Source organism: Coturnix japonica, chromosome 3 (genome assembly GCF_054131305.1).
Source record: "Coturnix japonica strain WE chromosome 3, WE-NBRP24, whole genome shotgun sequence".
In the NCBI taxonomy this organism is placed as follows: Eukaryota; Metazoa; Chordata; class Aves; order Galliformes; family Phasianidae; genus Coturnix; species Coturnix japonica.
Genome location: NC_140665.1, coordinates 39857595 through 40001773, shown reverse-complemented (window position 1 = coordinate 40001773; position 144179 = coordinate 39857595). Strand labels below are relative to the sequence as shown.

The window sequence follows — 144179 nt, the reverse complement described above, 5'->3', positions numbered from 1 at the left end:
GAAAGGACATGACTGAATAAATAACAGAAAATTTTTAAAAGGCCAGACTGAATAAAAGCATGGATTGAACTTTGATGACACTGGAGAATTCTTTATAACATGTTTTAAGCACTCATATACTGTGTTGTTTGACGGAACTGGTGGGTGAATTTCCTGTGTAAAACTTATGTCATGAACTTAAATAAATTGCCTTTATTTTTGCCTTCCTTTAGTGTGACCTTTGCTCATTTCTGTGGTGTTCTCTTCCTTCAGAGTTTTTATTTTTAAATTAAATCCTTGTATTCACTTGGGCTTTGTGACATCATACCATTTCTACTGAAACATTATTAGTAGTAATTGATTCCGTAGCAAGATAAAGAAAGCTGAAGTGTGAAAGCACATATTAAAATCCCCAAACAGCTTAGTAATAAAAAGTGAACTTAGAAAAGAACTTGTTAAGTATTTTACTTTTTTCCACATAATCTATATTAAATTTGCTTCCATCATAAAATTCTGCCTCAACAGACACTCCATTCTAGTGGTCTGACACCTTAGGGTCTGCCTGAAGATCCACACAGCCTGATACTTAAAGCAACTAACTCACATTCAGTATGGGACTTATCAAAGACAAAGTACTACTCATTTCTACACAGATGGGTGGCTTATTCTCCTAGTGGGAAAGTGTCCACATTGTGTAAAGAAGATGTCAATACTGAGGAAATAAGATGTGAGATTATAGAGGGTGAGTTACTCTTTTCTTTGCCAGAAATTATACACCCTGGTCAGGATTGCGGTACTGAAGCATGGCAATGAAGGAAATGGCAATTTATTACTGTGTATGTTTTGTGAATAAAAAATAAACTTCTCTACAGACCTCAGCTACAGTTCATGTCTCACATAAACATACATTATCATTTCAGAAACCTAGCTTAGTGGCCTTTGCTTTCAGATTCAGATTGAATCAAAGATATCAGTGTTAAATAATTTTCAATATAAAATATAGACTTTTGACTTGCCATTGGTATGATTGCGGAGCAACAATGACAGAAATAGGCAAATACACCCTATTTTTAAAGTAGCCTTCCATCAGGACTATTCAGTCCTTTCAAATAAATTCAGCTTTTCCAGTTTTAATTACAACAACATATTGATGTATCACTAAGTTTACCTACAAGAAAGTAAAAATATTTTCCTGGTAAATTTTCTTTAACATGTTTATGTCTATAAGAAAGCAAGAGTGAGGAAACTTCTAGTGGACAGGGAATGATGAAAGAAAAAGGAAAAAAAAACAAAAAAACCCACAGTATTTTCAATGCTGTAAGCACCATTTGAAACTGATTTTACATAAACACAATGAGTCTGAGAAAACAATAATGGTTTTAGCTGTCTGCTGAACATTTGATCATAAGGAAGTAAAATCTCTCACCGCATGTCTCACATTCAGTACAACCAAATACAACATTTCAGAGTATTTCCTGCTGAACCCATAAAGGAATCTGCATTTAGATAAAAGTATTATGTCAATATTGCTATTTCTTTATGAATAAATATCAATTAACATAAAAACACAAAACATAGAGTAAAATCCAGCTGTTTTGCTTCAGGGTATTATGCTCAGGGAATTAACAATGTCTTGCTTCTCTGGTTCACCCACACAACAGCAGCAGTGAACTTGTTACAACCTTTTCTTGCTAGAATATCACATTCCCTTCTTATGCTATGTATTCAAAATTTACAGCATCTAAACAGTCTGTGAACTTATCCCAGTTCTTCCTTATTAAGTTGGGAACTAGGAAAGTGTTTTTCCACGATTGCTCTTTCTAAGGAGTCCTCTTCAAAACTTAAATGGCTGGACTAACAATACAACCTAGCATCTTCTGCTTCCTTCTGCCACCTTAATTCAAATCCTGTTCAGCAGACACAAATTTGCACAAAATAGAAGACAGCTGTTAGTCTGGTTGTTTCTTGTTGTTGTTTGTTTTTTCCAACCACATACCCACATCTCTTTTGCCTCTTCCTTTTTAAATTAGGGGCAATAGAGAAAAGTTTCTGCAGAACTTCAGAATATTGAAAGCAGTCTTCAATATCAAGAAATGATCCGATGGCTGTCAGATTTCCCAGAGAAACTGTGGAGTCTATACCCTCAGAAATATCCAAAAGTTGCCAAGACAGGATCCTGAGCAGCCATTTGTAGGTGACCCCACTTGAGCAGATGAACGAAAAATGTCCTTTCATTAGTTCTGGTTATATCAAAGTATGATATCAGAACAGTGAAACACAGATCTATAGATTCTGGAAGATGAACAAAAAAGACTACAATAAAATACAGCATATTATAGATTTCAGTCACTGTTATGTGTGAAAGGATGCCAAGCTTAGTCGTCCTCCTGGGTACATTAAAGCAAAATTCAATTAAATATAAAAGAATGAAAATATGTAATTAGGGACATAGAAGTGCATAATAAACCATTTTTAATACAGAAAAGGGTTACTATATTCCTATAATAGTAATTTTGTAAAGTCTGCAAAATATACTTAGAACTCACATGACTGGACAAATGATCATTTATTTAATGATAGGTTTGAAACAACTTAAATGTAATCTCAGACATTCTTCGAAAGACTGCCTTAATCTCCAAGGCTGCTAATGTTTGCATGACATCATTGTCGTTACAGCCCTGTCTCTTCACTCAGTAATGAGAAAAACTGAGGGAAACATGAAAAAGAGTTTTTACTAGCATCCTGCTGGGGTGTACAATTTCAGTTGCACAAATTCCACTTCAAAACCTGGACATTAGCTCACAGCAAAATATGCTGAGAACAAAACAAAACAAATTCCTTCATTCAATGTCAGCCACACAACAGCAATCCTTCGAAGTAGCTGTTAGATACATCTAATTGTCCTTCATACACCTAAGGATTAGATTTTTCTTCCTCAAAGCAAGGCATGTATAAGGATCTAAAAGGATTACATTTCTTCTTTCATTATTCACATTCAAGTGACTGAACATCTTTACTTACAGTATACAGTAAGTATACTGTATACTATATACTATACAGTATATATTATAAGTATATAGTAAGTATACTATATACTATACAGTATATACTAACTTGTCATTGTCATACTACTTCTGCATTTTAAATAGTCACTTTATCATGAAATAATGCATCAAAAGAGAAAGACAAATACCAAGAAGAAAATTTCATGTATAAAAAAGTTTCTTTGACTTATTATATTTATAATCCTGCATATGTTAATTACAACAATTTGTCCTATTGACAAAATCTGCATGTGTTCTAAAAGCTTAAGCTGCAAAAAAGAGGATTTTTTTTTTTAAAGCAGTTGTTAATTGCTGATCACATAGGCACAAAATAACAAAATAAAGCCATTTATACCAGAAAAAAATACCCAGTAGATCTAGACATGGTTGAAAGCAATTGCAAGTGAAGTGACTTCTTCAGAGTAACTACATATCCAATTCAAATTGTCATCAGAGTTTAAAAGATTTTTTACTCTATAAAGATGGTTATTCATTAAAAAATTAGTGTTCTCTCATATTAGCTGTCCAAAAGAAATGACTGCAAAAGCAAAGATACCACTGTAACATGAGGCAGTTATCACAGTCACAAGAGGCATTCAAAATGTAACTGAATTTTACATTATTTCTGGGTGAACAATTATAAATAAAGAAAATAAACAGAGATTAGATAGTGACCACTTTACATGACCTTAAAAATGTTTTCTGGGATGTGGTAAGTCCATGTAACTATAAAATCCATATTAAATATAGCACCGATGTAATTTTAAAAGCAGATGAAATTCATGGAAATGTTTATCAACTTGAACTCTGCCCTGCCTCTACTAAATGTAATGTTGGTTCTCTAGGTAAGTTAAATTGTTAAAGCCTCTTTATCTACCAATGTCTTTTAGACACACTATGTAATAAGTATGTATTCCAAAATTTAGTAAATTGAAAGTATGCTCTGATTAAAAAATTCAGGACGTCTCTATCTCAGATATAAACTGTCTGAAAAAAAATACAAGTATACATACAACTTATTGATGTTACAAAGTTTAACCTGAGACATAGTGTAACTTTATAACATAAACTACAGAATTGAACCTTCGTGACTGAAGTCATGGAAATGTAATTTCATGAAAAATCATTGCAGTGGTATTATATTATCACTTCCCTGAAGAAGCAGAAGGCACAGCGAGATTCCACTGAGTCAAAAAATACTTTTGGAAGCAACTGTTAAGTGTAATTTTTAAGAAGAACCTTAAAGAAAAGAAGCAGCCAAATGTGTTTTCCATGTATAATGAAGTATAGTTGTTGGCAGACAAAAAACATAACATAAAATGAGACCTCAAAGCTTCACTGCATGAAAAAAAAATGTCTTCCTTCTCCTTAATGACATGGTGCAAGAGTCTGTACATGAAAGAGTCCAGGTAGCTCATTAATAGCAATGAGAATGTGATTTTGCAAACTACAAAAACCCATATACTCAGAGACCTGGGCTTCTGTCACTTGGAATCTAACATGCTAAATTTCACTAATAAGCACTAATTCTGAGAGTTTTCTTGCCATTAAAACAGGCAAGCCCACTGGTCAAAGAATGAAAGATGCATTTCTTTGACCAGTGCAGGAAGCTACAAGTCAGCTACAACAGTCTATGGCAGGATCCATGGGTTTTTCCATTCATGATCTCCAGTAAGTATACCTTGAGGAGAAGGATTTTTCATCACACTTTTGCCATTCCACAGATGATTATTTTAACATTTTCCAAATAAATCTGTATTTTCAGATAATCGTCATTGACTTCAGTAATTACAAAAAAAAAAATAAAAATAAAAAAAATTCTGAAATGCAAAGTTTTAAAGGCAAAATAGGGCATCATATATCATGTAAAATCAAAACCAGTGGACACATAAATGTAAATCACTTAATAAGCACAATTTGCCAGAGTGTACAAATGCCATTTGTCCAAAGTCAACTAAGGCTGCCTCTTGCTTTTTCTAATAGAATGCAAAGTAATCTTTTAGCTGGCAAACTTAAGGTTTTCAGAAGGAAGTGAAGTTACTGATTCATAAGTAACTTGAAAATTATGCACACCCAGCAGTGCTGATTCATCTTGCTTACAGGCATTTTCTACATGTAAAAACATGTAAAAGCATAGATTACGATCCCTCCCCAGCATCACACGCAAGGCTACTGTCAAGACAGGCAGAGTTTAAGACAACCATGGCAAGGAAGAGGAAGAATTTACCTATGCTATGTGTTATATATATAGCTGTATATAAGAGTTTATTTTGATTTTTCCTTAACATGTTAATATACATAAGAAAAGAAACCTTCTTTTGGATGAAATTTAGATTCTAAAAAGAAACTCTTAGTATGAGTAAAATATTCTGCAGATTTATCTTTAAATCTATGAAATCCATACTTCACGTCTTAGTAAGACTCCCGATCCTGTGCAAAACATGTGATGAGAGCATATACGTCCCATCTTTGTAACCCTGTGCTGTTTATAAGAGTCAGTCGTCACATCTGGAATAGTCTTCACTTATTCCTCCACAAAAGAAAGCAGGAATAGAAGGGCAGCATAAAGTGAATTGCTTTTCATTTTATATTCCTACTTCATTAAAGTAGGAATTTTAATGTTTCTGGTAGCTAAAATGAACCCATTAGAGGTGCAATTTGCAGATTCCTCGCTGCAATTGACTCCAAAGCAATATGATCTACATGCAGAATTTCTTATTTCAAAATATGAATATTATTTACAAACTAATTAATCAACTTTGCAGCCATTTCACAGCTAAGAATTGTATTTTGGTACCTTCTTACAAATGATAGGCTTTAGCAATATCCAGTACCTCTTGGACAGTATATATAATATAAATATTTCACACTGGAAAATTGCAATGAATATATCTGAAGTCATGCACATTGAAAATGGACTATGTTTACGAGCAACAGTGAAGAAGAGAATGACAAGAATATATACTATATACTGAGTTAGAAACTGTCTGGAAATACAATGATCATAACAAAAGACAGCTACTAAAATGATACATTCCTCAGGTATGACTTTAGAGCATTCAGTTCTGGAGACTCCAGCATTCAGCACATGAAGAACTGAGTGACTTGCCAGACTATTAGGAACAAATAGCTCTCACTAGCCACGTACAAGATCAATAAACATAAAGCATAACTGGAACCACTTCCATGGCCAAAGCCCAGGGACTTAGAATACAAGCATTTATTGAAGTATTGCTGAACAAAGGCTCATATATCACATTTATTATTTTACAAGAGATAATCAAATACTTTTTTTTAGGGCATATTTTAGTTCACAAAGAAAACCTTGCTACATACAGCACATGGTGAAATCTGTTATTTAATACAGGAGGCTGAATTCTAACAAGATATGGTTCCTCTGAGGTAATATGTATATATGTATGCTTATAAATGATCAATTCAGTTCACTGCAAGCATTTTAAGATAATTTTGGATTTTTGCACTATTTTCTGTTTTTCACAAATTAAAATGATAAAAACTGATTTTTTTTTCTTTCCTTCTTAAATCCAACTGCTGCATATGCTTTTGAAAAATGCTCTACAAGTTAAGAAATACTCCAGGTATTGTATTGTGTAACCAATTGTGTACCACTGTAAACACTTTCCATAGCAAGTTAGTGACATGATGTATACACAAAGTTAATAACATCTTCATTTTCAGATCACTGCATATTAATCAGTTTCTCTTAACTTTTCAAATTTGTAAGTTCTGAGAAATATTGTGCAGGAAAAACTGTAATGCCACATTGCAATTTGGAACAAAAAATTACTAGACTAATACACTCACAAAATACCCAGAATATTAACAAAAGACTGACCGGAGTTAGTTTCCTGGAATTTCTTAGCTCACAAAAGAAAAACATAAGAGAAATTAGATTAATAGCTTTCTTAAAAATGTGTTTTTCCTAAGTGCACGATTTGTACAGCCAAATGAGAAGTTTAAATGTAGCATGTCAGGTAACAAGCTCATTCAGTGTGCTGTACCTCAAATATATATATATATATAAACACAGACATGAAATGTGGAGCATACCTGTACTGTTAAATGGCCCATGGTACTGCTGTGCTTGAGCCAAAAGAGAATCAAGGCAGTATGTTGATATGGCTTAGCACAGCATTATTCACATTTACTTGCAGCAGTTCACAGGCAGGCAATGTGGTCATCTTGGAATCACCTTTCATTGAGTTAATAATGCTGACAAGTTACCAGCTCACATCCAGTGCTGGACTAGAACATGAAACTGTCCAAGTCAAAAACTACATTGCTACTAATCCACTGAACAGTTTAACTCTGGTAAGATTAATACAAGTTTGGAGTCCTCAAGCACACCTACATAATAATGTTTTCAATTCTCAGAATTACTAGAAAGACATATTTGCTTTAGCGTGGTTTAAGTCATGACAAACAAATGGATCATTCTTCAGATTGCAACTATACAAATGTCTAGTTCTGAAAAATCCAGCTGATATTTCTCTCCAGGCAGTTCATAGCAGGTACCCACAAAGCAGGGAAAAAGTCCCTGAAAAGAAATTAAGGCTGTCAGCATATGAAAAACTAAACACCCTTCCACAAAAGAAGTACCAAGCAGAGACTGAGAGTAAGTGAATCTTCAGATTAACAGAATCTGTGGAGAAACACATTAGTATTTGTGACGGGGTCATCCTGTTGGAAGAGATTTGATTTCATTCAACATTAGAATGGCAGTCCATATCATTATATACTTGCAAGTTCCTTTCTGTTAATCAAGTGTCAGGTGAAGTTGCTTTAATCCTCAGAGCCACATAAGATTTCTGTAGTCTATGGTTGAGAGTTACTTCTATCACGGGTGTGAAGTGCTTTTTCTTGGAAACATGCTGTCTTGCACTCCTGTGTATTTATAGTACTTGAAGAAAACAGTCGGGGAGACACGTACTACAGACTCAAAGACAAAGGATAGGTCCAACAGGAATTCCTAGGCAGGAGGAGAAAATCTGGCATTTTCCTAAAGGTGGTCCTATTGGCAGAAGAGCTAAGAAGAAAGGGAAATAGGGAAAATGTCAATTACAGAAGCAACAGCTTCTGGCTTGAAGTCAGCAGCTCAACTTGAGGCCATTGCAGACACCATCTGTTCAACCACTACTTAGCAGTTTATATTAGCATACAGAAGCACCCATTTGGAAAATTTCTGGGGAAAAAACAAACAAACTACCAAACTAACAACCAAACAAAAAACCCTACTCTCTAAGTAAGTTCCAGAAAGAGCTGTGTTATTTTGTATATAAGGATCCTCCACTTAATATGTTGTATAGAATCATGACCGTGTCTACAGGTACTACTTTACTTCTTATTTGTGTAATTTATGATAGCCTCTACACACAGTACTGCTTCAAATGAAATGACTATTTCCACTTATGTCAATCAGAGCAAAATCTATAATTTTGATCCTGTCCTTTGAGCACTCAGAGCACAAAAGATTTTCATTATCTAATCACTGTGAAATTATGCCTCCACATCAAGATTTTTTCATCACACATATTGTGTAATACCATATTTAGGCCAATGAAATCCCAAGCTCCTGCACTGAAAGGCAGACTCCACAGCCAAGTAAAACAGCACTATTGCTCTGCTATCAACATTTGACGGAAATCCGTCAAACCCAGAGTTTTCAATTCTGTGATATTTAATATTCCAAAGACATAAAATTCCTTGTATAAGCAATTAGGCTTTTTTCCCATTTTTTCTCTAAATTTTAACATGTTTTGGAATTTGATTCTGAGGTAAATCAATAAGATGCTACTTCCTTTTAAATTAGAATGCTAAATAAAATAATTTTCTCCCCACCAGTCTGGTTTTTAAAACTATATTTTTCAAATTTTAAATTGTAAAAATCAGATTAACTTGCAATTTTATGCTTGACATTGTCATTACTATTAGTTCACACTTCCAAATGTTCAGCATTCCAGATGATCCTTTGCTTTTTACATGTAAACAATAAATGAGAATCTATTGTTCCATAACACAAACTTTCTTCCACGTGGCTTTTAGAGCAAAATGTAATTTGCTATAATTTCTAACATCATTTTCATGCAAGTTTAAGATATATATCAAATATATATATATATATATATATCTTTTTGTCTACTCCCATATTTGGTTTTCTTTCTTGTTTTAGTTTTGTTTCATTATTCTTGTTCATTTTAAGAATATTCCAACTACTAAAAATAATAGTCAGTACTATCCTTTCTTGCACTTTAAATCTTTGCACTGAGCATGATGTGAAAACATGGTTGTTCCTTCTTTTTTTCTTTCTTTCCAGAGTCTGTTCTACTTATGTTTCTATTTTGTTACATTCCTTGAGTTTAACTCTATACAATTATTTTGTACTCTGGTGCTCTAAGTTGCTAATACTTTGAAGTGTACTTTTAAAGTCAAGTCACTGTCAACTATATTTCAACAGTCTCCAAGGAACAAAACTGTGATCTAGATCTAGAATGTATTCTTGGTAATTTGCCTGTTGAGGGTTTTTCCTTTTGGTCACATAGATCAGAAACAGGAAGAAAGTATATTTCTAGTGGATGCATTTGTTTCAGGAACAAAATATTTTGCAAATGAAAACAAATAATCTTTTAATCCCTCTTTTTCTCTTTTTTTTTAACTAATGGAGGTACAAATAGGCAAACATTGAACTGTCAAGTTGTGAGGTACGTGCCACATTAATGCTTCACCATCCAAATATTCCTTTTAAATAAACAGAAGCAACCACATTAATAATACATTCCATATATAAGTTTAGAGTAGGAGGGTGCAAATAGCTTTCTGGAAATCTAGCAATTCGTATGGGAGAACATAAATTGTAATTATTTTGACAAGTAATTATCCAAACATTTATTAACTGCATAAGGTAATACCAATACGAATTTTACATGTAAAGTAAATCCTTTCCTTTAGTTCTTATTTCGTTTGAAGAACTCAAAAATGAAAGAAATTGTAAGACTGCTGGATCACTTTGGAACAGCATATTATGAAGTGACCATCATACTTATTAATTTTAATGCATAAGGAATACTATATTGCTGTACTTAGCTAAAAAAAAAAAAATAGTTTTTTAAGATTCTCAAACTGGTTCACGGTAGTGTTGAGAAGGCTTATATGGATTTTTAAAGAGGAAGCCTCCACTTCATCCTCTTTCCCTAAAAACACTAAGTTTCATGGCACTGTATGCAATACCCACAGAGAACATTTGTAGGGGTTCCACAAAGGGTTATCTCTTCTACCTGTGAGAGGACAGATCTTACAAGAAAAATTCTACTGAAGTTGGTATATGGATTAGCTTGAATTGAAATGTTCAGTAAAACTCTGTCCAAATAGAAGTCAATTTTGTTTAATACGTGTACATATTCAAGAGCCTCAACCAGCTAACTGCCCTGCTGAAATAGAGCAGATGAGCAGAACAGCTTTAGCTGTATAAATTTCAAACAGGAGTTTGCATTAAGATTCTGAGAATTGTCTTTTTCTGCTTTTGGTGTTGCTACTACCTTGACTAAATAATGTTACTTTTCTAATTCAAAATCTCATGTCTGTAGTCCCTACTCTTTCCTATCTCCCTTTTTTCCTCCACAGTATTTTCACACTCTTGTCTTTCTTTTCTACAACTGCAGTGCTTGCTTCCTTGCCAGCAGAGAAATTTCTCTTCTGTTCTCCTTCTCTTGCCCCAGAGACACAGCATTATACATATTTCCTCCATTTCTTATTAACATATCACTTTCATCTGGCTCTTCCTCCTTCCAGTGTAAACATTCCTTAGTTTCTGTGTCCTTAAAAGGCCTGCTGTTGTCCAAATTTGTTTCTCCAGCTACAGATCATTTCTCACTTGCTTAATAACAAAGAACATGCCATTTGCTGTCAGGTTTTTTTGTTGTTGGGTTTTTTTAGTCTGTTTTGTTTTCTGTCAAATACATTCTACCCTTGAATTTCACTGAAATTTTTTCTGATGGTCCTTCTATTCCTACTGCATCTGAAAACTCGTGGCAGCCAAGTGAAGGCTCTGGTGACTGGAAAAAAAGGTAATGTCACACCCATTTTCAAAAAAGGACAGAACGGATGTCCCAAGGAACTATCAACCTGCCAGCTCCAACATTGTGACAGGGAAGATCACGGAATAGATCCTCCTGGAAGCTGTGCTAAAGCACATGGAAAACAGGGTAGTTGAAATGAGACAATAGCATGGCTTCATTATGGGCCAACTTAGTGGCCTTCTATGACAGCATAGCTACCTCAGTGGACAAGGGAAGAGCACAGTAAATTCTCATAAACGGAAGAAAATGACTGTGATTTGGGAAAATAAACAAGTACTATTTTTTAGTTATCATACTTCTTTAAATTAAAAAGGTTTACTAGTTTTCCAACAATTGAGGTATAGATATATTATTATTCTTTATGTAACATTTCAGTTAGAAACAATTTTGACCACATTACATCAGCTATAATAATATATATTCTATGTCTCCAATAAATAACCTAAAATGGACATTCAACAAAAATTGCTAATGTCAAACATAGATTAAGTTTCTTTAACTGGGAGTATTTTATTTTGGCTATGCTGAAGCACAAAAACAATTTGCAACAAGGCAGGATAAGCAATGTAAGCTATCTAGAGAGTGCAAAGATAATCCATAACAAGGGTAAGCAATCACTCAATTTTAACTATATTCAGTGGTAAGAAAGTTTCTGAATGAAGCAGACACATAGTGGATGCACATGAAATGATTTCTCCCAAAGTATCTGCTTTCCTGCAAACTCTGTGGCTCATCAGAGGTTTAAAACATCTCTAATCCTGGATTGTTTAAGTAACTGTAATTAAGTCAAAATGTGCAATTCGGTATGCACTTATCCTTGTGGCTACCTTTGTTTTCTTTCTCTTGACATCCTTTTCTTACCTATATTTAATTTACAATTATAGATCAATTTCCTTCTCACTTCTCTCTAGCTAGAGTGCTGACTCAGCATCCATGCAGTTTCCATAGAGCACAGACTCCTTGCAGATCAGATACCATGCAGGATCCTAAATGCATTTTTGACAGCCTCACAGCCTTGCCAGTTCTCTTGACAGGCATGCAGTCGTTGACTCTCATTTTTGAGAACATGGTAATTCATCAGTTTTCCATTACTGTAATTTTTAAATGGAAAGTCACTAAAAACCAAATAGCATAGATTGGGGCAGAGGTTTTGTTACAAATACTTATGTGATTGATGATTTACTGACACTTATGTAAGACAAAGAAATAAAGTTTGTCATAGATTGTCATACAGTTCATCAAAAACACCCATCTACCATTCATCATTCATCCTCAGCATCTATGGCCTATTAATATTAGATGAATGGATTATGAAATACTTTGAATGTTGCACCTCAGTGTCACAGACAAGAAGATCAATATTAAAATGATTTTTAATATGGACAGTTACAGTCAGGAGCTAAGTTGGTAACTTAGCCAATATACACTTTCATTTCAATTTGTATTTGATGGCAATTGCAATGACTTACAGAATTAAACCAAAAATGGCACATCATCAATGCTGAATTTCCAGTGTAAAAGACTGTTCAATTCAAGGCTATGTACTGTCCAGCAGAGCCACCAACCAAAGACTATTTGAAATGACTGTGGAGCAGCTTGGATAAGATCACATGGAAATCAGAAAGTGCTGCCAAGAACTCTGCAAGATTTAATTATCCTCAGCATGGTATCAGATCATACGGAGAATCTAGCTGTGTAATAATATTTTTTCAGCTGTCTGACAGGAAAAGATTGCTGCCTGAGTTAGCTTCTCATCTAGAAATGTTCAAATACACATAAGAACTTGAATTCACTGTCACTTTCTGCAAATCCATGAAAGATCTGCCTGCCTTTGCTCATCAGAAAAAAAAAAAGTAATAATAATATTTTGTCCAAAACATCAATCAATATTAGAAAAAAATGCCTTCATTTCTTAAATGCTATGAATAAATAAATGTCTTCACTGATAACCCTGTCTCGTTGACTATGGCAGCATTATAGCATCACAATTATAATTAGGCTGTGATGACAGCCATAAATCTTTAACAGTAGAAAAATACACTGTAAATAAAAACTTTCCTAACATACCTAAATCTATAACGCTGATTTTACCACAGATGAGGCCAACATTTTCAGAACCTGGGATGGAACTGGACCATTAATAAGCTACACTATAGCTTTGTTTCCTCCATACTAGAACTGTGTCTCATACGTTAGTTTGGAAGATCACATCCCCTAATATCACCATTTTCAGTCTGACACACATTTTTGCTGAATAGAAACATTCAAATGCCATGAACCTGCCTGAACGTCTGAGTTTGGCAATATTATTTAGGCTTGGAGCTTTCTACCGAATGAGGTGGTAAATTCTAGATTTTCAGATAATCTCTACAAGCATGTGTATATATGAGATTATGCATACATACATGTGTACATATTCATACATATGCATGAGTCTTATTCATGTACCAAACAACATAAATGTAAATTCAAAAAAATCAAAACGGAAAGCTTACTCTTTTATAAAAAATAATACATGGAGGTGTGACCAAAAAAACCAATTGTGAAATCAATATGCTGTGACAGTAAATTGATGGCTTAAGATTCACATCATGGATTTCAGATTCAAATAAAACCAAGAGCCAAATTTTCTGGATTCTTTATCAAGCAAGGCAAGTATGCAGTAAGTTCAAACATATTGTCAAACTTGCATTGTCAAAATCAGTAGCTTGTTTTGATCTTGGAATAACCTTTTTTTTTTCATATCCTAATTAGGTATGAATTTGTAAGCAGAAAAATAAAACAAAATAACAACCCACCACATAACAACCCACTCTTCCAATTCACAGTTAAAATAAATACTTCACTAGTCTATTTCCATTCCCGGATTAGCAGGGAAGTAGGAGGGTAACAAATGAATAGGTGTTACAGAGTTCAATAAATACACTGGCTTATACATTTATACTAGGTACTAGAAAGTTCCTAACTAAACACTTTGAACGATAGAATTAACTAACTCTAATTCAGTGTAGCTTTTGCTTCTTTGCTTCTTTCTTTGTGATTCATTTATTTAACCCCAAAAAAAGAAAAGCAGCAAAAAAACTTATATCAGACTTCTAGTACATATGAATTATGATGGAGTAAAACATAAACTAGTGAAAAGTGCCAACCATACCGTTGCTATGATTTGAGCATATATTTCAAGCTGCTGAAAAATTTGTATTTTCAAGACAGGAATAAAGCAAACACACACACACAAAAAAAAGTGTGAATAAATCATTTTGTTTGATTTTTACTCAAAAAATATCTAAACAGCTTTTTCTAAACAACTGATTAGAAAAACATACTTCAATAATTTGTCCAAAGAGCAAAAATTTCAGAGATTAGTAAACAACTCACAAAAACTACAGAATTATTCAACTGTAATAAATGTTTACAGCAACATGGGTTGGTTGGGTTTTGTTTTTTTCTTTTTTCCTGTTTTTTTTTTCTTCATTTTGTTTCATTTAATTTATTTGTTTTTTATTTATTTTTTCTACTGTAGGATTGGCATTTTATAAAAAGACATGAGTCTGCACTTGATGGGGGCTAAAGATATATTACTCAGACAACTGGAAAGAAGAGAAAAAGCTACTTGCCTACTGATTTGTCATAGCAAAATTCCACAGTTTACTATCTCCAACATAAATATATTAATATAAACTACTGTGAATGGACAGATATACTGACATTGAGGAGTACATGGAAGGTGTTAAAAGCATTAGCAATATCACCCCTGATATTTTTCATAAATAGAAGAGTACTATGAATGGAAGCAGTATCATTTTTAAACAACCAGCGTCAAAAAGAAACTGCTCTAATAACGAGGTAATCCAAGTGATTTGCTCTCATAGTAAGCAAATGTAACTCAAATCATGGTCTCCCTACAGCAGTTTGGCACGTGAATTTCCTTCAACCTCAAGGTCTGGAAAAATTCTGAGGCTTGGCAAGAGAGCAGCACAAGAGTACAATTGTATGCAGTACTGTGAAGAAAAATTGTATTATTCCTTCTTTTTCGTTAAAAAAAAAAAAAGTGATTATATTAATACAAATATTTATCTGTTTTTAAAAACATTGCAAAAAGTGTCATCAAATACTCTAATCTTTTACTATCTCACCACAATCCAGTAACAGCACCTGCTTCTGTATTTATAAATTTAGAATTGTAAAGTCTATTTTTTTTTTTCATTTATATGACATAAAATGCCAGCTAATCAAAGTACACTTCAAAATGAGACTTTGAGCTATATGATCATCTTCTATGGAAGCACTACATGTAGAATTCTGTTTTTCTTCCTTATCTCTTTCCTCCTCAGTGGAGCAGCTGTCTCAATATCAGTCATGCTTATTAGACTTCAAGAATACATCTTTAAACAGAGAGGACCACCCCCATCATGGCCACAGCATTGTCCTGAAATTGTCCCTCCCATGAAACTCTTGGACCACGTGCTACTTAAAAGCTATTTATCACTGACGGCCTTTCCCAAACTGCCAACTTACTATGACCACCCATTGTGGGTTTGCATGGGGCATGGAATTCATTTAACAGAAACAGCTCCATGAGTCAAGCTAAAGGACAAAAAATTTAAAAAGTGAATAAGTAACATAAATGAATAAATGATAGCTGAATACGTGCCATGAGTAGGCTACAATCCCATCCTCAAGCTAGAACTGTAAGTTCTTTTAAATGTAAATCATTTGAGTGTTTTAAGACTCTACTATTTAGTGCATACAGCCACCGTCTGTAGCAGATACTTAACACACTCCAGAGCATGAAGTCCTGGAAAAGTTCAAAAGCCTCTGATAAATTCACATGGGTTACATGCCACCTATATAGATTTCCAGATTTATTCCAATTTTATTAATTCTAATATTAAATAATGCCACTTTTGTCTTGTGAACATCAGACATTAATACTGTACAACTTTCTCTCTATAATCCAAAATTCCATTTGCTGTCAAATGCTGTCCTTACCATCTACTGCATAAATTCCAGTCATTTTGATGTTCTCTTAGTTCTAAGTGTTGCAGTATTAATTTTGACATTTAAGTTATTCCAATGTTTAAAGCATAAAATCTGCAAGTTAGAGGCATAGTGGAAATTAAAATGAAAGAAGAGATTGCACAGAGGATGTGGTTTGAATAGTGTCCACTAATGATCTGTAACATAATTCTGATTAAGTTTAGTTCTTAGGAAGCCCTTCATTCTAGGTTTTGAACAGAATTCTGATGGACCCTATTCCTTGTTTTCATTGTGAATGGCGAGGCCTTGTCTTGCACCCAATCAGCACAAAAGAAAGAAAATTAAATAAATGAAATAATGTCAGAAAATAAGTACACAGATACACTGAAAGGCACTTTACTATCTAATATTCTAGTAACCTAAAGTGATTTTCAATACTATTTTTTACACTATACTTTTTGGCACCACTTCTTTGGAATCAGCGCACATTAAAACTACACATTAAAACTCTAGAAATAGCTCAGTGGAACAGGAAATGCTTACAGAAGTGGGAGCTTGAAAACTACAGCAGTTTTGTGCGTCAGCTGTAAGCACTGTGTGACCGTCTGCCCAGCTGTAGTAGTCTCATTCAATTGGATTCCAGACCTGATGTCATGTAGTTCTTTTTTACAAAAGTGCTTAATGTAAAAAAGAAAATATCTCTTGCCTCTTTACAATCTTCTGTCATGTAATTAAACAACTGAATTAACAATTGCTCTTTTACTCAATCCTGGAGAAGTAGAGACCAATCTCTTTTCCAGGCTCTTTCATGGTCTGTTTGGTTTGCTTCATTAGTTATGTAATCACCAGAATTTTTCATGAGAAAAACAGAGATTTGTCTTTTAAAACAAACTATCCTGAAGCATTCCTGCCACTAACATACACATCCTGAAGTTCCATAATGCACATTCTCATTATTCCATGTGACATAAAAATCAATAAAGTTTTGTGAATTTAGTATTGCTGTGTTTTTGGGGTTTTTTTCCTTCTCTTTTTTTTTAAGGTTTAATTTTCCTCTGGATAGTACTCATCTTCTATGGCTGACAGATTTATAATGCTTATATGTGCCTGGACAATACAGCCTGGGACTGAGAATTTATTTTGTTTCTGCATTATTCCTCTCCATCTCTATTTACCCACAGCATGAAAGTACATTTTATTGCTGGGTAATCCACCTTTTCCTCAGGAAAATATTTTGCAGATCATAGCAAATTCAAAAGCCAAACCATGGTTTTAAATGGCATACTGCATACTCAAAGATTTTCAGCAAAGAAGGATATTCTGTTTAAAAGCAATGAAGACATATAGCTCACACTTAAAGAAAGTGGGATCATATTTGTTCCACATAGAACTTCGTATCACTTACAGAAATCTTGAAATAATGCACCTAACTTTCCTGAAGAACCTTATTATTTGCAAGATGCTTTTAAAAATTCTGTTTCAATATCTAAAGTAAAAGGAACAAGAGCTGCTCAAGTCATGGGATTGCAATGCTTGCATAACACTGGGTAAGACAGTGGGAAAACCAGCTAACCCTGCCAGACTAGCAGCTTCCCAGTGGAGAGTGTATCATATTCTGCAGTGCAAACAAAACATTCTGAAGTTGAGTCATTCATAGACAGAACTCCAAACATAAATTAGATTTGAAATTTGGAAAAAGAATGCACTTAGAAGCAAAAAACCACTCCACTCAGTAAGCAGCATAATATAACTGTATAGATAAGTTATTGATGGTAGAACTTCAAATGTTGTATGATACAGCAGAAGCCAACATTTCAACTGCCAGCTGGAATCTATTCAGAACATTTAGATCATGTATAGTTTACAAGAAAAACAAAACAGTAATCTGTGCCCAAAGCTTATTCTCAAAATACAGTATTCTGCAAGCGAGAGAAGGAATTATGGAAATCCTTAAAAATTTTGAAAGGAAACACAGCTAAGGAGTCCCTCATTTAATAGTTTTTTTACTGTTAAGATGAGTCTTAATGGATATTTAACCAAAACGGCACAATGGAAAATGGATTTTTCCCAAACAACATTAGTTTGTTATTTTTTTACTTGACAGTAATAAATATCATGCATTTAGAAGCATCTATTGTTTTCCCTAACATATTCCTCTAGGCACTCAGACTGCTTCTTAAGCAAAAACAAAAAATGCATGATTTTATTTTGTATCAAACACAGCATTAATTCATGTTTTATAGTAAATCAGCCCTAAAAATAAAATGGAAGAAATCCACCCAGACAGAATCTGAGGAGAAAATGTTATGTTCTGCAGATACAACAAGATTTTGATAGACACAGTGTGACATTCAGTTTACAGTGCAACCTCTTGGATGTTCTCAAGATTCACCTGCTGGATCTATATCCGTTACTCTTATGAAATTCTAAATCAAGTATATATACATGTAAAATTAACATTTCTGCCATATACACCATAAAATGTAATCTCACTTTATGACTTTTCATAGAATTATATACCGTCGATTTTTATTTTCATTTTTATTATGTTTTCCTAATTTTGACATTATACATTTAAAAAAACACTTAAGAAAATTAGCTCAAATATGTTAACTCAAATGAGATTATGCTTTTCACTGCTGCAGTCTTCTCACCCCCAGTATTCCATCCACATTCAAATCAAGCAACTAAACTCTGATTATTCACTTTTACAAAAGCTCCTGTATTACATACATCATCATCATAGTTCAACTCTAAAACTTTAAGTATAACAAACTGAATTTCATTCTGCATGGGTGCATTTTACATTTCAGTCAGCTGTTCTACACCAGTGGAGATCAACTGGAGATTTTGGGATGGAAACAGGCAAAGTAGAAACTTTAAACAGGCAACTGGAAAGCTTCAGAACAGACTGCACAAAAGGCAGTAGGATAAGTATTTTGTTTGGCACATAGGTAGTCAAGGAGAGTTCATGAAACGGTTAAGGAGAGAATGTAAATGCATAAGGCTTGCATGAATAATCTCCCATAGACAAGAGCTAGACCTACACATGCAGGGCCAGTCAGATGTCTTCGCACTGCACTTTGCTGAGACCAGGTTTTGGAGAGCTAATTAATTTTAGTGAAATACAAGACCTGAGTTATCTTTACACAAACAATAAGCTAATAAGCTAACAGGAGCAATTTGGAGTTTGACACAGACATAGCTCATAAAGGCTAATGGGCTCAAGCTGTCTACATACGATCAATATCTGCACTGTAATAAAAATATCCGTCCTATGCCTAATTTTTCATTCCCTGAAGTATGCCATTACCTTTAGAGCCAGGCTAATATAGTAATGTGGAAAAGTTTGGGTTTTATGGCTCATTGTGAGGACACCTATAAGGCACCAGGGTAACACCAAATAATTAATAAAAGACTTATTTTCTTTTTCCAGAAAATTTATATTTTGAATATACATGTTAGTAGATTTTAAAGATAAATTTTGTAGATTATCTGTATGTGGTCATGACAACCTACTTTTAAAATGATTAAATCTAGTGTTTTTTCTCCAGAAACATTGCATGGAACATTCAGTGAGATAATTTCTGTCAGTATGATAAACTGCAGACTGAAATCTTATCAAAAGGGAATTTCTGAATTGTTCAAAGCATACCATATATTTACAACAAGCTAAAAATAGACTACACAATTTCTGCATGAAAAGAAGAAAGAGAAAAAGAAAGAGAAAGAGAAAGAGAAAGAGAAAGAGAAAGAGAAAGAGAAAAAAAGAGAATATAGCAATAATTCAAAATTTAACTCCGTGAAGAGACAGTTTTCAAATTAAACTCTAAGGCCATAGGAATCAATGGATTTTAGTTTGTTTGGTTTTTTTTTCTACACACTTTGCATGCAAAACTATGAAAAATTATCTTAGTGATAGTTTTTCAATTGTCTGTGGTTTCTGTTGTTACTGCTTAGACAGGTAGTTCAAACAAAAAAAGTTGTAAAACACAGTGATCAAAATGGTAATATCTAGAGTTCCTAATTCCCTAAATTTTCCCATTGCTGTCCTAATAGCATTTCACCAACATCTATAATGGGATGACAGTTGAATCAACCTAAGCATTAAAAAACCAAAAAGACAGGGAAAAGCCTGAGATGTGAAATTAATGATATTACTGTATCAAAGCAATAACACCTGTTCTTATGTACGATAGTTAGGCTAGTTTGATTATGTCGGTATTACTCACAGTTAAAATCCTTCTTTTCAGATCAAGGGGACGAAAAAGGAGAAAAAAAAAATCATTGTAAAATAAATAAGGCACAATTTGTAATTAAAAGGCCCTGCTTGCTACCAGCATCATAACATAAAATTATTGAACCTTTTCTCTAGCAGATGGTGAAGAAAGTCAACAGTGGAAACCAACAAAGAGTTAATACTTCTGGAAGAGTGGAGCAGAGCCTTATTAATGCAGAGAATAGGGAGGAAGGAAGAAACAGAGAAAGCAAAAAATAGACCACGGTATTTCCGTTCAAAAAAGCACAGTGACTAGAATAATGATATCTACTATGTGTCTTGGCTAAATGTATGGTATATAAATTATTTAATGAGATCATAGCCACAAATATGATGCTTCAGTTGCTTTCTTTGTGACTTAACTGAAGATCTGACATAGCTTTATTCAGATCACCAGCAAAATATTTATTTAATGTGTAACTATAAAATAAAATCAGAATTAGTAAGCTCAAATAGAGAGGTCACTCTGTCTTTGGGCTAGAGAAAATATGTGAAGTCCTTCATCCTATTTTGTCCATTTATGGTAATTCTACCTCTTACATCCTTTCAAATAATCAGAAAGGTCACATATGAGTTATGGGAAAAACTATACAGGGTCAGACCTGATCAGCTCAGTATCCTCCCTCTTCTAGCAGCCCCAAGCAAACACCGACAAAATAAGAAAGAATAGACTTTTAAGAGCAGCAAGACATAGGAATAGACTAAGTATACAATCCCTAACACTCCGCAGAACTGGAAACTTTCTGAAGAACTTGAAAGACAGGCACAGTTGGCTTCATATACAATGTGTATTAATTTTCCTTTAACAGATTTCTCATCCACAGGTGTATCCAGTCTTCCCTCAAAACAACATAAACTTTCAGCATTCACTGAATTCCATGTCAAGATACTCCAAAGCTTAACTACATGTTAAGGAAAATCAGCTTAATTTGTTTTTAACCTATGACAGGTGTTGTCATTTGATGTAGACTAATTCAGTATTAGAACACGAACAACCATTCTTCACCCATCTTCATCACACCCATGCTGTGGAATTTGCCCATGACTAGCAAAATATTGGAATATGTTGCCCAGAAAAGCTGTGGATGTTCCCTCCTCAGAGGCATTCAAGGCCAGGCTGGATGGGGCTTTGAATAACCTGGTGTAGTGGTAAGCATCACTGCCTATTGCACGACACTGAAACTAGATGAGCTTAAAGGTCCCTTCCAACCCAAAACATTCTTTGATTCTATGACTTTTTTAGACACCTCATATAATATCTCAGATTGAAATCCAGGTTAAGTCCAATGGCAAGTGACATCCCTCAAGCATCTTTACTGGGACATACATCATAAAATATCTCTGTTGAAGACATGGACCATGGGATTGAGTTTGCCAGTGACACCAAGCCATTTGGTGCACCCAAAATGCTGAAGGGAAGGGATGCTAACCAGAAGTTAGCAAGGCCAAGTGCAAGGTCTTGCTCTTGAGTAAGGGCAATCTCAAGCACAAATAGAGGCTGGAGGAGAAATGATTGAAAGCAGCCCTGGGTAGAAATACTGGGGCTATTAACTCAGTGTGAGCCAGCAATGTACTACTGCATTCATATCATAAGCTATTCCATGTTAGACATCATATAAGCAGAGATGTTTCATATTTTATTACAGAATTTGACAGAATAAAATGAGAATGCTAAAATAAAAAAGATAAATGATGGACACTAAAGCATTCTCTAATTTGATAAGCCTTAGGAAAAAAAAATCATAAATACATATTTTGTTTTCATTCTCTTATAAATAGAAGTTATATCACATCACATTTTTATTTTTTTTTCATTTTTTCTTTTTAATTTTGCTCTCTCACCACTTCCAGTACTAACAGGTAGTGAATCAGTCTTCTGTTTACCTTCTTTTGGAAACAAGAAATAAAGAAAACCATTGGAAATAAATGGGCTAGAATTTCATGTCACTGCCATCATAAGTTGCTGATCCTTCTTCAGCATCTTTATCTGACCTGAGAAGTTGTTTACTTGTTTTCAGGTGAAACACACCTACTGAGGTGATCTTAAAAAGACAACCTGAAGATGTATAACACATCCTTCTCCTGACCTAAGTTCGCTTCAGCGCACAGCATAGGTTGCTACCTGATCAGGTAATCCTGACAAAAAAGACAATGGCAGAAATAAATGTGACTCTGTCCAGATGTTCATAGAAGAGCAGAAATGAAGGATGCAAGAATGGAGCAAGTATCAGACATGGGCTTGTAGTATGGTATTGTATGGCAGTAGGAAAATGATCTATTTGTTCAAAGAAAGGTTCTTTCATAATTAAGCAGCTCCCCGGATGGAATACTGCTGCCCTTCTGTAAAAAATGATGTCACAGGATGTCTCACCTAGCAAGATATGCCTGACAAAGCAGATACATTACAAAATTAGGAAAAAACATAGATAAACCAATCTCCTCAGATTACAATGCCATTATTTTAATAAACAAGTTACTGTAGTTGTTAGACACCTCATACCATTCTTTAGAAACCCAGCAGCTAGGAAAAACAGTGATTCCATCTGTTGATTATTTATATGGAATAAAAGAAAGAGTTACGCGATCCCTTTATCAGGATCTACTCTTTCCTGCCTATATATGCTGCAGGCCAGAAAGGAAGAAAACAAAACAGAAGCCTCCCATCTGCCAAATCAGTTTACAAGGAAAGCTTGCTGGGAGTAAGGACCTCGCAGTTCTGAGCTTCTGTTATTTATATGAAGATCAGGAAGTTTGTAAGAAAATAAGTACAAAGGGCAACTTTAGAGAATTTCTGCTTCCTTCTTTCCCCACTTGTGCTGTACACAGTTGAGACACAGCCAGAAGCTGGGCCAAAATGTTTGGTGTGGCAATATCATACTTCACTGGACAGCTGGAACCATTTTATGCTGCTATTTTAATTTGAGACAGAAGTTGTGTCTGTTTTTCTTTTCATATTTAATATGTTAGCTAAGATTTAGTGTTCCTTTTTCCAAAAGCTCATTTGGAATGCAGATTATTCCATTCTTCATTTTCCTTGCATACATCTAATTGCATTTTTAATGGCTGAATTCTGCCATCCTAAACAATTTCTATTCATTCATATAATAATTGTCAGTAGATTTGGCCATAAGTTTCTCGAAGACTATGTAGCAAAGGATAATCCTCTTGGAATAGAAACGTTTGAATTTTAATCAAGGTGAAGGAAGACACTTTATACCTGTTCTACAAAGCCCTGAACTGTAGAACTGAAACCTCCCACAGAATGGTTTCTAGTATCAGCAAGTGTTAGATTACATTCTCTGAATGCTCTTTGTTAAGAAAAACATGCAATACAGACTAGCTTTACAAGATGGCAAGAAAAAGAAATACAGTATTTGAAAGATAACTTCCTAAATGGCTATATAAGATAATTAAATCCTAATTCTTACTTCAAAATTTCTATAAGAAACATAGTTGAACAAACTACTAACGTTTGGTCTTTCCTCTTTTGCCAGAACTTTCTCATTTCAGTTCCTCAGGACAAAGGAGAAGACTGTATTTGATGTACAAGATTTCCACCACACAGAATTTTTCTACATGCTTCTTAATGGAACATGAAAAGCAGATGCTCATTTGGTTATCCCTTTCAGTATTATATTATTGGTTCCTGCAAGACAGTTCTGTAGTGTGCGAGAGGAGCAAGACATGTTTATTTTATCTGGCAACTCTGCTTCAGTCCTTTGAAGGGTAGCTTTTTCGGAGGCACTGAGCACAGTAATTTTTAGAACTGTTAAGATAACCGTGCATTCTCACTATCTTTGAAACAAAGCATGAGACATTTCACTTTTGCTCTCTTTTTCAGAAAGGCATAACTAAAACTGCAGAAACCATTATTCTTATCCTTGCAGCTATTTTCTCTTACCTCTCTCTGCAGGGCTTTCACTCCCTCCCTCTAGGCTCTCTCTTCATCTCTCCATTATCATACGTAGGTCCTTTGCCTCCAGTTCTTATTGTTAGTATCCAACACTCCCCCTTACCCTCATTTTCTATCTGATTATCTCCAAGTAGCTTTTTTCTCCAGATTATCCCTATGAGTACAGTCAGTGACTTTCCTTCCTACTCCCAGCCAATTCTATCTCCTTCCAGTCCACAACTGACCTCAGCCCTCCCTGTCTGGATTCTTGGTAAACAGAACTCAAGACAGTTGAGTAACCAATTGTTTGGTACCACCCCTAAGTGTCATTCAGACTATTAATGCCATTCAATAGAGTATCTAAATTTGTAAGAACTACACTAAAGATTTTATAACAAATGCACTGTGAATTAAGAAGCTTACCAGTGCAAGCATATTTACCTCAAATCATGTGGTGCACAGCTGTGGTTTGCTGGCAATGTACTTAGAATGACTTGAGTATCTCATTATTAAACTGTATTGTCCTTGCTAGCTAAGAGACAGCTTTCTCTTCCTTTTTTTTAAATTCCACCATCCTTCTTCAGAGTTGTCATATGCGCTTACAAGTCATTTTGTAGGTATAAACAAACTTTTCTGCTAAATAACATTACACAAGGTTGCACACAGCATTACTACTGCTTATTAGAAACTGTAAAAGTAACATCATTCCTACTGTATGAAAAGACATTGTATGAACTTGAAAATAGAAAATCTGGTTATGAACTATCAGGGAATAGAATAAACTTAGTAGGATTACCTTCTCCATCACCCTAATAGGATATCTACACACTGAATCAACCCTATAGCAAGATCGTGGTACAACTAGCAGCTCTATTCAGTTTTCCATCAAAACAGTTCTTTTAAAGGCAAAGGCCAAAATTTGTAGGTGTAAACATTATAAACAGGTGGGAATCAAACTTGGCACTGTACATTGACCTACAATGAAAAGCTCCCAAGGGTGGTAGAGCTGAAGAACCTTCTTTCCCATGAGCTACTTAGAATAGGATTAAATTTAGTATAGAAAACAAGCTGTAGTTTTGTCGTAAGACTGAATTTCAAAAACCATGTAACCTTTCAAATTGTACTAGTTATGCAATTACTTAAATTTGAAGAATTTCTCCAGAATTATTAACAAGTTTCATACTTGTTCTTCAAGATTTAAACTGCACATCTGCATCACTGAAGGACTGCTAACAGTTGCATTTTTTTTTTAAGGATGGCTAACAGCGCAAGAAGAGAAGGAAAGAATATAGCCAACCTCCGAAAGTGTGTTATATATCAGATAACATGGTGCCTTTTATATATATATATATATATATTTATATATATATATAAATGCAGCTGTCTTCTTTGGTATATATATATATATATATATAAATGCAGCTATCTTCTTTCGTTGGATGGTGGTAAAGGAAATGACTTCTCACCAGACATCAACTGTAGTGCAGTTCTTGGCAGACAATCCTCATACAAAGCCTGCAATACTGCACACTACTGCTTAAAGGGAAAACAGACAAATGAAATTCCTTCCTCAGTGTCTTAAAGCAGTATGTTGAATGGACATATATGTAATATAGTAAGTAAAGAGTTGTAAACTTGCTATTAGAACATGTGAGGTCAAGTTGACCCAGAGCATCCAGTTCATCAAAAACAAAGTAAAATATACTAGCTTAAACAACTGCAGTTGCAAATATTTTGTGTTTAACATTTGTCATGGCAAATGAGTACAAATTTGCTATCTGCTCTGAAAATACACGTTCTGACCATTTTTCATTGCCCCATCTTTTTGCCTTCTTATTCATCAGGATCCAAACTCTCAGCTGCGTTCCCTCTGAAGTTTTCCAACATGCCTGCAGTTTCCATTTCATGACTACGAAGGTCAATCTGAGGGCCATACAGAAGACAAAGGATTCTACCAAAACAGTTTTTTAAAAAAATTATTTGAAAATAAATATTTTTAAAGTTTTCTGCTCTATGTAACCTGGTCTTTGAGAAGAATTCAAAACTTTCATATGAATTTCAGAAAGGAAAAGAACTAGAGCAATTTTTAAGAATTTGTTTGCATTTTTTAGCCTTTGAATTTGATCTCTGGGAATGAAAGAACAGGAAAGATGACAACTGGCCATTTATTCCTCTCAGACAGAAAATTAAAGTAAAAAAGAAAAAGCTGATAAATTTAATTTACATCCATTTTGACGTATTTGTGGACTGTGAGAGGAAGTAATTAGACTGACTTGACACAGATACCAGGGTCAAAAGAACCATGTGAGAGCATTTTCCTGACTTCAATTAAATCATATTAGAGGTGAAGCTGGTCACAAGTTTTATAACCATATTAATTAATCTCTGACAAGACAGTTCGAGTCCTAAGGCACAACATCATACTGGAAAAAATGTGCCCTACGTAGGGATGACACAAGACAAATTTGATACTAAAGCCAAAACTCAAGCAAGCTTAAGTCAGAAAAAGAATTTTCCATATCACTACAGAAGTAACCTCCATGGGGAAAAAATTATGATTAAATGAACCATCAATGGTGAACTAAAATCACAAAGGGATGGCATTTTTATACAGTATGTTCTAAACTGAAATCTCCAGATGTGACCACCAGGAAAAGTATATTTTGTTAGTAGCTAGTAAAAGACGATAATTCATTTTTCCAGACACATCCAAAACTACCTGTAGCCAATTCTGACTAGTGTGGTGGTTAGACAGTAATAACTGTATAACTGCCTAAGAGATCCACAAGCAAATCTCATTACTAGGAACATTATATATGTCTCCCTCCAAACAGGTGGGCAGAAAATTACTGTGAAATCTTCAATGGTTTCCAAGTAAACCTAGCTGTGAAAGAATCTTCCAGATCTTCACTATCAATTTAAACTTCTCCATCTGCTCAATAATATGTTTACAGACAGTTAGTTTCTAGCATAATCTTGCCACAATAAAAACAATATATCTGAAACTAATACTATTTGAAATGTAGCTGTACTCACTGGTCATAAAATTAGACTTACACATTAACGCAAAAAAAAAAGCCTGTTTAACAGAATAACAGTTTGAAATAATACCTTCCACACTTGTAAAATAGGCATTTGATAAAACAGTTTGTGGCTCGTTAATTCATTTTCCAATTCAACAATTTCTACTTTGTATTTGAACTTGTGTGAAAAAAAAAAAATCAAAGACGAAAGTGTTTTCTAAATGACAATTTTTAAATGCCAGGCCTTCAGCAATAGAGATTTCTGGTGCATATCAGCATCAAAGAAACATCAAATAATTCAGTTTGTAGGGACTTCAGGAAATAATACCATCCAACCTAATAAGAAGAAGGTAAATAAGTAACCCAGCCCTGGTTGCTCAGGGCATTTCCCCTTATAGTCTAGTTTTGGGGAAAGAAGATTATTTTTTTTCCTGAAGCTATCTGTCTCATAGCTTATCTGTTGGGTGGTCACATCAAACTGTTATATACTTAAAAATATATAAAAATATACATGTGTGTGTATATATATATATATATATAGGCAAATGGAAAATGAAATCAATTTTCCACATTTCATAACTTGCAAGTTTTATTTTTGTTATTTTACATCAAATATCCTACATTAATTTACAGTACATTCATTTAAATAGTAGTTTAATTTTGGATGAATAGCTTCATTGGAACCATAGCAAACCATCTAATCCAACCTTCTAGTCAAAGTAAGGCCAATTCCAAATGTAGACTATGTTTTTTTTAGATTATATTTTTTCTTCTCAAAAGCTTACTTTTTTGTGTCTGCAAGTATGTGCGCATGTATAGTACACTGGCTCAGAGCTTGGAGTTTCATTACCTCTACTATGAGAAATAATGTGTAATTGCCCAGATTGTACAAAGATGACATCAACAGTCAGCTAGACAAAAGCCACCAAAAACCTGCAGACAGCAATAAGTCTCCTCATTTGCTTTTATTCTGTTTCAATACCATTTCATAAAGAGATGACTGATAGCTTCCCTATTTGGCAGACTCCCTCTCTATTTTAACTTCGACTCACAAAATTGTACTGTAGTTAATAGTTACAGTTATTATAGCTTAAAATTGTTATACCCCTTAATGCACATTCTTTAAAATAGATTTAAATGCAATTAATATTTATAAGAAGCTTAACACTTTTCCCTATATAATTTTTTTACAATTAATGAAATCAGAAAGAGGCACCAAGAGGCTAAAACTAAGAAAGCTTGAAAATAAAGCTGGGATAAAGCCAACACTTCTATTGGACTTGATGATCATCAAGGTCTTTTCCAACCTGTGTAATTCTATGATTCTATGATCTGATTCTTCTTTACCAGTTTTCATGACATTTTATACGTCACTCCAGAGCATTATATAATGAAAGGACATAGGTTGTCATTTAAATTGAAAAATAAAAAGTGCCCCTTATTTCTGGAAGAATTTCCATGGAACCAAGAGATGTAATAACAATTGGAACAAACTGCATCATGGACAGGTGCTGGGAAAGTAACCACTGAACTGGATTACTGCCAATACACCTCACTCTTGGCTGGATCTTTCCACACAGAAAGCTCAGCCATAATGTTCAAATTTCACTAATCAGTCACTTCCCTTTTTTCACCCATTACTCTTTCCCCTACCAGTGTTTCCCTTTTAATGCAGTGGGGCTCTGTGCAGAGGTTATCCAGAACACAATCTAGTTCTTAACTATATTCATTCAAATTTCAAATGAAAGAAAACTAGAGTAAATTTCAAATTCCTAATGAGTAGCAGGTATAAAAATTATCCAGTATTGGAAACTGGTTGCCTAATACAAAGCCTTTCTTTCAAGACACAGGATTATTATATTCTAATTCTTTTGTGACTTGCTTTTTTTCCCCACTCTACAGTCTTCTTACTGATATTTTTAGCAAACTACGAAACTAGTCTTAATCTGGATGCAAATTTTCATAAACTCTACCCTTCTACTGAACACATTGTAGTGCTCAATCCAAAGAGCAGAAATACATAGTGCTCATCACAGGATAGTAATTACACATTTTCTCAGTTGAAACAGCATGTGCTCAAGGAATTACACTTCTAGAAAACTTCAAAACCACATAAATGCTAGCACATTCTTTTATATGTGGAAGTATAAGAAATGTAAGTAAAACAATTCTCTTTGATGTTAAGTAATTTTACTTATTACTTATTTTTGAATAGTAGCAACTCTTGTTGAGGAGGTAGTAAAGAACTACTGTGTACTCTAAAGTAGCTCATATGTACATATTAATTTATATATCTGGTTATCATTGTTTAAAGTATTGACATTAAAATAAGGAGAAATATTGAAATATTTTATATATTGAAATATGAGAATATTGACAAACTAAATTATAAAGCTTCCTAGTATAAACTTGTATCTAGATAGAAATTCTGTGCAAGTGTTTTTGAAAGAGAAGGTGTGTATTCTAGGAGCATGTAGTCCTGTCTATGTATATGTATACACATATATGTACCTAAGCAGATAAGGCTTCTATGTTATAAATAGACAAAAAATATAGACATATGTGCATATAAGTAAAGCCTTTGGTTATTTCTTAAGCTTTGTTCACATTTCATGTAACTATGACATTAAATGGATGACATCATACAATATAGTTTTATGAGCTTATCCGCAAAGTAGCACCAGAAAAGGAAACATGATTATTTCTTTTTCAAATCTGAAGCAGTGGGAGATCAAAGAGAAAGAAATCAACTGCTGAAAGTATGTAAGAATCTGGGAACAGAAATAGCCAGAATGTCCGAGTACTCCAGTACAAAAAGTTTGGAAAAGTATACTTAACCTTTGATGAAAGGGCTATAGGCTGTGTGAGTATGACTATCCCTGAGGAATGGTAAAATCTGAGGTTTTTTTTACGGTGATTCTAGACACTAAGACCTTCTTTAAATTATACATCCTTCTTTTTTAGTAACTTGAGTGAACATTTTACAAGTTAGAATTACAAAGGGGGGGGGGAAAAAAAAAACACAAAAACTTACCTGTGGTGAAAAGGGATTAAAAGCCACATTAATGACAGTATCTGTGTGTCCACCCAGTTTATATGAAAAGGTACTTGAATGCATATCATATATATAAGCCTAAAAAAAAAAAAAAAGAAATAATTTCCACCTCAAAGAAGTAAAACGCTATGGATATACCAAAGTATAGTACATGAGAACTAAAGATTCATCCTGCAGTCAAGTTAGGAATGATTCATAATAGCTAGACATTTTTCTATGTCCTCCACATCTTTAAAGAGATTTCTATAAATCAGGATAATTTTTCAAATGCCTAACTAAAGTTAATTCAAGTGAAATATACATATGTATGCGTACATATATATTTACAGGGAGTCATGCAATCTTTTAACCTTGAAGAAGCCCCAGAGCAACTCAGTTTGACCTTGCAGGCAGCAAACTGCTACACAACACATATCCTAAAAACTTTTGCTTTCAATTAATAGTCTTTCCAATTTCTGAAAAGATTCATGGACCAAGGCAGCTCCTGAAAAACACTTAATGTTTCACTCAGAAAACAAATCTCAACAGTCAACTCCAAAGAATCTATAATCCAAGTCAACACCAATGAAATCTGATGGTCCACAGTATCAAACTTCCTATACAAGACCATATTTACTGAGAGGCTAACTATAAATCTACTTAATCACATGCTGTTTATATTCATCACAAAGTCCAGAATACAGAACTAACACTATCTAATGTCTTCAATCAGCTATCTAAAAATGGACAGAAAAGTAAGTATTCATTTTTAACCTCTGGATCCCTTGTAGCATTCCACACAGATATTGCCTTACTACCTTAGAAAAGGAGTCAATAATTGTGTTGAAACCATTGTGCCCTTCCTAAAAGGATAGAGCAAGGACACTTGTTAATTGGAAACTGCCTCAAGCAGTAAGACTCTCCTCTCTACTTTTTATATATTTCAGGAAATTGGTCAGAAGAAGTACTGAATTGCTAATAATACACAAAAAGCATGTTTTGTTTTAAAACATATAGCCGCACCACAGCTACAATGACTTGGAATATGATCACTCCACATGGAATGAAAGAGGCAAAAGGAACCCAAACAAGATAAAATTCCTATAATGACACAAAATAAAGCATTATGTTTTGTCTGCAGGCAAGAAATTATTTTCTAATGGAAAGTACAAGACCACATGTTAGTAAATGGTTTGTACACCGAACTACTCAGGTTCTTGCCTGAGAAATTTACCATGCAGAAATAATACAACTGATTCTTCTTTATTGACTTAAAAATACTAAGAAAAGAGTTCTGGCTATTTGCTTCATACCACAAGCAGATTACAATATTTCCAAATCATTAGATTTTATAAAGTTTTCATAAAAGTTTTACTGTCACAGTACCCTCCCAAATTCCCTTTATGTTATAGGCTGCAAAACTGTGAGAACAGAACAAATGGCATTTTGTTTAATACACTTCAGACCTTATTAGATAGAAAAGTTTAGATAGGATAGAAATTAATTAAAATACTGTGGACAATGAAACAATTCAGGTGCTTGACATGAAACATACATTCTCTAGACTCTGTACACTTGATGCATTTTTGAGAAGATATAAAAATGGACTCATGGATTTTTTATGCTCATCTTGCAAGCTACTTATTCTTCAGTTGAAATTTGTTGTGAAGTTTGTATCAGTAAGGACAGCCTTCAGCAGAAAAGAACAGGCACCAGACAGGACTATGCTTATCACCACTCTCTATCATCTTTATCCATTCTGACTAAATTGCCTTACTGACAGTTTTCTTTTCCTCTTTAAAACCTACTGTCCCCTGTCTCTTTCATGGAAGAAGGCACATGGAAAAGATGAAGGCAAGACCAGCAAGAGTCAGGAGAATAAACACTCAATCACAGTGTCTTCCAGCATGTTCTGAGCCAAGAAGAAACATAGCTTCATGTTTTAAAGAAGGTAACATCACAGAGAGATATATTAAGTGAAGCTGAAGTTTTTCCAGTGACTTGAAAAACTTTGCCAAAGTTATGCAATAAAAATTAACTTTCAATTCCATATTCTCAGTTTTATTTTAATTGAGGAGGAGCACACTCATTTTTTGCTATGTCTCTAAGTCCCAGTTCCTCTGTAAAATAGATGTCAAAGCATTTTATTGTTTTTTGGTTGTTGCTGTTGTTTTAAGATAAATCCCGTGAAAGACATTAACTTATGCTTTTCCACACCGTTCCTAAATCAACACTTAAGCTCAGATATTTCCTTTAAAAAAAAATGTTATGAAGCTCTATAGCTTCAATAGCATCTACCAAGTGTCTAGAAGGAGAGGTTAGCCAATCACACTTCCTAGCCTACAAAGCATTTAAGCTCTTACCTCCCACCTTTCAAGATGTGCCACCTACAGCTGGATGCAGCACTCTTCAGAATCAGCCACATTGTGTAGCAAGATTCACGGGGTCAGAAAAAAGTAAAGACAAGCAGATGCAAGCACATATGTAGCTAAGCACTGAAGCATTTGTCAGGATAGAGAAGACCTCATTCTAGGTTATACTAGAGACTACCTTCATACTGAAGAGCTGCTACATGAAACATACACAAAAGGGCTAGGAACACAACTCTCCATGTCTGACAGTTCTCTCTTAAAAGAAATACTGTTCTTTTAATTACTATTAAATTCGATAGTTAAAAAAAATAAAAAATAAATCTGTTTTAACAGAAATGGTATTCAGGTACTCATAAAAATTGTAATAACTCCAAAATAAATATTCTCCTTCTGTAGGCTGCCATCATGCTAATTCTACTACATTTGTGATGCCACTCAAATTACTTTTCTGTTCTATAATGACTGGATTTTTCTGTAGAGCAGAAAGTGTAAGAAAAAGAGAACAGTAAGTGATGTATAAAAGTGATGTATAAACAACACCATAACACTAGCTACAACAACACTGAAAATATGAATTCAGTGATAGAGAAAGAACACATTCTTCGGTAAATGAAATGTAATACAGAAAGCAATACAGTCTAGGAAGTGCTCAGTAATTCCCCAAATGCGCACATACATATAATCTGCTACAGACTTCAGCCAAGGTCAATTCCTTTTTTTATATTAAGACTTTTTTTTTTTTTTTGTAATAAAAATACTGATTCAGTAGATACTGGTATTTTCTTTCCATTCCTGTCCAAGGGTCAGCCAAAAGTAAAAATCATATACCTGTACCAATAGCTTCCAAACAGGTTTCCTGCAACCATAACCACATACTTACTTGTGTTTCCATTCACTTGAAGTTCGGAGAACATTTGGAGTAGTCAGTTTTGATTAACTCACAGTGGAAGAGTGTATTTAGCACCTTATACAAGCTTTTTCTCTCTTTAAATTTGTAGCAAGAGTCAGGGAAGAAGGGTGAAGGCCCTTTCTCAAGGAGAAAAGAATTTATATCCAATTGCAAAACTACCTGATTTTTCTACACTGGTAGAAAGGGTGTGCTAAATAAATGAACTCTGCCTTCAAAATAAACTTATCCCCATCTGTTCTAGCTGCCCCTGGTTTAATCTATGGCCATGTGCATTTGAGTCAAACTATTTACATGCTCACACCCCTTCAGGAAAAGGGAAGAGGAGAAAGCAAGTCAATAATACTAACACTGAACACACAACAGAATAATTCCTTTTATCATTCATTGCATGGAGACTGTAAAGCAACAACAGTTGAAATGCACATCTTTTCTAGACACTGTGTTTTTAAATTAGAGTGCCTTCTTAAAGTATTAATCATTTAAAGAAATGAATGTGTAAATAAGGAAATCAAAAATAAAAGACCCTAGCATCAAACATACTTAATATGATCTTAAACAAATAGAGATTTCTTCAGAAATTTTGCATGGAATGGCCAAAGTCATCCTTTTCCTGGGACTAGTTAGTGTAATATTGCAAATGAGCTCCAGCAGATGGAAGCATTAGAGTATCTGGTGGGAAGATAAATAAATAAACTTACACTTTCATGAAAGTCATCTGGATTTACTAGTAAGACATTAACCTCCCTCTGCCTCCATTAGTGTCATTACATCTGGTGCACAGTCCCTTGCTGTGTGATATAGATTGATGGAGTGAAACCCAAACAATTATTTACCCTGGGTCCACATCTCCCACTGAACTGTGTATTTTTCCTTAATCCTAAGCTTAATAAGCACCTGAAATACTTGTTCTAAAATGTAAAATAACAATCGGTCTGAAGAAGACACCCAGCATGGAAAGTTTCAGCACAAAACATTCCTGGTTACAAACAACTGAAAACAGAATTATAGTGGAAAGTCTTAGACTACTGTAATTACACGCATCAATGCCAAATCCACACAAAATAAAACAGATTTTGAAAGTACTCTAAGCACTGATTAATACTCCTCAGTCCTGAGACATGTTATACAATAGTAGCCTGAAAAAATCTATTCAAGCCCGTCCCCAAAATATTGAATACAATATGCCCTTTGAGAAACTCTGCTCTTCTAATGCAACTTGTTGCGGAAGCTGCTTTGGTAGTCACAAGAAATTGCCTATTACAGTAGGATTTGAGTTTCAATTTGAGTTCTTGTCATGTAACCACAAGAGGAATAAAGGTGAAAATTAATATGGTTCTTCATTATTAAAGTCCAGGTCTTTCAAAACACAGGGTATACTTTTCAGATATATCAGTACACTGACAGTTACAGCCAACAGAGTTTAATTTTTCCTCATTAAAGAAGACTATATAAGAAGATCCAAACCATGAGTAAGCCTTCCTTCTTAGAAACTTCTAATCTATTTTTTTCTGATTTTAGTTTCTATTTAATTAGTCAATTTCAAAGCTTCATATATATGCTTGTTTTTATTTCTATGCCTTTTGTATTTATGTAGCACCAAATATTGTTGTATTTAGGTTGCTTTTATACACTTAGTAAGCCCAAGACCAGTGATTGTCCATGTTCTTTCAGCATCCCACTGGATTTGTTGGACGCAGATAACTATTAAACATGAATGAAAAATTTGGATATATCTACTTTGACTTCCAATTTCAGCTATATTTGAATATGGGTTATATCCTTTAAAAATAATATCCATTAGCAAAAAGCTAACATCTAGCATATCCACTCTGCTGGCAGAATTACCCACAGTAGTGACCCCTTGCTGACTCAGGGATGCACGACAGGAGATAAGAGTCCCACAGAGTGGGATGAGACATCAGGCTTAATGGTTTACACAGTAACACACTGTGGCCTCACAAAGATCAGTTTTGACAGGCTACTAGAAAAGAGATGTTTTGTAGTAGTTAAGTAAACACACTTAAAATAATACAATCATTTGAGGTGGAAGGGACCCTCAAAGCTCATCAAGTCCAACTTCCCTGCAATGAACAGGGATCTGCAGCTAGATCAGGTAGCCCGAAGCCCTCCGCAGACTGGCCTTGAAGATCTCCAAGGATAGGGTACCCACCACCCTTCTGGGAAACTTGTCCCAGTGCCTCACTACCCTTACTGTAAAATGTTCTTCCTTACATCCAGTCTAAATTTCCCTTCTTTTAGTTTGAAGCCATTTCCCCTTGCCCTATCACTGTACATGCTGCTAAAGAATCTGTAATCCTTCCTTCTCACAACCCCACTTTACATATTGAAGGCTGCTCTGATGTCTCCCTGGAGCCTCCTCCAGGCTGAGCAGCCAATATGTACACACACAAAAGCAGTTCACATGAAAGTAAGAGGCTACTTTAGTCAAACAGAAGCTATACCTATCAGTTTTTGTATCAAATAGGCAGTATGCCTCATAATAGAGTAAAAGGCAGACAGAAGTTGCAACTCTTCATTTATAACTACATTTCAGTTTTCTTACTCTTTGCTCAGTAGGAAGATGGTTTTGATTTTGCAGTTAATGCAGACAGCGCATATTTCTCTCTAGCAAACATTGTGAAATACAAAAGGTGTTTTGTGATTAGTATTTCTCAATTATACCCCAGTTCTTCCCCTTCTAACTTAAAAATCAATCATATTTGTTAACCATAGCTTGCAAGCATTGCATGTGATAAATTAAACTCCAAGATGATTGAGTCGTAGTTACTGCTCAGTAGAAAGATACATTTAATCAATGAGGAATAACCAAATAACCTATTACCAGCACTAATACATTTTTACAGCTATTATAATTCCAGTGGACATTACTCATTAAATATTATCTGCAAAAATATCTGAATTCTTGGTATTTTTAAAGCTGATCCAGTTGCACACCAGTCCATTTGTCAAAATGTAACTAGTTTAACAATATGAATGGACTGTTCCTTGTCATGTTCTTTTTTATTTTTATTTTTTCCAAACAGAAAGGAAAAAGTATAATCAGTCAAAATGTATCAAAGAGAGGTCTACAAATGTCCCTAAAGTGTACTTTGTACTAACATTAAAGCTATAGCAAGTTTCTCAGAATCTGAAACTTGACTGGGTTTTCCAGAGGGGACAGCAAGAACAATAAAAGGTCTCTATGGATGTGAGATGCAAATTATGCAAAATTCCAACCCATGAGCCACACAAAAACATTGACTGGCACTGAGCCCACCAGGGACTACATGCCAACTGGAGCAGGATGCAATACAGCTATTTAGTTTCCTATAATCAGCTACCAATTGCCAAGAATTTGGACTAAGGGCAAAATCATATTCTATAAATTTATTTTCTATTAGCAGCCTTTCTTAAGCTTTACTGCAAAAGAGGAAAGGTTTTACAACTATACCTCTTTTTATACTATTCATCCTCAAACTTAATTAGAATCTCAACTAAACATATAATGCATGTCAAGCGTTGAGATCAATATCAGATATGTTTCAATTTACAAAGTAAAAGCTTCTGTTCTGTATTGAAAACTACATTCTCAGATGCAAATTACCAGAAACTTGAAAAATATATCTTATCATGGAAACCTTGAGAATATACTAGCCATTGCCAAACCTCCAGCAATCTGCCAATAAAGCCTCTATCCTTCACACATGACTGGAGCCTGTATTTCAAACTGGCTACAAAAGTAAATTCCATTTGCTCTGAATTTGAAGCTGACCAGAAACCTTGTGTCATATTCTTAACAAGTCACCTTGAAAGACCTAGGAGTTAGACAGTTTTCCTAACCAACTAGTTTGGAAGAATGTCTTTATAAGCCAAATTTCAAAGAGCAATACTACTAGCTAGCAAGTATCTATCTCTTAGTAAACACTGGGGAAAACACTGAGTCAACAGCACAGGACACTAAGTTAAAATTATGCACAAACTCAGATAGGTAACAATACACTTTTATTCAAGACTCTTTCCTAAAAGTAGCTAATTTAAATATAGTAGACGCTGAGGGAAAAAAGACCTTGTCTGTGAGGGGTGTACAAAAAGATTCTTAATACAGGTGAGGGTCTTTTCATTTTGTATTCAGTGTTCCTGCAAAACCAGCAATGGAAGCTTCATGTTTGATTGCCTAGATAAATTGACATGTAGTTGCTACACAGTTCCTATGCTCAAATACATAAGCACTATACACGTTGCATAAAGCCGTGTTACAGATGACAATATTCTCTTCAACTTTGATGGCATATGGCAACTGAGAGTGAGTCAACTACTGTGAAAACTTTAAGAAATCAGCTCTTAACAATCACTACAAGTGACAAAATTTGATCATTTCCCACACAAAGAAAATAAACATCGGGAATCAAACATTAATGCTACATAGTAATTAAGCATATAAAAGTACTATTAACATCAGTTTTGCACATTAAGCTGAATCCTAGGAATATGCACGAAAGGACTACATTGCACACAAAAAAGTAGCTTCTGTGGTTTCGGAGGAAAATAAACAAAAACACTACTTACACATTTGTCATCTGATCCACTGGCTATAAACTTCCCACAAGGAGATACTGCAATTCCACATGGGTAGGAGCGGCTACTATGGCCTTCAAATCGACGTTCACACCTTCAGAGAAGTTTCATAAAGTCTTATTACTAAAAAAATAAAGGACTAGCTCTTTTACTGCCATTTTCATGAAATTCTACTTAAGTCTCATCATTTTTCTTAATCTACAAATTCAACTAAGGCAAATACACTAATTAAGTTATAAATACCTGTCATAGGATTTGTGAAAACTGAAAGGCATTAAAGAGTATCACCGAATAAAAATAAATAAATAAATAAATAAATAAATAAATGACTGCACAATACTACAGGGAAATGCCCAAAGCCTGTGCTTTGGCCTTGTTTAGTTTACAAAGACAGAAACATCATTAGCATTTAGAAATGATGCCTGCTATTAAACTACCATAATTAGCTACCATAGAACCATATGACAGAATTGCTTTGGTTGGAGTCAACACATAGCTCTTGAGTTTATGTTCAGAGGCTTTCAAAAACTAATGGATGCCATTGAATAACCTGCATCTATTCAAGCTTCCCATTGTCAGTAAAGGAAGACATCAGCTACCCCACACTTCCCTCAAAAGCAGCGTTCTATCATATAAGTCTCCAAAGGTTAATATAGAAAAAGTAGCAGAATATATATTCAAATTAAATTGGCAGAGAGAAAAATGAACAACATTCATAATTTCTCTGTCACTCACGAATATGCCTCCAGGATCACCTTACTTCTTTAGGAAGACAACTAGCCATAAGGATTAGCAAACAGAGCTTAAGCCGTCATTCCATAAATGCTAATTTCATGCTATTTTCCCTAACGAACTGTTACCTCTTCATAGAAACATCCACAAATAAATCACTGACAATTTCTTTTTAAAAGAATGTGACTCCTTTACAGCTACATCCAATAACTCAGTTCTCTACCTATGAATGGATTCATAAGAAATAACACAGTTCCAAGGCTTCTACTGATCTTTTTTTCTGCTACACCACATCAGCGTAAAACAAAGGACAGTACAACTTTTCCACTTGCTAATATATCCACAGTAATAACTAACAACCTGGATTCCATTTTCTTAGTTGTGCCCTGTTAATGACACGTTGTAAGTTCCACTACAAGTATGGTTACTATCCCAATCCCCCAAAATTCTGCTTTAAGATGACATTTCAAACAAGTGATTCCAGTTAAACTTTCCACATAATCTGGCAGAAATTTTGCTATGCTGTCTATTATCCTCAGATATATCCAGGTACTACAGAGATGAAAAGAATTAAAAAAGAAGCTTCTAAAAAATAGGTGCTACTACACACAGTACTTTAGGTTATTCTAAGAGTTCAATTATTTCAGACATTATTTTTCTCCCATTGTGTTAAGTAGCAACAGGTGGTGATCAAACTTATTTTGGACATTGCAAGCCTTCCCCAGCCAACTGGCATGCTGTCCCAGCCTCCTAAGAATAAATCTCTAGTCAGAACTTTTCAGGGGTTACTATGGCAAACATCTGGTAATTGCATGGGACAGTAAATAGCCAAGTTTTCCCTATGTTTTCCAATGTACAGCTTTTAGACTACTTTCCAAAAAAAGAAAAAAAAAAAAAAAGAAAAGAAAAAGAAAAAGAAAAAGAAAAAGAAAAAAAGAAAAAGAAAAAGAAAAAGAAAAAGAAAAAGAAAAAGAAAAAGAAAAAGAAAAAGAAAAAGAAAAAGAAAAAGAAAAAGAAAAAGAAAAAGAAAAAGAAAAAGAAAAAGAAAAAGAAAAAGAAAAAGAAAAAGAAAAGAAAAAGAAAAAGTATCTTATGTCACAAACAACTTGTAGAATACCGGGGAAAAAAATGTAACACTTTTTTCTATCTTTTAAAGAGAAACATACTAAAATAGTACATCTTGATATATCAGGGAATGCATAAATGAGGCTATTTCATTCCTCCTACACTCAGAATCAACTTGGTAGTAGTCCAAAGCTTTCTTCTTTTAAAACCACCTCATCTTTTACTCTATTACTTCGTCCCTGTGCTCCGCTATTTGCACAGAGAACCTGCAGTACTAGCTGATCCATTGAGATGCTATGAATATCCAAGTATAACCTGACAGGAGTAGTAGCTACCTCAGATGTACTGTACACGTGGGTTTCATTTAAAACACATACTGAACTCTTCATATAGGAGCTCAGCATGCTTTCAGCAACAGCATGAAGCAGAGACCACACATTTCCCATCCTACATGCTTTGATACAACCCCAATCCCAAACTTGGAGGAACTCCAGCCACTGCTTATCCCTTTCTCCTTTGTTATCCTCAGATAACACTCAAATCTTTAGGGGGAATTTAAAAAAAAAAAAAAAAAGAAAAGAAAAGAAAAGAAAGAAAGAAAAAAAAAGAGAGAAATAGGATTCTCATGTTCAGAAGAGATCAAGAAGCAAAAGAAATAATTTCGTTCTTAATATGCGCTTTTGTGTATCTTGCTCAGGATATTATGCAGGTAGTAAAGATAGAAACTGAAAATTTTCTGAAAATTGAAAGTAATTCATTTAAATTGCATCTCTGACCCTAATGCTCTCAAAGTGTAATTGTTAGAAAATGTATGAGATGAGTTCCATGTGCCTACAAGAATCCTGCTGAAACACGCTGCCAAGGGAGCTTATGATCTAGTTGCACAAGATCATAATACAAGTTGAAGATATTACTTTCATGTCAAAAGCTGCCTTGTGTAAAGACCTGGCAAATCTTTTCAGAGGCTGAAAGAGGGTGAAACTAATTTTCTCTCGGGTCTTCCATCAAAGTATTGTCATAACCATGAGTAATTTGCAGGAGAAATTCAGTATGTTCAAATAAACTAATATTCCTCAAAAATCTTCACTGTGGTCCCATGAGTGCACACTGCCTTCTTCCAGCAGATAAGGAACAAATGCTCTAACAGCAGTTAGAACAGAGCAGATGAACTTCTATTCCTTAACACTTCTGAGTCAGTCACAGGCAGACTGCTGCTGACACTGAAGGCATTAGTTATGGCAGTGCCTGGAGGCTCCTCACAACACATTACTTCTGACAGCTTCAGCAGTGACAAGAGCAATCTAATAGCTGTCATGTCTACTTTCCCAAATACAGCATAGTAGCAACCCAGTCCTCTATACAAGGCAATAACTTTTCTGTTCTTTTTCCACTTCTGCGCAGAAAATGAGTACATCTGATAGAACAGCACTACTGTCTCAATCTCAGGATTAATTCACAATCTCATCTGTTCTTTTCCATCCTATTTTCTAATTACATATCACACAAGCTGTCACAGCAAGTTCTCCATACTATAGGTCTCTGTGACAAATAGATAAGAGAAAGTGCTGGTTTCATAGGATTATATAGGATTATAGAATGGTTCAAATTCGAACAAACCTCCAGAAGTCATCTGATACAACTTGACTGCTTAAGCAGGAACACAGAACCATGTCTGGGAATACCTATACCTGGAAGGACTAATGTCCACATAGAAAACAAGGCTAGATGTAAAACATGAGACACAGACACCTGGAACATAGTTCTGGATTAGACTGGATACCCAGGAGTAAGCTTAAAAAGAGAACCAGGAGCAAAGGACAGTGTGTCAGTAATGATTCAAGGCTGGTCTGAGCATTTAAGGCCCACTGGGGCTCTCAGTGCAGTCTGTAGCTTAAATTAAGCTATATCTGAAACACCAAGATAATTCTATGTCATGCAATCAGTGTCACAAAGAAGGGTGAATCTACATGCCCCTCTTACTTCTATGACTGCTTGCAATGAAACATGCAAGGAAAACTGCAAAGCACTGCGAAAATCTAGACAGCTGATTTCCCCCCCCCCCCCCCTCCCTCTCCAATATCTGCCAGTCATGGCAAGTACTCATTACATTTTGCTGGTGAAGGTGAGCTTATGCTGCGAGTTTATTGTCAATAAGTCAGACATTTACAGAAGTACAGAGGACAACAATTTGAATTGATGGTTTCCTCCTAACATTGTGAAAGGAATCAACTTCCTTTATTGTGGATATTACACCACAGTTATCTAATCTGTAAGTGGGAAGGGAAAAAAATGAAGGGTAAAACAAGTAAAAACTGTAACATGAAACTTAAATGACAAATATAAGGAATCAGCTGGCATTCAGTCTAGTCTGCTCTTTGCAGTTGTTACGGTTTTATTGTGTAAAGGAATGGAATTTTCTCTAATTTTAAAGTTTCTATGATTTAAGTGTTGATTTTACAGCAATGAGATATAGAAATCTGCATATCACCACCCTCAGTTTTCATGAAACACACCAGTTACTAAAAACAGACAGGACTGGTAGATAAGAAGGTTTAACCTATATTTGGACCTGACAACTGTTGTCATTCCAATAAAGACATAAAAATGAACATTAAATGGTAAAGGCAATAGGTACAGATACATGAGTCAGTACTAGACTCCTGACTTCACGATAAGTTGAAATGCTTCTGAAATATATTCAATAGAAGGAGATAAATGGGTAAAGACAAAATGATAAAGTGTTTATGTCTTATGTGCAATCAAGAGTCTATAATGTTTAATCACAAAGAGGACTTAAATTCCTTAGAAAAATTTAAGCATGCAAACTCCCGGTCATCAAATGTTTGTCTGACTCATAGCAATCCTTTTGTTGATCATAGAATCATAGAATTACCCAGGTTGGAAAAGACCTTCAAAGATAATCAAGTCCAACCTTAGCCTAACCATACTACCCTAACTCTAGCAACCCTCTGCTAAATCACATCTCTGAGCACCACATCCAAATGGCTCTTAAACACATCCAGGGATGGTGAGTCAATCACCTCCCTGGGGAGTCCATTCCCCCCTATTTATCCCTATTCCTATTTACCCCCTCTGTCAAGAAGTGTTTCCCAACATCTTACCTAAACTAACCCTGGTGCATCTTGAGGCCATTTCCCCTCATCCTGTCACCAGTGAGAAGAGACTTGCCCCACTCTCACTGTAAGCACCTTTCAGATACTGGAAGAGAACAATAAGATCTCCCCTCAGCTTCCTTTTCCCCAGACTAAACAGCCCCAGCTCCCTCAGCCTCTCCTCACATTGCCAATTTTCCAAGCCTTTCGCAAGCCTTGCTGCCTTCCTCTGGACCTACTCCAGTACCTCCATGTCCTTTTTGCACTGAGGTGCCCAAAACTGAACACAGATAACTGATAACTCTAAAATTCTTCTCAATTAAACTGAGGTATAATAGGAGTCCAGCTTCTGTGTTCACTGCATCTAACTTAGACTATAGATAAATAATTTCACTTTTTATCCATCTAGCCATTGTTTGGACAAAAGAAAGACTTAATATGCTTTTCACAGCTAATCAAAAGTCATTATCTTACCCCATTACATGCATTTATAAAGCCTGATACTTCATTATAGTAACCTGAAAGAACAGTAGCCAAAGCTGGGGGTTCTTCCATAAAAGGATTTAACCTCACCTCCTTAGTGCCTTATGTTGCTTTCTAAATTGTCTGGAGCTTTTTTAGCTATGGTTATAAATGAGGAGAAGAATGCAGGAGAAGTATAAAAATGTTCACAAGCTACAGATGTAACTTTAAAAATCCACACATTTAAAAGTAAATGAAGCAGGAGTCTGAGCAAGTCCAAACATCACTAGTAGTGTCCAAGATTCTCTCATTTATTGGCAAGATGACCTGGCTGTGTGAGGTTGGCTGGCAACATCAGAAAGTTAAAATGCCTTTTCTTGTACCACCTTCAGAGGAACTCATAAGACTTTCTGGCACTCTCTGAAGCAGCGCTGGAATGCTTCCAAACCACCAGTACTGAGACAGATGAACTCACAACTTTATCCAGTAAGGATGGATGAAGTTGAAGGTGCAAAAACAATCTCACCAACTTCAAGACCAGAGAAAGGACAAAATAAATGAATTTTCACAGTGAGGAAAAAAAAAAAAAAAAAAGAAGAAGAAGAAGCTTGGTAATACCAACTGAGTGGGAAAGAAAAAAAAAATAAAAAATGTGTGAAAAAAAAAAATTGAAAAGGAAAAAAAGCTTAATATGTTCAAAATCTATAAAGCTGTAGGTCAGTATCAAATGTCTAAAGAGTTACTCTAAGCAAGGTTTAAAAAACAAAACTGAGCATTCAAGATTCCTCAGTCAATTATGATTAAAGTAATGCATATCAGCAAACTATGTCATAAAATGAAAAATGAAGAATAAGAAAAATGATCCAAAGAAAAAGGCAGTAAGAAAACAAAATTAAAAGTTTCCATCATAGTTGCCTAAACATTTAGAACAAAATCAACAAAAAGTTGAGACCTTGAAGTTAGTGTTACTGCACAGTGTTGCAAACAGTATGTATTAGAAGGTGGAATTAACTTTCCTATACCTCAAAAACACTGGGAAAAGATTTCAGTTAACAAACCTTACTCTGGCAAACTCAAAGCAGAAAAAAAAAAAAAGAAAAAAAAAGGTTATTCCAGAGGGACCACTCAAAACACTAATGGCAGATGCACCAACTTCACAAATCAATAACTTTAAGACAGAAGAGATAAAAGAAATTGGCCCACCATAAGATTGTTTAGGAATTAATCTCTTCTGTATGTGTAAGGGATGGACTGGATTTGATTGGACAAGACCTATAAACAGAAAAGCAAGAAGTTTTCAGTATGTGTAACTGTATAGTAGACCTAACACTTCAGTGGAGACCTTTTCCAAGTTCAGATAGAGCTTTCCAAACTCAGCCTGTTCAAAATTATTTATGTGTAAAACACCTGGTGAACACATTAGGAAAAAGTGAACAGCTTTCTTCCCTTATGAGAACTCAAGAATAGATTTTAAAATATAGAAGATTTAACTTCTGGCCAGAGGAATGAGAGAAAAATTCATTTTTAAAAATTGTTGAGTTACTTTCCCCAAAAAAGTTACAAGCAAGAGAAGTGATTTATTTTCTCTATTTTTTTTCTACAACAGTTGCCATCATTGATCACTGTATAATGTGAAGCAAACACACATATGGACACAATACCCAATGCACACCCCCAAAATATGGGTCATTAAAAACTTGAATAATCTTTCTTTTTAAAGTTTGACTAACAGAACTCAGCAGACACTAGAATATACTGACTTTGCCAAATTAAATACAAAGCAAGAACATACATAAATTATACCTTTCTTCCCAAGACCTATTTAATTGATTGCCCAGACTTTACACTTTAACTATTTTACCATTCACCTGCTCTACTCCTAAGTATTTTGAAATGAAGAGACAGATAAGTGATCTGTGAAAAGCTATTTACTTTTTCATTACTCTTCTAGCAACAGAGTTAAGGGAGCTTATTAGAAAAACATAAGAAGGTAACAGATTCCAACCTCCGCATTCTCCAGTTTCATTATTTTCTGACATTTAGTACAGGTAACACAGTAATGCTTTTGGCAAGAACACATGTGCCCCCTATAGGTTTAATGCATTCTTACCACAAAAAGATGAAAAAACAACCATTAATTTTTTCCTAAATAGAAAATTCACTAGCAGAAAAAAAAAAAAATTTAATTCCTTTAATGTTTACATAATCACAATAAATATGAATTATTCTTCTGTATTTGAGCGTCTTTCCCATCCAAATCACTTTCAAATATAAGCCTTTTAACCAGCATAAAGAGTTTATCCTAAGTATTTCCTTTACTGTATAACATTCTTACCTACCACTTTCCCTCTGTCCCATAACTTTCCCATATGCATTTTATGCTTTTTTGAAAAAGTGCAGCATCTTATTCTGAGATTATCATAAAATATTATGCAAATGTATACAACTATATAGATGATTTATAATAATGTTGTTACAATTACATTTGTATTTTAAAAGCTAGATCATAAATGTTATCTTCATTAGCAGTAATGATATGCTGTTTTGGAAATAACATTAGCATCCAGTTCAATATTCTATTTTATACATATAATTAGATATTAATGTACATAAAGTATAGGTGATAGATCTTGATTATTTAATGATTTACACATAAGTAACTACAACTGAGCAACCAAGGAGTAAAAATCTAAGGGTCCAATTCCACAGCAAGTATGACAATAAAATAATGCCCTTTTATCCCAAGATATCTAATTCAGTCTTACTTGAGAGTTCTTAAATCCCAGAGTTTGATGCCATCACCTACAGCTGTGGTCATGAAAAGGTTGTAATCTTCAGGTTTCTGAGTGCTGAAGGCTGATCCCTGTGAATATTAAAATTAATTTCAAATAACAATTGTTGTAGCGCTAAATATTAGATCACTCGTGAATAAATACAAAGTATTTTGTTAGATTATTGGACAGAAAGCTTTTCTGCACAAACACAAAGGGGTATGGAGGAACACTGGCAAATGGACAAACCCCTACAACCCCATTAGAAAAGCGTAGCATTGTCTTAACTTCTTTCCAACCCCATTAGAAAAGCGTAGCATTGTCTTAACTTCTTTCCAGGACATCCACAAGCTCTTTGAATCAGGGGTGACACCTACCAAAAATGAAACAAAAGGAATCTCCACACAGATTGATAGTGATAACTGCCTGTGAGTATGAGTTAATTATGGAAGTAGGGTAAGAACACGTTGTGATTACACAAGACTTTATGGGCCTATGTGTCCTGGAGTAAGTGAGGGTCTGGACAGCATCAAATGAAGTGTGAGCACAGATCAGGTGGCCTGTTGATCAAGGTACCAGCAACTGGAGAGATTGGAACAAGTGAAATTAAATGACAGCAGCTGAAGCTGGACCACAGCAATTGGGGTCAGAGGTCTGAAGTACAAGCAACTGAGGATGCATAAGCAAGCTCTATCCAGTGAGCAGGTGAAGTAGCTTAGGAGTCAGGTGTGCATGCATGTCAGGGAGAGGAAAGCCCAGAAAAGCTGACTACCAGAAGGCTGAGGCCAAATGAAACAAAAATTTTCAAGATTCTCTTTTTACCGAAGGAAAAATAAATAAAATAAATTCCAGGAATTAGTATTGGTCAACAGCATTTCAAACTAAATATTCTACACCTTCTCCCTGACATGGCCAAAATATTGATTAGTTACCAAAACATGAAATGGCCCATGGCCACTCTTTACCAAATTATAAATTCCAACAGTTTATTAGAAGACTGTAACATTCATAGAATAATTAATCAATTTTGTTTTCACAGTAAAGAACACAGATATGCAATGCATGAAGGGATTATTTTAACAACTTCTAGTTTGAAATTACTTTTTTCAAACTGCAGATATTATTACTGTCTGATGAACAAAAAAGTAAAAACAGAAAACTTCAAGGAATTAATTACCTTAAAAATGTCAAACTACATGATACAGATAACCAGAATTAGTCAAGTGTTTAAGCCAAGTTTAGCCAAGGCGTAAGTGGGGGCTCTGGTTAAGCAGTAATCGTGCTCATTCACACTAGGACTGATTTGGGATTCATAAATACTTAAATCCAGGATATCTTTAAACCTCTGGTTTTTATTTTTAATTTTTAAAATTCACATTGGCAAACCTTGACCTTTTTATTGGCTAAAACCTTCTTTCTCCAGGGAACTAAATACAAACCATTGGAACTCCTCCTTTCCTTCCCCTGCCATTCACACTCTAGATTTGGTTGAATACATCAGGGAAACCTCAAGGCCACTTCCCGCAATCAGTGCTCAACTGCCAGGAATCTTCTATTTCTAACAGAAACTGGCATATGGGTGGAAAGTTCTCTAGAATTCAGTCAGAAGAATTGTCCAAACTGCAAGACAAAGTTGGGCACTCAGACTAAAGGAGTTTTTACTTCCCTAGGCTACAGATTACCAAAGTCTGCTCTAACAAATTGAGCTGAAATGCATTTGCCACTGACTTCCCAACAAAGTAGGGGGTCTACACATAAGCTCTGTATAACTATTATGTATTAAAAATATATATATATAAAAACCAAAAGATAACAACTTGTAAAAGAGAAAAAACAGTATTTCTCCTAAGGACGGTGTTCATTAAATTACAGAGGTTTTTTTGTTTTTTTTTTTTTATTTTAAATGTGCTTTGGAAATACACTCCTTATCTGTTTTTAGAGTCAGCAGTGATTACAGAGTGAGATTTCCTCTGTGCTACAGCACACTTCCTCTCTTTCTGAAGCCTGGTCTGCATCCCATAGCACAGGTTAAGAGCAGAGAATCCCTCAACATCAGCCTGTTCTCTATCACTGAAAAGCAAATGACTTCCATCATTGTCCTAAAGCTGAGGAGAGCTGTGAACCTTTAACTCCCATTTCCTGAGTAAATGCTCTGAAAGCTTATTTTATGAAACTGCAACAATATTGCCACCACATCTTCAGGAATCATGTAATTATCCCAATTTCCTAATGAAATTTATGTTACTGACGACTAAATTTTCATCCAGAAATTTTTAATCTGCTCCACAGTTCAAATGTGATGGAGAAATAAAAATCTCATAACTATGTTTCCACAGCATATTTGTAAATGAGTAATTAGCTAACAAATCCAAGGCACAACAGTAATTATGCAAAATGGCATATGTGTCTGTTCTGAAAGTAAATATAGTGTAACTCCTGTTCAACCAGCAGTAGGGACTTGACAAGAAGATAAGGATGCAGTCAAAGAAGAACGGTTAGTGGATATAGGGAGCAAAATGGAAAGTGCAAGTGGTATAAAAGTTTATAAAAGACACAATACTTGAATTGGAGACACAGTAGGTTTAGAAGATTATATTCATGACATAAGCTTAAAACTCTTTAGAAAGGATGCTTAATTCAGATATGGATTGTTCTAGAATTAATAAAGTGAAGATAGATGAGCTCTCTATCATAATCATGTGGCATGCCTTGAGGACTTTAGGGCAACTCAGTGCCAAAATGCTTTGTAAAGGAAGCAAAAAAAATTACACCAAAGTTTTGAATAATAGGCATTAGTATGCTCAATTAAATAGTTTCTTAAATAAAGCAGTATAAAGCAGTATAAAGCCTAAAGTTCTGCAAGTAATTTAGTTGAGTAAACTATAATCATATACCAGGCTTCCAGAGGCTGGTCATGTATGCCACTTGTGATTTCCTCTCCTGGACTTCAGTACCTAAGTCGTGCTATTTTGGATACTGAACTAGGACTGTAATCTGCATTACAATCAAATATTAAATCCCTCTACTAATCTCAACAAGGAGACAGCTGGAAAGTGATTTGCACTAGTATTACAAATATATAAACAAACACTGGCTAGTAACTATGCTACATAGAATAACTTCTCCATGTGAATTTTTATCTGTTATGATTTTGCCCAGTTTCTTCTTTCCCTTATACTGGTCTTCTTCAAAAAATACTAAAAACTTGGCAGAGATCTAGTGCAGCAGTAAAATGACCTCTTCATATGTTACAGAAAAATCTCTGGAACTAAAGGATGAAATAAGCTTGATCAGTTCATTTCTACAAGTGACACTGGATTAGAGAAGCAGACTTCAGCTACAGGTCATCCTGAAACTGTGGCATACTGGCTGCAAGCTTAAGGCAGCACTAATATCACAGTGGCTGGTGGTGAGAAAGAGAGATCAGCGACAATCTGAAAGCTCCACTTGGCTGCTGCTACTGCTTTCTTCTCCATGGAAGGAAAACAGCCAGTACAAATAGGCAGAACCACCACCCGATTCACAATTCACCTGAGAAGAGATGAAGGAATTTGCTAGCCAATGAGAGCAAAAATTCCACGTATTTAATCTACAGCCATTAGAGAATTTGAGGAGGATGAGGTGCTGTGAACTTAATGGTTTATCCACAGTATTTGGGGCAGATTTTGAGAGGAATAACTGTAATTATTCTCTGGCTTCAATGCCATTACTGCAGACTTTGAAACTGCAACAAGATAAGGATTTCCCGACTCCTAAAAGGAAACTTTCACATTAATTTCATCTAACAGACCAGAGAAGATGATTTTTCAAAGTTAGACAATGGAGTAGGGCAACAAATTCTTAGATTTAATTGACATTTTAATGTTTGAGTGTCCCTTTGAACAGCTGTCTAAAGTGCATTCCACATTTCTGTTCCATCACATATAACCTGGGAGTATCTTTACAGAAACACAGATTCAATGGCATATTACAACACATACAAATAATATGACTAGTTAATTTTTACTCCCACTCATCATCACATAAACATACTTTCATATTCAGAGTTATAAAATTCTAAAAGGAAACAGGATCACATACATCTGTTAAAATGGGTTCCAATAAAAAAATTATCACTGCATCACCCTCTAAGAGATAATTTATAACCATTGGTGCAGTCTTGCATATGAATATACATATTTGCAATATTCCCTGCTAAACTGTTCTGGAAGAAGATTCAGGATAGTACTTACAGCAAACAGCCTGATGCCTATGATATTCCAAATGATAAAGTAAGCTTAAGTAAGTACTCTGCAAGAATTGAATATCATGCTGGTTCCGTATGTTACTAGAATGTCCTACATATGGAACAGATAAGCAAATCATAATCAAACCACATCTTCACTAGTGTTTTATAAAAGCCTTAAGAGAACTCTCCATTTACTTTAAAACCCCCCCAAAAAACCCCCTGATATCCCCATTTATTCCTGTTCAGATTGCATACAATAGCAACCATGGAACATGGAGACTGATATACTCTTGTGCAAAGCTAAACAGAAAAAAAACCACTTCAAGAACACACCTAATGCATTGCAACCAGTAGTGAGCATTCAGTTCACAAGGTTAGAGTTGGTCTAGTCCAGACAAAAGTCTCCATAAATATTATGGTTTGTACACTGAAGCCTTAAAACTACTTTGCTCCGCAGATCTGCTTCTTCTGCACCATCCACCTCCAACAGCTTGAGTAGTTACAGACTTAGATTACAGTATGTTTTACATTTCAATCAGGGTGTAGTTTACATACAGCATTTTGCATTATTGTGTAAGCCTACAAGATATTTCAGCATGTTATCTTAAAGCAAATGCAGCAATCTATATACACTCTAACCAATTATACAAGACAGCTGATGGTGTAATTTTCCAATGGCCTTAGCTGAAGTATTAATTTTATGTAACTGAAAAAAATAACTGAGAACCTTGATCTATAGTTTTCCTCCAAAATGAGGAATTTTCTTTGCTATACCACACGACTCTACTTTTTCTCCCAAGAGAACACTTGTCCACAGCTTTAAAGTTTTTCTTGATTAAATAACCTGAAGCCACTCAGCTGACCAAGCAAAAAGAAAAGCCAAAACTTTATATGTGTTACAAATAGCACTGAAACAGTTAGCAGAATTTTAAGTGCTTTACCAGATCACATCTCACAAGAAAACCCACAAAGTGTTATACAAAGTAGTAATAAGGAACTGTTTTAAACCCACAGTAATGAGGGCTTTCCAAATGGAAAAAAAAAAAATCAACACAAAACCTAACACAGTAGGCATTCTATCATGTACAGGAACATAAAATTTCCAAATGTTCCAATCAATCTTTCAAGTTTTGTTGTTTTGCCTTTTTCTTTTTTTGAAGTGATCCTCTCCACTGCAATACCAAGCAATTTTTTCTCATTTCCAAAGTCCCTGAATAAACTAGATGACTTCATATTCAACTTTATAGAACGCTTGCATAAGACATAAGACAACAAACCTAAAAGGTCACATAATACTCGCAGAATTAGTAAGATGAACCCATCATTCATTTATATGTTAACTAAGTTGTACATTCTGTAATTCAGTTTTAAGTAATAAAAGAGAACACAAAATACATTTATCAGCTTAAGGTTATTTTGTGGCTACTTTAAAGAAGAAAATTTAAAACAGAAAAAAAAGCAGGATTCACTGTTTCCTAAGAACAATGAACTCCTAGTCAGATAATACTGTGATTAAAACTCTTATCTGTCTTATTTTCAAACTATTTTCCCCCTGCATCTAATCTTTTGGGTCAAGAAACATACAAGGCTCCTCCTCCCCCACTCCCATCCCTCTCAGAGACAAGGATCTTAGAGTCACCTCTGTTTGCAAGAAGCCCTTTTGCACAAGGCTACACAGTACACTTTAAACCCTGCATGAGAACAACTTTAGGCAATGACAATTGGCCTAAATGACTATTATATAAAATATAAATAAAATATATAAATAATAATATATATATTATATATATTAAATTATATAAAATATTTTATTATTCTCTTTGGGTGGTTTTTTGTTGGTTTTGTGTGTTTTGTATTACAGTTGTTGTTTGTTTTTTTAATACAAAGTGATTATTTAACATATTAATTAACAACTTCTCTGTTGCATATGAGGAGAAGACTATTAGGAGTATACACGCCCCCAGCATAATACTCTCAGAAAAGCATATGAAACAATTTTGGTTCCAGGTAAAGTAACACAGAGGTCATGCTAGAATAAGTTATAAGAATCATTAGAATTTTACAGCACTATTTCCCCATGCAAGAACTACATGTTAAACTTGTTTCCTCTTAGTCATTAAATATTTTGAGGGATCCAAATTCAGCATGAAAGTTAAATAGCATCGACATAAACACTGCAACAAATCAGTAAGAACAAGCATTCAATTTTCTAAACAGCACATTAGAAGTACAAGTCAAAAATGTGATAAGTGTTAACAGCTATAAAAATAACTAGAAGTCTACAAACATTTCAAATGTTTACAGTTAATAAATCCTACTAACAGCAGTACTACAGTCTGGCCCAAGAATTGCTAAGTTTAAGACACACTGCTTTGCTAGAAGGCTTGTTCAGCAATTATTACAACTCCATGCTTCCAACTAGAGAATGAATGAGATCTTGTCTGTGGATACGCCTCTATCACATAAAATTACACCCCAATCCATCTCCAACACAAACTTTAATGATGATGGTTAATTACATAATCTGTAATTTTCTGTGCTGACATACATCTGCTGTTACAGATATTCAGTACTATATATACCTTGTTTTGACAGATCTGATGGACTGCTCTAGTATGAGCTTCTGGTATCACTGCTGTGCTGCGGCCTGCATTGAGATCAAAAACTTCCAGTGCTCGGTTGCTGCCAGCTGTAAGTACAATATCTGTAAAATTCTCTGTGTTAAAGTTAAACTGATCTAAAGAAACAAAAAACAATTAAAGGCTTTGTTGTATTTAGTACCTTACAAAAAAAAGCAGTTCTAAGGCATAAATTCAATACCCCAAAAATATGATAACTACACTGATAGAAAAAAATCAAATGCTAATTACTTTCACTGAAGTTCCTGCCAGGTCATGAGATACAAAATTTCAAGAAGAAAACAGGAATTTTCTGAAGGATACAAGAGTAAAAATCATTTACTGCTGAAAGGCTGGTGATCTCCATTGTTGAAGCCATGGGAAATGTTTCTACCAATTTGCAAATACTTTTCCGTTTGTATCTACAAAAAAATATCAAATAAATGCTAGCATTAATGAAATAAGTTGATACATAGCCACCAGTAACCCCTCAATGGAATCATAACAGAAACTTAAGTGCATTCCTTTATTTTTAAAGTTGAAGACACAGATCTTTTCATTTCTTGATGAGTTCTATTAGGAAGGAAACAAGCAAAACAAAACAGTTTGTTAAGAGAACAGGTTTAAAAGAAAATAAATACGGTATTTATATATGTAAAACAGATCTCCCATCAACATGAAATGCTTGAATAATCCCATCTGTAAAGGGAAAACAATGGAAAGAAAATACTCTCAAGTGCCTATGACCAAAAAGCAGAAACCCACTAGTTCCTTATAGCATCTCATGTGCTAATTACCAGAACAATAAAGAAGGAAATGAGAAGGGAAAAAAAAAGAAAAATTCCCCTTTAGGTTGCAACAGAACACTGGGCTGATCACATATCACCAAAGGATCTGGGCCTTCCAGCACAAACCAGAATCCTAATGGACACCTGCAAGATCCATGCAGAGCAAGCCCTCTGAAAGTTTCAGGATCAACACTGTGTTGCAATTTGGTCTGATTAGAGATTTCTGTTTAATGAAAAAATACTGGCATATCAAGAACAATCTAATGAATGCATCATCAAACTTCCTCCTGGTTAATTTACCCTACTAGAAGAGATTCACTGAAACAGTTAAGTAGTTCCCAAATGCAAGATTAATTGCTCTGAGTTAACTGAATTTGCTATATATACTTATACACACTCAATTCAAAGTGCAAGTCAATTGAAATTAAGCCAGGCATTGGGGACACATGGAGCTGGACACTCTACACTAGTTCTTGACTCTTACAGGCTGTATCTTAAAGCAGTGAAACCAAATTGTTATAGAATAACAGTCATAAGCCAGGAATTAAATCCAACACAGAAGGTAGGTAATCAGCCACTGGAAGAAAGGTATTATGAAATTCAGACCGTATAAAAGCTTAAACGACATCTACTTCTAACTTGTAAGAACACAGTTCAATAATAAATACATAGGTGGAACTTTCCCTAAACTTTAAAAACCTACGTTTCCAGTTAATAGAATTTCCAGTTTATTGTACAAAAGATTGCTACAAATCTTACAAGGGGCTTGTTGAATAATTCACAGAGGAATTAATGCAGTAAGTGCCAGAAGGAATTGTAATGCTTATACAGATAAAGTAGTGAAGAGTATACAAAGGAAAAGCTTAAAAATAAAGAAGTTTACAAAGAAACTTTTTTTTTTTTTAAACCCACCAAAAATGAATAATGAAAGTGAAGTCATATGCAATATGGCTAAGAATTCCAGTCAGGCCAGTTTCCCTAGATAAATTTGATGGCAAGCCATTAGCAAAGACAGTTCCTTTGTAGAATTTCCAATTGGCTGTCAAAGTCAATTCATAGAATCACCAAGGCTGGAAAAGACCTCTAAGATCATCTAGCTCAAACATCTACCTACTAGCAATATCGCCCACTAAACCATGTCCCTTAGTAATGCAACTAAACGTTTCTTGAACACCCTCAGGGACAGTGGCTCAACCACATCCCTCAGAAGCCTGTGCCAACTTCTGATCACTGTTTTGGAGAATAATTTTTCTCTGATATCCAACCTGAGCCTCCCAGCGAAACTTGAGATGATTCCCTCTAGTGCTATTGCTAAGTTGCGAACCTGTTTTCAGATATTAGAACACACTAAGACAAGACCTAGAAAACACAGTACTGATGAAAGCTTAGAGCAGGAAGCACATACAGGCAAAACTCCAGATCACATGAAAATTGAAGTGACTATTGTAACATAAACAGGTCTAAATTACATCACCATCCCAAGCCAACAAAAAGCTTATGAGGAAAACCAAAGAGGGCTGCCAAGCATCTTCTCACTTCATTATTTTTTTTCCCCAGGTCTCCAGCTGAGGTTATGTACTGTGCATAGACCTGACAATCAAAATTACAGTTGTTTAGTATGTAATCTAAATTACAACTCTATCCTCCTTTAATGCCTTCAATCATTAGAAACTGATAGCAGTCTTAAGTGACTCATTTTTAATGTCTTATATCCAACATATATTGGAGATATAATTTTCTGGGGGGAAAATATGTTTACAGAACAGTTGTTTTCAGAAAATCATAGCTTGTTTACTTAAAAAAAACATTAAGAATACTTCATATTTCATCACAGTAGGCATTAAAGTACACAGTGGCTTTAAAAAGCAATGCTTCTGTTACTTGAATGCAGTTTTATTCTATTTAAACAACTTTCAAATGGCTCCTTCTGGTCTTTGAAACAATGCATGAAACTAAATACAAGATGAGATTGAATTTTGTTTTACTCAAATTCATATTCAAAGTAAAGATAATTAAAAGCTTTCAAAAATTAAACACAAAACAGCTACATCTCACTTGAGCAGGCACAACTGCTGACAACAGTGGAAATTCACTGGTTAGAAATTTCGAAGAATGCAAAGAAATCTGCTTAGGTTGTGAAACATTTTGAGATTAATCAGATGTAGAAATCAAGAAATTTGGATTCTATTCCCAGAACTGCAATAAATATCCTGTATGACATTTTTAAAGAACATTTTCTTACTTCTGCTTCTCGATTCCAGTTTTGAAACCCAACCAACATTTAACCATTTAAATAAGTTGTTGTAACACATAGCTAATTAATACTAACAAAGAGTTTTTAAAATTCTGCAGAGAAACACCGATAAGATTTGTCATTGTATTGTCTCCCATCCAAAATGTGGTGACAATCCACTGCTTAGCCAGATGGTACAATCAAGCTCTTCTAATTAAAGATATAAAACATGCTCTGGGGGTTAGATCCAGCTTCTCCTTGAATCAGGTCCATTCAAGCATTCTTCCAAACTTGACTCAGAAGGCAAAATTAAAAGTTGTGAGAAACAAAAGAAATGACACAGTGTTTCATAAAAGAAATGCTGGGAAATGAACTGGAGGGAAGCCACAAGAAAATGTCAAAACAAATTAACCTCCAGTACCATTTTATTTTTTTTTAATCGACACATATAATCAAGCCTCAGACCGGTTTGTGGATTTGTTGTAATGTTTATAATTATATGTTCAGTCTTCTGGCATTACACTAATATCCTGGAGAGCCTAATTGCATATTTTTGAGTTTACTTTAATCCATCAAGGAATACTGAAAGCATGGCAGTAACAAAAATGCTGGTATAAGCACAACTCTACACACATTAACAGCTTTAAACCAGGATATTACATGCTTCTAACAAAACAATTGGAGAAACAGTACACGATGAAAGCTCAGTGTTCAAGTCCTTCCAAAACTGTTGAGGTGGATTCTACAACTGCAACACATTCCATAATACCTCTAGCATCTGAACTAGCTAGATTAAGGATAGCTCACATCACACTATGGAATTTCTTACTATTACTGGATGCATTCCTCTGGGAGGCCTAAGACCGGAAAACAGAAGTAAAAAGCATTTTAAACTAAGTCTTAAAAGCAAAAAATAATCAGAAGAAGAAAGGGTACAAAAGAACAGTTTATTGTTTTCTGTCTTTTTCTAAGTTACTCCAATACTGCCTGTATAAACGTTAAAAGTTAGGAATGGCACAGATGATTTGCCTGTTTTCTGGCATTACTAGCTTTCTCTGAATAGATTTGCAGCAAAAGTGGGAGCAGGAATGTTTCCTGACTTCCACCTTCAATTTTTTTCATTATTTGCCTTCCAATTCCTCCTCCCCCTCTTCCCTGCCCAAATAGTTTTATCTTTCTAATATAACATATATACAATAAAATGAAAGCAAGAAACTGTATTCCTTTGAATTTGATTTTCCAGTCTAAGTGTTGTATGTGTCTATGTGCATTACTATTACAATATATTACTGAGCTCATACAACTAAAAGCATCCTCCATTAAGGATTTTGACAAGAAATTGAAGTTACAGGATCAGAAGTACTTCTGGATTAACAGTAAAAAACAGGCAGATCACTGAAATCCACAATTAAGTAAATATTTAGAGAAACATACAAACTGAAATCAGACCACAATCATTAGTTACTTTTTCAAATAAGGAAAATCTGTTTTCAAAATGTATTTTAAAGTAGTGATGTAATTTGGCTTTTTTCACCTTTTTTTTTTTTTTTTTCCTCCCTTTAGGATTGTTTAAAATTTCAGTGAAGATCAACATCCTCCATCCAGAAAAATTCAAAGATGTTTATCCTCTGAACAGGGGGATAAACATCCGAGGAATCTGGCAAGACTTCCCCATCTATGAATGAGGCTCAATACTACTTAATATCACACTATTCACAATATCAACTAATAGATTTCAATGCCATAATCTTAATTCAGTTTGGTATTCTTCTGAAAAACCTGTAGTGATAAGAGAAACTAACCTTGAAAAGGTGTTGGTTTTTTTTTAAATACTACTGCTTTTAAACAGTAATGTAATCCTTTTAAACAGGATGTAATAAAATATTTTAGACAGCAGTACTGCTGAGAACCAGCAAGAGCAAGTGAAGAACACAAAACCTAGTAAAAAGATACAAGGACAATTTAGCTGCAATTGTGAACAAACATCCAAAAAAAGGTATAACAGGCAGATTAAACAGAAAAACCTGATTCCATGTCAGAAAAGAGGAGCAAATTAATGATCAATAGAGCAGTTAGTAAAAAGTGCATGGAAGGATGCTACCAAATGAAGAAAGAAGTGGAAAAAGATTAATAAGAGAATTAATTAGACACAATAGATTGAAAGTCATTAAAAAAAAAACCACAAAGCAAGCCACTTCCATTTGACAGAAAATGAAGAAAACATTTGCAGCATATTGGAACCCCTGAAAGAAAATGCATTTAAAAACACTCCCAAGAGAAGAGAAATTGCAGAAGCTACACAATCATAACTCAGGATGCTGATGTAATGTACAGTGGAAATAATACAATTGTGGTATTGTATGGTTGAAATAATACAAGTATAATGTTCAGTTGGAATAGTACAACTAAAGTCGTAAATAAATAGCCAGAGGGTATCTAAGAAAAAGGACTCACCAACTCTGAGGCCTTCGAAATAAGCACTCGCCAATGTCAAGGCTCACCAGAGGAACTCTACAAAGGCACGATCCCCAGAAAGAGATGCTACCTTAGTGGTGGTCAACCCTTAAGTGGGATCTGGGAGAGGTGGAGTCAAGCTCCACCCCTTCCAGGAGCACAGCTGAATTACCTTCACCTGTGCTCCCACAGCTGACTCATCATTTGCCTCAGATGGTTAATCAGAGGTTCAGGCTGCAATCAACTGTTTCCCTTACATGTATATAAGTAGAAAGTAAACTACGGGACGTCCCAGATTATTAAAACTAATGGTAAAATAGTATTTGCACCCAAAACCAGCACACAGTATAAAAACCTGACAATTCCTTCACCTTCCCCTACCCCTTCATTATGAGGGATCCAAAATTTTTGCAATTAGCTTGTTCAACTCTTTCATCTAAATATTGTTCCTAAAACAGCCCTCCATCCCACCTGACCCTTCCCTCTTTTCCCCCAACCCAGAAAAATCTCAGATCAAACAGTAAAAGGAGTTTCATGTATTTTCACTGCTCTGCTGATGAGGATTTAACTCACCGTCTTAGGTCATCCTTTGCTGCATCTAGATGGCAACTTAATAGATAAAACTCAGCTCCGCAACACAGCAACATAAATGTATCCATAAAATAAAATTGTGCAAATCCTACAGCCCTGTGGAACATCTCTTTTCCCTGAAACACAAGATATGTTATTAAGAATGGATTCTAAGACACTAAATATCTTCTGTCTGAGATAGATAGTGCTAAAGCACAATTCCCCTGTTAAACTAACCATATGCCAAAAAGTTAACTTACTACATAGTTGCCCTTCCTATTTTTGAAGTCTATTAATTTCAAAACAAAGATTTCATATTGCTTAAATTAGCAGGCAGTAAATTTAAGAGTAGCTGTAGTCAATTGAATCCAACACAGTTGAGTCTAAACTTTCATGCGTAGTGGAGCAGACTATATGAAGACAAGTAGAGCTGAGCCAATGCAAATAGAAAATATATAGTAGACATTAAAATCGAAACTTCCTGACATGTCCACTAGAGTTGGCTACTGGACCTTTTTCCAGATTGTCATGACAAAAGCCTAATTTGAAGGCAATGAAGACCACGTAGATCATAATATCAGCTCGAATGACTACCAGTCAGTACCTCTAGAAATCAGTTCGCATGTTCCACCTACAGACTATTAAAATTAAATTAGATCAAAGTAGCATCTTCTGTGAACTAAACTAATAGGAGTTTCTAATTACCAGAATTAGGGCAGCTTCATTCTTGCAGACTGACCAGACCCTTACAGTTCTATCATCCGATGCAGAAACTATCCACTTCTTGTCATGACTCCAGTCAACAGAATTAACTACACCATCATGACCTAGTAAAAATAATAACGAAAATACCATAAACCCTGTTTCTTGCATTTCTCCAGAGTTAATCATACTGTTTTAATACATTTAAATATAGGCTTCAAATGGCTGGATTGACTTCCTCTCCCCCACCAAAATCCATGGAAAACTATCCTTCATTAATAACTAAAGTACACAAAATTAAATAGGGACAGAGAAATATCAATCTATTCTACCTGAAACCTCATATATATGTGGAATTGTTATTAAAAATATAAATGAAATTTATCTAAAGATTAAGTTAATACTTTAAAAGATAAAAACCAGCTAAGCCTTCTTCAGCTTTCTGCAATTTGTATTTGACTCAACTAGAACTACCAGACCTACATCTCAGTTAAATAAGTGCTGAACAGTATTACAATTATTCCAAAACATGGGGAAAAAAAATTTAAAAATATTCCACAGAAAACAGAAACCTGACCATCAAATTCTAATTCTTCTAATCAAGTCTCTACTGTCCATAAAAGATTTGTTCTGATGTGAATTAGTCTAAATGACATAAGACTACCCAGACAATATTTAGGGAATAGCTTCATATGGCTTCATCCTCTTGTTGTTGGTGATAGAATCATATAATTGGTTGGAATAGAATAGAAAGGTTGGAAAAGACCTTGAAGATCAGATCATCAAATTCAACCACAACCTAACCATACCACCCTAACAACCCTCCACTAAATCACATCCCTGCACCACATCCAGTTTTTACACACATCTAGGGATGGTGACTCAGCCACCTCCCTGAGGAGCCTATTCCAACACTTAACCACCCTTACTGTAGAGAAGTTTTTCCTGATATCCAACCGAAACTTCTCCTGGTGCAACTTAAGGCCATTTCCCCTTGTCCTGTCACCACTGAGAAGAGACCAAACCAAACCTGCTCTCTCTGTAAGCACCTTCTAAGTACTGGAAAAGAGCAATAAGGTCTCCCCTCAGCCTCTCTTTCCCCAGGCTAAACAGCCCCAGTTCCTTCAGTCTCTCCTCATAGGACATATTCTCTAAGCCCTTCACCAGCCTTCTTGCCCTTCTCTGGACCTTCTCCAGCACCTCAACATCCTTTCTGTATTGTGCCTAAAACTGAACATGGTAAAATTATTGTTTCCTTCACTCTGCCAACAACATGGTAACTAAATATTTCAAAATACAACTGAGATTATTAAGGCCCAGAGTTCTATGATCTGGTACAGCACTCAAATGGCAAACAGGAAACCATCATATAATACAGCACTTCGCACCTATCTTCTAGCCAGTACTTGACTCATAGGGAGGCCTAAAAAAATGCTATCTAGCCCACACTGATCCTGTTAATAAGCACATTATTTTCCCCTAACTGAAACTCTGCCCTGTTTGCTTCACCCCAGACAGCTTTTTCTACACACAGCCTTAACAACAGAAGTTTGGAAATCCAGCAGAACTGAAGCCAGAGGGCTGTACCTTTTAAAGCCTGAGTTTTTTCTTTCCTGTTTTTCTGTTTTGGTCATGGGCCTGCAACAAATCCAAGTGAAGCAGAAAGACTCAGATGAAGGAAAAAACCCTGAATCTTAAAAAGGTTACTTGGGACATTGAAAGCCATCAAGAGTTGAATCAGGCTTCAAATGAACCTAATTTTGAATGCTTAACTGTCTATGCTTAAAAGCTGATCTTTCTAAGCTGCAAAGTACCAAGGATTTTAAAAGAAAATAACGTAATTGGTGAGCGCTAACTTCTAAGTTCAGTCTCATAAAACAGAAAACAACAGCAGTTAAAAGAATCACTAAGCTAACTTATCCACAAAGATGGCCCTGGTTCTCTAAATTCAGTGGAGCAGTATTTTCAAGAAACATATCTGAAATTCAATTAAAAAACAAACAAAAAACCACAAAAAAAAAAAAAACAACAAAAACCCACAGAATTAATCAAAAGAAAACTATCCAAGTGTTATATAAGTTAAATTGATTTTTCCACAGAACTCTGAAAATCACTTCAGACTTCTCAAATGTTGCAGTATTTCACTTCATCCATTAGGTTGTTATAGCTGAGCTATTTCTGTTAAAAAACAATAAAAGTGCCACTGCAGCAGCTTCCATAGGACTACTTCATTAGTTTAAAAATAAGTAATTAACAATCTGCTTACAGGTGATAACTTTAAAAAGTATAATCTACCTTTAATCGCAAAAAGCCTCTACAAGACTCAGACTTTCCCACTTTGATATCAAACTGAGAAAAAACAAGACTAGAAAACTGAAGAATGAACTTCAAGAGACAGAAACATCACCAGAAGCTAAAACTAATAACTGTGTCCAAGCTTATACTGATCAGAAAATAAGAAAATATGTTAAAACTAACAAACTTCAGTCTGCATTATGTTCCTAGTTTGTCCATGTAAAATCTAAATAACTTCATACAACCTTAAAATATTGAAAGTGCTCATACTGCCCTCTAGTGCACATTTTCTTATCAGTCAACTGAAGTTTCATATCAAATATTTTAATTCTAAATTAGATGAAGACCAACAGATTTAAGCCAGCTGTAATACAACAAAAAACACAGAAGCGATAGTGAGGTAGCAAAGTGCCAGGCTACAGAAAACAAGAACGTGCTCAAATGCAACAAATACAGACATAGAAAAAAAAGAAAGAAGCAAGCAAAACCTCTTTACACTCAGAAAGCCTCAGGTAGGCAGGGATCTCTAGCAAGAGGTACCCTTGCCTCCACTGCCAACCCTTAAGTAAGGTCTGGGAAGGGGTAGACCCTGTCTCCACCCATTCTGGTCATTCAGGTACATTGCATCCACCTGAACTCCCGTGGGTTGGCCCTGAATTCCCACCAGGTGTTCAATCACTGCTTAAAGTTGTGATAGCATTTCTGCTACAGCCAGCAGTTAATATCTTCTATGGTAATGTACTTGCCAAAAAAGTACTTATAAAGAAGATATTTTAATTACTAAATAATAAAAACAAGCAGAAAATTCAGGAAATAAATAAATAAATAACCTGCATAGGTACTAGGTAAGTACTTACTTTACTCCCAATGCAAAACTTTATGTGAGGGCTTTGGTATTGTAAAATCACTTGGAAGCTTTGAATTACCACTATGAGGATTACAAAAAATAAAATAAGGAAATTTAAAGTTTGAATAAGAACCTAAGACTTCAAGTCTCCAGTATCCCAAAGAGTAGTGAATAAAATGTCAGCTGGCTTGCAGGAGGCCAGTAAGCTTCAAAACAGACTTTGAGCAGGGTTCCCCTATTCCAAAGCACATGAGCTGGTTTTGTAAGAAGAGTTCTTCAAAAGGGTCCAAGTTGGGTGTAACTCTTCTAAAGCTGATCAACATCACCTGTACTTCATAACAGAACACAGTCACCTGAGGAGTCAACACTGATTGGAATGCACAGCTACTTTAATTGAGAGCTTTGGGGAACAAAGCTGAAAATAGTAGGCTTAAAGCAAAGAAGTTATCTCCTCTCTTCTATGCATTATAAATACATTTTTAATAATCAGCAAAATGCAAGTCACAACCTCCTTGGGCAGCCTGTTCCAGGACCTCACCATTCTCCTAGTAAAGAACTTGCCCTGACATCCAACCTAAATCTTTCCTCTTTCAACTTAAAACCATTTCCCCTTGTCCTGCTATTATCTGCCCTTTCAAAGAGTTTACTCCCCTCCTGATTTTAGGTTCCCAAGTGTTAATGCTGCTGTATTTAAAAAAATAAACAAAAAAAAAAAAACAAAAAAAAACAGTTTTTGTTTCCATTTCTCAATTAAAATAAATAAATAACAAGTTTTAAAATACCAAACAAACTTAACTCATCAGGGTATTAACTTTTATTTCCTGAATCAGAAGCATTTCTCACTCCCATTCTTTTGAGGGTGATGTAAGTGAAATCTGTTTGCCAACATGGCACTTTATGTTAGACTCAATTATATACTATTCTTTACTAACATAATTCAGAAATTTACCTCCAAAAACATGATGTGTATTGGTGAGATCGGAGTTGAATATCAGTACAGTCTTGTTAGCCAGCCCACAGACCAGGTAATTTCCATCCCCTATAAAAAGATTCTGATGATTTATGTTTGGAAGCAACAAGGAAATAAGATTCTATCCTTTTATTCATAAAAATTATATGTGCCACTACAAAAAAAAACAAACACTAAGTATTCATTTCACATCTAACAAATTTTTTTGCTTGAACATTACAAACTCATACTGCGAACTTTAGTATGAATTTATACACCATGTCTTGTGTTGCTAACATATTCTCACAACACCTACACATCACATGGCAGAAATTTGCTTTATATAGGAGTGCTACAAATTTTAAGTGTATAAATTTTTAGCAGTCATATAAATTTTTCCTGACTTAAACTCATTTTTCCTATATTGTCAACTTAAAAGTTATATCCCCTTCTCATACATACCTGCACATAGCAGTCATCCTGGATTAGTCCTTAAAAGTTACAGATTTCTTATCAACATCATAAACTAATCCCCAAAACTATTCAAGCACTGTTGGATTGTTCATTTATATAACTGATCAGCAGTATTGATGTAATTAATCGATGCCAGGTTAGACTTCCCTAATGCTTCTATTAAAATAATTAAAGCAGCAAACTGAACCAATGTGAGGGGGAAAGGAGGTAGAACAAAGGAGAAAGCAGAATTGCATAATTCAAATCAATGGATGTCACTAAGTTCACTGTGAAATGTATTTTTTAAGAAGTTTTAAGAATATTTCACTTGACTTTTTCTTCATACATCAGTAATTAAACACACTAAATAATGACCTAAAATATTTTCCTCTCAAAAATAAGATAACTAGTTCTGAATAAAATACTCAAAGAAATGCACGCCCCATGCCCCATACTCCCCATAGTCTTTAAGCTGTAGGGTAGTGCTCTTCTGTAGAAGTCTCCCTGTTTTTTTCTAAGGTTTTGACAGTACATATCTTCAGCATGAGAGGTGACTGCTAAGTTTGAAGCTCACCATTGCAAAACATAAGCTCTCCACAACTCCACAATCTCCTTTATGGGACATAAAAATAATTTCTTACAGGCCTCTAAGGATCACTTAGGGTTGCAGTATGCTTTAAGAAGTTACAGACTGCATTTAGCTTACTTTTATTTCTTGAAGATGAAAGGTGTTCTGGCACCCAAAATACTTACAAAGATACATGTTTTTAAATACTTTATATATTCTGTGGTTTGCAGCATGTACACTGACATAATTATATACTCAGTGATACACTTGATTGCTGACCTAGGAAATGGATCCTGTGTAATATTTACCTGGATTGAAAATGACAAAAGCTATGACAAGAATTTCTTTTCCAAAGCATTAAAAAAAATAAAATAAAATAAAATAAAATTGCATTCTGATTCTTTTGAAACAGAACTTCAGCTTCTAACACATCCTAATGACACCAAGTAAATGACTGAGAAGATAAACTTCCTTAGTGAAGGAAAGTGTTAGACCACTAATTATCAAGCTGTAATGGAAAAGTGATAGAATGGGGCCAAAAGAAAACAAGTTAGAAAATCAAAGGAGAATTAGAATCCTTTGACACGTATTAGCAGCTTGCATGGTTTTGCAAGTTAAAAAATGATGACCAAGCAGCAGATGCCAGATTTTTCTAGGAAAAGCACAGCTTTTATAAACATTACACAAATTTTGTTATTCTGTCTCCACAAGGACGCAATAGTACATTTAATGAAACTATACATACCCGAATACTGAATGCAACAAATTCTAGTTGGTTCAAAGCCAATAGATATTTCTCTGCTAGAGATGATTGGAGGAGAACTTTCCAGGGGATATTCTTTACTTGTACTTCAGAAAAATAAAAAATATTTTAAAAAAGGAAAAGCAAAGGAGAGGGAAAATATTGAGACATCTAAACCTTGTTTGTAGCCATTTCAATAATGAAATAAATATTGCTTGCAGAGTTATTGTAAATACTTTCATGTATATATTCCCTGAAGAATTTATGCTAAATCCAGAATAAACAACAGAATAAATTAAAAATCATCAAACTTCAATTACTCGCATCAGCAACTATTATGAATTTATGAAATAAAGAATTAACATGGCATTTTAGAAAAATATTTATAAAATCATATTTCTTAAATTACACAGTAATTTCATAATAGTGAAATGAATTAAAAATGAAATCTACCTTGCTGTAAGAATAAGCAATATGAAAAAGATTTCCATATATACACATAAGTAGGACACTGATCACTAAAACTCACTTTGCCACAATCAGCTATTTTTCTTATTAGAAAAATAAGACTTTTATAGCAAATTTATAATGTGTTTTAGTTCCCCAGATGCTCCTAACTAAAGTTATGAGAGAAGCAGTTACAAAACATATTTCTGACAGAATTCATTTAAATTTGTTCCTCCTTCAAAACAGTTGCTATCTTACCTACCATTTAAAACTGGTTTTGCACTTTAATACCTCATTTTTCTTCAGGTTAGTATTTGGCGTAAACATGGTCATTCTACAAGAAAGAACAGAGACTCTACTATATGAAACATTCTTTGTTTCATGAGATATGCAGGGTTTTTTTGTTGGGACTTTCTTTTTTCCAAACAAAAAACAATCCTTGTTTCTTCTTACTGTTTATGCATACTACTAATGTTTATAGGTAAGACGATGTACATGCTGAATGATAAAAAGATAACTTTGTAGTGATCTACAGTATTCTTGTTTGCAGCTAAAGTTTTGCTTTCCATGTGTTATCTGTTGGACTGCACATTCTGAAGGCCAAAATCCACTAACATGAAGAATTCTTCCTGCAGACTAAATAAACAAGAAGAGCTTCAAGAAGACAGAATGCCTAATAAAGATTCTGCAAGAAAACTGAACAACCGAAATGGGAGAGTAAGTTCTGAGTTAGCAAAACACAAAGCCAACACATGCGACACAATTCCTTCATATAGCAGTACCAATGTACAGGAAAAATCTTTTCCATAAACACAAAGCAAATGGAACAACTGGTGTCAAAACAGTATTCCCCCTAGATGGTCTTTGCCATATCTGAGCTGAGTTATAATCGGTTTCTCAGCTACGTTCCCTGAAAAAAATGGAGGCTAGACTCTCTGGAAATGATGTTTAGCAAACACAGTTCTAAATCTTTTAGTAGTAACAGCATAATATATATCAAAAACTGAGACATTTCTTAGCAAAACCTGAAAGAGCTTGAGCTGTCTTCAGATCACTCTGAAGTGTGAAAGACACTTCATTTTGCAGTGCATTTTAACACTGTGTTTCAACAGTTTATCTTCACATGTCTGAAACTTCAGGAAAACACAAGGGAGGTTTTTTTGGTTAAGGGAGAAGTCTGACACCACATTCAAAAGCAATTCGGGATATTCCACAGTGAACATGGTATGGTAGAAAAAATGAAAGTTTTTCTTCTACCCCACACATCATCACAATGATTGCACACATCATCACAACCAAAAGTTCCTTCAACTCAGAAGCAAAGCAACAAACAAGATACAAGAGATGGAGAATTCATAGATGTCCTTAAGCCAGATTTAGTTTCCCCTGAAACTTTTATCTATTGCTGGGGACCATTTCAGTCATGTTCTCAAGGGATGATTAAGTAGTGGCTTTGATTAAACAAGGAAATTCTATGATATGGAATTAGGAATGGGATGAATAGAACTTCTTAAACTACAGGTTCGGTGCCTGTATTCATCCTATCTTATCCAAGGCTTCTAGGTTGAGAGAAACTGGAGAGAAAAGACAACATAGTTTGTATATTCACAGAATTAGGAACACAAATAACACATTTGGAAATCAGCAAAAAAAGGTTCATCATTTCAAAATGATTGAATCTATTTTGAGGTCCCAGACTCTAATGATTGTTCTCAGAATATAAAAACCACAGCTCCCAGTTGCAGTCTAAAGATGTAAACATAAGCAGACTTTCCCTCAGATCAATTAAAATAAATCTATTGCTGACAGGTAAAAACTGCTTCTTGATTTCTCAGTTTCAATACTCGCTTGCATTCAAAGCAATTTGAATATTTCTCACGTAATACCTTGCACCATTCTACTTCTGTTCTAACAATCATGCTACACAAGGATGGTACCAAAAATGTATATCATACTCTATGATCTACCCGGGGCTCTGAGACACAGACCAACTCTCCATTCCTGTGGGGAACACTAACACAACACTACTCATTCCATCTGAGTGTGAGTTCTCCATCCAAAGATAAATCTTTAAAAGCAAGCAAAGAACAGGCAAGGCTACAGCAAACTTCCTCAAGTGATTTTAGAAGCTTGTAATAAAAAAAATAAAAATAAAAAAAACAAAAATCCTGAAAGTTCTTAAAAAATAACACCATACCAATAAAGTGAGGTTATACAGCTCATAAAGTTGTAACATGGCCCATCTCAAAAAATGGTCGAGAGGAAATAAATGGCATACTTCTCCCTAGGTTGATCTGAGAATGCTCCGTATGCATAGAACAAAAGAAAGAACTAACTGGGTTTAAGTGACATAGTATTTAGAAACAGACACTATGTAAATGTACACAAGTTTTCGTTTCAAGACAAAAGCAATTGATCACTGATCAGAAGCTGCAAAAATTTACAGCATGTTTTTAAAAGGACTGTGATTGTTAAAATCATCTATTTTTCATGGGTCACCAATTTCACAGTGGTGAGACTACCCATCTCTATTACATGACATAATATCAGATCCCAGTAAAAAAGATACAATATAAGCATATCTACTCACCGTGGTGAAGCTGTATAACCAGATGACTTAATTTTATTATGAAATACCAGTGGTTGATCTTTCCTAGTGCTTTTCACTCCTGTAGTAAAACAAATTAATGATCACTGAAGAGCTTCCTAATGTGAAATTACATTTTTACAACTTTATAGATACATAGTTAAGCTAAGCAGGGGCAATTTTTAATGTCTCCTTGTAATACAAAACACAATTATGATCAGCTACTTTAAAAGACTGAGAAAAGGAAAGAAATGAACTGCCCCTTTGCATAATATCCCTCCTCAAATAATATCTAGTAGGAACTCTAAACTTTGAACTAACAAAAATACTGTTCTAAGGAGCTTTTTTCATCATTCACACATGAATGTATTCTGTAGTTGCCTATTTTATGCTTAGATTTTATATTTACTAGATATAAAACATATAGAACTTACATTTGGAATATATCTAAAGATCTGAAACAAACAGGCTAGCAGGTGCACATAAATGACTGTTCTTTCATCTGGCTTGAGAAGTCATTAATAATGGCAGCATTCACCTTCTTTTAATTACATTCCTGAAAGGCAGCTTTCAGCTCAAAACTAAATACAAGCATTTCATATCAGAAGAAACAACCTAATTAAATTTCAAAGTTAGGAGGTGGAAATCTTGTTCATAATCCAAGGAAGAACCTTCAGGTGCATTGTGAGTGATCTCATGGGCACATTTACCAATGCTGAGGGTAGGCACATCTTTAGCACCCATCAGCTATCACTTCTCTATATGTATTGAAGAAGGAGAAAAGGGTCCTTCCTAAAGATTGCCTGACACCACTTGCTCTGAGATATCAGAGGATTTCCTTGGAGCAACTAAGATATCTGAATGTGATGTGTCAATAATAATACAGTGCTGGGTTTTAGAAGAAGCTTTGAATTCTAGCAAAAAACACTATAGATACTGTCTCAGATTTCCACATTAAACTACAACCAGAATCTCTGACAGTCTAGCATGTCCATCAAGTACAATCAATAGAATCAAAATAGATTAATCTAAGTGTCCACAGCTAACAGTTATTGTCTCTTTTCAAAAGAAAAGGTGATTATGAAGAAAAATACTTTCTAGGTATTTTCTGAACCTAGCTTTACTACTACTAAGCAAAGAAGTCGTGTTCTCCAAAAGCAACTGGAAGACAGACCTTGATCTTTTTTTTTCAGATAGTAGGAACCTAAGTCAAAAATCAATTTCCTAAACTTACAAGTATTAACAAAAGACTATTCAGGACAACAAAACCGATCAAATATTTAATTAAAAATAAGAAAGAAAAGTCAAATTATATAGAAAAATACATTCCATGCTATGAAAAGATATGAAAAAATATAAGCATTCTACATACTCCAGCTCTTTCAACATGGACATTTCTCAGAAGACTATACTTAAAAAAAGAAAACTATCCCATTACCATCATTTTCATAACTAACACTTGGGTAAGATATGAAATACTACTAGAAAAATAAAGTTCTGTCTAATAAAATAAAAGTAACATACATGTAACTTAAGAAATATATAGGCACCAGACACTTGAGTCTGTTTCTGTTCATAAAAATATGGCTTTATTTATTCATATCAAGATTTTTTTATACTCACTTTCTGTTTTATTCAGATGTTTTTTATTTTTATTTAAATTTGTACACAATGGAGATTCTGGCAACAGAGGATGCCTAAGTTAAAAAAACAAAAAACAAAAAAACACAAATATTGATAAATGCAATGAATAAAAGGTGTCAAAATTTATTTTTACTAATTTGTGTGAATGTACACATGACATTTTCACTTCACTTCACTAAAGACAGCAGGTTTTTCTGTGATTTAAAATTCCAGTGTTTTCACAGAAGCCATTTCCAGGACCATGAAACACCAGACCATCATTGAGAACTGTCACCATGGATTTGCCAGGGAAATGGTGGTTCACTGACTTTATAAACTTCTGTGATGAAATGATTAGCTTGTAGACAATGGTACATATGGTTTACCTGGACTAGAAAGCTTTTGCCACTGTCTCCCATAAGATCCTCATAGAGAGGCTGGTGAAGTATGGTCTGGAGGAACACACAGCAAGAAAGCTGAATACTGGCATACATCCCAGAGGGTGGTGATAGGTGGCACAAAGTCTAGCTGGAGGCCTGTAACTAGTGGAATACTTCAGGGATCAGTCCTGAGACCAGTCCTATTCAATATCTGCATTAATAATATGGAAGGTGGAGTGTGTCCTCATAAAGACTACAGAAGAAACCACAAAACTGGAAGAAGGGAATGATACACCAGAGGATTGTGCAACCATCCAGAGACAGGATGGAGAAGTTGGCTGGCAAAAGCATCAGCAAGTTCAACAGGGGAGAGTACAGAGTAGGAGAGGCTCAGCAGGGATCTCTCCAATGTATACTTATATATATATATAAGTGCAAAAGAGTGGTGTCCAGTGACAGGAAAAGATGTTCACAAAATGGAACACAGAGGGTTCCAGTTAACTACCAAGAAGCATATCTTCACGGTTCAGTTGATCAAACACTGGTACAGGTTTCTCAGAAAGGCTGCAGAGTCTCCTCTTGGAAGGTACTCAAACGCAAACTGGACTTGGGCCTCAACACACTGCTCTGAGTGTCTCTGCTTTAGAAGGGACCTCCCAGATGACCAGGAGCTATCCCTTCTAGTCTCAACCATTCTGCTATTTAGTAACTTCTCCCACTCAGTGCAAAAAAGCACGACAGGAAAACAAGTTAACTTAATCCAAGTCAGAAAATAACACTGTACAAAACAATGTGATAGACTTAAGTGTCAGAAAAACAAAAGCATTATCCAATTTTGAAGAAAAGAACATTTTAAGTTATTCTGTACCTGGCAATGACTGATAGACTCTCTTCATTTCCACTTTTACAAGTACCACTCTGCTGAGATGTCAGCAACAAAGCAGGGTTAACTTCCAACACAGTAATCATGTCTTCAAACATTGAGGTGACCAAGCATAAAACCTGCAGTAATTACACTGTAAAATAGTACTCCGTGTACTTCAAAATTTAAATTCTAATGCAAAAGTATTTATAATTGAGAATAAAACTGTTTTTTTGTTTATGAATATTACTCAGATATCTATAGCTTTGGTCTCACAGCATTAAATATTAAAAAGTGCTTAATGCTGTCCTTCAAAATATGCCTATGGTGCTTATATATATCATATGTATATATTCCATTTCCTAAAATGCTCTTCTGTTGATTTTCCACAGAAATTTTCTCACAACTCAGTTTTTGCAGATCTCTTGAAAAGATTCAAAAGTTCATCCCAGCATCTGCTTGAAGAAAAAGTGTAATGCTTCTACCTTTCTTTCTTATAAGACAGTGCCTCTGCTGCCACAGTGGTCATTCTTGACATTCAAGGTACACACCAAACACCATGAAAAACAATTCACCTTTTGCTTTCTAGTCACTTCAGATAGCATTCAAATTCTGAGAGCTTTAAAACTACCCAGCTACTAAAACTAGAAATCTCCTTAAAGAATCATCTCCAGAGAAATAACTCTGTAATTCACATTTTGAATAAATAAGTGTACATGTACATAATTTGTAAACAAAATGCAGAATTAATGTTTATAAAAAATAACTGAAAATGTAAACATTCATTAAATAAATGCTAACTATATACTCACCTTTCCATTAACTGCTTTCTTCATTAATGAACACGATCTAGCAAATCGAATGCTGAGGCCGCTGTAATCTTTACCAAAAAGAACACAGTGGTAAAAGATGTATTTACATTTAAAAGGGAAAAAATTTACTCATGTTGTTTTGATACCACCACTGTTTTCAGTATATATCATTCCAGCTTACAGCCTCATTGTGAAGTATGAGTAGAATAACATACCTAGTAGTTAGGTTGCTAAATTGAAGAAGATTTCATAACTAACCACTACAAAAATCTAGTACTGATACATGTTTTGAAACAAGTCATCAGTGACAGAAAAACACAGTAAAATTAATTGATAAATTAAAACATTAAAAAACAATTTTTGCTGTATTAACTAACTCTTATACTATTTATATCAGACAACAAAGAAAAGCAATCACATTAGATTGTAGCCAAATATTTTCTATTCATACCTTTGTAACATAAAAAGGCTTCCAATTCCAAGTTTGCTGAATTTATTAATAACAAGCCAGTAGAGGTTCCTATCCAAAAATAGCTTCTATTCTGGACACAGGATCTATTAGAAAAACAAACAAACAAACAAACAAAAAGAACATGTACCCGAGTATGATAGAGAAGGATTTTTTGTTGTTGGTGGTGGTGGTTTTTTGTGTGTTTTTTTTTTTTTTACTATATAAGACACAGTAATACTAGCTAACTTGATTCCAATATAGCAAAAATAATAAGCTACCCCACAGAAGTTTATAAATGTATTTTTTGAATCTGCAGTTCAAAGGAAAAAGTTTCAGTTAAAATTGATGCAGTGAAAATAACCTAAGAGCCAATGGGAACTCCTGTGAATAGATTCCAGCCAACTACTTGGAGGTATTCTAAAGGACTTACTCATTTTCTTCCTTATGGAAACATACTGAATAATCACAGTGTTCAATTAGGAGGACAGGCAATGATGCTTCCACTGGCCCCTCTGGTTTCATGCTGCTTGTTCTGCAAAGCTCAGAAGCATTTTGTCTTTCACCTGAAGAAAACCAATTAGCAGTGTCATCAGTCAATGAAACAATGAAATAAGGCAAACAAAAAAGATTTAAGAGAGAATTAAAAGTAATGTAGTACAATAACATGAAATAAGACCACACTATCTTTCCATTTCAAAAGATGGAGATATCTTGAGCCAGAGAATCACCTTGCTGAGGTGCAGTCATTAAAGGTTTATGAGTACTCATTGTTATGCCAATAAAAATACCACTGTCAGTTAAATAATATATCATAGGGGGGCTCTGGTATGAGTGTAAAACAACAGCATAGCAAAACATATAAAATAACATAACAAAGCATAACATAAAAGATTCTTAGAAGCTTCAAAGGTAATTCAGAAATGTTACTCCAATTAGAAAATGGATTAATTTTTTAGGAATTGATTCTATTCGCACTGAAGACATAGTGCAACGATATATAAGCAGATAGATTGTACAAGATGTTATTAGAGACATGTATGCATAATTCCTCCCTATATGCCAATCCCCAGCTTCGTATCGGCTCTAGCAAAAGATTCCATTTGACTGTCTGAGATTCAAAACTCTATCATGTATCACTAAATTTCACTCTATCACTAAATTTTCACGGTATAAAAGACGCATGCTCAGTAGTCAATAACAACTGAAATATAGCAAAACCAGCATTCTAGAAGCACTATGCTACCTAATTCTTCTTCGGATTTCCAGATTTTATTATAGAATTTCTCTTGCTCTTTCTTTAAGTCAATACGTGTCACACAACAGTAATTATGATCACTGATTAAACTGAAGATCCAAAGCTGAAAGAAAACATAAGAAAAGCAACTGCAATAAAATTATACAAATATGAGCTGGATGTTCAATATTGAAAACTGTTTATGTAACTAATGAATTTTTATTCATCTTACCTGGGACCTGAAATTACATTATATACATCTATATTCCAAAAATTATCAAAGATTTTTTCATTATTAGCATTTAGTATATCAGTAGTCATTGTCAATTTGAACAGCATGTCTAATTCCTATATGTCTGTGTCTTTGAAAAAAACCCTCCTCACAGTGTATTTCCTACAATTAAAAATCCTGGGTAAGCTGCATACAGTTGCTTAATGAGCCACATAAGATAATTTCATTAATACCTCTATCTTTATACCTTACTATATTTATGTGTTTAATTTTCTTCATGATCCACTGAATAGTTATGCAGAAGGAAGATGGCCTCTATATGCCATAGAAAAAAATCTGATTAATATATTCCTAACATTAATTAAAGAAAAAATCAAATGCTCAAAATACGTTTATTACAAATTTACTTAGAACTTCACCATGCTAAAATCATGGCCTCTCCAAGTTACGGCCATGTGCTTTATTCCTTGGCCAAAGAACGAGTATCCTGCTTTTCATCTTTTTTCTTTTAAAACAGATACTTATAGCACCTCAGTGTACATATACTTATTGATTGCAGTTCTAAAAAGTATTATGGTTTTGAGGAAAAAGTTAGCATTTTGTAATAAAGGTTTTATGTTGTTATGTTTGCTAAAATAATTGTAGCATTTTAAAACTTGTATGCAAATTGTGAAGCTTCGTGATAGAAAAATTAATGATAGTAAAGTATTTTGTCACATAGAGATTATTTTTTACGTCTAGTACCTGTCCTTCAGCAGATCCAGTGATGATCTGTCTCTTTTCTTCGTCAACTAGCAGACTTAGCAAAGGAAATCCTGTTCCAAAAATCTTGCAATTAGTTCCAGAGTATACATGAATCAGAAATGTTATTCAAAATTGATAGCTCCTACTTATAAAGAAAGGTAAAAACAGAATAAAACAAAACAGTGGTCTTCACTTTTTTTTTTTTTTTTTTTTTTTCATTGCCATGAGCTTTCTATTTCTAGATCTGTAGCCTGCCTTCCCAAACTGGTATAGCTGTGGTTTTTGGTAACCTGCTATCCACACTGCAGAGGCAGTGGTTTGCTGCACCCTTTTACCCAGGCTTAAATAGCAGTGTTTTTCAGAGCCCTGTTGGCTGTTCAGCTACTGTTATTCTCATGGCCTTGCACATACAAACCAATTCCATTAAAGCAACTGCCATAAGTAATCAGGCAGGAGTCATCTCTTCTTCCTCTCCTTTCCTATCATATGGTTTGAGCTTTCCTTTTGCTATGGGGCGTCTAATAATAGATAAGCACAAAGCTTAACAACCAGTTCCCATGTAGTTCCTGCCCCCAGTCACAGTGTGCTTCAACCTGCTCTAACTGCACCATAAGCAAGAACAACCAACACAGGATTGAAACAGGTTCTGGTGAAAACCACACAGTTACTTTCAGGAAAAGTTCTATTGGGGAGGGCTGCCCTTGCTGTGCAGATGTTTGTCCTCCTCTCCTTTTGTTCTCATCATTCTATAAAATGTAGTTTTTGACTTTAAAGTCAATGTATGCCTTCAACTACAAACCCTGATAATAAACCTACATATGAAACACTTAAAGAATTTCTTTTCATTTCCAATACAAAACATAAAAAGCACATAGACAATAGAACTATTTACACATCTCAGTAAATGCCAAATGCACATTCTGTACAAAAAACTGTTTATGAAAATACACTGAAACTATCTACCCACTTCAAAGAAAAATATATATGCTAGCATATAGTTTACTATAAATACTTTTACTAGATCAACTAAACACCTATATAATTATTTTATTGTTCAGATTGACATATTTTGCTATGCAAAAGTATAAAAAAGGGAAATATACCTGTAAATACTCCTGACTGGTGTATTAACAGTCCAGTGGAATAGTCCCATATCTTTAGGGAAAAACAAAAAAAGATAGGCACCTACTTAGATCTTTACGGAAAACACAAACTTTTAAAAGGCCATCAAGTGGTGAAAACAGGGATATGCAGCCACTGAAAGTGATGCAATATAGCAATGTTGTTTTTCACAGCGTTGGTTTATTTGCTTGCTTGTTTTTCATGTTGGGCTCTGATTAATTGATAAGTGCCAGAGTTCATTTGCCAGATCATAAAAATCACCAAAGTTAACACTTCACTACTGTTTTGATTATGACAAAACGTCAATGTTATTTTTAAAATATTAATAATTATTATAATTATAATTAATTTTTACAATAACTTTGTAAGCAATTCTTAAAAACAATGCTCTGGTCTCTATAATAGCAAAGATGACTTTTGCTTAACTTTCAGCAAATACTCTTAGAAAAAAAACAAAAAACAAAAAACAATATGAATTCAAAAATCCACTAAATATTTTTTTTTAATTTTTCTTTATTATTTTTAGCACAGCTCAAGAATTTCCTTGCCTTAAAGCTCCTGTCTTCAGAAATTGATATAAGCATATTTTTCTCCCGCGTGCAAAACTCAGCAGCAGTCACTGGAGCCAGGTGGCCATTCAATTCAACTGGTATAGCTTCATACTATGATTAGAAAAGTCAAAATAAAAGCAAAATAGATTTCAAAATAAAAACTGGCAATGGATTCAAGGTCTGAATAACTAAGAATTATTGCTAAAAATAATATCATACTTAGGTTCAAATTACAAATTCAGCAACATTTTTCTTAAGTCAAATGCAGCCCTGTATATCATTTTGCTGGCAGAAAACACATGTTGCATTTGCTTTTTCAAAGCAAGTGATAAACGAGTAGTTTTTCAGATGTTTTCAGAATGTTGAGATATTGTTTAACTTCAACATTTTTTTGGCATATCACTTGATAGTGCTATCAAGCATTCATTTCTATTTGTTTACTTCTAAATGAGAATATGAATATATACATTTCCACATCACGATCTTATTGAAAGTGATGAACTTTAGGAAATAACTGTGGCTACAAAGAATGGTATCTCACCTTTACACTTAACACGTAGATTCGATTTCCAGCACATACTGCCACTTGTTGATCATCTGGACTAAATCTTACATGAAGCACCAATCTCTGAAGAGTTCCAATAATAATTCCTCGAGGTGTTAACCCTGCAGCAATTTTATTATTATTGAGATTTAGCAAAATATAAAACTCTGATGCAGCAAGATCCTCAGAAACATTGCATAACAGCTATCTGCCAACACAGTTATACCAGTATCTGTCAGGAAAATATACAGAGTAACTCACCATTTAATAATATAGAATAATTGGGGTTGGAAGATCATCTAGTCCAATCAGCCTAGGCTGTTGGATAGCAAAGCACAGAATTATATACCAGTAACTATTCTCCATCTACCTTCTTGCCCAGACCATGTCTGGTACTCTCTGCAACACTAACAATAAGTTAGTATATAATAAGTATAAGTATAATAAGAATATCAAATCTCACTAATATTAAGGATAGAATTTTTGTAGCAGGATGGCATGTCCAGAGAACCTAGTAGTGCCTTATTCATTTTGAAGACTGGAAATCCCGATTCAAATCCAGCAGATCAACCATTGCAAACCATTGCATAGAAAGATGGTAAGACTGGCTTTGAGAACAGGCTAATTTTTCATCCATCTTATCACCACATCATTATGTTCATCTCAGTGGTTCTTCAGATCCACATTTTATGACTCTGCCTTCAACAGTGTGCACAGACTTTGGACATCTTATCAAGTCTTAGGATTCCATTGGCAGTGAATTAACTAGAACACAGCCACAACAGCTGCAGATGTTTTTTCCTAGGTTTTACCCTAGATGGTATATTACATATATAAAAGATTTATGTGTCAGAATTTATCAGCATGGAGAGATGAATCACACAAAGAACTCAAGTTCCTGGCACATTTGATAGAAATAAGGTGAAAAAAAATTGTCCAAGACTGCACAGAGAGCAGTCTGGGCAGAGACAGTCTACACAGCATCTGCTGAAAAGCCCATGGACAGAGACAGAAAAGTGAAAAAGAAAATCTAGCAGCTGTGAATGTGGCTTTCAAATGTCTTTGTATTAAATATACAGAGACTGTTTACTGATCTTCCACTAATTGACTCTAACTTCCATGTTTGTTTCCCCTGAATTCTTAGTCCAACTTCATGCCCACTCGCTGAATCATTCCCTGATACTCTATGTTACACTTATATGGATTAAAGTGTAATGATGACATTCATTATCAAAGTATTTAAAACATTCTCATTTCTTTATGAGTGCTTTTTTCATAATGTGTAGTTTTACACATTTGGTGTGGCAGAGTATGAAACACAATTTCTTCACATTAAATGACAGGCAAATCAACATCATTTTTAACAATGATGAGCTACATGACTCTTCCACAATACTGACACAAAAAGAGGGCCATAAAGCCTCTAAATCATAACGCTATAACACTGTTTTTAGGACAGCGTGTCACTGGGGCTCTAGTGAGCCATGACTTGCTCTCTTTCATTCTTCCTATAAGTTTCAGTCCATTCAAACTCCCATCAGCCTCCATTAAGCCCAGCCCAAGCCCCAGCTGCGGGTCAGAACCATGGCCAGCTCCCTTCCCTTGCTAAGGTGGTCATTGTTGAGAAACTGGTTCAGCACTGCTGGACTTATAGGTGGTGGTGCGTGATTGCCTTCACTTCACCTCTATATTATAAATATATTTATGTAATATACATGCTATGTAAATAATACTCTACCTCCTCGCAGTTTCTGTGTGCATTCATCAACATTCCACACTATCACATGCTCACGGGAAGCTGAGCAGACGAGAAGCGGACTGATTTTATTTCCAAATGACAGGGCAGAAATGGAGTGCCGATGTCCTAACAAACGTAATGGCTGACAAATGGATGTGGAAAAATGAGTCACTTCAAAATAAAGTTACAAACAGTGCAAAATTACAAATGGGTAACGTTTGAAAAATTAACAAAACAATAACTGGTTGAGTGGTTAGGCCCTGGAACAGGCTGCCCAGGGAGGCTGTGGATGCCCCGTCCTTGGAGGTGTTCAAGACCAGGTTGGACGGGGCCCTGGGCAACCTGATCTAGTAAATGTGTATGTTTGGTGGCCCTGCCAGGCAGGGGGGTTGGAACTACATGATCCTTGAGGTCCCTTCCAACCCGGGTCATTCTGTGATTCTGTGTGATTCTGTGTGTGTAACTGTTTCAAACTCACTTTCTTTCATTGTTCCAAAAGCCCGTAATAATTTACAATATAGCTGTGCTGGGATGAAGTAAACTTCCCTTGTAGCAGCTTGTATGGTGTTATTCTAGGTTTTGTGTCTAATTTGGCTATACATGGATAACACATAGAATGGTTTGGATTGGAAGGGACCTTTCATATCATCTAGCTGATGATATTAAAGGGACACCTCCCCCTAAACCAGGTTGCTCAGAGCCCCATCCAGCCTGGCCTTGAATGCTTCCAGGGTGGGGGCTTCCACAGCATTGCTGGGCAACCTGTTCCAGTGTCTCACCACCCTCACAGTAAAGAACTTCTTCCTAACGTCTAGTCTAAATCTACTCTCTTCCAGTTTAAAACTACATCCCCTTGTCCCGTTGCTACATGTGCTTCTAATTAGTCCCTCCCCAGCTTTCCTGTAGGCTCCTTTCAGGTACTGGAAGGCTGCTGTAAGTGCTACAAGGTTGTTCTATAGCGTACAGCGGGAGTTGTCATGGCTTTACCTTCACAGTGGAGCCTCCAGCTGTATTCCAGACACACAGTTCATTGCTATTGAGGGGGAAGGCGCAGTGCTGATGACCACACGCCACCTGGACGAGGCACCCGGGCAACCTGATCTTAAACAGAAGCTTTTCATAGACGATCTCAGTGTCTTTTCTCCCTCCCCACGAACGACAGCCTCCCTCGCTTTCCATCCTACAGCGGGGCACCGCCGGCGGCTCGGGGTCCGTCCCCAACGCGTGGGGGAGCGGGACGAAGCCGCCGACACCGGCCGCGTTGACACTATGGCAACGGCGTCGCTGCCGACGGGCCGCCGGGAGGGACAAGCGCCGCCCTTGTCTCGCGATAGCACACGGCTCAGTCTGCGGGCAGCGCTCGGTCCCGCCCGGCCCCACGGAGAGAGGCGGGGCGGCGGCGGCGGCAGCGCGGTGGTGGTGGCCGCAGCAGCGGTGAGTGGCGGCCGCTGTCCTGACCTGTCTGCGGCCCTCCGCTTCACCGCTCCCCCTGCGCGCCCCGAGAGCGGCGCCGGCCCGGCTGCTCTTCAGGGTCGGCCTCCGCGCGGCCTCCCCGCTGCCGTCGGGGTGTGCCGGGCCCGCCTCAGGGCGGGGTCCCTCCGCACCGCCCTGCGTTGCCGCACGTCTGCGGAGCCCCGGGTTGGGTCGGAGGTGAGCTGCGCTATGAAGGCTGTTCTTCGGTCGTTGTTCAGAGGGGTTAGAGTGGTGAGGCCCTGGAACAGGCTGCCCAGGGAGGTTGTGGATGCCCCGTTTTGGAGGTGTTCAAGACCAGGTTGGACGGGGCCCTGGGCAACCTGATCTAGTAAATGTGTATGTTTGGTGGCCCTGCCAGGCAGGGGGGTTGGAACTACATGATCCTTGAGGTCCCTTCCAACCCGGGTCATTCTGTGATTCTGTGAGTGCAGGGCTGTTCTCTTGTATGCCGTCGTTGGGGCCTTGTGGCTTGTGGGATCATAAGCTGGGAACTACGGGAAAGTTGTTTTGTTTTAATTACGTCTGTGAGCTGTAGAAGCTGTGCGATTGAAGTGACAGTGGAAGTCATGCAGTTTTGATGCTGGCAGGTTACAAACAGTTTAGTAGTAGCTATTAAGATGATCGTTCAGTCCTTGTGGAAGGCATGAAGTGCCAGAAGTCACCTGAAGCTTCAAAGCACACGTGCTTTACATTGACTGGCATTTGCATTCGGTCAGCTGAGTTCTTTGGAAGTCATTGATAAGGTTTAGGGCTGGTGCGTTGAGTGCAGCCGTTGTGCTGTATGTGCTGAGGCTGCCTGGATAGCAGCGTGCTACAGAGGGAAGGGTGCAGGAACCCATTGTGTAACAGCTCCTTCCCTCTCCAACCTGACCGAGCAGCTTGAGCTGTTATGTAGGTAAGTGCTGTAAGGAGCTGAGCATTCATACAGTAACAAACGCTTGATGAAAATACACAGAATCACAGAATGAGCCGGGTTGGAAGGGACCTCAAGGATCATGTAGTTCCAACCCCCCTGCCTGGCAGGGCCACCAAACATACACCTTTACTAGATCAGGTTGCCCAGGGCCCCGTCCAACCTGGCCTTGAACACCTCCAAGGACGGGGCATCCACAACCTCCCTGGGCAGCCTGTTCCAGGACCTAACCACTCTCCTAGTGAAGAACTTCCCCCTAACATCCAACCTAAATCTTCCCTCTTTTAACTTAAAACCATTTCCCCATGTCTTGCTATTGTCAGCCCTTTCGAAGAGTTTACTCCCCTCCTGGGTGTAAGTTCCCTTTAGGTATTGAAAGGCTACACACACTTCTTCAGCAGCAATATGCTGCTTTTGGTCAGAGAAATAATCCACATATTATTTAGTGCATTGTGTTTTCTCCGTAAGTAGCTGGTTTTTATTTAAGTTGCTTGACTTTGTGTTAACAAAACCTGATTCCTTCCAGGAATGGAGTATGCTAAATCTAAATTGTTTTGTATTTGCAGAGCACTGGACTTGACAATAGGAAGAATCAGAATAAAACTTAAAAGCCATGGCAGCACGCTGGAGGAGAATCCTGATAGTATTTGTGGCAGCTCAAGTGCTGTGTTTGGTAAATACCTTTGAGGAAGATGAGGTACCTGAGGAATGGATTCTTCTTCACGTTGTTCAAGGCCAGATTGGAGCAGGAAACTACAGCTACTTGAGACTAAATCATGAGGGAAAGATAGTACTTCAGATGCAGAGCTTAAAAGGCGATGCGGATTTGTACGTGTCTGACATGACTCTTCACCCCAGCTTTGACGAATACGAGTTACAGTCTGTTACTTGTGGCCAAGACGTTGTCCACGTACCTGCGCATTTCCGCCGCCCAGTGGGAATAGGGATTTATGGTCATCCCTCCCACCAGGAGAGCGAGTTTGAAATGAAAGTCTACTACGATCGAACAGTTGTACAGTATCCGTTTGGCGAGGCTTCCTACAACCCAGAGGAGATGGAAGCGAACCAGAAATACTCTCACTCTACAGAAGATGAATCTCAGGACGAAGAGTCTGTTTTCTGGACTATACTTATTGGAATCTTGAAGTTAATACTTGAAATTCTTTTTTAAATTGATACACGATGGACTAAATCACATTTCAGCCTGTGAAATTGAACGCGAGTAACTTTCTATAATATTTAATACTCTTTATTGTTTCCTGAGGAGGTGTTCAGGTTACTTTTCATAAATCAGAAGGAAAGTGATGGGGAGAAAAAAAAGCCATATTTGATTTTATATTATAAATTCTTTTCCCTAAGTGTAAAACAAGCAGCGAATACAGGATTTGCAGTGTTATTCAGTGATCAGGGCTTAAAGATGAATGTAGAGCTGGGGATCATTAAACAGGTGCTTAGGAAAAATGAACTCAATGATTTTCTGTCGTTGCTTTACAAAGAGTGAAATACAAACTGCTGCTCTGTAGTGCCCCCTCAATTTGGAGCATATTTAGAAATAAAATCCTGCTCTTCTGACAGCTTATCTTCAGTATAACTTGTTAAGCAGTGGCTTTGAAGCATACTGAAGCTGAGGGGCATAGGGTGAAGGAAGGAAAAACCAGTTGTGTAAGGGAATAGAGGGGCTGTAATTTGTCTGCTTGTGCTGTACATCCCATCAGTCATCTGTAAGCAGAGGCCTGTCCAGTCATTCATCACCCCTACAAATCCATGACCTGAATCAAATGCGCATTACTTCAGTATTACAGTAGGGAGGATAAGCCTTCAGCTGTTGGTACTTGTCAATAGAACATTCTCATTCCTCATTAAAAGCAGTGCAGTGTATAGTGTCTTAATCCTGAGAGGTATTTTCTTACATCTCCCCTTTATAGCCTTTTTGTGATTGATTTATTATTTTTTTTAATGTTTACAATCTTTTTTTCCCTGTAAATTTATATCAATAATTCATTATTTCGCAAAGAAACTTTGACATGAATTTGCAGACTATTGTTAAGAGAGTCAAACTGTGTTCACTTTTCCCTTGAAAGTTCATCTTTTTGCCTTGTTTGAGTCTTTGGAAATAACTAATTGCTATGCAAACAGTATGTATTTAAATAGCTCTGTAATTTTCTTTTCACAGAGCTTACAGACGAGTGCACTGAAATATACAAGTGTGGTACTAGAATTTTATACAAATGGTGCATGTGCCATTTAAATTGCATTACGGAAAGGCTTTTTCAAATAGGAATTGGACTTTTGGTCTCAGTAGCTAAAACAGGACGTGATCAGACACTTGTCTCACAAAAAAAATGGTGATATAGCCATAATTAAAAGTTTATTTGGTAAAAAGAAAACCGCAGTGGTATTGTTCCTCTTAAAAGTGGTTGGTTAAATAGCACCAAGGTATTGCTTTAATTTGTGCAGTTAAATTTTGGAACAGCAAGGGTGTTTAGGGGAGTTTAGCCTTCCTTGCTGTTTTTCCCCCTTCTTCCTCCTCTTCTGGGTATGGGAGGGTCTTTCTGACAACAATCACAAATCCAGCGACCTAAGAAAAGAAAGTTATCAATTAATGGGAAACTACCTTGTTTTTGTATTCACTCATCTAGTTGTGCACCTTTTAATAGGCTCTCGGCAGTTGGTAGCACTTCCTTTAAGGTACAAAACCAGCTCTTCTTTAAAACGTTAAGTATCCTTTCTAAAAGGTACAGAAAGCATAAAATTCACCATCCCTTGCAGACTCACTGCATGTAGCAACTGGTTACTTGAGCACTTGTGGATCTCAAGAAGTGCCAGCACTGCCAAGGCAGCGGCTATTAGGAAAGAACTAGAACAAACTAGAAGGTTGGGAGTTGGATTTTCATATGAATAACCGCAGTTCAATATTAGGTGGTTACTCACAGCAGAAAAGAGCGGCAGTTAAAGAACGTTGCTATTGTGCTTCAGGGTAGGAGGGCCTGTTTCCCAAACTAATGTGAGTTATTTCAGTGCATTTGGGCAGCACATTAAAGTAATGGCAGGGGTTCAACACCAGACTTTGTACTAAAACTCATTAACTGAGGAAACAGTAATGAGCTGAGCAAAAAGCTGGAATATTAACTATTTATATCACTACAGCTGGAATCACCAAAGCTGATTTTATAAGTTTTGTAGGAATATTATCTATTTTGCTTAGATTCTCTCCTCAAGTCAGAATGAAAGTTGAATCAGCCGCAGAACCTGGACTGAAATGACAACAAGCTCTAGTGCTTCCCAAACAGGTACGTATAACATATTTGAGGTAGCAGTTACAGGGAATACTGTCACTGAATACTTCATCACAAACTGAGCATGGATTTACTATCATGTGAAAAGCAATGCTGCTACCAGTTATTTCTCTGAAGTTTTCTTTACACTGCCCTGAGTTGGTTGGGAGATACCAGTGAGCAGGTGATTTAAAGGTATAAGCTGCCTGAAATGTAGGTACCTCACTTCCAGCTTTGACATCTAAGAGTAAAAAGGGTAAGGAAAAGCATTTTAAAAGGTGTTTACGAATACTATATTAAGCATACTTTTTAATTTAGGAATTAAAATAATAGCACACTTTATTAATGTGAAAGCTGTATTCCAGCAATACGCAGCAATACTGGTGTCTTTACAGGTCTCTTTTATGAAGAGAGGTAATTATTCTCAGTATTCTGTGGAAATACATATTTAAAACCAAATAGCTCCCAGTGAGTCTGGATTTTGTTGTAAAAGCCAATTGTGTTTCCTATTCAAAAGCTGCCAGGTTAAACTGTGCACAACCAAATATACAGAAATAAAGCCTATGACAAAATGAGACACCCTACTGGATGCTTTCCAGCACTATTGCTCATTCTTACCCTTCACACTGGTTTTAAAGCTCTCTCAATAGCAACACATCTATTCTGACAGAGAATCCCCGGGACTCAGAGGAGGTGAGAAGAGAACAATTAAATTCTTTATTACCTGAGGGAATAGCGTCAAGCCCCACACAAAAAGTGTGATAACCACGGTCACATACATCACAGAACATCATTTCTTCTTCGTGGTGAGGCTGCCCACATATAATGCATGTTTTACACTCCATACATTGCCAAGGGTAAGTCTTAATCATAGCAACAAGCTCCGGGGTCATATCAAGGCAAGAAGGGTGGCCTAGATTAAAACCAATATCATTACTAAGTCTGAAATGAAACGTAAACTTATTTAGACTGCTTTTACAGAAGCTGAAGCCGAGCTCACCTCCTGGTGAGATCTGACAGTGCACTGAACGTATAACATTAAATAGGAAGCTTTAATGAAGGAGAGAACAGGCAATGGAACCATTGTACACAAGTACAAATATTTCCACCAAAAATCTGTCAGAGATACTCCCTTAGGAATCCAGTTAGTGCATACAGATACTTACCGCTGTTGTCACACTGGGAGCAATGTATAAGAGCTTCAGCTTTTCCTTTCTTGTTGGACTCCTTACCCTTCAGACAAATTCCACATATAGCATTTGGAATGACCTTTGGCTGGAAGGGTAGAAGAGGACTATAAATTCATTCCAGAAGAATTCACAGATTTAACAGGAAACGTATCTCCTTAACTCTTAAAATTAATGATTTATCTGCTGCGTGAACCTTAGTACATACGACAATAATTGATAATGAGTGATGTTTAAATAATCCTTGATTAACTATGTACAGTTACACACTTGGCATGTGTGTAGCGAGCACCGTGTAAATTCAACTGGAGTAGAGCACGTAGTAGCCTTCTTCCTCTGAATTCATCAGCTAACAGTCCTCTACATGTCAATTACACAATGTAGCATTAAAACTATCAGGGTTTTTGTATTTTTTTCCCCAAAATAGAATACTTCCTTATGAACATCCATGCAGATTTCCCCATGTGGAATAATTTAAATACCATTTTCCCTTTGTGTCGACTCTAAATAAACAACTTTAATTATAAAAATCAATAAACTAGATTTTTTTATATCTTTAAAGTATCTGATTAACTATGTTATACACTGCTGCCCTTCCTTCTTGTGTCCGATCCTAACTGCAGTAAGAAATACACATCATTGTATCTAATTATAGTTTTGTAATACTACTGAGAGATCATCTGGAGCCTATTTGGGTGCATGAGATGCATTTAAAAGGTAAGAAAGGAATAGGAACCTGTTAAATTGATTAATGTTTATGGATTAATTCCGTGTCCCAAACCAAAAGACAAACCAACAGAGTTCTAACTCAATGATGATCAAAGATACAAGGCATGACAATTTTCAGAAACACCTTGATGAGGACCAAGGAACAACCAGAGCATTATCAGCTTCAGACACATTTCAGCACATTGTTTTGACCACTGCTTAATTAATTTAAACCCAATTTCTCACTAATTTCAATACAGTCCTCACTGATTTTAATGACTATCATCAGAGTTTTGAAAACTAATGCTGCTGCAAAGGCACAGCTACTAGAGGGAATTCAAAGCATATCCCATCTTCTGTGGAACCAAATGGCTCATTGGTAAGCAAGAACAATCCCAGTCAATTACCAACCATTTGTGGGGAGAAGAATGAAGTTTAATTAAAAAGAAATAAATACATTATATATAAAAAAGCACTAAAGTATATGTTTAAAAACAACAAACGAACAACAAAAAACAGAGATCTCTTGTAACACAACTTATATTTCAATGTGTCTATTGCTCCAGCCAGTTTTAATTCTAGTACCAATATCTAGCCAAAAAGATAATAATGATCTGAGCCCATATTTAAGTAGTCAGGACACATTGCTTAAGGATTTACGAAGTGTTCCATCTGTTTAAGTTAAAACACAGCTACTGTCTCTGATCTTGACTGGTCTAAAGAGTTTTACCTCAAAACAAAACACCCCACCATAGCAGTTCTTCATTGGTAACTTCCTTCAAAAGATGACAGAGACATTCATACAGACTTTTTTTGCTTATTTATTTAAAAAAAGCATAGTCAACCTGTTTTATACATAAATATAAGAAAACAATAAAAGAAGTCTAACATTCACAAAAGTCTCTACAAAGTAATAAATATAAAGGAAGCAAAAACACACGTAAAATCTTTTGCTGTTAACTATTCTATGTGTCCTACATGTATACCTTTATACCCTGCTCCTGTCAACAAAAGTGGCACATGTTGCACCATCTACCCTTCTGTTGTTTGGCCTACATCCTAATTTATATCGTGGTTGTGTTTTTATCTATTTTCTAAGTAAATCAAGACTTCCTAGAATAGCAAGTGCACTTCTCTAATCAGACTTCTAATTTGTTATGAAGTTATATCTCGCTGCCTTTAATATTCAGCAGCGTACTCCCTTGTACTCCATCAAAACTAAAGTGAGCTACTTTTCTGGTCACTGTACTTGCATCAGGGTACGTGCATTAACACTCTGCTCTATGTATTTCTAAAGTCAGACACTGATACAGGTGCATTAGTTAAAACTGCTCCCATCTACGCTTACTTCATTCACTAAATTGTGTTTATTAGAAATCATGCATTTAGGGGATGGGTAGGATGGGAATCACAGCCTATTCATAACACAGTTCCAACAGTATGGAAGTAACATTTTTGTGTGTTTTGTTGTGTTGTTTTTTTTTTTTAATAAAAAAGAAAAAAAAAAAAAAAAAGAAATATTTCACATTTTTTAACAATTCAAGTTCTGCCACCATCAGTGGCTTTTAGAAACACCATGAGGAAGGTGTTACCAAACCCAAATGGGAGGTCACAATATCCATCCCATCGATTATATGTTGCTCTGTACATATTCATCTAATCGAGGTAATGAAGGGGGAGGAAAAGAATGCAGGTCAAACAGGTGATTGCTCTGTCAGTTTTAATCTCCATGCTGCTGTGCTGCAGCTCTCAATGTCAGCATTCCAACTATGCCATTTTTGTAAGGTCTTATTCTGAACACAAAGCACTTGCATATATGTAGACCCAAAATAGAAGTGTTGTAAAATATAGTTTACTGATATGTTTCAGTTTTATGTGCAAAAAAAAAAAAAATCACCCAAAAACAAAAAACTCCTTTACTTTCACCAATACCCTGTGTGTGCAACTGCAACAGCCAGTCCTGCAGCAACAGAGACTTGCTACTAGTAATGTGACAAAGCATCTAACACAATCCAACCCTTCTTTGTTTAAGAACTGACAATAAGAATGCCTCCATACAAAATACATTATTTCTTTTACTTAAAAATAGCTACATGGAAATGTGTGAATCCTGTAATACTCACAATGTGGCTATAACTACACATTTGCATTCTGATGCCGTAGCAATTATCCTTCAATTAAACCACAAGTAACCAAATTTACTGTCCTACAAAAATAGTCAGATATAAGAGAATGATACAGAACAAAGGCATTACAAAGTTTTAGAATTCACAGGGACAACATTTTAAATCAGTTAAGCCTTCAGCTCGAAGTGCCTTGACATTCAGGCACACGTGGCATATCATTATCTGGTGATTTTAACTGACTAACAAACAAGAGTCTTTCTGTCTTGCCAGCTAAAGCAGCCCATATAATTGACTTTACTGAAAGCATTTAGACACTCCCATGAACAAGAAAGCCAGTCCTCTCAATACCTAACAGAGCATCACCACCTTGACCTATCAACAGGCTGATGGCTGATGCAGGCAGGATACAGCTGCCATTGAAAAGATGTGGCACTCTGAATTTGCAGTAACAGATTGTTACTCACATAGTCAGTGATTTTGAACCCACAATTGCTATAGGAACCCATTTCCAAAATGCAGTGCTGTATGCCACCAATATAACTTTTTTTAACGTTTTGTTGTTTTAAATTCCTTTCTCTATGCATTCAAAAGGCCATGCATAGATTAAATTAATCAAATACACAGAAATCTCAAAGTTAAGTGAAACTTCCTTATGTAAACCAGTGGCACACAATCTCTAAAATAAAGCGAAACAGCAAAGCTCAAAGAACGTCAAGTGCCACTGTAGGATTTCATGTTCATGGGAACATAGGTATGAATTCTGAGTCTACAACAATTTGTGAAGTCACACATGAAAAATAAACTTATGGTACCACAGTCTAAATCTCCATAGTTTGCATATTTCTTTTAAGTTTATGAAAGACAAAACATAATCGGAGTTTGACATCTGTTATGAACTTTTACAGTTATTGTATGGAAAGAAAATTTATCAAAGCTGCCCAATTCTTGCTGTATATCATCTTCTTAGTTTATAGTTTATTTACAGTTAACTCGGTGGCTACAGATCAGTAACAGTTTTGAATACAGAATGCAAACCATCAACAGCACACTCTTGCTGAGAAAGTTTCCTGATATGTATGATCTTGCCACTGACAAAGTTTTCTTTTTCATTAACCTCTCTTAACACGCACTCCTGTTTGTTCTACAAACCTTACATTAATGCAATGTTTTTCTTCCCTATAGGCCTATTCCTGCTCCTGTATATGTCAAAGGAAAACTGTTGTTCCTTTCAGTAGAACAGGACTGGACAACATATTTTAGAAGTGTTAAGTTACACTTCTTGTTAAGCAGAAAAACAATAATGATAATGCATGTCAATTTCTGCTTCTTCTTAAAAAAGTATTTTTAATCACTCTATTTTACCATCTCATTTTTTTATTTTTATTTTTTTTTACATTATTCTCCAGTAATACTGATGATTTGGGTCTTAGGTTTGGCAATCGCTGCTTTATAGCTCAATTGTATTAACATCCTAACCAAGTCAGATAAAAGCATATTGCCTACAAACTTTTCCACATAGTATGAACTACATAAAAAGCTCTCTTTCATATAGTGTTAAAGTGGTTATGTAGTGTTGCCTGTACAGCTGTAGCAAGCTTCTTGCCTTTCATCCTATACATCATAATATCTCAAGATGAAAGACTGTTTAAAATGAACATTATAATAACATGTTCAGCCACATAGCTGCACTTTACAGCACTGATCTCTAGGTATGTACTAAACAGTACAAAAAAAATAACGGATACCAAGTGCTAGTTTTGAACTGGCAAGTAATTCTGACTGGCATGTCAATGTCAAGGCAGACAGAAAGATCTAGAGTTCCAACGACCAAACCACAATGGATTTTTCTAGTGTAACTGCCTAGGAATTGGAGAAGTTAACAGAAACAAAGGCCGCTGTATAGCTAGAGTACAGGAGAGGCCCATGTGAAATAAAAGCAAAAAGGAAGTAAGGAAGCAAACAGATGGAGCACACAACAGGAGAGCAGCGAGTGAAATACAGCAAGCAGAAGTTCCGTAATACTGAAAAACAAGTAGTTCAGGGAGAGGCTGGTCAATAAAGATGTTCAGTCAGGGGCTTTTTTCTTCTACCTTGTACCCAGGAACTGATTTGGATAATACAGAACGTTTGGAACCATCTTTTCTTGGAGTAGCACTTTTGTCTCTTGTTTTTTGTCTTCCCTGAAAAGAATCCTCCTGGTTGTCTGTGGCGCAATCACCTTCAGATACATTGCCAGACGAATTGTCCTATAATGAAAATACCATAGCTATATTTTTTACTTTTTTGGATAGACAGACAAGTCTTTTGTATGGCCCTTAGAGCCAACTAAGGTAAAAGAAGGATATATCTTTCCTTCTACAAAAGCACAGGGTACATCACGATACAGAACATCTTTTCTCATAACCTTCTTTATCTGTTTGTTTTCATGCTAAGAGACTGGCATCAGCAATAACAGTAATGCTTTTTCAGTTATCTTGATAGCATAGTGGGATACACTAGTTCTTTGAACCATTTTCCTTTGAAAGTCAGCAAGAAATCAACTATATGCAAGATGTTGTTTATATTACAAAGGGCCAGCAAAAGTTAAAAGTGCCCTGGCCATGCATTTAAAGTGTATTACCAAACAGCACTACGTCAAATTAAATACGTGAAGGTTTTTTTCTGCCACCCTCATCTCATATTTTCCACCAGGAGCACCCTAAACATTTCATGTTGATTGCAGCAGAAGAATGCCAAAGGCAAAACATGCTTCAGTGTTTAATGCAGAACCAAACATAGATTTCATGCTGCAGTTAAATATTTTTTTTGAGGAATGGGAAGGTAAGAAAAAGGGGAAGAGGTTCAAAGAAAGTGAGAGACCAACATAAGCATAACTGAGAGCAGCAGCACAAGATTGTTCTCAGAGAAGCATTAATAAAGGCCTCCAAAAAGCTCCAGCAGAAAACAATACAATCAATCACATTTCTTACACTAAAAACTGAAAGGCCATGTAACAATGGTGCTTTACAGTAATAGGCACTCTGTGCAGAGTAATCCGCCTATGCCCCAGAACCTAAAATCCAAACAACAGACATAGGACAAAAGGAGGAGTATAACAGAAAAGCAAAGCTAACTACATGGTAAAAAGAATGCAGGTTTCACAGCTGATGGGTGTTTTCTATTTATTTATTTATTTTAATTGTGGCAGGGCTATTTAGGATAAGTCCACTAAAACACAATAGATCAGGGAAACTGCTCCAACAATTGAGAGGGGATAAAAGGAAAAGGCATATCACAGGACTCAACAGGGAGAATGGTAGGCAGCTCAGGACTCAGGAAGAGACTTGAGAATTGCCTTCTTTTGCGTTCAAAAAATATTTTGCTCAATGATTACTAAAGAAGCCCTGCTCTATACCAAACTCACTTCATAAGAATCTCCTTCATCTTTCACACAGAAGCACATTTTCCTTTCTGTGCTCTCTCATCAAAAGCCATCTGAACTTCTGTGGAAAATGAAAGGATAATCTCCTCAGTCCAATTACTTTTCTTTGCCATTAAATAAAAGTGGAAGCCAATAGAAATGGGAACTAGTAAGAGGTGATTAAAGACCAACTATTAAAACAAATAAACAAACAAAAAAGCTCCACAACCTGGACTATGATTAAATCAAATTTTTGTATTGAAATGTAACATGCTAAGTTGACTTTCTCTTTCCCCAGAATAGAAGCAAAAAGGGCATATTAACACTACCACTCGCTAGCCTACAAGCTGACCCCTTCCATTCTTCTTTAGTTATGAGTATTTTGTGAATATTTAACAATATATGTTCCTATGGAGAAATTTCACTTTTTAGCTTCTATCAATTACCCACTGTCTACCATTTTAGTCAGCTGAACTAGAAATTGTTAAATGCATCTGTGAATCTGAGAATTAGGGCTCAATTTCTACAAAACAGTCAGTAGCAATACAACAACACCAAAATGACAATAATTTAGTTGTACCCGGATAGCTCATCTGAAGCACAACTGTTTAACACTACCAAGGTAGGTATGTGAAACTTTTGCTTATATTCTAGTAACAATTAATTTGAAGTTTGCTTAAGTAAAAAGAACATATGCACCTACTAAAGATGTATCAAAAAGCAACAATAAAACTGCCTTCAACCTTCCTTTAAGCTGCAGCAATAAAATAACTGTTTCTGTATTTAATGCTTCCTGCTTCTACTTCACAGGGAAACAAAGTAAGCAAGACTAATAAGTCCTTTCCTTTAGTAATAGGATACATTCTATGAAACTAAAATAGCAAAAACATGCTGCGAACTGAACTGAAATTCACTCCTCTCAGAAATGCCAGCAGACAGATCTATCACCTGAGGAAAAGGCTATAAGGAAGGTTCTTCAAAACCTATTTAGAAAGAAGAAAAAAAGGGCCTGATATTCCAGAGATTTGTTTGACTTACTTTAAAAACAGAGTAAAATGGAAAGTTGAAGAGAAATGTTATAAAATAAACAGAAGTACTAAAAAGGTGGGTATTCTGAGTTTACAATTCTACTTCATTTTGCAAAAGTTAAAAGATTGTAATAGGAAATTACTGAAACTACAAAAAAAAAAAAAAGGCAAATAGAAAGGATTATTTTTGTTGTTGAAGAATACTTTCAATGTGTCTCACCGAATTGCCTTTGGTTTTCCGTTTCTCGTCACCTCGCCCTTCCTCTGCATCATCTGAATCCCCATCACTGTCTAATGCAGGCAGCTCTGGATCCAAAGGGGGTTCATAAAGAGCTGTGTTTAATGGTAAATAACGAAGTTCATCTGGAGAATATCTGAAGGTAGTAAAATAAATAAATGAATCCCTGTGTGCTTTATGCGTAAATATTACTCACAAAATATGTATGAGAATTAGAGAGAAAGAGTAAGAAATGTAAATAATTCCAACCCTCCTCTTAAGGGAAGCACATATAGACATGCACTTCTCAAAATATAGGAAACTTATTTAGTTATCCCCACAAATGTTACACTGTTTAGTACTTGTCATCTTTGTGTAGGTAGATATTCGTGGAACACAGGAAGAGTATATTTGCAATGTTGCAAACCTGAGCAATCATAAAATACCTGAATGCCTACAAATTTTTGATCAATCCATGCCAACAAACCATATACTTTGTTAATAGAAGTACATAGCATCAGTTCTAACCCATAACACACAAACGGCTGGGGTCCAAAGCAAAATAAGTAAAGATGATAGATTCCAGATCAAGTTTCATGATTACTAAAGGGGGAAAAATTGCAAATAAAAATAGCTACAGGATAATGTCAAGATCTAACCAGATTATCTGAGCAGACCAAATTCAGGCACCACAGTACATCAGAGAAGGAGACACTCTAGCAGCAAGTACTACATACATGATGTTGACAAAAGCCCCCATGCTGCAGCACATTTATTAGACTAGCAAGGGCCTCAAGCATAAGAGTAATTCAAAACTCTGCTGCAAATATACTCAAATGTTTTCCACGAGCTAGATGTAGAGATCAGTTCAAAAGAAACAGCAGCTGCAATGCTTTTAAAATACCTTTTGTAATACTCCTGGAACTGGCCGGGTATGAGAGCCACTGGATAAGGACTAACCTTTGTTCTCTCCGTAGGCAAGATTTTGTATTTTCCTTGAGGCACCTGGATAATCTGTTGTTTAACACAAAACAATGAAGTTCTTGTTTTGTAAACTTTTGAGCTTTCCTTACCCTCCATTCCCTGAAAATATTTATGGGTGTGCCAGTTTATGCCTTTTACTCAATTAGAACAGCTACCTGAGCTCTCCCGCGGAAAATTCAACTCACTAAAATGACGAGAGCTCCCACCCGTAAAACAGTATTACAGATTTAAGTCTAATCAGGATGTGCTTGATGAATTGAAAGAAGACTGTTTCTAATAGTACAGTATGTAAAATAATTTAAAAATAAAAATCTAGGAATTGAAGCAGTAATCATAAACTTCTGTGAGAAGTATCTTTAACGTTAATTATTATTGTGGGTAGCAACAACACTGCCATCTAATGCCAAAAATCAGACTGTGCCACTAAAAAATCCCACAAATAACACAAATACAGGGAAAAAGAATCTTAAAGAAGCCTTCTTTCCTTAGAAATGAGTCAAATTAATTACCCACCATCTTGTTTCTAATGTATCACTGTCAGGAAGATGTCACCTTTCCATAATATATTACATATATATTCCATAATATATGTAACATCTAACAAAAATAAGGGCATAAAGTTCGATTCAAAGCATTCTTTCAGATAAACAGCTTAACTTTTAAGTAAATAGATTGTTCAGAGAGAATTTTAGAAGCGTTCCAGAAGAGAACTGGCCATGTACATCAACAGATATAACAGAAGCTTCTTAAAAGTCCATATGTCTCTATAATGAGACTAGTGAACCCCTGAATGGTAAGATTGTTAGAAAGGTTCTAAGAAACACCCTTACTAAAACAAAGATCTACCTTTCAACATTGATAAAAAAACATAGTTTGCCTACATGTGTCTGTAAATCAAAATAGGCTCTTCTTTCTTCCATTCGCTCTCGGTTTAAATTGCTGTTGAATTCTGCAGCCTTCTTGGCAGCTTTTTTAATATATTCTGGAACTTTACTGGCTTCTACTTTCTGTGTGTTCTGCTGCTGCATTTGCTGAAACAAAAACAATCTTATTAACTTACACACATTTCACCACCAGTTTGCGAACATTTGTTTTTATCTTCCATGCTACAAATCTGGTTCACTTAACATATTCTATTTACTTACAGAGTACTCTTTGTAATGATCTGTTATTCGCTGACGTTCTTTCTCTTGCAGTATAACAGAATACTCAGCATGTTTGGCAGGGTATTCTTTAATCATAAGATCAATTACTTCATCACTACGCAAAGCTGTTAGACCTAAAATAGATAAAAGCAATAATGATGCTACCTGGCAAAACCAACCGTGGGTTATTTATATCAAACAATCATCAAGTGAAGTTTTTGAGCAGCTGAAGACAATAACCTACAATGCACGACACTTCAGCCTCTGCCACATAGGAGTGAACTTATGACATTTAGCTTTTGAGGCTGATTAAGGTTTTGCTTCTTCCCAAGGAGGAAAGATTCTTCCCTTGCTTACAGCTACAGAAGCTAAACTTCATCTTCACAGTGACTGTCACCTACTAAACTTCCCTAAGAGGCAGAACTTCTGCTGAAAGCAGGACCTGGTGATGTTTGTTTCAGTTTCTTGTACTGGTGAATGGCCACCTTCACTGCCTCGCACTATTTTAATTACAAGGTCAGGTTCTCTGTACAAATCAAAAAAGAATCACTGTGAGGTCAATTCAGAGCAACAAACTGCAGACAGATGCCTGATTCCTGATTAAAGTATTTCAAGTTCAAAAGTCAGAACATGTCATTTTGCAGCTATCAAGTCACGCAGAACATCTCTTCAAAAGATTCCAATGAAACTAATACTGTTTACAACAGGACAGAAGTTGGCGTATGTTATCACAGGGACAGCTGATGCACCACATGCCTCTGTTGTATATCTGAGATAGAATATAGCATTTTGCTTCTACTGATAAAAATTAGATATGTGTATATCCTGCATATTTAAGTAAAACTTTCAAGAGAGCTGGCAGCTGAGAAGCAAAGGCAGTGTACCAAGGACTGTTAATTTATAAAGTAATGTAATTAACATCTGCACAGATCCATGGGTACACTGGGAAAAAAAAAGTGACAGGCATCCAAGTCACACATATTAGCAGAGGAAGAACAAACACTTGAAACTCTTCCAATATAAATTGCATTAATGACAATGTTCTATTGCATATGCATTTAAGTGGCTTAATATTCACCCTTCTGACATCTAAGACATAAGCTCAACTCCATGGAATACACTAACGTTTGCTGAGTCACTACAAATTCAGCCAAAAATACAGATGGAGTTTTAATTTAAAAAAATCGTGCTGTTCTTTTTCTGTTAAGGAGAAAAAGGTACTAAAAGCTAATTTACAACATAGGATTTACTAAGAAATTGGAACAAAACTAAAATTTATGTTTTTATGATCAATATTGAGCATTGATATCCTTTGGCCAGTTTACATAAACAAAAATATAAACTAGTTTTCAGGTCAGAATTTACATTTTCATTTGCAAGTGATTCACTTCTCTACCAAAACTGAATCACATTTTCAGTGTGTCATTTTTTATACTTTAGTGAGGAATCTTATTCTTCTCTTACCTAACGTGCATTGAGTCTCTGTGATAACATTTAGTTCTCTGAGGTAGAGTTTCTCCTTGTGAGACAGATCTCGTCGTTCCAGATCTTAGGGGTAACAAAAAACAGCAACAAAAGCATATAAAGTTACTCAAAATCCCCCATAAATAATGTTAAAGCATTTTGAGAATTTTCAGGTAATGAGTCTGCACCATACAGAAAATGAAATACAAACACAAGGCCAGCTTTATAGTAAGAAATCACCAACTAAATACTTTGGAATTAAGCTGGGGTCAGTCTTCAAAAGCTACTTACTGATCTAACACTCAATTCATTCTTTTGTATAGATTTTTCAGTGGCAAGACTGAAAAGTCTTAAATTACATAGAATTCCTACTTGAAATCTGTAGGATATATTTTCAAAAAGCCAGTAACAAAATCACAAAGTTGAACATACAGAACAGAGATTCACTTTTGCTATGATATTTTAATTAAATGGACCATTCTGTGGTCAAAAAGACACAGAGATTACATTTAAAACCTAAAAAGGCAGATTTTTAGAAGAAAGACTTTTAAATATATATATGTATACCTGGATATTTTCTTTTAAAGGAAGTCACACCCAAATATTCACTAACTTGCTCCTGAAGCATATAGTACTCCCCTGTTTCATCTGGCGGCCACTTGTACTCTATCAGGTTTTCAGCAGGAAAATAGCTGTATCTGAGTGTAAGAACAACATCAGAAGAAATCAAAGAATGCTGGGAGAAAAAGACCAATAGCTACTTGCACCACTCAATTCAAACAGTTAAACAAAGAACATAAAAGCACGGAGAAGAGCTAATGCTTCAGCATATCAAACGAAACAGTAAGACTAGCAATAAAAGGCTGTATTACCCGAGGTCCTGACTAGAAGTCTCACAGCTCCGAGAACTGTCCCCTGAGCCCATCCGCCGTCTTTTCGACGGCTGGCTGCCATCATTGGAATTTTCTTCAGTGTCATCCTGAAACAAAGATGAAAACAGATATTTATCAATTTAAAGCACTCAGTGGGTAATTTAAAACATCAAAACCATTCTAATATGAAGTTTAGACATACCTGAAGGACTGAGCTGTTCAACAATAGTCTCTACACAAAACTGACAGGATAGTTTACACAGCAAACGTAAGAACTGATAGACAACTTATGAAAAGATGGAGTAGCAAAAGCTTTTTGTCAATGAAGGGATTAAGAAAATAACCCTAAAGCCACTGACTAATAACACTATATGACTCATACCTATTCTTTGCTTGTTAGCAACAGATCTCAAAGCATCTAGTGATCAGAGTTACATGACTACAATTGAGAAACAGAAAACAAAAGCAGTTGAGCAAGTTGCACATAGTGAGCAGCAGTAGATCCAAGAACAAAACTACCTCAAATAAGAGAAACCATGGACTAGTATGAAAATATCATTAAAATAAATGCCAGTTCAAAAGAATAATAAAATGCAATGTTCAAAATGTTCATACTGATTCTCACTGAATTAAAGTACCCTTTTGGATGGTTGCATTAACAGCTTTCAAGCAAAGCAGGTAACTGTAGATATATATTTTTTTGGAAGTTAGTGTCAGCCCTGAGCTGATTTGATTTAGTTGGTCAGCTTCTGCCAGGCACAGAAAGTCATTTAGTGTCCATATGATCCCATTACTGAGGAATTTTGGTCCAGGCTGTTTGACCTGGATCTCAAATTTCCACTTGGATTGTATTTATAAGTATGGGAAAAGAAACCGCTTCTCTTTTATTTTTTCAGGTATGCTTTGCAACTCTCTTACTTCCTCAGTTGGAAGCTGGACTGAGACTGCTCTTTGCTACAACTAATCTAAGTCCACAGCTCATTCCTTTCTATCCACACAGCACCCTGATGCACTGTAGAGTTTAGAGCTGATGGACATAACTACTAAAGCCATGTTTCCTATAGCAAAGCTGACAAGAAACTTCAAAGTATTGCACCGGTTGTCTCTTACTGCATCGAAGTTTTCCCTTTCTGAACACCGTGTTTATAGTACATGAGCACCCACACCGCAGGAGGGACAGCTGCCTCTGCCTCCTCCGCTTTCAGTTTCGCTCACAGAATCACAGGATGACCCGGGTTGGAAGGGACCTCAAGGATCATGTAGTTCCAACCCCCCTGCCTGGCAGGGCCACCAAACATACACCTTTACTAGATCAGGTTGCCCAGGGCCCCGTCCAACCTGGTCTTGAACACCTCCAAGGACGGGGCATCCACAACCTCCCTGGGCAGCCTGTTCCAGGGCCTAACCACTCTCCTAGTGAAGAAGAGTCTGCTCCGCAGACGAACACAAAACACGCAAGGAAACAAGGCAGGACGGTGCAAAGGACTCGGCAAACAAGTGAGAACACGACAGTTCAGTCAGAAAAGCTCAGCCGAAAGAGGCCTTGCCTTCCCCTTCCTTCCCCGCCTGGCAGAAGCACGCCCAGCACAGCCGCACTGCTGCCTGTTGGTTGGCTCTTTAAAGTTACAGAGCGAAGTCTCCGTACGCCAATCAGCTTCCAGAGCTCCGCCACGACGCTTTATTTTGTAACTGGCAGCCGGAACTACCCAAACCTCCTCCAAAAGTGCCCAACGAGCCGTGCCCGCGGGGCCGCTCGCAGCCAGCCCCAAACTTGGCGTGGTGCGGCGGTCCGGCACGGGCGGCGCTCAGAGGAGCCACGGCGGCCGCACGGGCGCTCGGCCCCGACCCCGCGCCACAACTTCGCCGCGGCCGCGGGAGGCCGCCAACACCCCCGGGCGCCCCACCGCGAGGAGAGCCCGGGCTCAGAGCGGAGCCCCGCGGGGGGGGGGGGGCCGGCCGAGGCCTCCCGCCGCCCGGCCGCAGCCTCGGGCCGCCCGCCGCGCTCACCTTCAGGGACTGGTTTCCGGGCGTGGCCGGGTCGCTCTCGCAGAGGCGCGGGGACAGCACGGCCGCCATGAGCGCCGCGGGGGCCGCCGCCGGCTGGGCGAGGAGAAGCGCCGCCGCCGCGCGCCCCGGCCTCGCGCCGCGCCCGGCTCCGCCCCCCCTCCCCCTGCGGGGGGTGGCAACGGCCCCTACCGGCCAGCCCGGGCACGAGCGCGGCGCCTCGCGCAGCTCCTGCTCCGCCCCCCTCCGGGCTGCCCGCGGCGACCCCGGCCCGCGCCGCCGGACCGGCACGCGGCCCGCCCCGCCCGCAACGCCGCGAGGGCCCGGCAACGCCGCTCCGCCGCCGCTACCGCCGCCGCAGCCGCGCCCTCCTCCTCCTCCTCCTCCTCCGGCCGCCGCAGCCGCCGCCGCTCGAGCGGCCGCGCGGCCCAACCGCGAGCGCGGGGCCGATCCGCCTCGGCAGCGCTTGGGTAGCAGCGCGGCGCGCAGGGGCAGCATCCCCACGGCGTGGTGGGCGCCGAGCGCCGCCGCCGCCGTCCGGTGCGGGAGCTGGCCCCTGCAGGGCTGGGCTGCTCCGTCTCCGGCGCGTCAGCCGGGGACGAGCTACGTTTGTGAACCATCCACCAGCGCAGGAGGGGTGTACGGGGGGCGGGGGGGAGCACTCGCAGGAAGCCGGTGCGAGCGCTCTCCCCCCCGAGGAGGGCGCTTGAAGCCGGCCCCGCCGCTGCGCGGAAGGAGCGAACGCGCCGCCGTCAACCCGCACCCCCTCCGGCCGCGCCCGTCGCCGCTCCCCCGGCCGTACCTGGCAGGAGAGCCCCCGTCCGCTCCGCGCCTCGGCCCGCACGCGGCCCCGCCCGCACCGCACCGGAGAACAAAGCGCGAAGCCACTCCCACGCGGGGACCGCAGTCCCCCGCCTCGGGCCGCCGTGGATGGCGGGGAGCTGCCGCGCGGCCGGCACCGAAGCCCTAGAGCGCTCCTGCCCGCGCCTTCAGCCTGGGCACAGCTCCGTACAGCCCGTCTGCACAGCCCCGGGCACGTTCAGGGATAACACCGCCAGCCTTAGGAAACGTTTACATGGAGCTCCTAACAATAGAAATGGTGTCAGAGCTCCTTTCCCACATTCCGCAAGATCTGTGCCTCGCGGATCTACCTTAACTCTTATTAGCCCTCGCCGTTGTTGTCTTCTACAGCCCGTTATCAATAGCCATGCTCCTGGGCACGTTCTTCTTGTCCTTGCCCTGAGAAGCTGCTTGCTGAATTCAGCGCTTACTCACCCGCCTGAGCACTGCAGTACGTAGAACAAGACTAATAGTCAACGACCAAACTCAGCCCCTTCCAGGAGCATATGTGGAAATTCACACCAATTAAGCATGTAAAAGATGGCTTCCCATTGACATTTCTACCTAAAAAAGCCAAACAACACTGCCTTCTCTCTCAAGAAAGTATGCATTCAAGAAACCCATTACCTACAATTTATTGTAAACGTTAACAACTCGATGCATACAACAGGCAAGCAGCATTCAAAATGTGCTGAAGTTTGGCTTTCCACCAGTTGCTTTGACTTCCACATCAGAGTGTTACAACAGATGAAGCCCATATGTATGTACTCAACCATAGACGTTTTAGAAACCAGTTTTTACAAAGCAAAGTGGCCAAATTTATCTCGACTATCACGTCAGCTTTGTTATTTTTGTGCTACATTTTGGATCGATGCTGTTGGGTAAATGGATGCTCTGAACGTTTTCATATATACCGAGCACTGTGCTGCACAAAAGAAGGTGTATCTTCTTGGGAGAGTCACTCATAATAACAAGCCATTATCAAAGCCAGTGCAATAAATGTTTTGGTTTCACATTCAGCTGAAACCCAGGTGTCTCTTTGAACATCCCAGACCCATCTGCTGGCAACCTAAAGGAAAGAAAACACAAAGCTATCAGTGGAGTTATTCATAATGCTGCTTTTATGTGTTGAAATATATATTTTGAAACACAGTGTTTCACGAGTGCTGATATAATTCCATCATGAGAGCTACAAATGGAACTGCACAATGGCAGTGAAAATGAGCGAGTGCTGTTTGATACTAAAACGCATATTCTTCCTCCACATTAAATGTCCCGCCACAACAGACCCAAATGTGTCTACACCAAAAACTCACTTCTCTTTCACGTTCATTTGTCAGCACTTTAGCATACTGTAATATAACATCAAGGGACAGCAGTGTTGGCAATAAATTGAGCTAAGAAGTAGCTGCTCCTCTCCACCTCCAGCATATTACTCAAGCATATTTGCAGCTATTCTGAACTCTCGACTTTTTCAAGTAGAATTCTTTTCATATCTGAAATGTGTGACGTTTGACTGCTGAAATAAGCAAATTCTTCATTGGAGCATTTGAGTAGACCATCCCATCCTACAGCTCCACACCCACACAGCACAGATTTAGAAGCAGCGTACTGTGACACAGCACTGACAGTGTGGGTAGAGGAAAGCCTTGCACAGACTGAAGGCAGCATCCCTTCAAATATTGTTTCACACAGTACATTAAAAACAAGGTATGATGTCACCTTAGAAAGACACAAAGTTTTAAGAGGTGATGCTCAACACTCCTGTGTTGAGTGCTCTTTAGCATTCAGAAAGAGACCAGAAAGAGCATTGAATGCCAAAGCCAGCACTGCAAATTTACACATGAAAACTGCAGTCTGTAATGCTTTTGCTTTGCACGTACCACATCACTCTTGTCAAGTTGTGGTCCCAGGAGCATCCATTTGGAGGCAGCTACATGTTCAAACAGTTCCCTCTCACTCCCTTTCCACATCAGCCCATGCTACAACTGCACTGCATTTTACACTGACACGCAGTGACCAAACTGGAAATCAATGGTCATTGGAAAAAGACAAATATTCACTGCCCTCATGCAGTTATACTGGCATAGCACAGAGTGAAAACAACTGGTTGACAGAAATGCATGGGCTGCTTACCACTGTTACTGGACTCAGTAAAAAAAAAATAATAAATAATAATAATAATAAAGAAATTAAGTGTAAAAAAATCCACCCCCAAACAAGTAAGGAACCTAATAGCTCCAAGATCACCTCTCATTACTTTGGTGAATATGGAAGAACACCAAGAAGAGATTGTACGACTGTAAAATTCTGATATATATATATTCTTATAAATAATTTGTTTGCTCACATTTATTGATTGACCTGCCTTCTCCGCAATTAGCACTGTGACCACATACTTATAACGGTCAAAGCCCATTTCCTTTGTAGCCTTCAGTATTTCTTCTGAGAGAGAAGTACACAAGGATGGACTAGAGCCTGCATCATATTTGGTCTCTTGAAGTTTATTCTGTCAAAAACAATATTGAAAGATCTTAGTTCTCATCAAATCACAAGACATTTTTACAGGTGTTTTCTTTAAAAGAACTGATGAGCAGAACAAACTGTAAAGTATAACTCGAACAGGGAAGACTGTATTATTTTTACTATTAAAAATGTTTTATCTAGTTTTTGAAAGCGACAATTAAAGTTGTCCAACCAATCTCCATTCAATGAACAGGGATGTATTATTAATCTCCAACATTTGGTCACTTTTCACTGGAAGAGAGTATGAAAAATACCAGTTGAAGGCACATCTTTAGAATTACAAGAGTTGGTTGTATCTTTTCAAGGTATCACTAACAGCTACATTTTGACTTAATGGAATGTTCCCATTCTTTTCTGCCTAACTTTTATATGCAGCGGTCAGACTGTTGAGGACACCAGGTATATTTTCTGCAATTCATGTGATATTAATAGAAATAATTGAAGCTTCACAAGTTGAATATCTGGATATTTTGGAGATCGGGCTACTTTGAACTGTACTGTAGCTCACTCCAGTTAAGAAGTGAGAAGGAGCGTAAGAAGCTTCAGCTTGATGTTAACAGCACGCGCTTTGTGGCTATGTTGCAGAAGGCCTTTTGCACCTTGCAGAACAGAGCACATTTATACTACATGTGTGTCAAACCCGAATGCCTGCTAAGCCTTATGCATATACTTAAGCAACTTCCACTGTTCCATTTGTATAATCACTGCAAGATAAGTTACCATTGCCAAGAAATAGACAGTTCACCAAAAAATACTGTACCGTTAGTATTGCTTGAGCTTTGCTTCTTACTAACTGATCCTGAAATTTATTGAATGGCTCCAGTCTGTAAGTATTAAGATATTTTATTTTTCCACGAGTTTTTGAATACTCTTCTTTCATAGTACCTAAGATCTTTCCTTTCACCTGTGCAAAATAAGAAAAAAATAATAATAATCTGCATTACATATAGAATCATAAAATCACAAGGTTGGAAAGGACCAATAAGATCATCTAGTCCAACTGTCCTCCCTTTACCATAGATACAGAAAACCCCTAAACCATATCTCCTAGCTCCCTATCCAGATGCTTCTTGAACACTGCCAGTGATGGTGACTCCACCACCTCCCTGGGCAGCCATTCCAGTGCCTGACCACTCTCTGAGAGAAAAAATTCCTTCTTATGTCTAGTCTAAACCTCATCTGATACAACTTGTGGCCATTTCCTTGGGTCCTGTTTGTTGCCTGGGAGAAGAGGCCCAGCCCCTCCTCATCTCAACCTCCCTTCAGAAGTTGTAGAGTGCAATGAGGTCTCCCCTGTGCCTCCTCTTCTCCAGACTGAACAATCCCAGCTCCCTGAGCAGCTCCTCATAAGACTTGTGCTCCAGACCCCTCACCAGTTTGGTTGATATATATCAATGATACATATCAATGACCAAGTGTTTAATGGCTTCTAAAAAACATCTTGTGGTAGTAGATAACAGAAACAACAACAACAGAACAGCCTAGGAGCGTGTAGGAAAATAACAATGGTTGGCTTAAAGCAGAACCATTAAATAAGACAAAAGCTCACAGAACCAGTGAGACTGCAACAGAAGCGACAAACAGAGGTCATCCATACCAGCTACCTTGTATCCACTTCTCAGTTTCTCCAATTCTTCAGTCCCTTGCTCTACTTTCTGACTAGAGAGAACTTAAACCAGAGAAAATCATCAGCTACCTCTAGGGAGAGAGCACAAAGAGGATATAAAATCATGGTGAAAGGCTCATGCTAAAAGGGACAGAAAAAATAGAACACACTTATGGTAACACAAAAATCTAGTGCAATTTTCTCGATAAGACATGTTACTTAGAGGCTCACAAGCATTTTAGCCAGAGGAGTCTGAAAATAAGGGAAACAAAATGGTTCATATGATATCACTTAAACATTACCCATGTTGACACGAGAGACATTACCTACACCTATATCTCCTGTTTCCTTAACATTAATTTTCCTAAGAGCTGTCTATGATGATGGTAGCCCTTATGCAAACTGTCTGCAAGTGTTTGTTGATATCACATCACAGTGCTGTAGGGGTTAGAAGGGATCTCAAGGGGTCACAATATCCAACTCCGCTGATTAAGCAGGTTCCCTGCAGTATGTTGAACAGAAAAACTTACAGAAAGGTCTTTAATATCTCTAGAGAAGAAGATTTGTGCCAACAATTTGAGCCCTGAATAGTGCTGATACTGCACAAAGATGTAACTCTTCACTAGGAGAGTGGTTAGGCCCTGGAACAGGCTGCCCAGGGAGGTTGTGGATGCCCCGTCCTTGGAGGTGTTCAAGACCAGGTTGGACGGGGCCCTGGGCAACCTGATCTAGTAAAGGTGTATGTTTGGTGGCCCTGCCAGGCAGGGGGGTTGGAACTACATGATCCTTGAGGTCCCTTCCAACCCGGGTCATTCTGTGATTCTGTGTGATTCTGTAAGTAGGCAAGCTACCACTCAGGCCATAAACTCTCATAATCTGAAAGTCAAAACTCTGAAGGTTATAGCCTTTACCTACTCATTACAGGTCCTCTTAAAAGAGGGAGATCCCGTTGGCCTTCTGGGTCACAGGGGCAAGGGTAGCTCTAACAGGAGTTGCTTTTAGGTTACACAAACGAGCTGAGGGCACACTCGTCCCTCACCCACAGATCAACCACCGGCCATCACCGCCCCTCTCGGGGCGCGGCCGCGATGACCGCCACGCCTCCCTCACACCCGTCATCCCGGCGCGGCCGTTCACGTTGCTCCTCACCCACATGCTCGTTCGTCGCCTTCCTGTCCTGCCGGTGGCAGCCGACTTGGAAGAGTCCTCCATGGTTGCGGGTCGGCGGCGCCGCTTTCCACAAGGAGGGGGCGGCTGGGCGGAGCTGCCTCTGCCCCGCTCCCAACGCCGGGAGCAGCGGCCACGCTCGCGTGCAGCCGGTGTGACGCTGTGCTCCAGCAGCGCCCCGTGACGTACAGCGGGACGGCCCGGCAGCAGCGGAGGTAATGGCCGGGACGGCCGCCGGGGTGGGGGGGGTGCGAGCTCTCCGCGGCCTCGTCCCTTGTGATCTGTTGCAGTTGTTCCCGTGGTGCTCTGGAGGTGAAACCCGGAGCGAAGGACCGAGTGGAGTGTTTGTGGAACAATGCTTTGCGGCCATCTTGGGTTAATTGCAGGCCCGGTGCTCCCGATGGCACCTGAGTGCAGCAGAGGGTGTGCAGAACTTACATAAACACACTGATCTTCAGTCTGTCTGTGTAGTTTGCTCAAAAATTAATGTCTCCTATTTATTGTATGAAAACTACAGCAGATACAGACAGCACAATAACGTTGTTTGACTGAATACATTCACAGTTTCAAAGCGCTATGTTTCAGTATAATCACCACCAGTAGCCAGTTAGCATGGATGAGCTGATCGACATGCTTCATTTTGTGGTGTGGCAGATGTGCATGGCTGTCCAGGACATGGCTTATCTTATCATGTTGCTGTCACCAGTGCTGAAACATACCACCCGCTGCCCCATATCCTCTGTTTGGTCTCCATAAGCGTTCAGCAAGTGTCAATTGAATGTAATTGATTCCCTTTTTTTTTTTTTCTGTATGGTGGAATTCAGTTCCGTCCCCTTTCTTCATATGTGCTTCCACATCAGATGGCATTTGGTCAGGCTGCCCCCTGCTGCCTTCTGTCTCATGGCAACGTAATGGAATATTGGTGGGAAGGTTCAACCTGTACTGCAGTACAACCAACATCCATTTCTGATGTCAAGAGCCAGCAAAATAGGAGGCACTGTTTCAGAGCAGCCCTTGTATACAGAATGGTTTAAGTTCCAACCCACATGGGCAGCTCAGGCTGCCCAGGATCCCATCCAACCTGGCCTTGAACACCTCCAGGGATGGGGCATGCGCAGCCTCTGAGCAGCCTGTGCCAGTGCCTCACAACTCTCTGAGTAAGGAATTTCTTCCTTGTGATTAGTTCGGTAGACATAATGCATCAGAAATATACTGAAATTACACAAATAAAAGCAATTCTGTCCTTCACTTTTCAGATGGCTTCATCAGAGTTGGTCACTACTTGTCTTTCTCCAGCTGTGCACTACGTGATTTGCAAACTTGGATTTGAGAAAAAAGACGTCTATGATATTAATAATATTGTGTCTGAAAATGGAGAAGTATGTTGGCAAGCTATTACAGAGCATGTGTGTTACCTTGAATCAGGTTGGTGTTCTTCTGGTAATATGTTTAAAGCTGATGCAGAATTTCACTAATGTACATAGTACTCAGAACTTAGTTATTTTATTTTAGTATAGCATTAGCTTCACTGCTAGAATGTACATTAATTATCTACAGAGAGCTTTAAATGTTATATCCATTTTTGGTATTTGGTTATAGCTGACTCCTAAGATTCAAGTAATCTTCAAGTAAGTAATCTTCAAGTAATGCTACACAGATAACTCCATCCTTGCTTCCCCATTCTGGGTTCCCTGCTCCTTTTACCTGTACATAAGGAGTTTTACCACTCTCTTGACTCATACATATTTCCTTCTATGTTCTTTATATGTCTTTTGCAGTAAATTTGAAACACCTGGGAGTCATCAGCAGGGCTACTGTGGTTTTTGTTTTCTTTAACTTTTGCTTATACAGTAGTATTATTTGTTCTCCCTTTTGTATATTGAACAGTTTATGCTTTTTCAAGAAGAACAAAATATTTGTGTTCTGATGAACTGGCAGATTGTTCATTCGCCAAACTGCAAGCTTTTGTTAATTTGCAGAAATGGTCAAAATGGTAGATACTTTTGGCTTGAGCAATATTTTCCCATGAGTCAGGAGAAATTTGCCACCAAAGAGAAGCAGTTATACCACTCTATAGGGTACCACATCCCTCTGCATTCTTTAAAGGGTGTAAGTAGTGCTATTTGATTAAGCCCTCAAATCTTGCAGTAGCTTCCAGCTTGGTTTTGTGGAATTGCTGTACTCTTTTACTAGTGGATTCTTCCACTTTCAACAAAAATTGAATGTAATTAGATGTATTATAATAGAACACAAATAGAACTTCAATTCCATATTTTCTTGCTTTTCTTTTGGAGAAGGCACTTGAATCTGGTTTCACAGTGCACTTCTCTGTAGTTCATTTGTACGTTTTTTTGGACAGTAAATTGTAGTTTATTGGTTGTGCTGAACTTATAGGGATAAAAATGTTTGAGCTAAATATGTATACAGGCTTTAGGAGGTTTTACTTGTTATGACTTTTAAAGTATAGTTTGGTTCTAACCACATCCTGTTTTTCAATTCAAGATCAAAGTGTGGATTATATCAAAAGCATCCGATCACTTGGACCTGTTTGTGAATCTGTTAATTTGCATTTCAAATCTCTAACCAAGGAGAAATTTGTAGTTCAGTATGCATCATGGTTCCACTGGACAAACTACACAGAGGTATGGAAATATCTGTTGACAATTGTATTTTTACACATGAATTCTTTGTGGAGGTTTTTCATAAGAAAACACAAAAGAGATCCATGAATCAAAATGCTTAGACTTCATGACTAATTGTCCTTTTTTGATATATAGTCCCTTCTAACTTTCCTGACTCAGTAATTATATACATATATATAATATATATTTATATATATAGGGCCTATTCTAACCAAAGATGGTAGGATCATTTTCTGTAAAATCTAATGGTCTGTGCTTAATATCAAATTTTATTTGCAAAGTCATTGATAGTTTTTATAAATGTGTGGTACTAGATAAGTTTTGACTAAAAACATAAGAGGTGGACAGTAACCCTTCAGTCATCCACTTCAGTTTGATCACCTTGGCATGGTTTTCTTTCTGTATTTGCATAATGACTATCACAGATGAATATTTGAATCACATTTTTTGTGTGATTTTGATTTCTCTTTCTGAATATGTAATTCAACACTCTTCCTCTTCTCTCCAAAACCACACAGTTATTTCTTGAAGTTTTTGATGTTCTACAATGCGCCCAATCTACAGAAGTTGCTCTTGGCTTAATGAAGCTAACATCGTGCTTGGAGAGAGCTTTGGGTGATGTAAGTGCCACCATGAGGATTCAATTGCAGGTTTGGTCTTATGAGAATAAGCTCTTAGATTTAATTGCACACTGAAAAAGTGACAGTATTGCGTGTTATGTGAGTAAAGATATTTAAGACCTAATAGGAAGCTGGACTGATAAACTGGTCTTTTCCTCCTTTTTTTTCCACACTCTCATTTTTATTTTTCAACTATCAGTTCCTTTTTCTGTTTCACTCCATAACCCCCTAGGTGCCTCCACTGTTAAGGGGGAGCATGCAGGCTGGGGAGAATGGAGCACCTGTTGTTTTATTGTTCTTGGGGAAATCACGTCCTCCCTGCCTCTCCCCAGTTTGCTTTCCTGTCAGCATATGTTGCCCATAGATGAGACAGACTAACTGGTTGTTAAGTATTTATGAGGAAAGGGCAGTAGACAAAAGATTCACACCTAGAAATACAATTTTCCGAAGTCTGAAGGGGTGGTGAATTTTGAAGCAGTTAAAAATTCCCTTAACTATATGGTGTTATGCTTGCTTTCTTGCTTTTTTTTTTTCAATTTTATTTCATTATTTTTTTTTCTTGGAGAAGAAGGTGTTTGTAGACACTGTGAAAATCATAACTGAGTGCATAGGATATGCATTCTTTCCTGATGCAGTCCATAGATTTTAATTTACCGTGGAAGTTTAGAATTGAAAGACATTCTCAGTTGGTAGGTTATGTCTGATTACTGTTCTTACAGCAATGAAGATGCTTACTGGATGAAATTAGTCAAGGACTATGCTTGAAATACAAAGAAACGTACGGAATTATTTATGTTATAATCACTTTTACTTATTATCTTTTTTAATAGGTATATTTACTGGTTGGTAAAGATTGTCCCTTCCTCCTAAGAGATCTGCTTGCTTCTGAGCAGCTTGCAGTTGTTTTTGGACAAGTTGTGGTAAGTGCACAGTTTTGAAATAAATAACAAATATAGATCTGATTTTCTTTTTTGCCTGGTTTCCACTTGTAGTCTTTGCTTGTGCTAAAGAAGAGTTTCTTTCTTGTGTAATACGCTGGGGAAACTTTCGTTTACATACATGTGAATAGTGAATATTATAATTGTAAACTGAAATAATTTTAAAGGGTAGCTCATAATTCTTTTAATTGCTTTTATATGTGAAAAACCCACGTACTTAAAATGTCACATATCTTACAAGGGAATAAACAAGCTACAGTGTTGTCCACCTCTTTTTGAGTTGCACAACTTGAGATCATAAGTCTCGCAGTGGCAGTTTCTTGTAATATTTGTTCCCTTTCATTACCACTGTAGTAAAATGTTTTATAATATTCTTACTATTAAAAACAGTTCCCTTTTCCCAGTGGAACACTGAGAATGCAGCTTTGAATGCAAAATCTTCTTTTTTTGTGTTAATTCATATTAAATTACTGTGGATGTGTAGTATGATAAGTAAAAGCTAAACTTGATTTAATTTGTTTTCCTGTCTTAACTGTTTAAGATGTTTAGCAGTTCTGTTCTTTCTGTATTGTATTCTACAACATGTATGTGTAAGTTAACATTTCCTCTCAGAGAGTACTGGGAATTACAAATAATGAGTTGCAGTTACTATGACAAGCTGTGACCAGTTGTCTTGACAGTAGACGTTATAGTTTCTCAATAACTTCTCCAATTTCCTGTCAGGGAAAGACACAGAGTAATAAATAATAAATTTCTTCATGTAGTAATCACTTTGTTTATTAATTAGATGGATGTACTGAGGATATTCATTGGGTCGCCGTATGGTCTGAATCTTCGTAACGTTTTGTGGCATGGGTTTGCATCCCCACAAGAAATTCCTGCAAAGTAAGTTCTTAAAAAAAAAATCTTATTTTCTCATCCAATCAGACTAACAGTGCTTGAGAATCAATTAATAAAACTTACTACTCTTACAAAAAGAAATAATAATAATAACAACAACAACAACAACAACAACAACAATAATAATAATAATTCTCTAACACCTTTGGTAGTGCCATGACAATTTTTGTCCTGCTGCTGCTACTGCTTCTTTTGGAACTAAATTTCCATAGAGTACCTCGGCCATTATGAAACTGATCAGTTTTAGGAACAGTGTGTTTTTCTGTCAGGAAAAATGAAGAAAATTAAGGTCTGAGCAGTCAGGAATAAATGAAAACAAAAGGTAGAAGAATAGGAAAGGAAGAGGAGCAGCAGCAGCCAAGGAGAATGTACTGATGGTTTTTTTTCTCCTAATTCTACATTGTTTAGTCATGCCTGTAAAATGTAATTAATCACTGAGCTCCCTTAGCCAAGAGGGATGGTTTAAATAGGTACTGGATCTTGTTTGAAAGAGCAAAAAAAAACTTTGTCCCTAACTCAGAAATGTGGATTATTTGCAAAAGATTTTGTTGTATCAGCTTTTCTAATACATTATAATATTCTCCCTAGATATTGTGCTATGCTGCTTTTTTTAACTGCAGGATTGGGTCAGCTGTTACAGACATATCTTCTGCAAACTAAATATGTTTTAGTACATCGACCTTATGTGACCTTCATTAGATTAGAGGATCTTGATGCCTTTCCAGGCAAGTATTTAACCTTTAGTCATTACTTATTACTACGTTCTTTATTGTTTCATTATTTACAAGTATTGAAAATAATGTGCTTTCCAGAGTTAGGTGACTGAATCTTTTAGGTAAGATACTTGTATATAATGCCTTTAGATGAATCAGTTGTGCTTGTAGACAACTTAGACAGCATTTTAATATATAGACTGTTGTACTGATTAGCAAAACAAAACATACTGAATTCTAAAATGAATACAACACACTGAAATGTGTTAATAGTACAGCTTATGAAAGACTTCGGCTATGTGTTTCAATGATTTGATGATGAGGATTCACTTCCTCTAATAGTCATCTCGTTTTTCTTTACAAAAATCTTTAATTCTTTCCAGAATCAGTGGATTCTAGCTGCAAGGGTCCCATCTAGCTGCAAGGAATACTCTGCAACTTGCAGTGGAGGTTGTGGTGAAAGAGAGTATGGTTACACATCCTCAGTACCCAGATACTTACCTCAGGAAAATTCAACAGTTGAATATTTCCAACATCTCTGCATCCTTCCCCTTACTGGAGGCCCCAGGCTTGGGCACAGTACTCCAGATGGAGCCTCACAAGGGCACAGTAGATGAGGGCTGTCACCTCCCTTTTCCTGCTGGCCACCTCTCTTGTGATGCAGCCCAGAACATAGTTGGCCTTCCAGGCTTCAAGAGCACACTGCTTGCTCATGTCCAGCTTAAATGTCAGTACAGAACATTTGATAACATGGGAACAATTTCATACTGATCCTATTAATGTATATTATACTTTTCTGAAGTACTTGAAGCAGGTGGAGAACAACTGAACAGTAACTGGAGCCAGTTACTATGTAGTTTAGTCTCAGAAAAAAGCACCCATGACTTTTGAACTGCATTTACTGTGTCATTTTACATTATTAATAGAAATGCAATCTTATAAACTCAGTTTCTGATCTTAAATCTATCACCATTACTGCTGTGTTTGAAATGAATTGTGTAGCTTAAGTCCCCCTTTATAAATGCTGAAGTAATCTTATCTTTTCAATGAAATGTTAAGAATTAATTACGAAACTGTAAATTGTATGTAAATTATTGATGCTGTTTTGCTAACTTGCAGATCTTAATCATGAAACACTTTCTGTAGCGGAAGAGCTGCTGCAAGTGTCTAACTTTGTACTAAGGACAATGCTACCCTTTTGGATGGCTGCTTTAACAGCTTTCAAGCAGAGTAGGTAATCATTCATATTCTTTTTTCTCCTATTTTTTGTCTTGTTCTGCATTTTTATTTGTAGACATTCATGAATTATAGAATACTAGCCAGCAGCATTTGTAGATTCCAAAGGTTTTTGTTGAATCTGCAGGAGACGTAGCTGAGAAGGAGAGCTTTACAGAGCAAAGGGAAACAGCTCTTCATGTATCAGAATGCTGTGGGTTTTGTTTTTGGGGTTTTTGTTTTGTTTTGTTTTTAATTTTTTTTTTTTTCATCTTCCTTCTTCATTCATGTTTTTGTAAGTTAGTGTTGTATGCTTGAGCTAATTTGAATTAGGTGGTCAGCTTCTGCTGGGCACGGAAAGTCGTTTAGTTTTCATATGGTCTTATTACCAAGGAATTTTGGTCTCGGTTGTTTGACCTGGATCTCAAATTTCCATTTGGATTGTATTTTAAGTGAGGGAAAAGAAACAGTTTCTCTGTTATTTTTGCAGGTATGCTGACTGTGTGATTCTCTTACTTCCTCAGCTGGAAGCTGGACTTAGATTGCTCTTCACTACAACTAACAAATGTCCAAATAGATTGCTAACAGCTGAGGTAAGTTTCTGTCTAAAATCAGTTAGTGCTAGCAATACATGCACAGTAGTTATTCTGGTAGCATGGTGTCTAAATTTAGATTTCCTTCCCCCAAAATCTGAGAATTAGTAGAGCATCATTTACAAATTTCTAGTACATTTTGATGAATGACATTTTCTTTGTTTTAACTAGAAAGTAAGGAAAAAAGATGCCTGCCAATAAAAGTGGCCTGAAAAAGTACTTGGAGGTTTGTGTTCTGGAATGGTAGTTGAGAGAGGAAAGTCGATCACGTTCCATTTATTTAAAAAAAAAAAAAAAAAAAAAACCTAGTAAAAAAAAATCTTATGTTCTCTTTTATTTTGTAAGGGTTTATTTGCTATTCATATGCCTCTGGTATCTCATGTATCTGAACTTAGATTTATTCACTTATATGCCCATATAATTGTTTTCTGTTGGTAATTAAACAATGCTTATTGTTTTTTGTTCCAGTCTTCTGCTTTCTACACCACTTTTGATGAGGTATTTATGATTTTATTTTATTTTTTAAATTCATAGCAGTGTCAGCATTTAAACTTTTACATCATTAGCAGTGATCAGAACATGCTTACTAGTTGCATTGGATAAGGGATTAATTATAAATTTTTCCAAGTAGAAAATGATGGGCAGTAAATATACTTTAAATGTGGCATCCTTCAGAACAGAACAAGAGCAAACAAATTATAATGAACAGAATTTAATTTCACAGAATCACAGAATGACTTGGGTTGGAAGGAGCCTCAAGGGTCACCAAGCTCCAGCCCTGCCCACCACACGCAGGGCTTCCAACCTCCTTATCTAATACTAGACCAGGCTGCCCAAGGCCCCATCCAACCTGGCCTTCAACACCTCCAGGGATGGGAAATCTACAATCTCTCCCTGGGCAATTTCTTTTAAATGTTTTTATTACTTATTTTATATGTTTTTATTTTATATTTCTTCATCTCAAAGAAACAATTTTTGGTAGACTCAGTTATTCAAATTAAATACAAATTAACCCTGCAAGCAGAAATCCTCAGTCTTACAGCTCTGATTGAATTATCTCAGTCTGTCAGTAACAAATAGGCACCTTGACTCTGAAGCAGCTGAACTAATTATTACATATTAAAAAAGCTCATTACTTAGTGTTTTTCTATTCAAATGACTTCTTCTAGATGCTAACAAAACATTTGGCTAATGAAGAAATCAATCAACTTCCTTCAGTTCTTGAAGAACCTGCTATGGCAAGTGTTTTGACAGTTCTTTCTGTTGCTGTTATTTTGTTTGTGTTTTTCATTTGTTTGGCTTTTTTTGTTTGGTTGGTTTGGTTTTTGTTTTTCTGGCATTTAGCAGCATATTTATGATCATGTATTTATTTATCTCTTGTTGCTTATCTCCAGTAGTGTAGTTTCAGAAACGTGTTGTTTCATTGTGAAGGATACAAAGTAGCACCTAACATGCTACATTTGGTTAGAATCTAACAGTCTTTCTATCAGAAATGTTCAGGTCTAGGAGTTGTCTGAGGCAGACTTCTAAGTTTAGCAGAGGAGAGTGGAAGAAAAACAGATGCCTCGTATGAGGAAAGCTAAACAGTTTTCCAGTTACTTCTGGGGCATATCCTATACTAGGTGGGCAGATCATACAACAGTATAGCTGCAAGCTTGTCAGAGCACACCCTGCACATTGCCAGCCGAACAGAGAGTCAACATGAAAAATAGAGGTATTAAATTTAGAGGTCTCTTGAGACTGTAAAAAAGAATATGATTTTATTGCACTGGGAGTCAGAGGCAGCGAGGCTATGGAGGACTTGGGTCATAAAATCAGAGAAAATCTCTTGTTACCCTTTATAGAATAGCTTGTATGTCAGCTGTAGGGTTCTTGAGAAGCTAGCACAGTGGACTTAGCTGCCTCTTTATTTTCTTATGAACGTAGTTTGTGTTTTTTTCTCTGTCTAAAGGCCCCTTTTCCTATGGACACAAATGCACTTTTTTACTTTTAGAAGACACTGTATATGCTTACCTCTATTGGTGTACATCTCCACAGGAATTTCTTTGGGATTTCTTGAACCACCAGGAGGGTCCACGCATAAGAGACCATTTAAGCCACGGAGAGATCAATCTAAAAGCATTTCCCAGAGAAATAGCCAATCAATTGTTGGCGTTTGCAATTACACTACTCTGCAGGTTCTCAGATGAAGACACGGTCGCTTTTAAGGTGGGGTTCAATATTATGCTGTCAGAAGAATCTTCAGTTGGATGACAGATGTGATTTTTAGAGAGCTTTATGACTATGTCTTTCTTGACAGCAGCTTTCCATGGAAATGAAATATAAGTGAAAAACTGTGCAAGTATATTTTTTAGGATTGTAGAGAAACAAGTATAGAAAGTTTTCCGAATTGTGATCCTTTCTTACTGTATCTTAATCTGTTTGCTTAACTAATCCTTATTCAGGTAGTTGATCCATTATATAAAACAACCATAGCCTGCCCAGGGGGATATGTAATATTTGAGAAACTCTTTCTCTCTGACCTACTATAAATAATGGAAGTAGCTTAGAAATGGAGATGTGATTTGTTAACTCTCCTTACTGCATATACTTTTTGTCTAGCAGTATGTATTTTGTAACATTAGTACTATTATTTTTGCTCCCCCAAATTTCCTGTTCATATTTGCCATTACTTTTAATCTGGTTAAGCAACCTTTGAGATAAATCTTGCATTTATTGGTTGAAGCTCTTTTAGTTTATAAAGGTGATTTTTCATGCTGCTGTATTAAGAGAGTACGTAATTAGTTAACTCAGTTTCTGCCAGCTATTTCTATATGGAAAATGTCAGAGAAATTAAGCTTTAAACTGATGATTACTGCATTAGTCTGTCAGAAATTTGGAAGTCTGACTTGAGTAGTGTAGTTGGCTTGAATACGGTTAAGGATAAGTATACGTCTGCTCACAGTTAGGGCAGTTTAAAGAACTTGTATTTTGTAATCAGGAACACCCGATCATAAAGCCGCTGATGAACTGTGCAAGTTGCTACCGTTCTCGATTTCATCCCATTTCCAGACTCAAGAAACAGGTAAGTCCTTGCAACTGAAAGCATTTATGGATCCTTAAAAGTAGCCTTAGTTTTCAAACTTGGATGGTCCTAAAAAATTAGGATTTCACCTAAGTTGTTTGTTTTTTTTTTACTTCCCCTAATGAATTTTTAGGCTTTGAGAGTTAATTAAGCACACTGTTGGTCATACAGCATATACTGTTCCTGCTCAAATCACCAGATAACTTTATTTTTACCTGAATGTTTACTGCTTTATGGATTTCTTAATCTTCTTGCACCTGACAAGGATTAAGTAGTGTTTAAATCTTGGATTGGGCTACCATAAGTAGTGTTCTTGTTATTTGAAAGCCAATTATTTGAAATTCTCTCAGTGTAGCAAAATCTGCTTTTCAGTGCCACGGTATTTCTCAGACAATTAGTTTATGAACTGTTTGAAGACAATTCTTTATTGATTTGGGTTTGCAGTAAACTACTCATTTTAGACAGCTTTTGAATTGTATCTTACAAAGGCTTTTTCTAATATCAAAGGAAGGGAAGAAAAATAGTAAATTAGTTTCTTCAGATGATATTGTAGCATCAAGGTATTTTGCCCTAAGATAAACCTTAATAATTTGTGCTGGCATACAAATTATAACTAGCAAACAAGTAATTTACCAAGTATTGCAGTCTGTTTTGTTGTTGTTGGTTTTCCTAAAATAGCCATTAAGAAAACTATAATATGTTGTCCTGTTTGTCTGAGGCTGTACTTTGCATAAAATTTTTCATAACATCTTCTTGAGTTTTAGGTTCTAGAATGTATGAAGAGCATCTGCTTATGGCATGAATTACCAACAGTGTCTGAGGAATATATTCAAACAGTTAAGGGGTATGTGTATGCTGTTTTCGAAAAGATACTTGTCAAAAACATACAAACAAGAGATTAAGAGTCTCATCAGATTCCTTACTAGTAAGATATTAGACACCAAAGGGGTTGTGTGAAGACCCCTTCATTTTTCTTTTCAACTTAATCTTCGCTATACATATCTATAGCCAAAAGATACTGAAAAACCACAAACACTGCTATCTGGAAGAGAACATTGGAGTCCTTTGAAACCAACACAAAACTGACCAGCTGTTCTGTTTGTGAAGAGATATTGAGGGAGCCTTAGGAAATTACACTAGATGTTGAGCCCATCACAACAAAAACAAAAAGAGGGATCATCAGATATAAAGCAGAAAACAATGGCTTTCTCTGGAACAAGGAAGTAGTAGCTGAATTAATTGAGGACTTTACATGAGATATTAAAAAGAAGAAAGAGTATAACGTACTTATGTGATTTGAAAATGAAAAAGTCAGTTACATTATCACTGGAAGAAATTACGCTGACATAGAGCTAAGAGATGAAAATACAATATGTCAGGCATATACCTAATATGCTTCAGGATTTTAATTAATAAGCGGAGGAATAAAGTGATAAAGAAGACTGCTGAAACAGAAAAGGCTGTTTTTAATTGGAGAAATAAAGTCATAGATAGTGGGAAAACTAAAATAGCAGAAAGTGAGTGGATATCGAATTCACTGCTGTCATTATCTGCATTTTGATCTGTGCAGCCTAGATAAATAATAAGTACTGCATAGTGTTGTCATCTCAAATCACAATTTCATCTTTTATTTTTTAAGGTTGGAAGGAAATACTGAAGCTAGTATATTAGTTTTAAAGATGTCTGAAATTCTCTCTCAATGGCAGCAGTATTTACCCCATAACTGCTGTAATTCAGATGACCCAATGAGTACTGTTGCAACAGAGAGGTGAGTTTGATCTTTTCCCAGTTTCCACTGCCAGCTTCTACATGCAGATCACCACAAGAACACTCAAACCTAATTTATTCATTTCTCAATCTGAAATAGAAAATTTAATGTTACCTGTGTGGTCAGATTTTAGAGGTACACTGGTAACTCCTGTTATAACCTATCTGGAATGATGATTGGAACAACTTGTCTTTTAATTGGTACTCTGGTGACAATCTTAAGAGGAATGTGAATCAATGGATATTTCATTCCATTTCATTCCAAAATGAAACACCTAATCAAATGTAGGAGGTGTGGGCAGGACAGTGTGAAGAGGATGGTACACATTGCTTTAGTTATATAAATTGCATGCCTTTTGTTTACTGCTGCTTTATTTATATGAATTTTATGCCTTCTGTTTACTACCTATCAGTCTGCATATGTTCTCATTTACTAAAAAGAAGCCTGATTATTAAATTGTTACATGGTTTTAAAATTTTTCTGCTTTTATCACTTTTAGTCATCAATGTTTTGCTGTCTCAGAGATAATTTTGGCATGAAGGAGATTAAGAAAGACTTCTGTAAAAGTAGAGTGCTTAAAGTGATGTGTGACACATTATGTTTGCAGATTAGAAAATGACAGAAGAAAGGTATTTGGTTGCTTTAAAGATTTATAATGCAGTGCGTGGTTGGTTAAACATTGGCCTCACCAGCAGTGTTTTAAGAGGTGTTAAATCCGCTACTTGTTCTGCCTAGAAGAAAGACCATACACTGATGTGACAATTAATTAAAACCATTTGTCTGAATAAGTTTTATTTTGGTGATGCTAATTCATTGTGAATTGAAATATGGTACAAGGCCTAAACCACAGACACACTCTGATTTGATGTGTTTGATGTATCATTTTGGATAAGCATTTTTTTTTTTATTTTATTTTTTAAATTTTGGCTGTATTTCTTTAATTTGAAATGGAAAGCATATTCATCACCAGTAGTTTATAATTTATGTTACATAAAGTAATAGAAAGCACAGCCACTGCTCCTACAGAGATCCTTACTTCTAATCAGTTTTTAGATGTTTTTTTAAAGTTAAAGCATTATAAATCAAACTACAGCTTATCTGAAATATATCTCATGTTAAACCCAGCTGGCAAAAGATTGAAACTAACAGTTACTTTCTGTTTTGAAGGCTGTTGCTAGAACTGTGTGATAGATATGTTTGCACACTCTATTCTCCTCGACCTGTTCTGGAAGTGTTAGTGGTACTCCGTAAAATAAGCACACAGTGCCATCAAGTGTCTGAACAAGTTATTGCCAGCATTAGGTCGAGATACCAACAGTGGACAGAAAAGACTCTACGTTCTCGTCAGAGGCATAACTATCTACGAATGTTGAACAGGTCGGCTGATGTTTTCTCTTTACTTTGTGGCTGGGTTTATGAGAGAGTTGCATGCTGCTGTTGCTAGTTTTCAGTGTTTTTTCATACAAGTTTTAAATACAGTGTTCTCGTGTTCTTGTTAATCATCTTAGAGTTAAGTGTCAACCCAGTGAAACAGCAGAAAATCTCAATTTGGAGACAGGTTCAATGAGTGTTTTTAACATTACTACATTACTTACCTTAAGCTTTAAAATGAAAGTGTCACTTAAGGTTATAGGTTTTTAATTTCTCACTTTTCCTGTTTAAGCATAAAAAATGCCATTTGAGTTTTACCCAAGTACAGAATGATAAAGTGATTTCAGGATGCAACCTCTAGTTCTGCTGTTCTTTATCCTTATACCTGGATCAGTGTCTTTTAGATACATTAGATCTAGACAGATTTTTTTGGATTACATTATTTTTGTCCCCATTCACAAGTGTTTGTAAACAATTTATTTATTTACTTCAAAAACTGGAAAATAATTTTTTTTGCTTGATTATATTCCTCAAAATATTAAACCATATTATTTAAGAAACATGGTTTAAATGGACAAAGGATATTTGCAACTCAGTTGATCTCCATTTTATTATCCTTGGATTAACAGCTGATGGTGAGTTTTCCTCTGAAGTCTTAGTTAAAAGTGTTTACTTTTCCTGTTTTGAGATTTCATAATTTATTGTCTCATATATGATTCTGATATTTAATCTGTTCTTTGCTGATGGACTTCTTGCACTCTTTCTCGCTATCAAATACTCAACTATTTAGCATGGTTTTAGAATCATAAAATCATAGAATCATAGAATTACTCAGGTTGGAATAAACCTCAAAGAGCATCAAGTCCAACTGCAGCCTAACCGTAGTACCCTAACTAACAACCCTCTACTAAATCCTGAGCACCACATTCAAATGGCTCTTAAACACAACCAGGGATGGGGACTCAACCACCTCCCTGGGGAGCCTATTCCAGTGTTTAACTACCCTTTCTGTAAAGAAGTGTTTCCTAATGTCCAACCTAAACTTACCTTGGTGCAACTTGAGGCTATTTTCCCTCATCCTGTCACCAGTGAGAAGAGACCTGCTTTGCTCCCACTGTGAGCACCTTAAAAAAATCTGGGTAAAGAAAAAAGAAATCTGAGAATATATATATATATGTATATATATTTGTACTAGTGTTGTCAGATTAATTTGGGTTTATTTTAATTCATTTATTTTACTTTTGTCTGTTTCTAGCATTAAGTTTTTATCTCCAGTGTTGCGGCTCATCTTAGTGTTGATTACTCTGGAACTTGTTAATGTCCACTTGGTCTGTAAGAAGAATCCTTCTGATTACCATCAGTATCTAAAGTGAGTATATAAGGCATTGTGGAAATAGGAATTTTCATACACTCTTTTCATGGCCAATTTAATAGACCTGATCTGCAATACACATCCTGTGGAAACAAAAAAAGAAAAGAAACAGCATACCTTTTAGTGCATTATCATCCTTTCTATAATTATAGTCATCGGTACTATCTCATGCAGTGTTTGCTAAGGACTGAAATAACTTTGTTAAAAATGTAGGGTCCAATTATTCACATTTTTACTTATTAGATTCCTCCTTGGTACTAGAAGAAAACGATCTCATGCTCAAAATATGTTAATGCATAAAAGCTGTATTTAATATGTAAGTAATTGTACTCCTTGTGTGTCGGTTAACAACAAGTTGCATTGTGAAACATTTGACTGAGAAAGGAAAGGAAGCAGTATGCAGAAAATTGTATTACACATTATATCACTGCATTCTTTCTATGTCATTATTTAATTGCAATTCTGAAAATCATTGCTTCTTGCTGTTGGAATGAAGGAGTGGTTCTTTTCCAAAAGTAGGATGAACTTTAATGCGTAGGTCATCCTGAAGGAAATTTGGAAGTTTGGAGAAAGTAGAAACTTTAAGTCAGGCATTGAGGTCCTTTTCTCCTTTAATGTCCTTTAATGAGTTTTACTTCTCTTTTTATTTCTTATAGGTTTTTGAAGTCAGTCTTGCAGTATACTGAGAACCTGGTGAGCTACACAAGCCCTGAGAGAAACAAATGGGATGAAACCATACAGCTTACAAATAATGCTTTGTTAAAAATAAGGACATTTAGTGACAGAAAGCTGACATTAATACAGTCAGCTACGTAAATTAAATACTTTTAATGTTATTTGGACATTGTTATATCTTTTATACTTTGGAGTCCTCATGCTTGTCAAGTCTAAGGTTTAAAAGCAAACTCAATCATTGTAAAATGTGGGATGCAAAAGTTATTATTTATATCAGAAGACTGTTGACAGCGGAGTTCAGGCTTCTGAGGAATGGGCTGTTCGCCAAATTCACTGAAAAAGATTGAATGTGAACCAAGTCAGGGTGGTGCGCGTTCTACTTTAAGTATATAATGTGTTTTGTAGATTGGTTTATAAAAAAAAAAGATTTTTTAAAAAAATGTTTTTTATTACATTGTAAATATCTAAGAGTATGAATAAATACTCTGAAACATTTTAAAATTCCAGAATTTTTTTTAATGTTGCTGAAATACACTAGAAACAGTACCAAATATTGAAATCAACGTATTAAGACACAGTGAATAGGTATTTCTTGATAGCTGTGATTGTTTTTATTAGTTCAAAACAGACTCAGATCATGCACCACATTTATTTTGTTTAAAAGCATCTACTCGTTCCCAATACAAATCTAGTTAGTGAATTAATTTCATGTAGATTAAATATGAATATTTACTCATGGATGCAAATTTATTGTGGTACAAAAAATGACACAAGATTCTTTAGGTTTTTATTTTATTTTCCAAAATATGTTCCTGCCCCTTTCTAATCCTCAAAGAATAGAATTTCAAAGAAAAGCATCAACTGAAGAATAGATTCACAGGAGACCTCCTGTCTTGCTCTGCATACACAAAGTTCCAGCCATTTGAGCCATTTACTGTGAAACATCCAGATATCTGGTTTAAGAGTGGTGACTGGATTTCTCACTGGACTTATGGTATTTCTGAGGAATCAGAAGCAGTGATCTACAAATAGTTGGTTTTGTTGGTTTGGTTTTTTTCTCTCTATTATTACTGACTGTTCAGTAAGAAAATAACAAAAAAAAAGTTTTTCCCTTTTCTTCTCCCTCAAATTTTGCTTTTGTCTGAAGAATGTCATAGCTCCTGACATTGTCACATTCTCTGAATTCTGTTTCTCCAACCCAGGTATTTAAAACAAAATGTTTAGGCTCAACTATTTTCAACCTTCAAGTGATATTATCTGTTTGTCTGCTTTCAGAAAATTTATAACTAGTTTTAAATATTGTGCATGTCTATGCTCGTCTATTTGCTTCTCATACTCTGTACTCTAATATGATCTCAGGTGTCAAAAAAATAAAGGTACAGAGGTAAATAATACATCAAAGCAAGGAAGAAGTATTAAGATGAAAGGCAAAGAAGAAATGTGTTTTTATATCATATTTGGAAAGAGAGTTCACTAGGAAATTAAATTCATGAGGCATCACATACCGATGAAATCCTATTTGGAATGCAAGGACAGTGGTGGGGACATTCCCTGCTTTACTTCACAGAAGTATGCACTATTGTGAATGCACACAGAGATAAAAACACAAAGCTGAGAAGAAAGTTAATGAAACAATATCAACAAAAAAAAGACTACTTCCAAGCAGAGGTAGAAGTACTATTTCAGGTACATTTGTGCTCCATGGGAAAAAGCTGGCAATAAGTTCTGCATCGTACTGAAGCAGAAAGCTTTGAACTCTTGAAGGAAGTAACTGAGGAAGGAAGCACTGCCAGGCCATAGCCCCTGCCCTCCCCTCCAGTGCCACATGTAGCATTCATCTAGCTTTGGGACAGCCTTACACAGCTGGCTCCTCACAGGCACTTGACAGGGTACCAGGCCACAGTGCCTCGAGGTGGAGATGGGACTGAGCTTTCCCAGCTCAACTCTCAGTAAATGGCATCACTCCTCAAAAGCACTCTTCCTGATAGCCCATGATTTCACAGCTTCTGCAGATGTGCTAGCAAACAGCAATGCTTCAAATCTTTTTCTCTTAAGAACAATGGCGATGGGTTAAACCAAAAGCAGAGAGTCTTAACTGAGAACGTGAAGCCAAAGTACCAAAATGAGTTTGAAAACCATCATGTTTGAACATTTTATGCCATTTTTGTGGCCTATATAAAGGGTGTATCTAGAGCACATAAAGGTTCCAGTCATAGTACTCCATATTGCTGTGCCTCAGCTTGGGCAAATTTGACTGCAGTGTAGTTTTCATCCACAAATTTCTTGAAGGTTAATTATTTCTTTGCCTGCTTCTGATTCCTTTTGCTTTTCACCACAGAGAGGTGCACATTGTCTAAATTCCCAACAATTAAAATGAAGAAATAGATTCTCCACTAGACAGATTGCTAACAATTACTTGGCAGAAGACAGAACACCTGCAGACTCTATTTTCATGTACTTCTGTTCACCCTTTTCTTCTCACAAAAATAGCACCCCACAAACCATATACAAAGAGATAATGATCAGTCCATAACAAGGGAGTGTGTAATTAAACTTCCACTTTCAACCAGCACATGAGATGGAGAGTTTGGGCAGCCTTGTTTGTTTAGTAAGTTTGCCAGTAAATGTAGCTAGGATAGAATTGTGTCAACCCAAACATGAGGAAAAAAACCATTAAGATAATTTTCTTGGCATTGTTGTTCCTCCTGGAGGAACAGGCCTTGAAACAACTGGTTTCCAGCTTGTAGAGTCCTTTGTCCTGCAAAGGGGAGCATAAATGTTAGAGAATTGTTTCCTCTGTCATTTAATGTTTTTCTTAACTTTCTATAACATATGAAAGTTACATAAATGGTCCAGCAAAGCTGCAAACTGTCTGTGTCTGTTTGCTGTTAGATATACTCCTACGCTTCACACAAAGGCAGATGTCCTGTTAGGAATTTTCTTGCAATTACTTGCCTTGCATTTGTGATGCAAAATCTAGCTGACATTTCTTTTCCCAAGCTGAAATGTCTAGCTTTGAAACTCCACTACTTTATTGGTAAGGAAAAAGTAATTTGGGCACAAGACAAATGTGCCACATACTTCTATGCTGGTCACAATAGATCTTTCCTTGAAATTCTGTTTCTTCATAAAATGAATCTGATTGTTCAAAATAACACCCACCTTTAATTAAAGAGCTGGATTAGTAGGAAGATTGCAGGTTGAAAAAAACACACAAACAAACAAAGCACATGCTGCCTTGCTGAAGGTTATTTTAAATTGAATTGACTAATGCCCTCAACTTCATGCAATTTCCCCCAGGTTTGATCTCAGACAAACAGAGTTTCAATTACATCTTGTATATTATAGGCAGTATTCAGACTTGAAAGGTTTTCAAAGATCAAGATGAATTGGCTACTAATCTAAAAAACAAAACCAACAGGAGATTCTTCACCTCTGTACATAATTGCCTTTTCCCACTGATGAACGACTTTAACCTCTAGAACTGAGATTTCAACATTTAGTCTTCTATTAGATTTCCATTGTATAAATAAAAGTACAATGTGATTTCTTTGCTAAAGAGGAGAAAATCTTGTATCATTTGTGTAGTACTCAGTGGTGGTCAGCCCTTAAATGAGGTCTTAGAGGAGGTGGAGTCGAGCTCCACCCCTTCTGGGAGCACAGCTAAATTACTCTCACCTGTGCTCCCACAGCTGACCCAACATTTGCCTCAGTTGATTAATCAGAGGTTCAAGCTGTGTTTTCCCATACAGTTTCCATTGTTGCTCCTCTTGTGTACTATTTTATCTTAATCCCTTGTCATGGTTTTATGATTTGTTATTGATTTTTCACATCATAACACTGGGAGTTAAAAAGGTAATGTTGCCATAGGATGCAAAAGGCCAGTGTTGGTGGTACAGCAGCAGAGGCTGAACCTTCCACCAGTATTCCACTACATGTTTCCGTGTGATAGATGGGCATCAAAGGGGCAGTCTGACAGAATGGCACCTGACATAGAAGTGTGTACGAAGCAAAAGCATGTCACTGAATTCCAGTGTGTGGAAAAAATGGCATCCACTGGCCTTCATGGATGCTTGCTGATAGTGCATTTCAGCAGTGGTGACAGTGACCATGGGCCACGTGTGCTGGTGCACATTTTGACAAGCCACAGCATGCAGCCTCGTGTTCATTGCTGGAAAAACAAACAAACAAAAACCTCACATAGCTAATGGTAATGACTGTGCTGAAAAACAGCATTTTGTAGCTGAGAACTCACTCTGTTAAACAGAGTTACTTGTTTAATCTATTGTCATTTCCATGAAAATAAATAGAAGGCATTACTTTTGGAGCAACCCACATATATGCAGCCCAAGACAATTCCTCTTCAGTCAATGTGGCCTAAGCAAATGAAAGGTTGGACAGTCGTGCTACACAGCATCTGCAGCACAGCTGGTTCCCTCAGGTCCTGGGTGCCCTTTGTGCTGGTCTATTTGCCTGTGTTGCTTTCCAAGCAAGAGATTCCTTGAAGGCGAAACTTTTCCTCACAGCTGCCCAAAGTCATCTCTGCTACTGCCCTATGGATCTGTCATTTTGTATCCCTCTTAGCCATAGTTCATAATACTGTTACAATGAGAAAGAACGTAGCCAAGCACAGAGGGAAATATGTTTAGCAAACATTCCCTGCAGTGGGCAGCACCTGCGTGAGCACTTCCAACCATGGTGTGTAATGAAATGATAGAACACAAACAACTCCATAAAACAAAAACATCTCCAGATTACAGATAAAATGTATCCTCCACACATCAGGCATCGTTTAACCCCTTTCTCTCGATAACAACATGTAGGAGCTCAGATGGGATTTTGCCTGTAGGCACAGAGATGTGAGGCGTCAATGGCAAAATTCACACAAAAAAATAAAAATAAAATTAGATATAGATATTTAATTACACTTGTGGACAGCAACTACTTAGGAAAGAACACTTAATATTTATGAAACTGTTAAAAAAAAACGTTGAAATTGAAGAAATAATCCCTCATCCCCAGCTGAGCCCGGCTGTGAGGTGACACCACCTGTGAGAGACTCAGCCCTGAGGAGATGGGCGGCAACGCCCTGCAAGGGGGCTGTGACCTTCAGCTGACCCCAGCCGTGACCTTCAGATGACCCCGGCCCGGCCCCTTCAGGTGTGAAGGGCGGGAAGGGCGAGGTGAGAGGAAAAAAAGAGCGGGAAGAGAAAAGGGCGGGAAGAAAAAAGGGCGGGGAGAGAAAAGGGCGGGCAGAGAAAGGTGCGTTCTGAGCTCCTATTGGCTGCCGGGCGTGAGAAAAACCTATATAAGGCGTGGGCGGGAAGGTGAGCGGCAGAAGTTTACCTCAGCGAAAAAAAAGGAGCGGAGCGTTGCGAGGCGAAGATAGCAGGGGGAGCAGGACTACAAACAGCCGCCGGGAACGAGGTACGGTGCGAAGGGCTGGCGCGGCTGGGATCGAGGAGCGCAGTGCCGGGCGCGATTTATTAGAAACGACGGGTGCCTGAAAAGTCGATATAGGGTTCTGACGGCACGCGGGTGGGGGGATGGCGAGAGTGGGGCCACTGACGGTCATCGGGAAAGGGGAGCGGGCCTGGCGGAGCGGCGCCTCTGACGGCTGGGGGGGGCCGAGCGGAGCCTCCGACGGGGGATGGGGGGTACCAGCTGGAGTGGCGCCTCCGACGGCGGGGGGGGGGGGGGGAAAGCCGAGTGAAGCGGCGCCTCCGACGGCAGGAGGGTTGGGGGGGGACAGGAGGCCGAGCGAAGCGGCGCCTTTGACGGCTTGGGGGGGGCCCAGGCAGAGCGGCGCCTTTGACGGCAGGCGGGTAGGGGAAGCCGGGCGGAGCGGCGTCACCGACGGGGGTTAAGGGGTATCGGCTGGAGCGGCGCCTCCGATGGCGGGGGGGGGAAAGCCGAGCGGAGCGGCGGCTGTGATGACTGGGGGGGGGGGTGCGCTGGCGGAGCGGCGTCTCCGACGGCAGGTGGGTGCAGGGGGAGGCCGAGCGGAGCGGCACCTCTGACGGCTGCGTTGGGGCCGGCCGGAGCGGCGCCTCCGACGGCGGGTGGTGGGCAGTCAGGAGGAGCGGCTCCTCCGACGGCAGGCGGGTGGTGGGGGGGGGCGCGAGAAGCGGCGCCTCCGGCAGCTGGCGGGTGCGAGGGGGGGGCCGAGCGGAGCGGTGCCTCCGACGGCAATCGTGTACGGGGGAGGGGGGGCGGCCGAGTGGAGCGTTGCCTCTGACACCTCTCCTTTGAACATGCTGTGGCAAGAAAATAAATAAAAAAATCTCGTTGTGACTGACATGATGCACTTTAGGGACTTTATTTCAATTGGTCACATGGAGGTGTGTTTCTAGATGAGGCATTCAGGATGTAAAGAAGAAATCATTAGAGCACTATTACAGTCGTGTAAGAAAATAAATGTGAAGGAAAAGCTTTAATAATAAAGATGAGAATGATTGTCTGAGAAATTCGTAGCCGTGAAAATAAAAATCCAGTTTACTACATTGGTCATAGATAATGTGTGGTCAACCTCTCTTTTACCTTGCAATGCAATACCTCAACCAAGTAAGGGACCATCAACTGCTGTGCATGTACTATAAAACGTTGTGGCAGGTGCCTGATCCTCCAAGCAGCTATGGCAATAATGAATTCGAGAGATAGTGAAATGGAGCTGTGCCTCATACTTCAGGATCTGCTGCCAAAGAAAGAAGAAGCGACGTTGGGACCTGGGAGTCAAGAGCGAGGAAGAAGAGGAAGCAGAAGCCCGCCAATGCGGGGGGGAAAGAGAAAGGCATTCTGGGCAAAGCACCTCCCTGTTAGCAGGTCTATAGTCACATTGGAATTGAACGTTGCCGGCGGCCTTGGGTGACCAGGCCGTCTTTGTGCTGGGCGACCTCCCTGTAAGCAGGGCTCTGGTCTTTGCTGTAGCTGGCCTTTTGCCTTGTTGCTCCTTGGCTGCCTGGGGAGTGTGGCCCCCTGTAACGGAGGGTGAGAGCCACCTCTCCGCACCTGAGTGGGAAACGGAGCTCACCGGACCCCAAGGCCTCCCTGTAATCAGGGCAGTGCCTTTTCCCTGCCCCTCCTCCCCCTGCCCCTCAGTGCTGTTGCCTGCTGGTGGCCTGTCAATGCGCCTGCCCTGTACTCGGGGTGCGTGGCGTGGCATTTGTCCTTTGCCCTTTTCCTTGCTTGAGAATCCCCTTGGCACATTGAGGTCTGTGGCCTCTGTGCAGCCCCCAGGGTCAGACCTCAGGCTCTTGTATGTTGCTCGTGGGTGCGGGTTTATTCCTAGGAGTTGGCTGCGCCGCCTTATCCTTCCCTGCTGGAAAGCCGCATCTGTGCGTGTGTGTTCCCCTTCCATCCCCTGTTTGTTGTTTGTATGTGTGTGGTGAGTGTGAGTGTGCTTTCCCTTTAGGCCCCTACAAAGATGCTGCAGCGTAGCTTCGGCTTCCCAGGGGGGATTGGAGGGTTTGGTTATATGCCGCAAAGCAGGGGTCTTCCCTCTCATCTTAGTCCCACGAGCGCAGTGAGGGTCCTGTTGGCCTGTCTCCTTTTTTCTTAGTTGAGATCTGTGCCACATGGTAGCTCTGTGGCTGAGGCCGCCCTGTAGCCAGGGTTTGGGCCTGTCCTTGCGTGGCCGCCTGTTCTGGCGGCATGACCGCTCCGTACTCGGGGCACGTGTCACAAGATGTTGAGCCCTCTGTCCCTCAAGTGGCCCACCCCCCCCCTGTAATCAGGGCTGGGGAGGCTGCAGTGTTGTGGCCGGCTGCTTTAGCCATCCAGTTGGTGGGGATGACCCCTCCCTGTCCCGTTAGAGGGTGCAGGTTGAGGTGCTTCTTATGTGTGGGGTTAGCTCCCCGCTCAGGCTCTCAAAAGACGTGGTGATGTTGTGATGCTGTGGTGATGTTCTGCTGCCGGGCGGGCCCGCCTGTAGCTCAGGCGTTGGTGGGAGCTGCGTGCTCCGTGGGGCTTCTTGATGATGGTGAGGCGTGGGGTACCGTCCTGTAGGCAGGGCTGTGCGTGCCCCCTGTGTTTGGTGAGCTGTGTTCTGAGAGACCCCCTGTACTCAGGTGGGAATGTGGCCCCGGCCTTTCAGAGGCACGGGGCTGCGAGCTGTGGGGCTGGGCTTGCACCCTCCCCGGAATTGGATGTGCTTTCTTTTTCCCCGACCGTGGCATTAGGCCGTGTCGCCCCGCTGCCTGGCGGCTGAGAGTTGTTCCTGCCGCTGGGGGGGAAACTGAGCTCTGTGGCTCCAGGGGTGTTGTCGGCCCACCTGTAATCAGGGTCTGGGCACGTGAGCCTTTGTGCTCTGCTGGCAGCCTGTGTGGGGTGACCGCCCCGTTAGCGGGGTGGGTGCCAAAGCACCCCAGAACGGGAGAGAAGGAGCCTCCCGCGGCCGTAGGGATGGGGGCTGCCCTGTAAGTCAGGGAGCGACTGTGTCCCCGAGTCCCAGGCCCTTTGCAATGGAGGCGGTGGCTGGGGGTCCCCTGTAAGCAGGGAAGCGACTCCTTTGTCCACTGCTTTTTGCGTGCCCAGCTCTATTTGCCCAGTCTGCCCGCCTCCACAATCCCCTGCGGCACCGGCCGGAGCCTCCGCAGCGCGCCAGTGAGGTGAGAAAAGCAGCTCTAAGTAGTCTTGTCTGGAATTGGGCTGTGGAGAGGGGGCGGATGCAGGGTCTTCCCCCTTGGCTGGCGGGGTCGTGTGCCCCGTTCCTTTGGGTCACCGGGTGTCCCGCTTCCTTGAGGCGGAGGGTTTGCTGCTGCTCAGGTCTAATGGTGTCATGCCTCATATTTCAGGATCTGCTGCCAAAGAAAGAAGAAGCGACGTTGGGACCTGGGAGTCAAGAGCGAGGAAGAAGAGGAAGCAGAAGCCCGCCAATGCGGGGGGGAAAGAGAAAGGCATTCTGGGCAAAGCACCTCCCTGTTAGCAGGTCTATAGTCACATTGGAATTGAACGTTGCCGGCGGCCTTGGGTGACCAGGCCGTCTTTGTGCTGGGCGACCTCCCTGTAAGCAGGGCTCTGGTCTTTGCTGTAGCTGGCCTTTTGCCTTGTTGCTCCTTGGCTGCCTGGGGAGTGTGGCCCCCTGTAACGGAGGGTGAGAGCCACCTCTCCGCACCTGAGTGGGAAACGGAGCTCACCGGACCCCAAGGCCTCCCTGTAATCAGGGCAGTGCCTTTTCCCTGCCCCTCCTCCCCCTGCCCCTCAGTGCTGTTGCCTGCTGGTGGCCTGTCAATGCGCCTGCCCTGTACTCGGGGTGCGTGGCGTGGCATTTGTCCTTTGCCCTTTTCCTTGCTTGAGAATCCCCTTGGCACATTGAGGTCTGTGGCCTCTGTGCAGCCCCCAGGGTCAGACCTCAGGCTCTTGTATGTTGCTCGTGGGTGCGGGTTTATTCCTAGGAGTTGGCTGCGCCGCCTTATCCTTCCCTGCTGGAAAGCCGCATCTGTGCGTGTGTGTTCCCCTTCCATCCCCTGTTTGTTGTTTGTATGTGTGTGGTGAGTGTGAGTGTGCTTTCCCTTTAGGCCCCTACAAAGATGCTGCAGCGTAGCTTCGGCTTCCCAGGGGGGATTGGAGGGTTTGGTTATATGCCGCAAAGCAGGGGTCTTCCCTCTCATCTTAGTCCCACGAGCGCAGTGAGGGTCCTGTTGGCCTGTCTCCTTTTTTCTTAGTTGAGATCTGTGCCACATGGTAGCTCTGTGGCTGAGGCCGCCCTGTAGCCAGGGTTTGGGCCTGTCCTTGCGTGGCCGCCTGTTCTGGCGGCATGACCGCTCCGTACTCGGGGCACGTGTCACAAGATGTTGAGCCCTCTGTCCCTCAAGTGGCCCACCCCCCCCCTGTAATCAGGGCTGGGGAGGCTGCAGTGTTGTGGCCGGCTGCTTTAGCCATCCAGTTGGTGGGGATGACCCCTCCCTGTCCCGTTAGAGGGTGCAGGTTGAGGTGCTTCTTATGTGTGGGGTTAGCTCCCCGCTCAGGCTCTCAAAAGACGTGGTGATGTTGTGATGCTGTGGTGATGTTCTGCTGCCGGGCGGGCCCGCCTGTAGCTCAGGCGTTGGTGGGAGCTGCGTGCTCCGTGGGGCTTCTTGATGATGGTGAGGCGTGGGGTACCGTCCTGTAGGCAGGGCTGTGCGTGCCCCCTGTGTTTGGTGAGCTGTGTTCTGAGAGACCCCCTGTACTCAGGTGGGAATGTGGCCCCGGCCTTTCAGAGGCACGGGGCTGCGAGCTGTGGGGCTGGGCTTGCACCCTCCCCGGAATTGGATGTGCTTTCTTTTTCCCCGACCGTGGCATTAGGCCGTGTCGCCCCGCTGCCTGGCGGCTGAGAGTTGTTCCTGCCGCTGGGGGGGAAACTGAGCTCTGTGGCTCCAGGGGTGTTGTCGGCCCACCTGTAATCAGGGTCTGGGCACGTGAGCCTTTGTGCTCTGCTGGCAGCCTGTGTGGGGTGACCGCCCCGTTAGCGGGGTGGGTGCCAAAGCACCCCAGAACGGGAGAGAAGGAGCCTCCCGCGGCCGTAGGGATGGGGGCTGCCCTGTAAGTCAGGGAGCGACTGTGTCCCCGAGTCCCAGGCCCTTTGCAATGGAGGCGGTGGCTGGGGGTCCCCTGTAAGCAGGGAAGCGACTCCTTTGTCCACTGCTTTTTGCGTGCCCAGCTCTATTTGCCCAGTCTGCCCGCCTCCACAATCCCCTGCGGCACCGGCCGGAGCCTCCGCAGCGCGCCAGTGAGGTGAGAAAAGCAGCTCTAAGTAGTCTTGTCTGGAATTGGGCTGTGGAGAGGGGGCGGATGCAGGGTCTTCCCCCTTGGCTGGCGGGGTCGTGTGCCCCGTTCCTTTGGGTCACCGGGTGTCCCGCTTCCTTGAGGCGGAGGGTTTGCTGCTGCTCAGGTCTAATGGTGTCATGCCTCATATTTCAGGATCTGCTGCCAAAGAAAGAAGAAGCGACGTTGGGACCTGGGAGTCAAGAGCGAGGAAGAAGAGGAAGCAGAAGCCCGCCAATGCGGGGGGGAAAGAGAAAGGCATTCTGGGCAAAGCACCTCCCTGTTAGCAGGTCTATAGTCACATTGGAATTGAACGTTGCCGGCGGCCTTGGGTGACCAGGCCGTCTTTGTGCTGGGCGACCTCCCTGTAAGCAGGGCTCTGGTCTTTGCTGTAGCTGGCCTTTTGCCTTGTTGCTCCTTGGCTGCCTGGGGAGTGTGGCCCCCTGTAACGGAGGGTGAGAGCCACCTCTCCGCACCTGAGTGGGAAACGGAGCTCACCGGACCCCAAGGCCTCCCTGTAATCAGGGCAGTGCCTTTTCCCTGCCCCTCCTCCCCCTGCCCCTCAGTGCTGTTGCCTGCTGGTGGCCTGTCAATGCGCCTGCCCTGTACTCGGGGTGCGTGGCGTGGCATTTGTCCTTTGCCCTTTTCCTTGCTTGAGAATCCCCTTGGCACATTGAGGTCTGTGGCCTCTGTGCAGCCCCCAGGGTCAGACCTCAGGCTCTTGTATGTTGCTCGTGGGTGCGGGTTTATTCCTAGGAGTTGGCTGCGCCGCCTTATCCTTCCCTGCTGGAAAGCCGCATCTGTGCGTGTGTGTTCCCCTTCCATCCCCTGTTTGTTGTTTGTATGTGTGTGGTGAGTGTGAGTGTGCTTTCCCTTTAGGCCCCTACAAAGATGCTGCAGCGTAGCTTCGGCTTCCCAGGGGGGATTGGAGGGTTTGGTTATATGCCGCAAAGCAGGGGTCTTCCCTCTCATCTTAGTCCCACGAGCGCAGTGAGGGTCCTGTTGGCCTGTCTCCTTTTTTCTTAGTTGAGATCTGTGCCACATGGTAGCTCTGTGGCTGAGGCCGCCCTGTAGCCAGGGTTTGGGCCTGTCCTTGCGTGGCCGCCTGTTCTGGCGGCATGACCGCTCCGTACTCGGGGCACGTGTCACAAGATGTTGAGCCCTCTGTCCCTCAAGTGGCCCACCCCCCCCTGTAATCAGGGCTGGGGAGGCTGCAGTGTTGTGGCCGGCTGCTTTAGCCATCCAGTTGGTGGGGATGACCCCTCCCTGTCCCGTTAGAGGGTGCATGTTGAGGTGCTTCTTATGTGTGGGGTTAGCTCCCCGCTCAGGCTCTCAAAAGACGTGGTGATGTTGTGATGCTGTGGTGATGTTCTGCTGCCGGGCGGGCCCGCCTGTAGCTCAGGCGTTGGTGGGAGCTGCGTGCTCCGTGGGGCTTCTTGATGATGGTGAGGCGTGGGGTACCGTCCTGTAGGCAGGGCTGTGCGTGCCCCCTGTGTTTGGTGAGCTGTGTTCTGAGAGACCCCCTGTACTCAGGTGGGAATGTGGCCCCGGCCTTTCAGAGGCACGGGGCTGCGAGCTGTGGGGCTGGGCTTGCACCCTCCCCGGAATTGGATGTGCTTTCTTTTTCCCCGACCGTGGCATTAGGCCGTGTCGCCCCGCTGCCTGGCGGCTGAGAGTTGTTCCTGCCGCTGGGGGGGAAACTGAGCTCTGTGGCTCCAGGGGTGTTGTCGGCCCGCCTGTAATCAGGGTCTGGGCATGTGAGCCTTTGTGCTCTGCTGGCAGCCTGTGTGGGGTGACCGCCCCGTTAGCGGGGTGGGTGCCAAAGCACCCCAGAACGGGAGAGAAGGAGCCTCCCGCGGCCGTAGGGATGGGGGCTGCCCTGTAAGTCAGGGAGCGACTGTGTCCCCGAGTCCCAGGCCCTTTGCAATGGAGGCGGTGGCTGGGGGTCCCCTGTAAGCAGGGAAGCGACTCCTTTGTCCACTGCTTTTTGCGTGCCCAGCTCTATTTGCCCAGTCTGCCCGCCTCCACGATCCCCTGCGGCACCGGCCGGAGCCTCCGCAGCGCGCCAGTGAGGTGAGAAAAGCAGCTCTAAGTAGTCTTGTCTGGAATTGGGCTGTGGAGAGGGGGCGGATGCAGGGTCTTCCCCCTTGGCTGGCGGGGTCGTGTGCCCCGTTCCTTTGGGTCACCGGGTGTCCCGCTTCCTTGAGGCGGAGGGTTTGCTGCTGCTCAGGTCTAATGGTGTCATGCCTCGTATTTCAGGATCTGCTGCCAAAGAAAGAAGAAGCGACGTTGGGACCTGGGAGTCAAGAGCGAGGAAGAAGAGGAAGCAGAAGCCCGCCAATGCGGGGGGGAAAGAGAAAGGCATTCTGGGCAAAGCACCTCCCTGTTAGCAGGTCTATAGTCACATTGGAATTGAACGTTGCCGGCGGCCTTGGGTGACCAGGCCGTCTTTGTGCTGGGCGACCTCCCTGTAAGCAGGGCTCTGGTCTTTGCTGTAGCTGGCCTTTTGCCTTGTTGCTCCTTGGCTGCCTGGGGAGTGTGGCCCCCTGTAACGGAGGGTGAGAGCCACCTCTCCGCACCTGAGTGGGAAACGGAGCTCACCGGACCCCAAGGCCTCCCTGTAATCAGGGCAGTGCCTTTTCCCTGCCCCTCCTCCCCCTGCCCCTCAGTGCTGTTGCCTGCTGGTGGCCTGTCAATGCGCCTGCCCTGTACTCGGGGTGCGTGGCGTGGCATTTGTCCTTTGCCCTTTTCCTTGCTTGAGAATCCCCTTGGCACATTGAGGTCTGTGGCCTCTGTGCAGCCCCCAGGGTCAGACCTCAGGCTCTTGTATGTTGCTCGTGGGTGCGGGTTTATTCCTAGGAGTTGGCTGCGCCGCCTTATCCTTCCCTGCTGGAAAGCCGCATCTGTGCGTGTGTGTTCCCCTTCCATCCCCTGTTTGTTGTTTGTATGTGTGTGGTGAGTGTGAGTGTGCTTTCCCTTTAGGCCCCTACAAAGATGCTGCAGCGTAGCTTCGGCTTCCCAGGGGGGATTGGAGGGTTTGGTTATATGCCGCAAAGCAGGGGTCTTCCCTCTCATCTTAGTCCCACGAGCGCAGTGAGGGTCCTGTTGGCCTGTCTCCTTTTTTCTTAGTTGAGATCTGTGCCACATGGTAGCTCTGTGGCTGAGGCCGCCCTGTAGCCAGGGTTTGGGCCTGTCCTTGCGTGGCCGCCTGTTCTGGCGGCATGACCGCTCCGTACTCGGGGCACGTGTCACAAGATGTTGAGCCCTCTGTCCCTCAAGTGGCCCACCCCCCCCTGTAATCAGGGCTGGGGAGGCTGCAGTTTTGTGGCCGGCTGCTTTAGCCATCCAGTTGGTGGGGATGACCCCTCCCTGTCCCGTTAGAGGGTGCATGTTGAGGTGCTTCTTATGTGTGGGGTTAGCTCCCCGCTCAGGCTCTCAAAAGACGTGGTGATGTTGTGATGCTGTGGTGATGTTCTGCTGCCGGGCGGGCCCGCCTGTAGCTCAGGCGTTGGTGGGAGCTGCGTGCTCCGTGGGGCTTCTTGATGATGGTGAGGCGTGGGGTACCGTCCTGTAGGCAGGGCTGTGCGTGCCCCCTGTGTTTGGTGAGCTGTGTTCTGAGAGACCCCCTGTACTCAGGTGGGAATGTGGCCCCGGCCTTTCAGAGGCACGGGGCTGCGAGCTGTGGGGCTGGGCTTGCACCCTCCCCGGAATTGGATGTGCTTTCTTTTTCCCCGACCGTGGCATTAGGCCGTGTCGCCCCGCTGCCTGGCGGCTGAGAGTTGTTCCTGCCGCTGGGGGGGAAACTGAGCTCTGTGGCTCCAGGGGTGTTGTCGGCCCGCCTGTAATCAGGGTCTGGGCACGTGAGCCTTTGTGCTCTGCTGGCAGCCTGTGTGGGGTGACCGCCCCGTTAGCGGGGTGGGTGCCAAAGCACCCCAGAACGGGAGAGAAGGAGCCTCCCGCGGCCGTAGGGATGGGGGCTGCCCTGTAAGTCAGGGAGCGACTGTGTCCCCGAGTCCCAGGCCCTTTGCAATGGAGGCGGTGGCTGGGGGTCCCCTGTAAGCAGGGAAGCGACTCCTTTGTCCACTGCTTTTTGCGTGCCCAGCTCTATTTGCCCAGTCTGCCCGCCTCCACGATCCCCTGCGGCACCGGCCGGAGCCTCCGCAGCGCGCCAGTGAGGTGAGAAAAGCAGCTCTAAGTAGTCTTGTCTGGAATTGGGCTGTGGAGAGGGGGCGGATGCAGGGTCTTCCCCCTTGGCTGGCGGGGTCGTGTGCCCCGTTCCTTTGGGTCACCGGGTGTCCCGCTTCCTTGAGGCGGAGGGTTTGCTGCTGCTCAGGTCTAATGGTGTCATGCCTCGTATTTCAGGATCTGCTGCCAAAGAAAGAAGAAGCGACGTTGGGACCTGGGAGTCAAGAGCGAGGAAGAAGAGGAAGCAGAAGCCCGCCAATGCGGGGGGGAAAGAGAAAGGCATTCTGGGCAAAGCACCTCCCTGTTAGCAGGTCTATAGTCACATTGGAATTGAACGTTGCCGGCGGCCTTGGGTGACCAGGCCGTCTTTGTGCTGGGCGACCTCCCTGTAAGCAGGGCTCTGGTCTTTGCTGTAGCTGGCCTTTTGCCTTGTTGCTCCTTGGCTGCCTGGGGAGTGTGGCCCCCTGTAACGGAGGGTGAGAGCCACCTCTCCGCACCTGAGTGGGAAACGGAGCTCACCGGACCCCAAGGCCTCCCTGTAATCAGGGCAGTGCCTTTTCCCTGCCCCTCCTCCCCCTGCCCCTCAGTGCTGTTGCCTGCTGGTGGCCTGTCAATGCGCCTGCCCTGTACTCGGGGTGCGTGGCGTGGCATTTGTCCTTTGCCCTTTTCCTTGCTTGAGAATCCCCTTGGCACATTGAGGTCTGTGGCCTCTGTGCAGCCCCCAGGGTCAGACCTCAGGCTCTTGTATGTTGCTCGTGGGTGCGGGTTTATTCCTAGGAGTTGGCTGCGCCGCCTTATCCTTCCCTGCTGGAAAGCCGCATCTGTGCGTGTGTGTTCCCCTTCCATCCCCTGTTTGTTGTTTGTATGTGTGTGGTGAGTGTGAGTGTGCTTTCCCTTTAGGCCCCTACAAAGATGCTGCAGCGTAGCTTCGGCTTCCCAGGGGGGATTGGAGGGTTTGGTTATATGCCGCAAAGCAGGGGTCTTCCCTCTCATCTTAGTCCCACGAGCGCAGTGAGGGTCCTGTTGGCCTGTCTCCTTTTTTCTTAGTTGAGATCTGTGCCACATGGTAGCTCTGTGGCTGAGGCCGCCCTGTAGCCAGGGTTTGGGCCTGTCCTTGCGTGGCCGCCTGTTCTGGCGGCATGACCGCTCCGTACTCGGGGCACGTGTCACAAGATGTTGAGCCCTCTGTCCCTCAAGTGGCCCACCCCCCCCTGTAATCAGGGCTGGGGAGGCTGCAGTGTTGTGGCCGGCTGCTTTAGCCATCCAGTTGGTGGGGATGACCCCTCCCTGTCCCGTTAGAGGGTGCAGGTTGAGGTGCTTCTTATGTGTGGGGTTAGCTCCCCGCTCAGGCTCTCAAAAGACGTGGTGATGTTGTGATGCTGTGGTGATGTTCTGCTGCCGGGCGGGCCCGCCTGTAGCTCAGGCGTTGGTGGGAGCTGCGTGCTCCGTGGGGCTTCTTGATGATGGTGAGGCGTGGGGTACCGTCCTGTAGGCAGGGCTGTGCGTGCCCCCTGTGTTTGGTGAGCTGTGTTCTGAGAGACCCCCTGTACTCAGGTGGGAATGTGGCCCCGGCCTTTCAGAGGCACGGGGCTGCGAGCTGTGGGGCTGGGCTTGCACCCTCCCCGGAATTGGATGTGCTTTCTTTTTCCCCGACCGTGGCATTAGGCCGTGTCGCCCCGCTGCCTGGCGGCTGAGAGTTGTTCCTGCCGCTGGGGGGGAAACTGAGCTCTGTGGCTCCAGGGGTGTTGTCGGCCCGCCTGTAATCAGGGTCTGGGCACGTGAGCCTTTGTGCTCTGCTGGCAGCCTGTGTGGGGTGACTGCCCCGTTAGCGGGGTGGGTGCCAAAGCACCCCAGAACGGGAGAGAAGGAGCCTCCCGCGGCCGTAGGGATGGGGGCTGCCCTGTAAGTCAGGGAGCGACTGTGTCCCCGAGTCCCAGGCCCTTTGCAATGGAGGCGGTGGCTGGGGGTCCCCTGTAAGCAGGGAAGCGACTCCTTTGTCCACTGCTTTTTGCGTGCCCAGCTCTATTTGCCCAGTCTGCCCGCCTCCACGATCCCCTGCGGCACCGGCCGGAGCCTCCGCAGCGCGCCAGTGAGGTGAGAAAAGCAGCTCTAAGTAGTCTTGTCTGGAATTGGGCTGTGGAGAGGGGGCGGATGCAGGGTCTTCCCCCTTGGCTGGCGGGGTCGTGTGCCCCGTTCCTTTGGGTCACCGGGTGTCCCGCTTCCTTGAGGCGGAGGGTTTGCTGCTGCTCAGGTCTAATGGTGTCGTGCCTCGTATTTCAGGATCTGCTGCCGAAGAAAGAAGAAGCGACATTGGGACCTGGCATTGGGTGTAGTTTTGAATTGCTGCCTTTTCATTGGTTTATCTGTTGCCATTTTCTATTTGTGTTTTTAGTTGCTGTTGGACATGATTTTTGTAAGAATGGTTGTTTCTTCTGCGCTCTCATAAGATTAAAGCTTTTTTGTTTTTCTTGTTCGAATGTTTTCTGACTCCTCTTTGTTATTGTTAATCAAACATATCCTTGTTTATTGGTTCCTGATATCGACGTGGAGGGTTTTTCTCACCTGTGTCAGCTATGTTTTGGGTAAATGTTTGTCTGGACTGATGCAGCCTTTTTTCTCAAATATCGCTCTTTGCATGGAGGGGTGGGATGGCTGATGGGGATCGTTCTGTCTCTGCCTGAATATGTACTACTGGCAGACCTGCTGTGCTGGGAAGTGTTGAAGGTTGGGCGTTTGCTTCCCCTGCTCTGGGTACTCTCGTGCTCATGTTCTGGTTCAGGCTGTTACCTGGTTATTCCATTGCAGGCCAAAATTGAATTTTCCTGTTATGTTGAGTCTTAACTTGCATTATGCTTTTTGTTTTTTACTGGTTGAATGTCTGCAGGCCATTGGTTTTTATTCTCCACTGCTTTTTGAAATTCTCCAGGCTGCCTTAGTTTCCTTCATTTCAAGCATTAAGCTCGCTGATTTAGTAGATCGCTTCCTTTAGTCTTTAGCATGTTCTGTGTCAAACAGGCTCATTGGTAGGTTTTCATCCGAGTAAGACTGGCTCACATGCTGGTATACTTATGCTGTTCTCTCTTCCCTTTGCATGGTTTTTCAGTGGTGTCTTCCAAATGCTAGATCTTTGTTTGGGTTAAGGGATGAATTGGATGTGCTTGGTTCCCCTCCAGCTGTTAGTGTGGTTCTCTCTGCTGGTGTTTTATCCCTCTTTAGAACCTGATTTATTGCACCATTTGCAGTAATGTGGCTGTGATCAATGGGGATGGTGATTTTGTTTCTCTGCTGTGTTGTGGTTTAGTCTGGGAGATGGCTTAGCCCTGTGCAGTTGCTGGCTCACTCCCTCCCTTCCCAGGAGGAGGAGTAAATGGGGGTGGGGGGGGGGAGATCAAGTAGAACTAGTGGATTGGAGTTAAAAACAATTTATTCATGTAGAGAAAAGGGAAAGAGGATAATAGCTGCAATAGAGTACACTCATCAGTTTATGTGTAGGTGCTGATGCCAAAGTCATTGTGCAGTTCCCAGTGACTTAGGCCCAGCCAGTTCCTGAGCATCAGTTGCCCTCCTGATCAACTTTATTGTCTTTTTTTAACTTACCCTATATATCACTGTGGGCTATGGAACATTCCTTTGCTAGATTTAGGTCAGCTCTTATGATTCTGTTCTCTTCCAGCTTTGTGAGTTGCTCTTAGCCCTTTTCTTGGACTGCAGAAGCAGCTGAGGAAACTATCACTACTTGACTCTGTTCAGAACTACTCATTCACAACTGGAAACGTAGCATGGTAAGAACCACATTGAACGAGGAATATTTACAGCTATGCCCAGTTATTAGTCTGAAGGTAGTAAACTGGCACAGCTGGTGAGTCTGTTGTACTATACTGCCTAGAAGTTGAAGTGGAAAATGGCAGTTATTTGTATTCCCTGTGAGAATGCAGCCCCTTCTGCAGTTTTCAGATGGCAAATCAGTTTTTAGTTATTTCTTTTCACTTAATGATTTTCTGTTGCATTTACTTAACTTTTCCAGCCTTGCAAACCTGTTTGTAAGTCAGCCAATGGCATGCTGATTCAGATAACTGGCTTCCTTGAGTTGCATGTGAACACGTGTAGTCCCACACAGATTATTCCTAAGGATGTTGTCTATAAAATATGAATGACTTAGGTCTGCATTGGGGGGTTGGGGAGAATGAAGGTCTGGGACTGGTGGTTTTCCAGACTTGAGAAGAGGAAAATCTACTGATGTCTGTATAACTCATTCTGATCTATGGAAGTGGTGGTCTGGCATCACTGCTTTAACTCTTTTATAGTATAGAGCCAAGTTTAGATAGGATAGATCCAAGTGCAGTAGCCTGGGGAGTATTAGGACATGAAAAGATGAAGAAATCAGGGCCTATCTACTGATTGAGTTTGGTACAAGAAGAGGAATATTCTTACACCTGAAAAAGTCCATAGGCATCTTGTGCTGTGTGTGTAAGGGCAGCATGACATACCATTCCTCTGACAAACTTATGAGTGTGTGGTTTGCCTGAGCTGTGTTGATAAGTATCTAATTTTCAGTTTGCAAGAGTTCATGTGCTTGGGCTGTTTGCTTCTGAACTGATCCCAGCGCAGAACAAGGAACAGAGATTTTTAGCAGCCATTTTAACAATCTACATAGCTATAAATTAAACACAAGTCACAGTGGCTTTTGGTGTTGTTTTCCAGAAACTTGAGACTATTTCTGTAGTTGTTTTGTTTGTTTTTGAGAACTCTGCCTGTTTGGTGATTAAATGTGCCATTCTCCCACCACAACTTTGCACAGTGCTTTAAAATAGGAAATAGAGAACTGAGAAGAGTTTGGCACTAGGGTAGGCTGCTTTGAATCAGCTGTGGTTGCAGGTTACTCTCCAAATAAATAAAGCATTCCCAATTGAGTATTTTGATTCCACATACCTCTCCAATAGTCCTCAACCAAATCTGGCAATCTTAGCACTTGAAATGCAAGACTTGTTTTTGTTTAAAGCCAATAGGCTTCTTCCTAATTGTTCCTAGCACAGAGCACAAACCTCTTTTTCACAACTGAGCAACAGCTCTCAACGGCTTCAAACAGTAAACCTTAGAAAGTTACATTAAAAACATGTAATGTGAAGGAATGATCCATATGTTCTTCTCTAAATAAAAAAAATACGTACTATATACGATGTTGAGTTAAAATAGAAACTATTCAGAATCTGCTGCTCTGCATTACACGTGTTTGATGAAACAGAATTGCTGCCTGCACCCGAGCCATTGTGATTGTGGACAGGTGGGTAAAATTCGCGTGTGTGTTCTGGGGCACTTAAATGTGGATGAAAAACATTGTATCTGAACAAGGGGAAAAAACAACTTGTATTGCAGTGTAGCAATGCATTGGAAACAGTGGATAGGTATTCAATTGCCTGGAATGTTGATACATGGCTTCCCATGGTACCCTAGGGTAACACTGGCGTGCTTGCCATTCCTACCTTTACTGTTGATCCTTTATATTAGACATTACATTTCTGTTCGGTGTGCAAATATCTGACTCCTTAAAGGCAATATTTAAAAACAAGATCTCTGTACCACGAACACATTGAACTCTATTTCAGGGAAAGAAAGCAATCGGATCACTGAACTGAACAGTTAATGCGTTTTCACAATCTTTTCATGTTTTGGAGTAATGGGTTAGAGTTGGAGAGGAAAAAATACAGTGATGTCTTTCCATGTTTAACTAGCTGTTTGAAGGGGTCTCTTGGTGGTGGGCTCATTCTGGGTTTTTATTTGTTATTATTATTTATTTTTTGTTATGCAGCTTGAAAGGTTCCCTTCAGTTTTGTCCTTGAGAATGTTGAATTGCTGGTGAATTTTCTGCCTTGTTGAAGATTTTAGAGATGATAAAGCCAATAGAAATGTTACAACTTGGCATTTCATCCCCTTCTATTCTATTATTTTAGAATAAGCTTATCATTATTTTTCTCTCCTGGGATCCAGCTGTTAAACTGTGTGAGGCCACAGAGGAGTTGCTCATAACAGTTCTTTGCTTCTCTAGAATTACTGTTCTGTCCACACAGGCGGCTGCTGCTGTGAGGGCAGAGCGTGCCAGGTGCTCTGTTCACTCCTTTCCCAGCATCTCCCAATATGATTCAGGTCTGCCTTCCCAAGCATTCACAAGTGTATCAGGCTGCAGCTTTAGATCTTTTGTAACACTTATGTGCTATTTTCATAGTTTGCTACGCAGTTAGCAAATTTTAAGCTATTAATATTTTCCTCACTTAAAGGACGCTAAGACAATAGGGCAAAACTTCGTGAAGAAATAACACTTCCTTTCATATGGACAAGTGCCAGGTTCAGAGTCCGCTCTGATATTAACTCAGCAGACACCATTGACAGCCGCATGGCAAAATCTCCATGTGGCCATGTGTATATAACAGCAGAAAACAATATAGAGTCATGTATCAGGATAAGCAAGATCATTCACAGAAAGCATGGACAGTTACAGCTGCAGAATAGCCTCTCACCGGCAGGTTTCTTCCAACTCCTTCTCAAGAGCTAGTCACCTGTTCAGGCCACAATCCATATTTTTCCTGCACATTGATGCCAAAAAAAGTCTATGTAAGCCTGAAGACCTAAATCTAATAAATCCTATGTTTATAATGTGGGTTGGTTTTTGTTTTTTTTTTTTTTGTTTTTTTTTTAACAGTTGAAATGAATTGACTATATGACCTGTTGCTATGTGCTTCCATGGTTCAAACACCCCCCTGCCCTGAATTCTAGCATTAAGGCTAAGGCCAATGTGAAATGCATGAATTGTCCTGGATACACAGAATGGATCCAGAACACCCTCCCATTTAGAGCCAAAGGTCAGTAGTGTCCACCTTTTAGAGTAAATGACTCTCAATAGACATCTGCCTACTACTACCAAAAAAACAGGGAAAACTGAAGTGTCTGAGCATGAAAATGTGAAGCTTGCAATGGTTTTCATTAGCTTTTGTCAGGAACATAGATGTGTTGTTTATGTTAAATATTACCTCAAAACAAAGTTCAGAAGGGACTTTTATATGCTGTAAGTGTAAAATACTTAAAAATAACAAGGCAGTGATATGGTTAAGATTCCCCCTGAAACCACAGTGTGAAGCCTGATGTGCCCACTGACACGGAATCAAATCTGAACAGATGCCAGTCCAAGTCTTGACCTTCCTATCTTGTAACGTAGGTCTTTACCTTCCTGCCACTATGCACACCACTTAACAATAGAGGAGTCTGAAAAAATCATATCCTGCTTGTCTAGATTTGAATAGAAAATTAAAAGAAAAATCTTTAGGATGTGATTATATTGAAATCTGGCAGTAATGTAAT

The 144179-nt window shown here is 38.7% G+C and overlaps 5 protein-coding genes and 1 long non-coding RNA gene across 16 annotated transcripts; 3 read left to right on the top strand and 3 right to left on the bottom strand.

Annotated features, from left to right (window-relative positions):
• Positions 1-25707: 25707 nt before the first annotated feature.
• On the bottom strand, positions 25708-80399 carry WDR27 (WD repeat domain 27). Its single transcript, XM_085541361.1, has 24 exons — positions 80086-80399; positions 79099-79240; positions 77358-77482; positions 76814-76927; positions 76247-76298; positions 75144-75214; positions 74177-74291; positions 73364-73496; positions 72934-73037; positions 72483-72550; positions 71677-71810; positions 70429-70502; positions 68809-68887; positions 66481-66552; positions 65775-65878; positions 64009-64098; positions 59921-60042; positions 59219-59352; positions 53495-53592; positions 53135-53256; positions 46319-46416; positions 38173-38275; positions 30313-30423; positions 25708-25901 (listed from the first exon to the last, which is right to left on the bottom strand). Exons 1-24 carry the CDS (start codon positions 80275-80277, stop codon positions 25740-25742), a joined length of 2619 nt encoding a protein of 872 aa, XP_085397487.1. The 5' UTR covers positions 80278-80399; the 3' UTR covers positions 25708-25739.
• Positions 80400-80478: 79 nt separating this feature from the next.
• Positions 80479-83871, top strand: C3H6orf120 (chromosome 3 C6orf120 homolog). Of its 2 annotated transcripts, none has more exons than XM_015857982.3 (2): positions 80479-80532; positions 82051-83871. In XM_015857982.3, exon 2 carries the CDS (start codon positions 82098-82100, stop codon positions 82653-82655), a length of 558 nt encoding a protein of 185 aa, XP_015713468.2. In that variant the 5' UTR covers positions 80479-80532; positions 82051-82097; the 3' UTR covers positions 82656-83871. The 2 variants fall into 2 exon arrangements, with proteins under 2 accessions (XP_015713468.2, XP_015713467.2); XM_015857981.3 differs by having other exon boundaries at positions 80479-80748.
• On the bottom strand, positions 83834-100752 carry PHF10 (PHD finger protein 10). Of its 6 annotated transcripts, XM_015857977.2 has the most exons (12): positions 99898-100464; positions 97891-97997; positions 97586-97716; positions 97019-97102; positions 95555-95688; positions 95291-95440; positions 94330-94439; positions 93429-93582; positions 90871-91026; positions 85926-86034; positions 85484-85672; positions 83834-84062 (listed from the first exon to the last, which is right to left on the bottom strand). In XM_015857977.2, the coding sequence occupies exons 1-12, from the start codon at positions 100390-100392 to the stop codon at positions 83977-83979; spliced, it is 1905 nt and encodes a 634-aa protein (XP_015713463.2). In that variant the 5' UTR covers positions 100393-100464; the 3' UTR covers positions 83834-83976. The 6 variants fall into 6 exon arrangements, with proteins under 6 accessions (XP_015713463.2, XP_015713465.2, XP_085397482.1 ...); XM_015857979.2 differs by lacking the exon at positions 90871-91026 and having other exon boundaries at positions 99898-100752; XM_085541356.1 differs by lacking the exons at positions 90871-91026; positions 97019-97102.
• A 601-nt stretch (positions 100753-101353) lies between these two features.
• Positions 101354-106442, bottom strand: DYNLT2 (dynein light chain Tctex-type 2). Its single transcript, XM_085541360.1, has 4 exons — positions 106016-106442; positions 104021-104164; positions 103085-103243; positions 101354-101803 (listed from the first exon to the last, which is right to left on the bottom strand). Exons 1-4 carry the CDS (start codon positions 106076-106078, stop codon positions 101693-101695), a joined length of 477 nt encoding a protein of 158 aa, XP_085397486.1. The 5' UTR covers positions 106079-106442; the 3' UTR covers positions 101354-101692.
• On the top strand, positions 105998-122405 carry ERMARD (ER membrane associated RNA degradation). 5 transcript variants are annotated; one of them, XM_085541354.1, is made up of 18 exons: positions 105998-106248; positions 107290-107458; positions 108536-108675; positions 109194-109295; positions 110126-110215; positions 111021-111118; positions 111754-111858; positions 112966-113076; positions 113552-113654; positions 114123-114152; positions 114824-114892; positions 115692-115862; positions 116635-116718; positions 117483-117562; positions 118358-118486; positions 119654-119863; positions 121113-121226; positions 121886-122405. In XM_085541354.1, the coding sequence occupies exons 11-18, from the start codon at positions 114824-114826 to the stop codon at positions 122043-122045; spliced, it is 1017 nt and encodes a 338-aa protein (XP_085397480.1). In that variant the 5' UTR covers positions 105998-106248; positions 107290-107458; positions 108536-108675; positions 109194-109295; positions 110126-110215; positions 111021-111118; positions 111754-111858; positions 112966-113076; positions 113552-113654; positions 114123-114152; the 3' UTR covers positions 122046-122405. The 5 variants fall into 5 exon arrangements, with proteins under 5 accessions (XP_085397480.1, XP_085397478.1, XP_085397479.1 ...); XM_085541352.1 differs by having other exon boundaries at positions 112966-113080; XM_085541353.1 differs by having other exon boundaries at positions 111722-111858.
• Positions 122406-127229: 4824 nt separating this feature from the next.
• Positions 127230-139302, top strand: LOC146761375 (uncharacterized). The gene is made up of 7 exons (XR_014943939.1): positions 127230-127331; positions 128593-130510; positions 130697-132614; positions 132801-134717; positions 134904-136820; positions 137007-138923; positions 139110-139302. It is a non-coding gene; the product is annotated as an uncharacterized LOC146761375 (long non-coding RNA).
• Positions 139303-144179: the final 4877 nt, after the last annotated feature.

Bases quoted from the DNA above. Each gene is read 5' to 3' on its own strand.
- WDR27 (XM_085541361.1), bottom strand. From the start codon at position 80,277: ATGGAAAGCGAGGGAGGCTGTCGTTCGTGGGGAGGGAGAAAAGACACT. The intron at 73,497-74,176 runs GTAGCATAGTGC...GGTTTTCTTCAG, and splicing joins GAAATCCGAAGAAGAATTAG to GTGAAAGACAAAATGCTTCT. The intron at 73,038-73,363 runs GTAAGTCCTTTA...TTTTTCTAATAG, and splicing joins TTCCATAAGGAAGAAAATGA to ATCCTGTGTCCAGAATAGAA.
- C3H6orf120 (XM_015857982.3), top strand. From the start codon at position 82,098: ATGGCAGCACGCTGGAGGAGAATCCTGATAGTATTTGTGGCAGCTCAA.
- PHF10 (XM_015857977.2), bottom strand. From the start codon at position 100,392: ATGCTGCCCCTGCGCGCCGCGCTGCTACCCAAGCGCTGCCGAGGCGGA. The intron at 94,440-95,290 runs GTAGGCAAACTA...GTTAAACAACAG, and splicing joins ATTTTGATTTACAGACACAT to ATTATCCAGGTGCCTCAAGG. The intron at 85,673-85,925 runs GTAAGTATCTGT...GTTTTAATCTAG, and splicing joins CTCCCAGTGTGACAACAGCG to GCCACCCTTCTTGCCTTGAT.
- DYNLT2 (XM_085541360.1), bottom strand. From the start codon at position 106,078: ATGGAGGACTCTTCCAAGTCGGCTGCCACCGGCAGGACAGGAAGGCGA. The intron at 104,165-106,015 runs GTGAGGAGCAAC...TATTTTGCACAG, and splicing joins GGCGACGAACGAGCATGTGG to GTGAAAGGAAAGATCTTAGG. The intron at 101,804-103,084 runs GTGAGCAAACAA...TCTTTCCTTTAG, and splicing joins AGGCAGGTCAATCAATAAAT to GTTGCCAGCAGATGGGTCTG.
- ERMARD (XM_015857976.3), top strand. From the start codon at position 107,290: ATGGCTTCATCAGAGTTGGTCACTACTTGTCTTTCTCCAGCTGTGCAC. The intron at 111,859-112,965 runs GCAAGTATTTAA...GCTAACTTGCAG, and splicing joins GGATCTTGATGCCTTTCCAG to ATCTTAATCATGAAACACTT. The intron at 121,227-121,885 runs GTGAGTATATAA...TATTTCTTATAG, and splicing joins GATTACCATCAGTATCTAAA to GTTTTTGAAGTCAGTCTTGC.